A 144,179-nucleotide genomic window follows, 5' to 3' on the forward strand; every position below is an offset into this window, starting at 1 on the left:
CACACACACACACACACACACACACACAAAACTCAAAACACCAAAAAGCGTTAAACTGTTTAAAAATTACCTGCACAATTCTTCAGTACATTTATGTTACTTTTAAAAATAAAGTTTGTGTTATTAGTACTTAATAAGCTCATTCAGTCCAGAAGAATTTTTTTAAATGTAGAGATTCATGGTTGGAGGGAGGTTTTTAAATCCAATTTATATACATCTCTTTGTTGTAGAGAAGTATGATGGGAAAATCAATAAAAAGATTTTCAAGCATAAAAATACATTACGTTGGGATAAAAGTCTGTGGGAGAAGTGGATCGGAAATGCAATTTCCCACTGTTAAATAAAAGCTCGTTTGCATGTTTTTTAAAAGGATGGTGGCATCCAATTGCTCTGATGTGTGTATTTTATTGGCTACATTTAAAACAGCGATGTCAGGGTTTTATAAAGTCTATTTTCATAACACACTAGACATTACAGCCTTTACAATTACTTTGATTGTTCCAAAACATCCTAAATACTAGTGTTAAGACGTTCAAGAAGGGGCAAAGATCTTTCAGAATTATTTTTGGCACCACTAAACAAAATGGTTGACCTCGTTGATGCAGCTCACCCCACTGGACACACCAGCCTGCCCCAACAAGAGATGCCAGGTCTTCAGAGGAGACATCTCCCCCATGGGAAGTGTTTGTTCTTTGCTTCTCTTTGCACCAGGTTCAGGCTCGGGGGTGGGGACTTCAGTACACGGGAAGGATGGTCTTTGGCTTTTCCCATCAGGCTGTCCTGGGTATCTGTTCTCCTCCCTCGCCCTGCCAAAGATTTTCTTCTATGCGGCCCAACTCCCATCAGGCAAGTGAAGGCACTTCATCAGGTTCTCGCCACACCCACCTCAACGGTGTGGACCATCCATTCTCCTCCACCCCCATCCTTCACTGTGCACAACGTACCTGACACTCAGTAGGGCCACAGAAAACAGGCCTAACCATGTGACAATCCCAAGTGTAGACAGCTCTGCATTTTCCCAACAGAAAGTCCCCCCCCAAAAAAAACCTTAAAAAAACTTCTGTCACAGTCATTTATATAGTGTATGTGATGGTAGAGTGCGTGTGTAGAGACTGGAGAACAAATTCCATGGCTTTATTCTCTCCTCACACCGGGTAGTCCTGCAGTTCTAATAATCCAGGTCGTCAGAAAGGCTGCAAGCACCTTTACCCAATGAGCCACCTCATCATCCACCCACCCCCAAAAATATTTTGGTTTTTTTTAACTTACAGTGTAAGGTTTTCCAGATTACTGGTGAGATTATAAAAGTCTACTCATAATCTTTAATTAATTTAATGTTTTTTGTTTTACCCATATTTAAAGCTCTTTGTGAAAATACATTACTATATCTGCTTGGTGGCTATCAACAAATATAGTTGAATTATAAAATCTTATTAATATTAGCAGAAAGTCTCATACAAATGACAAGCACATTTTTGAAGACTTCCTTTTTCCCCCCACATTTGCCGGGTTCTCCAGCAGATAGGGCTGAGGCAGAGCCGGTCCCACCGATCTCTCCCTGTGGCTGAGTGAGTGTCGAACCCAGACCTCCCCCATACCCCCTCTGAGCTGGGAGTCTGTCAAAGCAATTTGCATCAGGGCAGGAACTTATATAGAACTGAGGTAGTGGGCTGGAGTCTTGGGATGGGGTGAGGTAGAATGAGGAATAAGAGCCAGTAATATCCTGCCACGTCAGCAGTGGCTGGGCAGAGGCGGGCCTAGGTCAGGCTGTGCTGAGTCACTCCTCTCCAAACTCAAATTAGGCTCAGAAAGTTACACTGGGCTTCACCAAACTCAAGTCAGGCTCAGAGAGTTACTCTGGGCTTCACCAAACTCAAGTCAGGCTCAGGAAGTTATACTGGGCCTCCTGAGGCCCAACATGCATTCATACTCATTCCTGCAGCAATTGCTTCTGCTCTTCACAGACATCTTTGGCACTAAATAATTACGGAAATAACAGCTCCTAACCTAAACCTCCCGTCATCAGCACTGCCTATAATCCTGGGCTGCTCAGAGGGCAGAGAACACAACACAAAAAGAGAACGCTGTGTTCCCTGGAAGGACACAGCTTTCCTGGACAGTGAGTGACCACAGTGTTTACCTCTGTGCGAGCGGAATTGCAAGAAAAGAGATGGGCCCTCAGCGGGAAAACATCCTAAAAATCATATCTGTAGTTTGTTTTTCCTATTAAAAAATGATCAATTGGGGGCTGGAGAGATGGCTCAGTGGTTAAGAGCATTGCCTGCTCTTCCAAAGGTCCTGAGTTCAATTCCCAGCAACCACATGGTGGCTCACAACCATCTGTAATGGGGTCTGGTGCCCTCTTCTGGCCTGCAGACATACACACAGACAGAATATTGTATACATAATAAATAAATAAATAAACAAACAAATAAATAAATAAATAAAATGATCAATTGATTACACACGGAGTAGAAAGAAAATTACAGTCAATTCTAATTCCTGGGAACCCCTTTGGCTGTGATTCTGGGATAGGTCTCTCCACTTCTTTTGGTTGGTGTGTTGGTGTTTGCTTCCTTCCTCTCCCCTTTCAACAGCAAATGAAAGACCATCCTCTCCCTTCTCTGTGTGTGCACGTGTGTGTTTGTGTGTGGGTGTTTATGTGCATGTGTGTGTTTGTGTGTGGGTGTTTATGTGTGTGTGTGTGTGTTTGTGTGTGGGTGTTTATGTACGTGTGTGTGTTTGTGTGGGGGTGTTTATGTGCGTGTGTGTGTTTGTGTGTGTGTGTTTATGTGCGTGCGTGTGTGTTTGTGTGTGGGTGTTTATGTGCGTGTGTGTGTTTGTGTGTGGGTATTTATGTGCGTGTGTGTGTTTGTGTGTGGATGTTTATGTGCATGTGAAAGCTTGAGGATAACTGTGGTATCAGTCCGGTATGATCCACCTTGTTGAGTTTTTTGTTGTTGTACTTTGTCTGGAGACAGTCGCATTTTATAGCTTTGGCTGACCTTGAACTTGCTGTATAGACCAGGCTGACCTTGAACTCACAAAGATCCACCTGTCTCTGCCTCCTAATGGCAGGATTAAAGGCGTGTGCCACTTTGCCCAGCCTTAGTTTGTTTTTGAGACAAGGACTCACAGTGGCTTGGAGCTTACCAAGTGGGCTAGGCTGGTGGCCAGTGCATGCCAGGGGCTCTCTCCAGCACTGCACTGCAAACCTGCTCTTCCTCTTCCCTCCGCTTCTTCCTCCTTTTTCCTTGAAGTGTGAGCATCAAATCCACACTTTCTTCCTTTTTTTCTTTTCTTTTTTTGGTTTTTTGAGACAGGGTTTCTCTGTGTAGCCCTGGCTGTCCTGGAACTCACTCTGTAGACCAGGCTGGCCTCCAACTCAGAGATCAGCTTGCCTCTGTCTGGGATTGAAGGTGTGCGCCACCACCGCCCAGCCCAAGACCTCGTCTCTAAGCAAGTGTGCTGCCAATGAGCTCCATTCCCGGCAAACCAAGACAGTCTTGCTTTGATAGTTGTAATTAGCATTAGCTATTTTCTTGCCTTTGTTGTTGTTGCTTGGAGACAGCATCTGTTTACACAACTCAGGCTGGCTTTGAACCCGCAGTTCCTCCTGCCATCCTACCCACCTGCACCGCCACAACAGCTCACTGTGAGTTCTGGGATTTCTCTCGGGTCACCAGACTGGATGAGCAGACTTGAGGAGCAGGTACTTGTCCCCACGGAGTCATCTTGACAGCCTCCAAGAAGATACTTTGATTGCCAATGATCACAACCCCACAGCATCTGAACTTTAACGGTGAGGTCATCCAGGCCTAACCCCTTGACGTTATCGGAACAGAGACTCCCAGTATGTTGGTGCATGAGCGCACCAGGTGAGCTTCAGTGACTTTTCCAGGAATGAAACCGACGTGGAAACTGAGGCGTTTGTTTATTATTTTGTTTTCTTCACATCCTGCCAATGACACTGTCCGCAGCATCCACGTCACGATGCCACAGTCTACTCTTGTATTTTTGTGGCTGTCACCCTCAAAGTGATTCTAGCCACAGTGTGCTTTTCTTAAGTCCCGATTTCAACATACCAGCGATAAAGAGAAAATACCATCAACATTCACAGGGATACGACTTCCTTTTTCTTCAAGTCAAATATTCGCTGTAAGGAAGGTTAAATTCCTTACTGCTTCACTGTGCTTTCTTGTGTACTGATAATGAAACACTTAAGTATTGAAGTACATATTATTTTTATTAAAATTACTTTCTTTTTCCCTTTACATTGTATGACAGTTAAGGCGCCATATTGATTTTTAAGTTGTGCAAATAAATAGAGCATTTATGAATTTAATTTCAAGATACTAAAGGGGAGATTCTTTCTTAAATTACTTTATCAAAGGTCTGGTTGTGTTGAGAACCACAGGCTTGGTCTCTGTTTCAGTTAAATCTAAACTTTCCCCCAACAAGGTGCCTGGTTTGAATGCCTTTTCCCCAGGAGGCGACACTATATTGAGAAGCCTAGGGATATAGTGGTGTTTTGTTTAAGATCTAACAGATAAGTTTGCCTGAAGATCAGAGTGCAAAGTTAGCCACACTGGTCAGTCATCCGGGCCAGGCAGTGCTGGCACACACCTTTAATCCCAGCAGCCACACTAGTTAGCCACAGAGGCCTGGCAGCTAGAGAGGACTGTAAGGCTGGATGAGACAGGAACTCGCTCTCTTTTCAATTTGAAGATTTCGAAGAGGTAAGAGCTCTCTAGCGCTTGGCTGCTTTGCTCCTCTGATCTTTCAGCTTGAACTCCAATATCTGTCTCTGGGTTTTTATTATTCATGCTGCATATGGATTTCTGTAGATGTGATAGGATGGGAGGAAGCAGGTGTTCTGGATGTCCTGGTCCACCATGATGTGGGCAGCTTCTGTGCCTGCTGCCACAGGTGCAGCTGCTATGCCAAGCTGTCCCTGCTGGTTTGGGCTGGGACCCTCTGAAACTGGGAGCCCAAATGGCTGGGTAACAACTACACAAAAGAATAGTCTCTGCCTCTGCTAGAGGAACAGCGCACGAAGGCAGGTATTGGTCCGCCCGTGGGGCCCTGTGTTTGGAATTCTGCGTTAAAGTCCAATTGACTAGGGATGTTGGTTCACCCCTGACACTGTAGGGCCCAAGCTTTTATAGGTGAAAAGCCATTTGCTTCTTCTTTTTTTCCAGTTTGTTTGTTTTTGAGAGAGTCTTTCTATGCAGTCCTGGCTGTATTGGACATGTTATATAGACCAAGCTGACTGTGAACTCATAAGGATCCTCCTGCCTCTGCCTCTTGCGTATTGGGATTAAAGGCCTGCACCACCAAGCCCAGCAATAGATACAATTTCTAAAATTCCTTTTAAAGGACAAATCCAGATGGAACGTCCTGGGCCTGGTGACTGAGAGGAGGCAAGACCTCAGATATGGAGGCTGCTGGTACAGCTCCTGGCAGAGGGCAGAGGAAATAAATGTGGGGTGTTACTGCTAACTTCCTCAGACTGGAAACCCCAAGTCTCCACCACCATCCCTCCCTGCCCAAAATCGTGGAGAGCCAATTCATTTCCTCTCCCCGGCCCTGGCCACCTTCAATAATCTCACTCTAATTGGAATTTGGGGATGTCAGCATGACCTTCATTTCCCATCCCTGAGTCTCACCCTGGTTCCCAGCTCTGACCGATGCCGAGGCGCCCATAGCTCCAAGCAGCACTGGCGGCCGAGGAGGGGACTGTGATAGGCAGACTCCTGTGGGTGCCGTGGGTAGGACTATGCCCCAGACTTCAGCTACCACGCGGGGGAATGGACCTGGCGTGGCTAGTGATGAGCCACACCGCCCCGGGGGAGTTGTCTCCAGCCTTCCACAGTGGCACGGCCGCAGGTTTATCTCGCTCGCTGAGAGAAGACATAATCAATTCCCCAGCTGGCACTTTGCGCTGAATACCTACTTTTTCAGCTTGATAGCAAGACTAAATTAGTTATTTAGCAACTAGGCCCTAATTTAGAGCGAGCGGGGGCCTTGACAAGGACCATTGTTCAAGGCCGTCCCCCATTTGCCTTCAGAGAGGAGGCCTGCAAATCCCCAGAAAGTGATAAATAGACAATTAGAAAATAGATATATTTGGTTAGATCTACAAGGCTCCCCAGCGCTGTCAAGCTCACAATGAAGGGGGCCAGGGTAAATTGGTGGCCAACGAACACCAGCTGCACGGCCATCCGTCCTGCAGACACCCAGCCATATGTGGCCATTTATAGACCATCCTGAAGAATAGATCGGACCAATAAGACCAGAAGGAACTAAAAATACTTGACAAAGTTGGCTGCTCTTCATTTAACAAGAATAAAATATCTAATGGGGTGTAATGGAGGCCATCAACCACACGCTGCCAGGCCCAAGCGCAACACCACACTTTTAACTATTAATGCAACTCTGTTTCTGTAATAAGTAGGAGAGGCACATCAGCTCGGTGCACAGGGCAGGTGTGTGGGCGGGGGAGATGATTGGGGGCTCTTGGAGAGCTGTGGCTGAGGACGGCTCCCGCTTCAAAACGGAAGGGACAGAGGGATAGAAAACCGTGAAGCCAGCGTGGGAACCAGCATGGGCGGCCCGTACAATTCCCAGAGGCTCCAGGTGGGCCACTCCCAGGTATAAACTCAAAAGGCTGGAAGGCAAGGGCTCAAAGTGACGTTTGCACAGCCAGGTTCACAACAGCAGTATTTACAAAGTGCAAGCCCTCCAAGCACCCCTTGACACATGAAAACACACAGCACGGAGGGTGCATGTAGCATCGATAGTTTTCCAGCCTTTAAAAATGAAGAAGGAAACACTGGTACATGCTACAACATGGATGAGCCTGATGGGCATCATGTTAAGTGAAAGAAGCTGACTGCAAAAACACAAGCATCACCAGACAGGAGGCTGTGACAACAGTGGCACAGCAGGTTTCCTGTTCCTTCCGGGAAGCAGTCCCTGAGCTCTGCTCTGTGGAGAGCAAGGTCCTGGGATGTAGGGCCAATGTGGATATGAGGCCATACCTGTCCTCACAGGGTGCAGGTGTCCTTCTCTTGAAGGAAACACATACACATAAAATAAACATCACAGCTGTGGGAGCCTATGGAACTCACATGACTGAGAAAAGGCAAGGTAACTTCGGTGTGCCCCTCCATGAGGGAGACATGCTAGCTGGGAGGTGCTGGTCATGAGCTGGGAAGATCTGGCCTGAGAGAGCAGAAAGAAGAAAGTGGACAAGCATGGACCTCCTGGACTGCGCAGCACACCCCCACTGGGCTGGGGAGGGACAGCACGGAACATAGATCAGGTGATGTCTTAAACCGTCAAGGCAGCCTCCATCTTGGCTCATTCACTCTGAGAATTAACGATGGTATTAAGATGTGCAGAAGAAGAGCTGGAGAGGTGGTTCAGCGGTTAAGAGCGCCTATTGCTCTGCAGAGAACTGGGTTCAATTCCCAGCACCCACGTGGCATGGCAACTCATACCCATCTGCAACTCCATTTCAGGGTATCTGACCTCTCCTGGCCTCCGTAGGCATTAGGTACACAGGTAGTGTTCAGACAGACAAGCAGACAAAACACTCATACACATAAAGTAAATGAATCTGAATTTTGAAAATAAGTTTTCAAGAAGATAGAAAGATAGATGAAATATTTTTATTGCTCTCTCATTGCACGTGTTACTAGAAGCTTGGTTTTATTATTGCGTTACATCTCTATACTAGCAAAGCACGGGTATTTTTGTTGATAATTTTCCCCTTCTTGGCTTTGTATATCAGGTTTCAGATCATCTTACAGGTTGTCAAGCTGTCTTACTCTACTGAGAAAGTGCTAACTTCTACTTTCGTGCAGAGTGAATGCCATCCCCTAGTCCTGCAGTGTGGTCATTCGTGCCAGCGTGGGAGAGACCGGCCCAGGCATGGACTGGGAAGTGTGCAGTGGGAAAGAACAGTGTGCTGACTCCAGCTGACCACGGCAGGGAAGCACTGGTTCACGTACCGTGTGCTGACTCCAGCTGACCACGGCAGGGAAGCACTGGTTCACGTACCGTGTGCTGACTCCAGCTGACCACGGCAGGGAAACACTGGCCCACGTACTGTGTGCTGACTCCAGCTGACCACGGCAGGGAAGCACACTGGCTCACGTACTGTGTGCTGACTCCAGCTGACCACGGCAGGGAAACACCGGTTCACGTACCGTGTGCTGACTCCAGCTGACCACGGCAGGGAAACACTGGTTCACGTACTGTGTGCTGACTCCAGCTGACCACGGCAGGGAAACACTGGTTCACGTACTGTGTGCTGACTCCAGCTGACCACGGCAGGGAAACACTGGTTCACGTACTGTGTGCTGACTCCAGCTGACCACGGCAGGGAAACACCGGTTCACGTACCGTGTGCTGACTCCAGCTGACCACGGCAGGGAAACACTGGTTCACGTACTGTGTGCTGACTCCAGCTGACCACGGCAGGGAAGCACTGGTTCACGTACCGTGTGCTGACTCCAGCTGACCACGGCAGGGAAACACTGGTTCACGTACTGTGTGCTGACTCCAGCTGACCACGGCAGGGAAACACCGGTTCACGTACCGTGTGCTGACTCCAGCTGACCACGGCAGGGAAGCACTGGCCCACGTACTGTGTGCTGACTCCAGCTGACCACGGCAGGGAAGCACTGGTTCACGTACTGTGTGCTGACTCCAGCTGACCACGGCAGGGAAGCACTGGCTCACGTACCGTGTGCTGACTCCAGCTGACCACGGCAGGGAAACACTGGCCCACGTACTGTGTGCTGACTCCAGCTGACCACGGCAGGGAAGCACTGGCTCACGTACTGTGTGCTGACTCCAGCTGACCACGGCAGGGAAACACTGGTTCACGTACTGTGTGCTGACCACGGCAGGGAAACACTGGCCCACGTACTGTGTGCTGACTCCAGCTGACCACGGCAGGGAAACACTGGTTCACGTACTGTGTGCTGACTCCAGCTGACCACGGCAGGGAAGCACACTGGCCCACGTACTGTGTGCTGACTCCAGCTGACCACGGCAGGGAAACACTGGTTCACGTACCGTGTGCTGACTCCAGCTGACCACGGCAGGGAAACACTGGCCCACGTACTGTGTGCTGACTCCAGCTGACCACGGCAGGGAAACACCGGTTCACGTACCGTGTGCTGACTCCAGCTGACCACGGCAGGGAAACACTGGCTCACGTACTGTGTGCTGACTCCAGCTGACCACGGCAAGGAAACACACTGGTTCACGTACCGTGTGCTGACTCCAGCTGACCACGGCAGGGAAACACTGGCTCACGTACTGTGTGCTGACTCCAGCTGACCACGGCAAGGAAACACACTGGTTCACGTACTGTGTGCTGACTCCAGCTGACCACGGCAGGGAAACACTGGTTCACGTACCGTGTGCTGACTCCAGCTGACCACGGCAGGGAAACACTGGCTCACGTACCGTGTGCTGACTCCAGCTGACCACGGCAGGGAAGCACTGGTTCACGTACCGTGTGCTGACTCCAGCTGACCACGGCAGGGAAACACTGGCCCACGTACTGTGTGCTGACTCCAGCTGACCACGGCAGGGAAGCACACTGGCTCACGTACTGTGTGCTGACTCCAGCTGACCACGGCAGGGAAACACACTGGCTCACGTACTGGAAGCCAGCGTCAGACTGGTGGTGGATTCTGAGACTCACTTTCAGAGCGTACATTCTAGAGCCTTCTCTCTCTGATGCTGTCTAGAGAGCTACAAACTCAATTCCTTGACCCCCCTTTTTTTGGATGGGGTTTCCTGTGTTTCAGATTAGCCTCAAATTTGCAGTGTAGCTGTCTTAGTGTTCAGCTGCTGTGAAGAGACACAACGACCATGGCAACTCTTATAAAGGAAAACATTTAAATGGGGCTTGGTTACAGTTTCCGAGGTTTAGTCCATTGTCGTCACGGTAGGGAGCGTGGAGGCACACAGGCAGACACGGTGCTGGAGAGTTAGCTGAGAGTTCTGCATCCAGATCCACTGACTTGGCTTGAGCATTTGAAACCTCCAAGCCCACCCCCAGGAGACTTAGGATCCTCCTTGTTGTTTAGGTTCTCTGGGATTGTGATTTGTAGGCTGGTTTTCTTTGCTTTATGTTTAAAAACCACTTATGAATGAGTACATATGATAATTGTTTTTCTGGGTCTGGGTTACCTCACTCAAAATGATGTTTTCTAACTCCATCCATTTGCCTGCAAAATTTAAAATGTTGTTATTTTTTTCTGCTGTGTAGTACTCCATTGTGTAAATGTACCACATTTTCCTTATTCCTTCTTTGGTCGAGGGGCATTTAGGTTGTTTCCAGGTTCTGGCTATGACAAACAAAGCTGCTATGAACATAGTTGAGCACATGTCCTTGTGGCATGATTGAGCATCTTTTGGGTATATACCCAAAAGTGGTATTACTGGTTCTTGAGGAAGGTTGCTTCCTAATTTTCTGAGAAATCACCACACTGATATCCAAAGGAGCTGTACTAACTTGCATTCCCACCAGCAATGCAGAAGTGTTCCCTTTTCCCCATAACCTCTCCAGCATAAGTTGTCATCAGTGTTTTTGATTTTGGCCATTCTTTCAGGTGTAAGATGGAATCTCAGAGTTGCTTTGATTTGCATTTCTCTGGTGACTAAGGATATTGAGCATTTCCTTAAGTGTCTTTCAGCCATTTTAGATTCCTCTGTTGAGAGTTCTCTGTTGAGGTCTGTACTCCATTTTTTTTTAAAATTGGATTATTTGTTCTTTTGATGGCCAATTTCTTGAGTTCTTTGTATATTTTGAGATTAGACCTCTGTGTGATGTGGGGTTAGTGAAGATCTTTTCCCATTCTGTAGGCTGTCGTTTTGTCTTGTTGACTGTGTCCTTTGCTTTACAGAAGCTTTTCAGTTTCAGGAGGTCCCATTTATTAATTGTTTCTCTCGGTGTCTGTGCTATTGGAGTTATATTTAGGAAGTGGTCTCCTGTGCCAATGTGTTAAGGTGTACTCCCCACTTTCTCTTCTATGAGGTTCCCTGTGGCTGGCTTGATGTTGAGATCTTTGATCCATTTGGACTTGAGTTTTGTGCATGGTGATAGATAACATACATTTTCTTTAGACCCCGGTCCTGTCGATAGATGACAGATAACTGTCCCCTGGTCCCTCTGCCACCCTGAGGGACTCTGTAGACCATAGGAGACTTAACAATCTCTGTGCACTCCTAAGTAACATTGCCTTATTTGCCAGCCCATCCCCCTCAAGTCAGCTAAGGATGGTTGAAGGAACCTCGATAAATATCCTTCATCCGTATGAACTGAACCATTAGTCTGAAAGACCCACGATGGGATAGCGGGGTCTCCACAGATGGAGACGAGACCCTGTTCTCAACCCACCACCCACTCAGGGAGCCTCCCACTCGGCCACTGCTGCTTTCATGCATTATTCAATCACAAATGTCACCCTACACTGGCCTGAGTGTGTCCTTCAGTCTGAGAGTGTCTCCAAGTAGCGCGGGGCGGGGACTGGGAGCCTGGTGACTTTGAACACACCTCCAGGATGCAGATGGGCCAGGTGCTTTGGCAGCATGGGATAAAGCACTCTTCTGGGGAAGGCGCAGGAGGGTTGAGTATTTGAGGGCACAATGACAGCTACAGAAAACAGGCCATCGCGATTGTGATAATGTCTGTGGTTTGGACTTTGGGTGGTTTTCCCCCACACCCCAGAATAAATATTAGGCTTGTTATAAAATTCCCTTTGGTTTCATACCTCGGCCCAATCACGCCTCTTGGCTCATTTGACCCTCAAAAGCACCTTGGACATAAATAGAATGGATTCTTCTTTGTCTTGAGTCAGGCATGCTGTGCTTGCATCCTGGTTCACTTTGTTAGAGTCTGGCTCAGTTCCACCGCTCACTGTTTTTTTTTTTATTATGTCCATGAACCCAAATGTTTCAGACCTCCACTCTTTTTTCTACTTGAATCATAATCAATAATTAACTCATTTAGCAGATTTTACTAGTTAAGACTCACAAGTGGTAACAACCAAACTCAAATAAGCTTAATCAAAAAAAAAAAAAAAAGAATGACGTTGAAGATAAAAGGACGTACAGGCTCAAGCTTGGCCACACCCTCCTTCCTCTCTCTTCTCTGATGGGGTAGCTGGGGAACAGTCATGGCCCCTCCTCCCTGTCTCTGATCTCTTGGACCTGTCTTCTCCAGTTCTCTGACTCAAAGAGAAGGAAATGTGACAGCTGAGCGTTCCTGAGCTTCCCCTCTTCATTTTCTACCCACAGGGAAGAAAGATGTCTGGCCACTGTCCATCTTTAAGAGCCTTATGAGTGGGACTCACTGACGTAGGTACCACTCTTGGACTAACCAGCAGTGTGAGCCTCCATAAGAAAACATAGCAGACTGGAGGGCCATCCTAAAGATGATGTATGGAGATTTAATTCAAGGGACACAAAACAGAGTGTGTCTCTGAACACAATACTTCTTGAGTCTTCCATGTGCAAGACAGATGCACTCACAAATGTGCAATGGGCACCTACTGGGTGCTAGCCACTGTCGTGGTCACTGGCATGCCCATGCCACCACCTTCGCTGTCACATGATAGTGGTCATCCCCGATCGCTTTTGCAGTTGTGGTATTATAAACACAAACAGGATGAACCTGAAGTGGTCACTTTCCCAGGGAAACCACAAACATTGAACAGAAGCAACTGAAGGGAGAGGGCTTATTGTAGCTCAGGGTTTCCGAGGGGCCAGTCCATCGTGGGCGAGGAGGCATGGTGGGCGGTTCCTCCCTGGTGACTCAGGAAGCAGAGAACAGGACTGGACGTGGCCAGGCTAGGCTGACTCAGAGAGGTCGGCTCTCCAGCGACTCACCTCCACCAGCCAGGCTGGGACATCTAAAGGTTCGTAACTTCTTAGGCAGTGTAACCACTGAGGCCAGGTGCTCAATCAAACACAGGGGCCAATGCCACCTGGGGGGCGGGGACAGACACTTCACATCAAACTGTGAGAACAGGATTTACACCAAATAAGGTCGGGAGAGAAAGGGAGATAAAATTGATGTGGGGGGGAAGGAGGACCAAGTGTGGATAGTAACATGTTCTTTGAAGTGAAGTGAGATCGAGCAAATGGCCGGTGATACCCCTGAGCGGTGTGAACAAAGTTAGAGTTCCCATCTAGCCCAGTGGTGTTAGCTGAAGCATCGCACCCAACCCTCACTCCACAGAATAGTGACGTGTTTCTGATTGGTCTTAGGGAGGGAGGGAGAGAGAGAGAGAGAGAGAGAGAGAGAGAGAGAGAGAGAGAGAGAGATCCTGTGGAGCTCAGGGGATGTCTTGGGCAGTAAAGCACTTGCTTTGCAAGCAGGAAGACCTGAATTCAAAACCCAGAACCCACGCAAAAATCAGGGAATGGTGCCTGTCTCTTATAGCCCTGTGCTGGAGAGAGACGATAGGATCCCAGGGCTCATAGCCCAGCCTCCCGGGCTAATTGGTGAGTTCTAGGACAATAGGAGACACTGTCTCAAACTGGAGTGGACAGAATTCCAGAGGATAATACCCAAGACTGTCTTCCAGCCTACACACACGCGTACACATACATACACAAACATACACATGCACACACACATACACACACGTACACACATACACACATGCACACACACATACACACATGTACATACATACATACACACATACAGAAACATACACACATACGCACACACACTCGCTGCACACAGAGGAACTTGAGCACACACGTTAATAAAACAGATTCCGTAGCCAGATACATTTTGGAAGCACTGGGCTGGCTTTAAAGAAAATCTATTCTCTTTGCTGCAGAATTTGCCAGACTCCAGCAGGCCACTGTGCCCTGAGAAGCACCAGAGAGATTCTCCCAGTCATGTTTTGCCTTGACTCGCAAGTCAAAAGAGCTGTCAGACGTCCTTATCAGTGGTGGGGGGTGTTTATTTCTCTTGGGCATTTGTTTTGTTTTTGGACAGTGTCTCACCATGTAGCACAAACTTCAGCCTCCTGCGTGCTGGGATTGTGGACCTGTAACACCACAGCTGGCATTTATAGGTTTTGTCTTGAGCTCACAGATCACGGACTCTAGACTCCAGAAGAAGCAGGGTCACCGTTCCCCAACCTCCTTCACAGGTCTGAAGGGCGTGTGAGCAGTTCCACCAGGGAGATGACAGACTTCTGTCACAGGTCTTGTGAGAAGGGACTCTCCTCCTAGAGAGAGACTGGCAGGCCTTCTCTTCCTGCCCCTGAAGGCAGAGGTGACGCTCTGAGCTGCTGCAGCCACTCTGTGAGCGTGAGAAAACACATCACCAACACCATAAAGCGGGTGAGAATGAGGAAAAGCTGTTCTGGACCAGCTCTGAGCAGCCTCACTGGACTTCCGCCCAGTGAGCCGACAAGTTCTTACCAGTTCCGTTCTCACCCCACATCCCTCTTGGGCTCTTCTCTTTTTTTCTTTTTAATTGTATTTATTTAGAAGCAAGCCTTCAGAATGTCAACAAAACAGCTGCAATTTTTTTCTTTTGCAATTGCAGAGTGGTATTCCGTTAACAGAACAATTTATCTTTGAATAAGCTGCATCCGAGACAACTGAATATAAAAAAAAAATCAAAATTAAAAGAAAAACTACTGTTCCCGTATGTAACTAATTTACATTGTGCATCAACAAAAACCTGCTTTAGATTTCTATGTGGATTTACAGCCCCAGACTGGACCAGGAACAAATACAGGCTGAAAACACCACCAGGACAGACACGCTTGGCAGTGTGTTAATTGTACAGAAACAACAGAAACGGTGAGATACGGCTTCAAAGCAGATCTTACACAGCCCTACGTTTCCTTTTTTTTCTCATTAAAAGGGGTGAGTTGTGTACATGGGTATTAAATGCTTTATAGATGAGAAAAAAAATCTTAACTAGACCCACCTTATTTCATCGCTGTCTTCCTCCTGTCCTCCTCCTCTCCCTCTTCCTTCTTTTTCTTTTCAGCCTCCGGCGCCCTGTTTTCTGCGGCGGGGGTTTCCTTTCGCTCTGGAGGCAGCAATATCGGCCTCGTGTTTTTTCTTCAGCTGGGCAGCCTTCTTTCCTCAGGGCTGCCCAGTTCCAGCAGTGCTGCTCCACATTGGGTGCTCCAGGGGGCTCTCCTTTCATTTGGGGCGACTCTCAGAATGGAGCAAGGAGGCCGAAGGAGGCCTCTTGGGCGCGCTGGGGACCTTGAATTTCTTTTTGGTCTCCCGTTTGGGTGGGTGTAGGTTTTCTCTTGTGAGCCTTTGCCATGTCTTCATTGCCGCTTTTCTTTAGCAGACACAGTTCCTGCCTGGATCTCCGAGACTTCTTAGAGAACCCTGCGGAGTTGGCAGAAGCGTCCATAGGGACTTCTTCTATGCTCGCTCCGGCAAGCTTGCACAAAGAAGGCGTGTGAGGACGTTTGCCGCTCAGCTCCCTAGGCTCTCCTTGCCCACGTTTAGTTGATTTTCCTCCGTGAGGCAGGGCTGCCCAGGGTCTGTCAGCTCTCTCATCGTCCCTCCTATCTTGGACTAGTAATGCCTTCCTGTTTAACATCTTCCTTCGTTTGAAGGCTCAGATTTCAAAGAAGTTGTTTATCTTCTAATCTATCATTCCAGCCAATATCATGAAGGAAACTTTGTATGTACATTAGTTCTAAAACTCACTGTGACATTATGAACAAAGCAATACATGAGAAAAGTCTCCATTAAATCTAAATTGTTTGGATGTCTAAGTCATATGCAGATTTTGAAGAGTGTATATGGGAACCCAGCAGAGCTGTTCAGATGGGGCCAGCAGCAAAGGATTCTGGTACTGCCCACAAGGGCTGAAGGGATGGGGTCATTTCACATCTTTTTAATTTTGCTTCTGTTGTTTTTTTTTTAATTTTGGGGTTTTTGTTGTTGTTGTTGTTGTTAATTTTGTTGTTTTGCTTTGTTTTTTGTATTTTTGAGACAGCGTTTCCCAGTAGGTATGGAGCCTGTTCTGGAACTCTCTCTGTAGACCAGAGCTGGCCTCGGTCATGTTTTCTATTATTTTTAAAGGATTTATGTTGTAGAATATTATTTTATGCTGTGGAATATTTGTTTAATGATGCAAAGATGTATTGCATCTTTGTTTCTTTTTTTTTTTTTTTTTTTGATTTTTCGAGACAGGGTTTCTCCGTAGCTTTTTGTTTCCTGTCCTGGAACTAGCTATTGTAGTCCAGGCTGGCCTCGAACTCACAGAGATCCACCTGCCTCTGCCTCGCGAGTGCTGGGATTAAAGGCGTGCGCCACCACCGCCCGGCTGTGTTGCATTCTTTTATGTTGCATTTAACTCTGTGAAGGTGTGTTACTTTAACTGTCTAATAATGAGCCGAACGACCAATGGCAAGGTGGGAGAAAGGGTAGGCGGGGCCGGCAGGCAGAGAGAATAGGAGGAGAAATCTGGGGAGAGGGAGATTGAGGAACAGGATAAGGAGGAGGACTCCAGGGGACAGCCACTCAGTTACACAGCAAGTCATGGAGAAAGAAGTAAAAAACACAGAAATAGAGAAAGGAAAAAACCCAGAGGAAAAAAGTAGATGGGCTAATTTAAGAAAAGCTGGCTAGAAATAAGAATAAGCCAAACTAAGACCATGTATCTGTAAGAAAGGATAAGGCTCTATGTGATTTATTGGGAGCTGGGTAGTAGTCCCCTAAAAGAGCAAAAGAATAAAAAAACAGATTTATTTTATTTTTAGTTGTCTGTGTGGGTGTACATGCTGGCCCCTGCGGAGGCCTAAGGTCTCAGATCCCCCCAGAGCTGGAGTCTCAGATGTTTGTGAGCACCTGGTGTGGTGCTGGGAAGTGAACTTGGGTCCTCTGCAAGTGTAGCAAGCACTCCACCCACTAAGCCATGTCTACAGATTTGTTTTCTACTTATTTATTCATATTTTTGTTTGAGACAAGTTCTCCATATGCTACCCTTGCTGATCTAAAACTCACTATGTAGACCAGGCTGGCCTCAAACTCATTGAGGTCAGCCTGCCTCTTCTTCCCGAGTGCTGGGATTAAAGGCATGCACCATCTTGTCTGGTCTATTTTCTATTATTTTTAAATGGAATAAAAATACAACTTATTATATTTTGACCCAAAATCATACAACAAATTTCCTTAAAATCTTAGCTGCAATGTAAAGGAGTGCCTTTACTTACGGACTACCATATGAAGATGGGGGTTCTATTTCCAGGAGGTTCACGCCCTCTTCTGGCCAGCTCTGGTACTGCACACACAGGGTACACAGGCAAACACCTATGCACATACATTTAATCTTTTTTTTCAAGACAGGGTTTCTCTGTGTATCCCTGGCTGTCCTGGAATTTGGCCTGTAGACCAGGCTGGCCTCAAACTTAGAGATTTGCCTGCCTCTGCCTCCTGAGTGCTGGGATTAAAGGTGTGTGCACACTAACAGGCTATTTTTTTTTAAGTTCAAAAGTCTCCCAGACAGTATTTCTGTGCTAACTGTGTGATCTTTCAAGGACATATTACTGAAAATGCAGGTGTCTGTAGTGTCCTGTCGAAGGAAACCTGAAGTCGAGTTGTTTTAGCAATGTCTTCATGAAATACTTCTCAGTATGATAACTGGCTCTATTAAGAATTTTGTGTCTTGGGGCTGAGAGTGATCTGATTAAAAGCACTGGCTGTTCCTGCAGAGGACCTGACAGATTCCCAGAACCCTCAGGTCAGCTACAAACACCTGTAACTCCAGCCCCAAGGGATCCAGTACTTCTGGCTTCCTCAGTGCCTGCATGCATGTGCGCACACACACACACACACACACACACACACACACACACACACACTAAAAATTTAAAAACAGAATTTAAAGATTTTAAAAGGATTTCTGTCTCTTCTACAAAACAGTTAATATTAGTTTGTCTGTCATAAGCCACTGACAGGTGTGCCTGGCCCCCAGGCCACCTGAGAGGTTTTTTAAGAGCACGCATGTGCATGTCCTGCTCTCCTTGGCTGAGCCAGACAGACTGTCTAGGGTGGGGCTCACTTGTCGATATTATCCCGCACATCACTGTGCTGTGTATTCATAGTTGAGGATCATTGCTCCAGGCGCTCATAAGCATGAAAACCTCCTGAAAATCATAATTACAAAATCCCCTAATCTCTGTTTTCATCTGGCGACCAGGAGGCTCAGCCAAATTTAGCTCTAGTAAATCTCTTACTTCTGGCTTTCACTTTCCCTTCTTTCTCCAGGCTTCCAAGTCCCAAATCACTTGTGTCCAGTCACCGGGCCTTCCTCCAGCCCGACCAACTACTCCAAAACACAAACACGCATACGCATGCCCGGTGCGCGCCCACGCCCACGTATGGGTACACACACAGCTACATGGCTGCGCTTGATGCCCTCTCTCCTTTAGAAGCCGGATTGCGGTGTACATGCTTTACGGTGGCTAAAACTTAGACTGATTCGTTGCTCTAATCAGAAATATCAAACATTCCTATCCCCTCGCTTTCTGCGGTTAAAAACATACTTTACTTTGTAACAAAATAACGTGGCCACACTTGAGCCTGTCTATCAAGCCATTCAGATGTTTTGTGTTCTTCCCGTCACTTCTGACAAAGTGAGATGGAGTTGGACACCCTGTGAACTGTCTCTGTGCTCTAATGTGTGAGCTGCGCTTCACTAGAGGGGATAAGATAATCCGCTGTCATTTCTGTTTTGATCATATTCATTTTGGGCCGAGAATTTATTCTCCCTGCACCGTATCGCTATTTATGGGCTACAGCCTCCCGCTTCTGCATTCCCCAGAGAACGCACCATTAAAACTCTTAATGTGACACCTCATATTTTAGTAGACTAGAAAATAGTTACAATTTTAATTTAAATTGAAATGACTATGTAATGGCTGGACAAATCAGCTAGAGCTCCCCAGAGCTCTTAATTGTGATTCTCCATTGTTTTGTATGCATAAATGTCTTTCCCGAGCTCGTTCTGAAATACTCTCTCATGTTTTTCAGCAGCTCTAGCTCATTCCAAACTCACTTATTTAATAATTTTCTATGGTGAACAACTTCATGATTAAGCTTTAATGTTAAATATAAATGGTTGGAATAATACGCTTAATCAGAGAATTTAGGGGGGCAAAGAAGATCCGACGTTTAAGCGATGGTGAGCTGAAGAACCGAGTGCATGAGGAGGAGACGGCATTCAGCCGAGAACAAAGCAGATTTTGATAGTTTAAATACGTGCATATATCGGATATAAATGCTGACACAAATGTCTAGATTTCCTCGTGCAATGGGACGTGGCACTCGGTGACAGAGCAGCGGTGACTGTATCTGGTGTGACCTCATTTATGAATGAGGGATGCAAGGCTCAGAAAGGAGAAGTGATTTTTTCCCCCCAAATCAAATGACTTATTAGCCAAGATCAGACTCAGAGAACAATCAGCAGCGAAGTAAAAGACAGCAGAAAGAATTCTGCAGGACCGTCACACAGGTACTTCCCAGAGTCCTCTTGTCCCCCGGTGCTCAGGGGCCAGACCGAGCGGCAAGGTGCACGGTTGCCTCCCACGAAGCTGGGCTGTGCGGAGGCATTTCGTGCTATCTCATGCTAAGTTTCAAAACTAGAGCTGGTCTCCTTAGCTCGGTGGATAGAGCTCGCCCAGCATGCACAAAACCCTGGGTTCAGTCCCCAGCACCACAGAAACTGAGTGTGGCAGGGCATGTGGTCATACAAAGCACTCGGGTGACCAGAGAGGCTCAGAAGACCAAGGTCATCTCTGGCTACATGGTGAGTCGAGGCTAGCCTTAGATATACAAGACCCAGATCAAAAATTATTCAACAAAACCTGCGATACAAGAAACGTGATTTTTAATCTTGCCAGACAGTGACAAGTACATATACATATAAGTATATATGAGTGCTTAGTACACATACAAAAGCTGGAGTGATGCAGGCATGCTAATCCATGAAGCATTCCATGTTGAGGACCCGGAGAAAACTGGCAGAGTGCCTATCAAATATCAACTCAGCTCCCTTGAATCGTGTTGGAGGTTTGAGGTGATGGCTTATGGCTAAAGCCCTTGCTGCATAGATGGAAAGACCTGATTCAGATCTCCACAGTGCACATAAAAAGTTGGGCAGGCACATCTCAGTGCTCAGAAGCCAGAGAAGGAGATCCCACAGGTAAGCTCCCTCACTAGACTATCCGGAACTGGGGAGCCATGGCTTCAACAAGAGACCTACCTGAATAAGTTGGGTAGAAAGTGATCAAGGAGGATGTCCAATGACAATTGTGGACATCCACATATGAATGCACACACACACACACATCTGTGGACACAGACATGCACCCACACACGTATGAACACACACTCACACAATTCCTATATTGTGTAAGGTATGTGTGAGATACCATGGAACCCCTCAGCACAGCACGCTTCCGTGGGAGGCTACGAGGAACTTTGCTGCTAAATTAAACCCAGGATAGAAAGGTGGATCAGTATGAAGAGCGCCGGCTGCTCTTCAGAGGATCCAGGTGCTAGACTCAGAGCTCCTGCATGGCAGCTCACAGCTGTGTGTGACTCCAGTTCTAGGGGACCTGGTGCCTTCTTCCGGCCGTGCAGGGGCCGGCATGTGGTGCACACATGCACACACAGGCAAAGCACCCACATACATGAAATGATATACAAATCTTTTTTAAATGTTTTTTTTATTAAAGAAGCATAATTGCTGACCCTCGGGGTTCAGAGGAGACTTCGAGGGATTTAGCCATCACTGGATGTTTAAGCCTCCTGTCAAGAGTCCCAGGGGACCCACTTCTACCTAAGTACCCAGGACAGGGAGTTTGTCATTTTCAAGACAAGCATTTTTTTTTCCTTCCAGAAGCTAAAGATAAAATCCTACTTCAGATGGAGCCAAACCCGGCTCCTTACACCACACATTTGATCCTCTTTGTACCCCCTGGGTCCACCTGGGAAAGGTCAAATCCCTCTTCCACACTTGCTCAGATGTTGCTGGGTCACCTCCATCCCATGCACCATCCCTCATGGCACACAGATCCAAGTCTCTGGACAGCCCACCCCACGTTCCTGAGTGTTTCATTGCCAAGAGTGAAGTGCGTGGTCCGTGCACAAAGGGAATTTCTTTTCGTTTTCTTTTAAGTAGTTCATTTTTGCAAACATCAGGGAACAATTTCCTGAGAGGCAGCATGACTTACGGTGACAGAGGGACAAGGTTATCCGAAGCCCAGCGCATCAGACCTTCCGGAAAACCCTTAAGTGAAGAATGCTTGTCTCCACGAAACCTTTGTCATTTAAAGGGGACAATGACTATCTGAAGCAGTCAAGGTCCCTGTTAAATCTGGCAAGGCTGGGTAACTGGAAGCAAGGGTGTCTCGTGCAAGGGGACCCTTTGGTCTTTAGCGACATCATTATCTGTGGGTTATTATCATTACCACAAATACTAATACAGTTTATTAAGCACTGGCAACGACCCAGGGCAAGTGAGTTTAAGTTCATATTAGATCCATTTTCATTATCTAAAGGAAAGAAGAGGATGAACAAAGGACTATAATGTGAAAATCTAAAGCAGGAAAAATGAAAAAAGGTTAATTAAAAAAAAAGAGTGTAAAGAGATAGGCGCCAACTGTTCGTCGTCAGAGCCATGATGGATGGTGCCTCTTGTCACCCTGGACTTGTCCCCTATGATTTCTTCCCACCTCGCTCTCTCTCTTAAAAACATTCTCAGCTAAGGACACGGCAGGGTCAGGAGAGGGTGAGAAGGGAAACGGAGCTTCATGTCGAGGCCCTGTCCCTGAAATCCCGAGAAAGTTCCAACAGCCCCACACAATACCAAGTTTATCATTACGCAGATTTAAAATGTAAAAATAAAATCAGTATTTTAAACCCTGGTGGACAGCTCCTTCTCTAAATCCCTCCTCCTCAATAAACCTGATATCCAAAAAAGGAATTATTAAAGTAAATGTAGTAAAATGTCAAAGACTGCAATTGTCAGACTAAATGTTTTACAGGGGTCTGGAGAGACAGGGGATACAGTTTGGTTCCCAGCACCCACATCAGGTGGCTGACAACCACCTCTAACTCCAGCTCAAGGGATCTGAAGCCCTCTTGTGGCATCCTTAGGCACATACCCACACAAAGGCAAATATACATACATATAACTAAAAATAAAAGTCAATTGAGAAAATAAAATATCATTAAGTAGACACAGTAGTGTCTAGTTAGAATTCCAACACTCAGGAGGCTGAGGCAAGAGGGTCTTGAGTTCAAGGCCAGGCTAGGCCACATAGCAGGACCCCACCTTGCCCACTCCCATTTCAGAGCCAAGCGTGTTTGTCTTGAAGTGTCTGTCCTCCAGAGCTTCTCGGTAGGGGTGGGCTAGTCTCCCCTGACTATCAGGAGTAAAAACCACTCTGAGTTCTTGAGAACAACTAGAAAGCAAAACATCTCTAACAGAGAATCCTATCGTTTATCCCATGATATAAAAGCCCTACAGTGACAACAGGAAGCTTAGCCCTGAAGTGAGAGCTCAATAGGGAATTCCAGTCCACTGCCTCGGTTTCCCCAGTTGTCTACAGGACGACTGTCTAACCTGATGTTACCTCTCTGCTCCTATGTGTTCCTTTGCTCACCATGGAGACACTGCTGCGCTCAGGACTCTCAGTTGTCTCTGCTGGCTGTGCTGAGCACTGGCTTTGGTTGTTTTCTGCTGCTCCTCCTGGTATGTTAGTCACTATTTATCCTTTTACTTTTGCTTGTCATACACTTAATATTTAACCCCCTCATTCAAAATTCTCCATACCGTCCAGAATAGATAGCAAGTGATTAGAGAAACACAATTAAAACCAATATAAAAATGGTATCTCACTGTGATTTTCTGTTTAATAAGTCAATAAAGATCTAGGTCAGCCTGAGCTAGAGTGAAAGGTGCCTCAAAACTCTCTCCTCAGAATCCCCAAGTGAAGCTGGGTAGTGGTGGTGCATGCCTATAATCCTAATATTCAGGAGCAGAGGCAGTTCTTGAGTTCAATGCCAGCCTGGTCTACAGAGCAAGCTCCAGGACAGCCAGGGCTACACAGAGAAACCCTGTCTCAAACAAACAAATCAAAAATCCCCAAGTAATATACTACTAATGTACAAGGGCTTACATTCTATGAATTGCACAGTTTTTGGTAAACTGAGGTTCACTTTCTTTTTTTCTTTTTGGTTTTTTTGAGACAGGATTTCTTTGTGGCTTTGGAGCCTGTCCTGGAACTAGCTCTTGTAGACCAGGCTGGCCTCGAACTCACAGAGATCTGCCTGCCTTTGCCTCCCGAGTGCTGGGATTAAAGGCGTGCGCCACCACCGCCCGGCCTGAGGTTCATTTTCTAGGCGATGCCATTCCCCACAGAGGAAGAAGAGAGAACACTGTCTTATGCCTTCCAAGAACAGATAAACTGGGTTTCATAAAACTAAAACTTCTTTCATCAAAAATTACCATCAAGTTAGGAAACCCAGACATAAAGCTAAATAAACGAAAAATAGAATGAGGTGCTGGCAAGACAGCTCATCAGCTTACAGTGCTATTGCTCTTGCAGACAACCCGAGGTGGATTCCCAGCACCCACATCAGGCAGATGACACCCGCCTGTAACTCCAGCTCCAGGGAAACCCAGCGCCTCTGGCCTCCAAGGGCACCTGCATTTACACGCACAAACCCACAAACATATACGCACACATTTAAAATAAACTGTAAAGCATCATTTAGAATGAGAAAAGCATTTGTCTATCACATGGTATCAAACTCATATATGCCACCTATGATTGTTGATACCAAACCTACGTCTATAATTGTTGAAATAGGGGCAGCGGGGCTGCGTCCCCAGCACCCCCGCCGCCTGCACGGCTAGCTTTAGCTTATGCCCCGAAATAATTACACGGAAACTGTATTCTTTTAAACACTGCCTGCCCCATTAGTTTCAGTTTCTTATTGGTTAGCTTTTACGTATTGATCTAACCCATTTCTATTAATCTGTGTAGCCCACAAGCTGGCTTACCAGGAATGATCTTAACCTGCATCTGTCTGGAGTGGGAGAACCATGGCGACTCCTTGACTCAGCTTCTTTCTCCCAGCATTCCGTTCTGTTTACTCCGCCTACCTAAGGGTTGGCCTATCAAATGGGTCTAGGCAGTTTCTTTATTAATAAGAAATCACTCCCACATCATATAATCTGTAAACGGCGCCTATGATTCTCACAAAACCCCAGCTGAAACCAGACAAAGGATCTGGGTAGCTGTTTTGTTTTTATATAGATGAGTAAGTGCCTGAAAAGATGTTCAAGGTCTTTCATCATTAGGAAAGTACCTGGTAAGACACACCTACTAAGACGGTTAAACTAACAAACATTAGGTGTGGCAGTGTGGAAAGCTCAGGACCCTCGTACGTCACTGCTGGGAATGTAACATGGTGTACAATGTCTTTGAAAAGTTTGGTGGTGCCTCAAGATGACGGCAGTCAGTGTTTCACTGCTAGGTACACACACAAGAGCACTGAAAGCCACATTCACACAAACTTGCACACAAATGTTCACACTGACACTAAGATTTAAAGGTATTAATATCCAAGTGCCTTTTATCAGCTGATAAGATGAATATGAATATATTCACGCCATGGAGAGTTATTTAGCTATAAATTAGAAGGAAGTCCTAATACAGGAATCATGATAAATCTTGAAAACATTAGGGAAATTAGATCCCAAAGGCAACATATGCGATTCCACTTTGTCCGAGTTAGCTTTGTTTTTGTAAAAACAGGTTTATTTATGTGTGTGCATATGTGTATGTGTGGGTGCCTGCTGCGAGGCCACGTGGAGGTGGAATTATAGAGGTCTGCGAGCTGGCTGATGTGGATGCTGAGATCTGAACCCCAGTCCTGATTGAGCAAGTTCTCTTAAGCACTGAGCCATCTCTTTAGTCCTATTTTGTCCTGGATAGCTTTGCCAACCTGACACAGCCTAGAATCTAGTCTCGACTGAGTGAATGCCTAGATTGGAATGGTCTGTGGACATTTCTGTGCGGGATTGCCTTAATCGTGAACTGAGGGCCCACTGTGGGCACGTTTTCTTGGGTAGGTGGTTCTGAGCCATAGCAGGCTAGCTGGGGCTGAAGAGATGGTTTAGTGCACCTCACACTGTCCTTTCATAATTCCTCACGCTGTGGTGACCCCAACCATAAAATTACTTCATTGCTACTTCACAACTGTAATTTTGCTGTTGTGAATCATAATGTAAATATCTAATATGTCTACGTGATCCCAAAGGAGATACGACCCACAGGTTGAGAGCCACTGGTTTGATTAAGGCACAAGCTGTTCTTTCAGAGGACCCAAGATCAATTCTAGCACCCACATTGGGTGGCTCACAACTGCCCTTAAGCCCTTAAGGAATCCAATACCCTCTGACCTCCTAGAGTTCCCGCGTTAACATCCACAAGCCCACACACATAGGAACAACCTGTTTTAATGTTAAGACAGGTAAATACGGGTCTGCGAAGAGCCAGCAAGCAGTATTTCCCCCACAGTTTTTGCCTTTGAGTTCCTGCCCTGATTTCCCTCAGTGATGAATTGTGGCCTGGAAGTGTCAACCAATCCAAACCAACCCTTTCCTTCCTTAAGTTGCTTTTTGGTCATGGTATTTGTCAGAGCAACCAAGTGAAACTGGTGTAGAATTATATGAATTGTGCGGAATAGTCAATCTGTAAAGACAGAAAGCAGATGTGTGTCCATCAGGGCTATGGGGTCAGGGGATGGAGAGTGAGTCTTTCCAGAGACAGCTTGTCATGATCAAACTCTTACAAAATTAGATTGTGGAGATGAACGCATAGCTAGCAACGAGCTTTATTTTGCCCCATTTTCATGTGTGCATGTGTGTGAGTGCACGTGTCCACAGGTGTGGGTGCGTTTATGCACGTCCATGCAGAGCCCGAGGCTGGTGCTAGCAATCACCCTTCATCACTCTACGACCAAATTCACTGAGCAAGGCCTCTCAACCAAACGCGGAGCTGGCAGCTTGCTCTGGGAATCCCACCTCCACCTTCGGAGGCCGGAATTCCAGGTGGGCATATGCAAGGGTTCTAGAAATCCTACCTATGGTTCCCATACTTGGATAGCACAAGCTTTTACCTCAGAGCCACCCAGCCCTTATTTAATAAAAAAAAATTACACTTATTACATGGAAAAGAAGAGGGGGAAGGGGAGCATGCGATAGAAGTCAGAGGACAGTTTATCCACCACGTGGGGTGGGGGGCAGGCGTGGCAGCAAACACCTTTACCTGCTGAGTCATGTCACTGTCCCAAAAGGTGGAAGCTGTAAGATGTAACTTATATGTCAAGAAGGCTGTCACTAACAGTGTAAAACCCTGCAGCAGTTGGTTTTCCTTACCCAGGCCACTCTCCCCAGTGGGGTACTCAAGTTCCTCAGGCCTTCCTTACTCTCGGCTAAATCTCCAACCCATCTATTCGCTCTTAATAGTTGACGTCACTTCCTTTTCCCTTTAAAATCTCTACTCAGCACCATCTGAAACGCTTTGCCTTTGCACACGTTCTGTCAAGAACACCGCAAAAAAAAAAAAAAAAAAAAAAAAAGAACACCGCACTTCCCGCTCTGTCTAGTGTATCCCTGTTGGTTTGTCAAGAATAAACACTGTTTTTTCCAAGACATCATTTCTACCTTCGATCATGTGTCAATACTGAAAACATCTGGCTGGCCCTCACGGCAGATTCTGAACTCCCTGGTTTACTAGGCAGCACCAGCTTCAGCTCCAGAAGCACGGGCCTGGAAGCCCTCAGTGAATGTTTATTGAATAAATGAATGACAAAACACTCCCTCACTACTGACCAGAAACAGTGCTATTTTTCCTCCAACTAGTTTAATTGGTAAAATCCATACAAATGTAACTTGAGTTCTGTCCTTTAGAGACCAATAAAATGAAATAAAAATACAAATTTGGGGCCAATGTTGAGTCTTAGGGAGATTACCATAAAGTAACATTTCATGGGGCCTGCAGTTTGGATACTTATCATTGTTGACTGGACATACTTACTGAAGTCAATACGCTTTTATACCACATATTAAATGTGTTGTTTAACTCTGGTAACCACAGCTGTGACTTAGTTAACGATCTCAATAAATCCTACTTAAATCAGAGACAGGAAAAAATTATGCAAATGAATTCTTATCTGTTTTTCTGCCCAAGGCATATTTGATAACAGATAAAACACACTCCAAATAGTCTACTTAACAGTCAGCAAGCCATTTGAGGTTTTATTCCAATCAAAATTAGATACAAAGAGAAGCCTGGTATATTCACAAATGGTTTTAGTGCAGAAAGAAATTGTACATCAGAATGAGTCACAGGAAGAGCTGGCATCCCTATGGAAGTGAACAGAGAACAATCAAGTTACAAACACACCAAGTCACATGATTTAGAAAGAGTAATAAAGAATGACAGAAGGGTTGGCTGCCTCAAATTCAATCATAAAATAACATTTTTTGTTGAAAAGACAAAAAGGTCTTGGTCTTGAAAACAGTTATTTAGAAATGAGCTTGCAGTTCCAACCAGTCATAGGGTCTCTCGTGCACCAACACGCCATCCTCGCTCATCCAGGCAGGAAGAAAGGCATCCATTATTTACATCTTGCAGCTAGACAGGATATCTTCCACCAATCTCTTGTAGACCCAAGCATCACCCTTAAGCCGATGCCTCCTGATGCCCACCACGTCCGGTTTCTGGAGCTGGCACACTTCTAATTCAAACTGCATTGTCACTTTGCCAAAATCAGACTGCGTTTGACACTTTAGTGTGTAACTGAAAAACATTAAGATAGCAGGTAGTCAGCGAGCCATAGTGTTCCGGATAATGTAAGAGTTTTCTAGACTTCTAAGCGCTGGCGGGAAGTGAGCCATTATTTCACTGGAAACAATAAATTCTCCATACAGTTTCCAACTGTCCTAGCTATGCTGTGGGGATGAGGTGTGACCGTGTTTTCTCAGATGAGCGATGATCCCAAGAGTAAGGTATGAAAACCTGACCAGCATTCTCCCTCAATCACAGAAAAGTCCTTCTTAAATAGTTGGACAGAGTAGGCATACCTGGGACACCTGGCATGTCTTTATATGGCCTTTTTCAACAGGAATGTGAGGTCATTTCCACAATATTCCCAACAAAGGAAAACGAGGGAGATTTAGAACATTCTTACCTCTGAAACTTGTGACTTTTACTTAAAGAAAGCTGAAGCAACCAACCCTCTGGAAAGAGATCCGCTTCATCCAGGGGGTGGAGGCTCGCACCTTTAGTTCCAGCACTCGGGAGGCAGAGGCCCGAAGATCTCTGAGTTCAAGGCCAGCCTAGCCTACAGAGCTAGTTCTAGGACAGGCTCCAAAGCCACAGAGAAACCCTGTCTCAAAAGGGGGGAAAAATCTGCCTTGAAGACTTTTCTCATACAAGTTTAGAAACTATGACTGCTAGCTGTAACACTTTCCAGCAAAAATAAGAGCAGGAAAACAGTGTGCCACCATGCTGGAAGCATAGGGCATATGTGGTCAAAGCTGCCAGGTTCCCTTCCCTGGCAACACAAAATAGGGCTTTGACTATGAAAGTGGCATGGACTGAATTCATATAAACATAATTAATTACTTTACATTTTAGAGCTATGTCTTACTGATCTTCAATAAATAAGAACACAACCACTTGGGTTTCTTTTAAATTTAAGTTCTCTAAATATTTAAGCATTTATGTACTTATTATATTTAGGCACTGTTCCTCAGAAGTATGACAATTTGGGGGATTTTTGAGACAGGGTTTTGCAGGCCTGGGTTCCCAGAACTTGGGAGCTACAGGAGATTTCTCTCAAAAATAAAACAAAACAAACAACAAACAAAAAAGATAGTATCTTTCCATATAGCCCAGAGGAGCCTGGAACTTTCTATATCCTTTAGGCTAGCCTCATATGAGAAAAGTCATGCATGTACCACCAGGCAAAACTAAAACTGTTTTTATTATTTATTATGAAACTTCACAAACATTCTTTGTCTTACTCAGTTACACCGAGTTTGAGAAAAGGGTAAAATATCTTAGAAATAAGCAGCCAGAATCAGAAATGTCAAAAGGAACATCCTAGGTACAAGTCTACAGGAAGGGAAAGAATAGTTTAGCTCTGTAAAGACAAATCCATCCTCCTGGAAGACTAAAAACCATAACAGCACTGAGAAGCCGAACACTGTTTTTTACTTCATCACAAGGTAAAAGCGACCAGACAGTAACAGATCAGAGTGGGTTGGACCATTCTAGTTGCTCCCAATGTCAAGTCAAATCACCAGTTGGATTTCAGCTAATGGTCTGTTGTTGAACCACATGCCAAAGGAGAGACCAGCACAGGCCTGTGAGAGTCAGCCAGAGCTTCTGGGACCAGAGAAACAGTACCACACACAAGCAGCACTAAGCAGGAGTTAGACAAACATGTTCTAATGAGGCTGAAGGAAAAATGCAAGAGCTCACACAGGTGACCTATCTACATATCTATCTATATACGGTGATACATTCACAAAGGATTGTCTTTAAAATATTACTCAGGCATGGCCATGGTGGCACAAGCCTGTAATCCCAGTGTTTCAGAGGTGGAGGCAGGAAAATCACAAGTTCAAATCCACCCTGGACTAGTCAATTGCATTCCAGATCAGCCCAAGATAACCTAGAACTTAGGGTGCAAAGTAGGAGAATTGAAAGTTGAGACCAGCCTGGACTACAGTACAAGGTCCTGTCTCAAAAAAGTAAACAAGGAAACAAAAAAAAAATCAAATTCTATATAGATTATCCTGTCTGCATGCTTTTGGTAAATTTAATAAACAGTACACACAGCTATATAATAAAGGGATTTTAGAAGCTGGTGCGATAGCATGCTTGTAATCCAGTGCTTGAGAGACTGAAGCCACCCAGATCAGAAGATCTATAGTAAGGCTGTTTCAAATAAATGAATAGGGTTGAAGAGATGGGCTCAGTGGTTAGGGCTGCTCTTTCAGAAGACCCCAGTCCAATTCTCAGCATCCACACCGCAGCTTACAATGATTGATATATATATATATATATATATATAGTTCCAGGGGATCTGATGCCCTCTTCTGGCCTCTGCAGGCACCAGGCATACATGTGATTCACATATATACATGCAGGCAAAACATCAATGCACATAAAATAAAAACTAAAATCAAAATAAATAAGTCATTTAAAAGACACAATTGGTGAAATTCTTAGAAGCAGGAACAATTTGCATGCTCAGAAGAGACCAGGCTACTCAGATCATGAGATTACACCACGAAGCTTCTGACAGCTCACCCAGCAGGGACATTCAGCTGAATTAACTCCTTAACCCACTGAAAACTAACTCCAAAAGATAGTTGGTCGAAGAGAAGCATTCTACAAACTTCCACATGTCCAATGTGTCTCAATGATTAAGATTACAACTGGAAAATGCTATAACAAAGCAGAAAATTAAAGGACCTAGAGGATTGTCCTAAAATAAATGGAAGCCCAGAGTTCTCAATTCTGAGATGAAGCCTAATCTTGAAAGTGGAGACCATGAGTGCTTTCAGCTTAAAAGGAGATCAACTACGAACAGTGGCGCTAGCCCCGCTCTGGAGAGGGACGCGGTGGGAGGGAGTGAACAGCAATGGCGGCAGTGAACGACTCACCCTTTCTGTACAAAGTCCACGTGCTTCTTGGGGAGCACAGCCATTATTTCATTCAGGAGCTGGTCAGGGTTCAGCAGTTTGGTTGTCGTCACATTATAGTGCAGCTGAGAGAGAAGAGAGGTGGAGTCAGCCACGCTGACACAAAAGCCCAATGCTAACTCCTTTTCAAATGGGAACTCTTCAAGAAAACGCTGGAAGAACAGACCACCGAGCCAGCTGCTTTACCACAGCAGTGGGGACTCAAGGGAAGATGTCTTCATCAGAAACTATTGTATTATTCCCATTAAAAAAAAATGTACCAGGCATGGTGATGCAAGCCTTTAATAATAGGAGGCAGAGACAGGCAGATCTCTTTGAGTTCAAGGCCAGCCTGATCTAAAAAGCAAGTTCCAGGACAGTCAAGACTACATAGAGAAACACTGTGTCCAAAAACAAAGTGTGTGTATAGATCCGATGTGTGTGGCAAGCACGGGAGAGCCACTGTGAGGTCAGAGCAGGACTGCATAAAGCTGCTTCTCTTCCCCTTACGTGAGGTCAGGGATTGAACACCTTTACCCACTGAGCTATCTCATCAGCCTCATGTCAATTTTACATGCTCATTTTCCTTTCTTACCAATTTTTAAGTTGCATTTCAGTGTGTGTGTTTGTACGTGTGCATGTGTACACACAGTTCTGGCTTTAGAGTCAACAATACAGGAAAGGCGTTGTGGAATCTCTCTCCATGGCAAGGAAAGCTACTGAGGTCAGGCATGTCAGGGGTGTCCCTACATGGAGGTCCAGAGAGGCCACTGTGTGAAGCTGTGCAGGTGAAGCCTGGCTTGTGTTATAGACCCCAAGATGCTGGAGATGCCAGAGTGGTGGGATGCCTGCCCAGGAGAGCTGCTAACAGGGAGTGTGCTGAAGCTAGCAAGGCTAAAAGGAACTGAGTTCTAAGAGCGCTCTGACATCAGACGTGGAGATGCAGAATTTGGAGTTTGCCTTGCTGGTTTTTGGTCTTTGTGTAGAATTTCCTCGCTATGTTCCCTTTCCTTCATACAATGAATGGTACATTCTGTGCCACTGTATATTGGAAGTATGTGATCTGCTTTTTATTTTGACTTTACATGGGGTAACAATTAAGAGATTGCATGAGTCTCAGAAGAGGCTTTGAACTTTGGACTTTTAAACAATGTTGAGACTGTGATAGACCATGGAAACTGTTGAATATGGACTAAACACATTTTTTCATTATGACATGGCTACAAGCCTCTGGGGGTCTGAAAAAGAATGGGCCCCCAGAGGCTCTTATATTTGAATGTTTAGTCACCAGGGAGTGGAACTATTTGAAAAGATTATAAGGATTAGGAGGAGGTGTAGCCTTGATAGAGAAGTTGTCACTAAAAATAGTCCTTGAGATTTCAAAAGCCCAAGCCAGGCCCAGTAGCTCTCTTTTTCCCTGAGCCTGCAGATCAGGATGTAGATCACAGCTACTGCTCCAGCATCTGCTTGCTATGCCTGCCGCCATGCTCCTCACCATAATCATAATAGACTAAACCTCTGAAACTGTAAGCTAGCCCCCAGTTAAACACTTCCTTTTATAGGAGGTGCCTTGGTCATGGTGTCTCTTCACAGCATTAAAACAGTGACTGAGACACTGCTAACAGCTTGTTTCTTTTCCTTTCCCCACCAAGTATATTGTCTACACCAATAGATTACACTCTTTAAAAGTGTAACAGGGTTATTAAGCAAGATGCAAACCTCTTAGCCAGACCCTTAACGACCTTCCAGCCCGTCTGCCCAAGCTGTCACTCCCCATTTTCCTTACACATACTACAACTCAAAGTTCAAACTAAGACTTCCAAAATGGCTCAGTGAGTAAAAGTACTTATTCCCAAGGTAGATGGGCTGAACTCAACCCCCAGGATCCACGTGGTGGAAAAGAAACCAGACTCCTATAAGTTGTCCTCTGATCTCCATGTGGTATGCATGTGCACACACAATAAACAACTGTTTCTAAAAATTTCAATTCATTTCCCATGCATGCAAATATTTCATGAGAACCTATAAAAGTATCTATGTGTCAGGGACTACTCTTTATTGTACCAGAAACAGGACAACTAAGCTCAAGTCTCCAAACCTGAAGGCAGCTCTTAATTTCTCTTAGCATATATGTATTTCTCATGGATCCCATGCTTCCCTATCTCTACGTTGTCCTGTGATCACTATCTGTGGTTCTGAATTATATGAAATACATGTTCTCTGAAGAGGGTGACTAAATCACCTCTGCATTCTTTGAAAAAAAATCATTTTTAGGTTTTTATGTGTATGACTGCTTTGTCTGCATGTCTATACACCACATGTGTGCCTAGTGTCTACAGAGGCCACAAGAGGGCAACCTATCTTCTGAAACTGGAATTATGGATGTTTGTGAACCACCATATGGGTGCTGGGAACTGAACTCAAGATCTCTACAAGACAACAAACACTCTTAACCACTGTGCCTCTCCAGGCCACCTCTGCATTCCTAAAGCCCACCAAATAAGAACATGCATGTATTAACTATTCAAAAATGTGTATAAATGAATAGGTAATTTAAAATAGATAATTTTAAAAAACAGTAAATTTATTAGATACACTTCTCTTTATTTTCTCCTATCCATCTAGATATCTATCTATCCATCTATCCATCCAGGTTTTTCTTTTTTCATTTTATTTTTGAAGATTTATTTATTCATTATGTATACAGTATTCTATCTGCATGTATGCCGGCAAGCCAGAAGAGGGCACCAGATCTCATTACAGATGGTTGGGAGCCACCATGTGGTTGCTGGGTCTAGAACTCAGTACCTCTGGAAGAGCAGCCAGTGCTTTGATGCACTGAGCCATCTCTCCAGCCCCACATCTAGCTTTTTTAAAACATAGTTTCTCTGTGTAGCCCTGGCTGAGACCAGGCTGGTCTCAAACTCAGAGATCACCTGCCTCCGCCTCCTGAGTGCTGGGACTAAAGGTGTGCACCACCACTGTCCAGCAATACATTTCTTCTTTTTTTTAAAAATCAAAAGGATGAACTGGCAAGATGGCTCAGTAGGTAAAAGCTCCTGACATGCAAACCTGACATCCTGTGTTAATCCCTGGATCCCACACTGGACGAACGAGCAGCGACACACACACACACGCAGACACACACACACACAGGGAAAGAGAGAAAGAATGGATCAGTGCAACCAGGTGAGGGGGTGGTAGTTGCACATGCTTGTAACCCCAGTATTTAGGAGGCTGAGGAAAGAAGACTGCCCTGGTTTAAGAGCAGCCCGGGATAGAGACCCTGCCAGAGAGCTTGGGGTTAAAGAGACATCTAGTTAAGAGTCAGCTTCTGAACTTTTAATAGACTCTGGACCACTTACCTTGCGCCTTCTTGGACCATCTTTGGCAGAGCCCCTCTTCTTGCTCCTAGTAAATGCAGTAAGAACCTTATCCAGTCCTCTCTCAAGGCTTCCAAACACATTGGTTCCTTTCCTTTTAGGGGTATCCTCCACATGTGCCTGGTTGAGGTCCACGTCCACTGAGCGGCACCTTAAAAACAAACGGAGCACTAGCGCCCCTGTCCTGCTGCCCTCGCGGCTCCTGAGCCTGTCCCTCTACATGCCCAAGGGCTGGCTGCAATCGAGTGACAGAGCCAAAGCACCTCAGTCCTCTCTGGGAGGGGAATAAAGCCATCTCCCACCAAACTACTTACCCTTTCGTTTCTGTTTATTTATTTGGGAGATAGCAGGGATTGAACCTAGGTCCTTATTTATACTGGAAAAGCATTCTACAATAAGCTCTATCCACACTCTTCTTTTTATCTTTTATTTTTGTGACAGGTTCATTAAGTTACTCAGGCTGGCCTTGAACTTGCAGTCCTTCTACCTCAGTCTCCCAAGTAGCTGGGATTCCAAGTCTATGCCAAGGCTCAGCTCTTTCACTTTTTTATTCAACTCAAACATAGAAACATGCAAATATCAGAACAGTGAACATTCACCTGTCCTCCTAGGGTCAACCATTACTAATATTTGGCCAATGGCTTTCTCTGTGTATACAGACAATACACAGATTCAGTCCCCGTGCACGCCTGCCCACCTCCTGAAGGTATAATACTTTTACTCTGAAACACTTCTGTGTACACCTCCAATGAGTGAAACTATCTTCTTACCCAACCATAATATCAAAGACATTAAAAATAAAAAGATAATAACTGCAGCATATCTAATAGTTTATATTGTACTTCTCCAAATAAATCGTGCATCTAAAAACAACTGAAATGCAAAAAAGGCCTACTTATGCCTTGGGTTTTTCACCTAAGAGAAGTGAGCTGGTTTTCTCTGTAAGCCGAATTAGAGTATTTACCATCCTGGGGAGTGCAACTGTTAGTGCACATCTACCCTCTACCAGCAGAGCCACACAAGCAAGTGGGCCTTGGGGAAGGAAGGCATGGCCATAGGCAGGGAGTCTGTCTTCCAGCTTGCGGTGCTTTAACTTAAGGTGCCAGTCCCACAGCTTATCGGTTTCATTACCCCGCCCCAGGAAGGAGCAACAGTGGCAGTGACCGCGCTCAGCCATAGCCTGTCCTCTAGCAACAGCGGTCCGGCTCCAGCAGCGTCTGTCTCCACTCCCTGTCGGGACTTCCTCATGGGTGAAGAGTAGTCCCATGACCTACACTAAAAATTGGGAGTTTGAAAAGCAACACTTACCGCCTCTCAGGGCTAATGACACCCGTTGTTGTGTCTGCCCCTGTGGAATTCCCTGGTGTTCTGACTGGGGCTTCTCTCAGGCACTGCTTTCTAGCTATTAAAAAAAAATAACAACACAAACCATGTGTAGCTGACAACACCTCAATCAATAATACATACATCACTTTCCTCATTGACTCCAAAATATTGGCACCACTTGGCAAGTAAAATTGCTGGCTCCAATTATGTAAGGAAAATGCTTCCAGATGACCGATGTTAAGAAGGAAATCACCTTGTGCTGTAAAGCATACCTTTAATCTCAGTGCTCAGGAGTGGATGCTCCACAGCTCAAAGCCAGCCTAAGGTGTACAACACCCTGTCTCCAAACAAAACACCCTCAAAAAAATAAATCATTTTGCCTTACATGTAAAGATTTAAAACAAGACATGAACCTCACTGCGAACTAAAGCATACTGAAAAGTGTTAATTCAATTTACAATCCCATTTAATTCCTATTATATAAAGAAATTCATTCCCTTCTAAGTTTGAAAAAAATTAGCATGAGTTTTGTTAATGTGACTGTATCTTTATTCCAGAATTTTACACTTTACCCTAAACAGGGTAGGCATTGGCAGATCTGGTTACCACTAACGGAGCGGCCTTTTGATTTTATGTCTAAAGGTTCTGTTGGCTGGGGAAGGCAGCAGAGTAGGAGAGCACTTGCCTAGCACACCCAAGGCTGTGTTCAATCCCCGGAAAATACACAGACACACAGGTTTTATCTACTTTAGTGGTAACAATGATAATAAACTTTTAAGGGGGGGTTGTTTTGCTTTTAACTAATAAAGTCTATTCTCTTGAGCTTTATAAGAACAACAGTAATTTTTAAAAATCTGTTTTTAAAAAGTCTTTGTATCCTAAGAGAATGTGCTACATATATAGCAGCAGACCTGTGACTACCACTGCCTGGACTACACAGGAGCTGCAAAAGGAATTACCATTCATGTCAAAACAAAACACAAGTAAGATGCACTGGTGGAAGCTCCCAGTTACATCGTCACCCCTTGCACTCTGTTTAAAGACGAACAGCCAATATTCAGCTTTCCACTAACACAGTCTTGCAGGGACAAGATCTGAAAACTACATCTCAAACAACCCACATTTCAAAACCTTTAGAATCAAATTAAAAGCATCGACAATAAAAAAATATAATAAGAAAAGATTTTGTTGCCAAAGGGTTTTTGTTGTTCTGTTTGTTTCTTTTTAGTTTCTGTATGAGGTTGGGGAAACCCTGAGTTGGTAAAGCACTGACTACAGAAACATGGAGACTGGAGTTAAAGTCCTTAGCACACTGCTGGAAAGAAAACCCAGTCTGGATTGGACTGGCATGAACTTCTAATCCCAGCACTGGGGAGACAGAGACAGATGGGTCCCTCAAGTCTGCTGGCCAGCTCAGCCTAACTGGCAAGCCTCAGGACCCACTGAGGTCCTGTCTCAGTAGTGTAGGTGGCTCCTCAGGAATGACACATGCGCTCTCATTCTCTGTCTGTCTCCACCAGGCAAGGTGGTGCTCACCTACAATCCAACAGGACTTTTTTTTAAAAAATATGTATTTATTTATTAAGCATACAGTATTCTTTCTGCGTGTATGCCTGCAGGCCAGAAGAGGGTACCAGATCTCATTACAGATGGTTGTGAGCCACCATGTGGTTGCTGGGAATTGAACTCAGGACCTTTGGAAGAGCAGGCAGTGCTCTTAACCTCTGAGCCGTCTCTCAGCCCCAATCCAACAGGACTTAGAAGTAGAAGGACAGAGAATTCAAGGTCAGGGGGCTGGAGAGATGGCTCAGTGGTTAAAAACATGGTGCTCACCACTCTGATACATATACACACATATATATACAGACATATATGCAGGCAAACACCAATGCAAATAAAATAAAGATAAATAATTAAAAAAAAATAATTCAAGGCCAGCTGGGCAGTGGTGGCGCACGTCTTTGATCCCAGGCAAAGGCAGGTGGATCTGTGAGTTCAAAGCCAGCCTGGTCTACAGAGCAAGCTCCAGGACTGCCAGGGCTATACAGGGAAACCCTATCTCAGAGGGACCAAAAAAAAAAAAAAAAAAAAAAAATTCAAGGTCATTTTCACTTACACCCTCACAATGAGTCTAAGGTTGGCCTGTGCTACATGAGACAGTCTTCAAAAAGCAAAGATAAATAAATTAAAAGACAACACAATTATAGTAAGAGGGGTAACAAAAGAGAAATCTTTGTTGGGGAAAGATGAAATGACAACCACTTGAGATCCTGTAGTTAATTGAGACTAGTGCCACATATAAACACACCTCATCATTCCAAAATGGACTCACGTTTGGAGAAGACTATGTGTTGATGAAATGAAAAACTCATTAACACAATAATGGAACTCTAGCAAATATTTACACAAAATCTTTCACAATGTCGTCACGTACAATGATGACCTCTTGAAGTGGCTGTCAACCCTACTAGCAAACTAGAAGTGCGATGGAAGAAGGGGCTTAACAGAAGTTTACACGGCAACCTCAGCGCTAGGGTTCATTAGGATCTCAATACAGCACAACAGAAGGACATGATTGCTGCAGGGATGATAAATTAGCTGCTGCTGTTAAAACCAACACAGACAATAGATCAAGGTCAATAAAATTGCTTCCAGCTCTAGTTTCTGTCTTCGCTTACAGCACAAAGCCTGCAGGAAACATGACAGAGCTCTCCTGCATACATGAACCGCTTGTCTTAGGGAGACCTGATCCTAGCAAAGTGGCCTTAACACTGGCACAGCAGAATGTGTCCAGATGAGACAGCAGCCAACCATGTGTTCTGAAAGGTCAGTCTAAATAACTGGCGGAGGAAGCCAAGGAAAAGAAGTGTCGTGTGAAGGCTTGGGGGGAGTTACAGACCCCCTGCCTTCTGGACTCTGGCGGCCCTACTGCAGGCAGGACAGCCAGGTTACTAAGAAAGAACCAGATGGTGAGAAGAGCCCAGTAGAAACTCCAGCCTGAGTCATCCTCAGTGGAGTGAAGAGGCTAAGGCTGTACACACAACCTCAGCACTGCACTCCACTCCTGGAGACACGATAAGCTCTACGTTGCTATCCTGTGATGCTGTGATTCAATCACAGATGGGAGAGAGGGGCTGAAGAGATGGCTGAGCAGCTCAGGGTGCTTGTTGTGCTTCCAGAGAGGACCATAGTTTGGTCCCCAGGACCTACATCAGGTGGTGACAAATACCTATAACTCCAGCTCCAGGGGACCCACCACGTCTTTAAGCCTCCTCAGGTAAAATCCTTCCGCCCCTGGCCACACACACTCATAAATGTAAATTACTACAAGTTACACATTGTCTCCAGTTCCACCAATGCCAGTACATATGACGGGAGCTGACCCGCCCTGGAAGCCAGAGTACAAGGCTGGTCACCTCCAGAAGTCAGTGTCCATTACAACAGTAAGAATCACATTTGAACCTTGAGATCTCTGCACACTTTCTCTTAGTAAATACCTTTTTTAGGTGTTGTGTAACTGTTTGGCGAAGTGAGCATTTCTCTCTTATACTGGTTCTTACTAACTGGAGTCCTTGGCTCAGGGCACACAAAGTGCTCTTCATCCTTCACAGCAGACTTGGGAGTGTACACATTCTCTTCGTCCTTTAGTTTATTTGCCAATGCTCTGCATACTGCGGGAGTTGGTGATTGAGATGCCTTACCATTTGACTCTGCCCAATGCTTGGTAACCTGGAGGGAAAGGTATTAAATAAAGCAGACGTAGGAAGAAAAGCCAATTCTTTACTTTATCCTTTAATAAGCAGCAAGTCAACTTGCACCGCTCTTATTAAAATGAAATGCCACCAAAGGACACTGCGGGACAGCGGGACACTTGACAGTGTCTCCAGGTCTCCTGAGCACGGGCAGATCAACATTTTAAGATGGAGTCTTAACACACTTAGGATTCCAGACAACGCTGAGAAGAACCACACATAACCTCCAAGTGATGGTTCTTACGCCCACTTTGCATTGGTTTGACTCTAATATACACCAAAATAAGTTTTCTCAGTGATTAGAAACAAAAAAAAAAAAAAGAATAAGAAAGGAAGGAAAGGACAACTGACTGAATCAGGACCAGAGAGCCTGCACTCTGACCCCGACACCCACGGAAAAGCTGGGCGTGACACAGCAGATTCCTAAAGCACAATGGCCAGCCATTCCAGCCAGTTGGTAAGCTCAGGACTCAATGAGAGACCTGGTCTCAGAAAATAAGGAGGAGAATAACAGAGGAAGATTCCAAATATAGACCTCTGTCCTACACACACACACACGCATGTTCATGCACACATGCACACACATACTTTAATAAAAATAATACGATTACAAACATTTTTTTAAATTTAAGTTGGATGGTACACACTTTAATTCCAACACTCAAGAGGCAGGCAGAACTCTTGAGTTTGAGGTCAGCCTTGTCTACAGAGTGAGTTCCAGGACAGTCAAGGCTACCCAAAGAAATCCTGTCTCCAAAATTAAAAAAAAAGCACAAAGATTTAATTATTTTTATGTTATGAGCATGGGTGTGTGTATGTCCATGCAGCACATGTGTGCTGTGTGCACGAGAGAACAGAAGGCAGCACTGGCCCCCTGTAGCTGGAGTTACAGCCAGTTGTTAGCTGCCATGTGGATACTGGGATTAGAGCCTAGAGCCTCCAGAAAAACAACCACTGCTCGTAACTGCTGAGCCACCTCTCTAGCCTCCACATCAAAACTATTTTAATCCTTTGAAATTTGTAGCTGAGTTTACAAAAAAGTAAAGAAAACCAAACTGAAAACAGAAAGAGGAAGCCAATGTTGAAACTTACTGCCTCCGACAACCTAATCCTAGACAAGCCTGGAAACACGGAGACCTGGGGCCTCTGCAAAGCTCTCAAACAGAGCCAGGAGGGGCTATGGTAAAGCGAAAGACAGTGGAACAGAAACACCCCAGAGGAGTCAGTAAGACGTGTCCGTCTTCGCCTTGGTCCTCAGAGCAAGTGGACAAAGTGTCCTTTAACAACGTGTGAGAAAATGAAGTTGTCATATTAACTCAGGGCCCAAGTTCCACAGTTTAATTACAGACTTAAACTTATGTAGTATAGAAGGCTTCAGTCTACCTTAACCAATACCTTCAGTCCTTAACCTAACTCTCAAAGACTTCCAAGAGTTCAAAGAAAAACAAGCACATATATATTTATACTTATATATTTCCAGTCAGACATGGTGATATTGGTGGTATACCTTTATAATCACAGCTATTCAAGAGACTGAGGGAAGAGGATAACTTGAGTCTAAAGTCTGAGGCTAGTTTGGATAATATAGCAAGATCCTATCAACCAACCAATCAAAATAAACCCAAAATATAAAAGCAACTTGGGCCGGGTGGTGGTGGCACGCGCTTTTAATCCCAGCACTCAAGACGCAGAAGCAGGCAGATCTCTGTGAATTCAGAGGCCAGCCTGTTCTACAGAGCAAGTTCCAGGACAGCCAGGACTACACAGAGAAGAAACCCTGTCTCAAAACAAACAAACAAAAGAACAAGTCTACAAAATACTCTGGTAGATTATAAAGAGCCCCAGAAATTAAAAAAGGATAAAAATTAAAAACTTGGTATATATAAAATAGCAGACTAAGTAAAAATGAAAACGGAATTCTCAAATGGGAAGATAAGTGTAAGGAAATAATTACCTAGAACAGAGCTTATCACAGCGAGCCTCAAATCTGAACCAAGGCATTTCAAGCAACATTCGTGGCTTCCTGTGTATACCTGATGCATTCGTGGTGCACAGTGCACATGCTGACTGCTCAGCATGGAGGCTACAGTGAAATCACAGGATACAATACAGGCGAACACAACCAGGAACACCTTAAACTCATGACATGCTAATGTTAAATTAATCTTTGATCTTTTTATACTCATAAACATTTTGCTGCTGCTAAATTTTTTTCAACTTCAACATTCACATCAACACAACCGCATGAGGCTGGGACTCTAGAGAACTATAGCATAAGGGCAACACCACAATTGACAGAGAATCAACAGAGATAAAATTATTTACAAGAACTATTCAGAAATTCTAGAATTGAGAAGTATAGTAATTTTAATTAGTTGGGCATGGTGGTGTATCCTTTCAATTCAAACCTCAGCAGGCAGAGGAATGAGGGAATCATTGCTGTCTGGGAGCTGCACTGCAAGTTCTAGGGGAGCCAGTACTGCACAGTGATAGTGAGGCCCTGTCAAGAAAGGACAGACAGACAGACACAGAGAAAGATGGGGGCTAAGGGGGATGGGATGGACGCAGAGAGATGACTAACTCATCAGAATAATTCAGTGCTCTCAGGAGCCATTAGATAGGGAGGCAGCAAACTGGAAACAGGTGGATCAAATTACTCTGAAGACCAGAAAGGAGAAAGAATAAAGACACAATGGTAATGGAGCAAAAAAAAAAAAAAAAAAAAAAAAAAATAGAAAAATGGTCCTAAAGTCCCACATATAGTGGAAAACTGTGAACCACACACCAAAAAAGTCCAACAAACTTAAAGGAGGACTAAAACAAAAAGTCAACAGAAGAGGAGAAAAACATCCTTTGCTGCCCTGAATTAAGAGAAAGAATTCATACAAAGGGGCGTGAGTGACTGGGAGAAAGGCAATGGAATTACTGTGTCACAATTTCTGATGGCTCTGTGTTGTCAAACACATAGAGCTAAACACTAAAAAGGGTGGACTTCAACTATTTAACTATGTACAAATTATACTTCATTTAAGAGGGGAGGGGCAATGAAGAGTTCCAAAATGGAATCTTGGTTTTGTTTGAAATCATTGACTTCTCTTTCATTACTATTCCAATAATCTCTCATTAATGTCTTCAGTGGCTTAGAGATTCAACAAATTTATAAGCACGGAACTTGATCTCCTGTAGACTAGATGTGTTTATAATTAAGATACACATTCTGCGTTAAGTAGTAATAAAACTACCCACCTGTGGTGTCTGGGGAGCTGATAAATTATCTTCACACAGTTCAGAGTCTTTCAATCCAGCCACACAGCTATCAGCACTTGCGGTCATATCTTCCAGGCTCAGATTCTTTGACTATTCATTTAAAAGGCAAAAGAAGTTAGCAAAAACAACATCACGATCCAAATTTTACAACAGCACATACCAGGCCCAGGGAGGAACCCTGGAAGCAGGAACAAAGAGACAAGCTAGGTGTTCTCTGGAATATAATTTACGTCGCTTATCACCACTACACAGCAACAGTCGACAGCTCATTTGCAAACTTACAAATAAAGTCCCAATGAAGCAAAAGCTGGGAAGGATGTAACTCCTGACACTGAGCTTCACTTGTAAGAACACGTCACAGGAGCCAGTGCGAGGGCTCGGCAAGTAAAAGCACGTGCCCTGCAGTCCTGGCGACCTGTGTCTGGTCCTAGAACTCACAGAAGTGGAAGAGAACCAAATACACACAGTTGTCCTCTGACCTCCAAACTCACACCCTCCTCTACATAATCACTATGTATACCCACCCCAACACAAACATTATACACATTCTCAATCAAAATGTTTTTATAATTTTTATTTTATGTATACGTGTATTTTGCTTGCATGTATGTCCATTTACCACATACATGCATGGTGCCTGCAGAGGCTAAGAGGGTATCAGATCCCCTGGAAATGGAGTTACAGACAGTTGTGAGGCACCATGAGGTGCTGGGAATCAAACCTGGCTCCTCTAAAAAAGCAGCCAGTGCTCTTAACCACTGAGTCACCTCTCCAGTTCCAGAAATAAGTAAATTTTTTAAAAATATTTATTTATTTATTTATTTATTATGTATACAATATTCTGTCTGCGTGTATGCCTGCAGACCAGAAGAGGGCACCAGATCTCATTACAGATGGTTGTGAGCCACCATGTGGTTGCTGGGAATTGAACTCAGGACCTTTGGAAGAGCAGGTAATGCTCTTAACCACTGAGCCATCTCTCCAGCCCCTGAAATAAGTAAATTTTAAAAGCACACAGCATAGTTCATCATTTCTGCCAGGAGTAAATAAGCTTTACGGAAGACTGTCCACTAACAGGACACTTGGGGCCTATGCTAACACTACCACCAGAATACCTTATTTCCCTTCATCCTTGCCCTACGCAAACTAAGAGTACACTAAACACAGCCTGGAGGCTGAGGTCATGGAGCACTACTCACCATCTCGTTAACCTCAGCAGGCAAGTTTACTTGAATTTTTAAAACCTACATCCCTATACCCAGACTTAGAGCTAATGCAGTTCAAGGCCAAATCTTCTCATATCTACATTACTCAAACAGGCAAGCCTTTTGCCTTCTCTGCCTACTGTGAGAGTTCTCCAGGGCTGCCAATTACTGTCAATGAGAACTCTCTGCATAGAGTGCCAGGCTGAGAAAAATACTGATGTTAAGTTAGGCCCAGTGGGGAAGTTTAGCGCTGTATGGATGATGGCCGGGATGGCACCACCTACAGTAGGCAGTAACTACCACAGCATCTCTGTCTTTCTGTGTGAGCTCCAACACGGAGTAACAGGACAACTTATCGGAACTAGTTCTCTCCTGCCATGTGGGACTGGCTCTCAAACTCAGGCTTCAAGTTTGCCAAGTCCTTTACCCACTGAGCCATCTCCAGTCTACCACTGGATTCGTTCTGCCTCTCTCTTGCTCAAAAGTCAGTGGTTCCCCATGACCTACTCCACAGTCAACCACTGTGACACAGCATTTCAAAGTTCCTCAGAGTTTAGCTCTTCCCCATCAAACAAGTCTGGCCACTGTCACCAGGATACATCAAGCACAATTTGGTACCTGAGCTCTGCTAATTACATTTATTTTACCTCCATCACCTCACTGTGCTCTCTTTTTTGAGTTTCCATTTTTCTAAACTCAAACTCAACTGCTGATCCAGTTGGCTCTCCCAGTGGTGGCCATTCCTACTTTCCAAAGTCCCCACAAACACCCCTTAATCTGGAACTTCCTGACTGAGGTGGAGTCCCTGCGTTCCTATGCATGTGGACTTTGCCTCTGCATGACCACTCCAGAGCTCCCCAAACCTAGGGTTCCTGAACCACCACTGTTGTGATCCCTGAGTCACACTGTACTTATTATCTCACCAGAAGTACCATCAATTGACTGGTAAATTAGAATTATTTATTGTCTGCACACCTTTAATCCCAGCACTGGGGAGGCAGAGGCAGGCGGATCTCTTAAGTTCAAGGCCAGCCTGGTCCACAAGAGCTAGTTCCAGGACAGGCTCGAAAACTACAGAGAAACCCTGTCTCGAAAAACAGAGAGAGAGAGAGAGAGAGAGAGAGAGAGAGAGAGAGAGAGAGAGAGAGAGAGAGAGAGAGAGAGAGAGAGAAAGAGAAAGAGAGAAAGACACACATTATCTATCTGTTATTAAAACTGGTTCACTAGTATGACTGTCCATTATTAGGAAAATATTCACTATTTAGTAGACAGAAGATAAGAATAAATTATCTTCTTAGATATTCCCACTTTGAAACTTTATAGATCAAAGAAGCCATCCACTGAGACCATGCCAACTCAGATACAAAACAGGAGAATGTCCCAAGTATCTTAACTGAGTAAATTAAAATGTTTAGCTAAAGTAACTATTCTAACTGTAGAGGTAAATAATACCTTTCTGTAATTACCCTGATCAAAAAGCCCATATTTTAATGTCCCAAATGGCCCTGAAGGTTGAAAGGATTTGACCAAATTAACAAGAAAGGGAACGGGTTGACTTACTAAGCATATAGACAAAAGACATGGGGTGTTTGCCAGCCTATCAACCCTCCAAACTTAGACAGAGCACCAGCCTGGGAGTGAGACTACCTCACTTCACAAATGTCACACGGTGCCCAACTGCACTGACACTCTAGTCCTGAGCTTGGTCAAGAGATAAAGAAGGGAGAAAAGATAGAAGATACATAAGGTCTAGCAAGATCCTAACATACCCTCAGCTCATGACTGACAGGCAATAAAAAGCAAGCTCTAAAGGAGTTAAAGGAAGCTGCAGACGGAAGATTCAACTAGATCAAGAAAGCAGTGGTCTTAACTTATTTAAAAACAGTATTGAGATCTAAAAGAAAAAAAATGGCCTAATTCAGGTCCATTTGAATTATGTTAAATCTAAAAAGAGGGTCAACTGTGGCTTTTTGTGGATAACAAAGAAACATTTTCTGATTTCTTTTTCCCCATCCTATGATACTAGGGATCAAACCTAGGGCCTCAGGCACGCATGCTAAATGAACACTACCACAGAACAGCTGCTGCCCTAAGGGATGTTTTTCTAATATTGGAGTATTAAACTGAAATCTGAATTAAGTTGAGGAAAGGCTATATTACAAAGTCCACACCCAGACTTAACAAAGTATTCAGACAGTTGTGGTTGCTCATTTTATAGATAGGGTCTCTTTGTAGCCACAGGCAGGCCTGAATTCATATATGTAGCCCATGCAGGCTACGGACAGCAATTCTTCTGCTTCGGTCTACCAAGAGCACAGGTAAATATTAAGCAATGGGAGGATGGGGAGCAGACGCAGAGAAATAGTTTACAGGGTAAAGGTGCTTGTCCTCAAGCCTGAAGACTGGATTCAATGCCCTGAGAAAATCAATTGTCAAAAGCACTCTAATCTCCAGCACGCTGTCTGTCTCTTTGTCTCTCTCTCTCTCACACACACACAAAGAATGTAAAATAAATTTCAACTATGGAAGATAGAATCAAATGGAAACAAATGTGAGCATCTAGGAAGAAGGAGATGTTGCTTACATCTCTGTAAACAAAAAGAATCACAACTTTTCTCATGGAGTGAATTTACATGGCACAAGCTATAGTAACTACAGAAACCTAATTCCCAACAGTAACATAAACATGAAAGTGTTTATATTAGAACGCATCATGACATATGAGACATAATATATCACGTATTCACAGGCCTGACCCACTTTAAAGCCCTGTATTTACAAGGGCAAGCAGAGACAGGACAGATACACTAAAGATTAGTTAAATCTGGGGCCCCAGAGGCAGCTCAGTGATTAACACTGGCTGCTCTTGCAGAGGACCCAGGCTCAACTCCCAGTACCCACAAAGTGACTGACGACTATCTGTAACTCCAGTTACAGTGGATCTGACACCCTCTTCTGGCCTCCGCCAGCCCCAGGCACACACAATGGTAGACACACACACACAACCACTCATTCACATAAAAAAGTAAATCTTTGTATTTAAAGATGAACTATATCATCTATAGCTAATAGGTATATGGTAAATCCTACATTTTCTTTTAGTTTATCTATTTCTATAATAATTAGGATGTGCTTTTGTGGAGAAAAAAAAAGGGCAGAGGAAGAGAAGAAGTGGCTTTTTAGTTTAGTTTGTTTGTTTTTCATGACAGGATTCTCTATGTAGCTCTGGCTGTCCTGAAACTTGCTCTGTAGACCAAGCAGGCCTCAAACTCAGAGATCCACCTGCCTCTGCCTCCCAAGTGCTGGGATTAAAGGCGTGTGCCACCACCGCCAGTCTAGAGGAACTTCAAACTTTGAGAGTTCAAGTTCAGAACTCCCATTTTTCTCTTCAAGAATGTTTACAACAATTGAAATGAGCTCAGTGGTAGAGTGCTTGCCTCAAATGTGCAAGGCCCAGGGTTCAATCCCAGGGCTGCAGAAGAAACAAAGTTTTCTTGTGTCTGGCTTGCTGATACCCATGACAAGTCGCTCATAACAAGACTGCTGGTAAGATGAACACAGGGGTCAAAGAACTTGCCTTTGGAGTGGCGCTGGAGGTCCCACAGGAGAAAGAGGGAAGCTGTAAACGAGCTGGCTTCCCTCGAGACTTCTTGGCAAGAAGCAGAAGGTAGGTGGCTGTGAGGTGATCATACTGCCACTGAAGGAAAAAGAAGTCAGGCAGTTAAGATACTTGCAGTACATGAGGAAATAGTATTCTATTTAAAAATTTTTTTCAATCCAATAGGCATTCAGAATTTTAAGTCAGGGGGCTGGAGAGATGGCTCAGTGGTTAAGAGCATTGCCTGCTCTTCCAAAGGTCCTGAGTTCAATTCCCAGCAACCACATGGTGGCTTACAACCATCTGGAATGAGGTCTGGTGCCCTCTTCTGGCCTGCAGACATACACACAGACAGAATATTGTATACATAATAAATAAATAAATAAATAAATAAATAAATATTTTTTTTAAAAAAAAGAATTTTAAGTCAATAGCTTTGCAGAGACATGGTATTTAACATACCTCTATACCTAAAACTGTCTTGCACAAAAAGAATTCTAAACACCTTAAAAGCTATTCTGTTACCAATTTCATATAAGTTAATTTCCTTAGTAGTTCTAATTGTTTTATCTTCAGGTGCTTTCCATAGAATTCTTACTATGGAAAAAAGAATTCTGCTCTGTTATAACATCTTACCTACACACATCTTACTTCTCCTCCTCTGGTAATTTTTAAACAAATCATTTCAAGTTTACATCATTGAGTTTATAAGTAATTTTCACAACTAAATAGGGTCAATGTTCTAAACATTTCATTGCTATGCTGATGCAACCATTCAAAATAGAGAGCAAGAGTTGGCCAAAACGGTACTGGGGACCCTGCCACATCAATGGTTAACTGTTTAATTGTGAGATGTAGGGCTTAGAAAGTAGTTCAATCCGTCTAGCACAAACAAGACCCTAGTTCAATCCCTAGCAGCACTAAGTAAAAGTAGACAAGATGTAGGGAAGTGGTACCCAGGGTATCTGGGACAGGAACAGTGAGGCAGCCAGAACACTGGCTATTTACTAAGCACTACATACATATTTTAACATCTTAATAACAGCCATACTGACTAGTTGTAAGTCCAGCAGCCAATCCAAACAGCAAAAGACAAAAAGATGCAAAAACAGAGTGTAATGGTCTGTCCTGTCCCTTTAAGAGACAAGCCCCGCCCACTCTCTCCTCTTCCACAGCTGAGACAGGCATATCTTCCTGCCTGCCTGCAGCCCAAGCCCTCTCCCTTTCTGTGTCTCTCTCTGTCTCTCTCCCTTCTCCGGAATTTTCCTTCCCCTCCACCCGTTTCTCTTTCTCTCCCTGACTCTCTCTCTATCCTCCCTTCTCTTTCCCTCATTTCCCTTCCCTTCCATAACCCACTAAATAAATATCCAACTTCACTCTGCATGGCGTGCCTATCCATCTCAGACCCATTGGCCCTCAGGGCCTGTGGGTCACTCGGGGGCTCCCTAGCTGCCTTCATGACCCACCGTGGTCTCGTGCCTGCTGCCCACTGCCACCAGTAAGGGACCTGTGGGGGTCTGCGGCGTTTTATTTTTACCATTACACAGAAGAGTAAGAAAGATTCGGCATTCTTGTTTCCTTTTTGTTGTTGTAGAACTGTCATTCCTAAAATTTATTTAAGCTCATCACTCTTTCTAATTCTCCCACAAATTCTAGTGTTCTCATCTCTCAACATTCATGGTACATCAGCTAACCTACCTTCTCCCTTCTCCTAGAGACATACCCCAGTATTAGCATTCCATGTGCCACCTGTCTAGCAACGTTTTCTCCTCCGTTCTACAAGTACCCTTACTTCCCTAGATCCAAGCATTCTGTCATGATTGACACTCTCAAGGTAGAAACCATCCTCCAGTAACTTCCTGAGGGTTGACAGGAGGTAAGTGTCTTAACACCTCGCCTGTCTGATATATGACAGCATTCTAGCCTTATGCTTGATTCTGGTTTGGTCAAGTAAAGTTAAAGACCAACAATAATTTTCATGGTTTAGGAGGCACTATTCCTCTTGATTGTGATGTAGCTATTTTTAAAAGATCTCCCTAACTCTCATGACTTTGACTATAGTCTCTGAAAACATTCATGGTCCTTCCCAGCTTTCTGAAATTCCACTAGAAGAGGCATTAATTGGTACATATGTTTTTATCCTGTATGCTAACTCCTGGTTAATGTGTCGTTTTCTTTAGTGGTTCTTCCCCCTTCACTATTTAACCTTCCTCAGCCTTCTATTACTATTAATAGTAACGTATATGGTGTATCTTCTATTACTATTAATAGTAACGTATATGGTGTGTCTTCTATTACTATTATTAGTAATGTATATGGCATGTCTTTCTTACCTTTTCTTTTGTCTCTGGGTCCTACTTTTGAAAACATCACCTTAACTTTATTTTCAAACATTTCTACCAAGCTTTTCATTCCTAGACAGTTTAAGAGTTACAAAGGCTAGTGCTTAGAACACTGATTATGAGCCAGGCGGTGGTGGCACACCTTTAATCCCAGCAGGCAAATCTCTGAGTTCAAGGCCAGCCTGATCTACAGCCTGAGTTCCAGGACAGCCAACTTTTAAGTTTGAAAACCACAGAGAGTTTTGAGAGGATACCATTTGAAAGACTTTCTCCAATGATGCTGAAACTAATTAAATGTTGCTTTCAAGGGGTAGGTTTTAAACAACTGTCACATTCATTCAAACAACTTTTTTTCCTAGCTAAGATGACATGGTATCTGATATCCTCTGAAATATCCCAGCTGACAAAAGGAGACATGTGCTGAGATATGATCAAAACTGGCTTTTTTTCCTGCCTGTGGTACCAGATCTGAACCCAGGGCTTCACGCATGGGAGGCGAGCACTCTACATTAAGCTATATTCTGCATTAACTGCCTCTCCCATGCAATAAAAAGCTTCTCTGAAGCCAAGTGCAGCACTAATCTTAGACGGTGACCAGGAGCTGGGCTTCTATTCATTTTTTGAGACAGGGTCTCAGAATGCAGCACAGGCTTGCCCAAGTTAGCATCAAATTCCTTGTCTCAACTCCCCCGGTACTGGAATGCGCGGTGGGGTTGGACAGTTCGTGTCTGAGATGGCCCCACACTATAGCAGCACTCCTCCTGCCTCAGCCTTCAGAGGACTGGGATTACACGTGTGAACCACCAGGCCTGGCATTAAATATAATTTTTCATTAAAGGTCATCCCAAAGCAAAAGCATGTAAAAATTTCAAATTTGTACTTAGAGACTAAGGAGCTGCCCCTCTATAAACATCTCCAGAGCCAGTGCACTGCAGCACCCGAGAGCTCTTCTACTTCTCATCGCAAAGCAGCAGCTCTGCTTCAAAACAAACTGTTCAAGGTTTCTACCTGCACGATGGAAAACAGAAAACAAATCCAAAGCACAGGTGACAAAGGACACAGTGTTGAACCAGGAGCAAGGAGAGGTGTAGTCTTGCCATAGTCTCAAGATGAGACTCCGAGCAGCGAATGCCTCTATCGCTAGAAAAAGACCACAGGTTTAGCCTAGATATCAAGGACCCATAAAAAAAAAACCATCCAATATCAGAAATCTTGTCAATGACTTCATAGCATCTGTCCCACACCCTGATGACCAGCACGCTGCTGCAGAACTGTTGAGGAGAAAACTGTGCTATGAGCTGGGCAATAGCAGATGCCTGCAATACCAACACTGGGAAGGCAGAAGCTGGGAAACTGAGGCTCCAGACAAAGGCCAGCCTGGGGCACACAGCAAAACTGTGTGTGCACGCATGCACGTACATGAGAGAGAGACAGACAGAAGGAAAGACAGAAAGACTGACAGAAAAATACTGCGTGGGGCATATTGTTGAGGCCTGCTACCCGGACTACATCCAAGCCCTTGCTCAAAAACAGAACTTTCCTTCTTGTTTTATTCTAGTGCTAGAAATAGAACCCGGAACTTCAAACACACTCTACCACTGGCTAGAGGCCCAGCCCTTGAAAAGAAATGTGCAAATATGTTTTTTGTTTTATGTTTACAGCAGAACCAGATTTCTGTTTGAGAGCTTTAAAACAGTGAAAGTCAGAACTACCAATTCTCAGTAGAGAACTACCAATTCATCTGCTCAGATTCTCAATTATTAGTTCCTTACATTTTTCTAATCAATGTCCAAAGTGCAGTGTTCACATCTGAAGAAGACATCCAGGGTTGGCGAGAGAGCTCAGTGGGTAAAGGCACTGTCATCAAGCCTGACAACCTGAATTCAATCCTTGGAACCCAATGGCAGAAAGAGAAAACCAATCTACAAGCTGTGCTCTGAGCTCTACACACTTACTGTAGCACGTGCTCACCACGGACACACACACAGAGTAAGCAATAAATAAATGTAGAGACTGTTGTAAGAGACACAGAGGACACAAGCAAAGAATTGCATCATACATGAATATAGTCAGTGCCTTGCTGAAGTTCATGGAGCTCTCATGGGTTGTAAACACTCTATCACTATCAACGTACCAGCAAAATACAATGAGGACAATAAAACAAAAGCTACCACCTTTAAGTTCATGCTGTACCAGAACTTACCAATGAAATTAAATCTTCCATTGTTTGCCTGTTATTGCGGTGATGTACAGAAAGTTCTGTTATGCAATCATCGTCAAGGTGAATCAACTACAAAACACAGTTTCATACATGGTTAAGTTTATAAATAATTTCTGTTAAAATCAACATAATCACTTCAAAAAAATCTAACAGCAACATGTGGAAGGAACATGAGTTTGTCAAACTCATGGACACCTATCAACACGTTTTGCAGTGCTCAGACTGGAAGCCACGGTCTCATGTCAGTTAGGCAAGTGCTCTACCACTGAGCTGCAGCCCACTCGTCCTCATCTGTCCACAAGCAGGCAGAGGCTGACAACCATCCCAAGATTCTCCTGGCTTCCATACCCCAACACCTGACTGACTGTTCGTGCTTCCACGCTGCAAAGGATCACAGTCCTCCCCATATCTACCTCAAGCCCTGCCAGGCATTTTCTTCAGAGCAGCCATGTTTAAAACTCAGAGTAGACACAAACAGTCAAGGGGTGGCTCTGACTTGTATCCTGTTGCACTCTGGGTCATGTTTAGTTCTCCACAAGCCCAGGAGGTCTTGTGATGGATGTGGAAACACAACACAACACCCATCATACTCAAGGGAGCACAGCATAATGCTGAAACACACTGAAACTCTCTCGGCTTAAATCCCAATTCGCAGTAAGGACAGCAATTACAAGTCTCAGATCCCTGAAAGGTGGGACAAAATGACAGGAATGGCCTTCTCTGAGCTGGAAATACTCAGAAGACGGAATGCGAAGAGAATCACAGGAGCAAAGTAAGACATTCTCTTTTCAACAGCTCAGGAAGTAATGCCTTACTTTCTGCTTCAAGTCTTCCTCTGCAGGGAAGCTGAAACAGCTGGGGCGCTCAGCCTCACCCTGTCACCTAAGTCTGTCCCCATGGGATCTCCAGCCACTGAGTCAGTGCAACCTGACAGCTCACAGGCTTTGAGATTAGACACATTTTGGTTTTCACTGTGACATTACTTTATAACCGTGTGACCTTAAGTATGCCACTATACCTCCCTGAGCTTGTTTTATATCTGTAAGAGAGATGATACATGCCTTGCCACTTATGTAACACATGGGAATACTCAAGTATAGCATCTAAACAAAGCCTCCCAAAAAATGGTTAGCTATTTTTATTAATATACACAATCCTTTTTCCTCTTTACCTTTCAGAAATTGAAATATTCTTGTTAGAGGCCACTTTCCCCTCTAAATGAACTACTTGGACTCAGATACAGCAGTATCTCATGCAGAACACACGAGTAACAGTGAGCTCAAGAGAAACGTATCCCACCATCATGAGTGGAGAGAAACAGAAAATACAATGACCTTTCTGAGGTCCAGTGATTCTGTTCCTTAAAAACTGGATGCTGAATCCTAATGACCAACGTGATAGTGTTAGGTTTCGATTTTGGAAAGTGATTAGATATGAGTGGGAGCCATCTCCCAAACAGAAAAAAGCCCCAAAGGCACCCATCCTTGACTCCTTCCACTATGAAGGATGATACAATGTGAAGAATTACCAACTACAAACAGAAAAGCAAGTCATCACCAGACACTACATAGGCCTTGGTCTTGAACCTCCCAGCCACCCAATTTATGATATTCTGTTCTAAGAGGTCTAACACACTGAGCAGACCAAGTCAAACTTGTACTACTGGCTGGACAAGAACAAACTCAAAGGTTATATATATTTAAAAATCAAAGTACAGACCACACAGATTTATACCAGTGGCCCTGGAGAGCTCCAAAGTGCTAAGACATGTATTCAATGTGATACTTTAACCTTTGTGACTCTCAGATCACAGATTCTTCATTTAGAATGATCTCAATCTCAACCCCAAACACTTCAACACTCAGGTGGGCATGTTCTTATGACTATCACAGCTCAAGTAAGAAGAGATTTACTGAGTTCTTTTCACCTCAACAGAAATACTTCTTGGCCAGGTATGGTGCCACCTGTAATTCTAACAGACTGGAAGTTAAGACAGGAGTATCAGCAAGGTGGTTACAGAGAAAAACCCTGTTGAGAAAAACAAAAAGCAAATAAAGAAAGACAAGAGATTAAGAATTCAAGGCCAGACTGGGCTATGAAGCAAATTCAAGGTCAGCGTAGGATACTTAGGAAGACCATATTTTCATTTTATATTTTAGATATTTATTTATCTTAACTTTATACGCATCTGTGTGCCCGAGTGTATGTATGTGTAATTGCATCCTAGAGTCCAAAGAAGTCAGATCCTTTGGAACTGGAGTTAAAGTTGGTTATGAGTCACTATACGGGTGCTGGGAACTGAACCCAGTCCTCTACAAAAGCAGTAAGTATTCTTGACTGTTGAGCCATCTCTCAAGCTTTGGGAAACCCTATTTGTTTTTAAAGAAAAAAAGAAAGGAAAAGGAAAGAGAGAGAGAGGGAGGGAAGGAAAAAAAAATCAACCAGACCTGGTATGATGTCATAGTAAGTAAAGGCCACCAAGCTCAGTGTCTGGGATTGATTGCAGGGCACCACACAGAAGACCACACAGAAGAGTCAACTCCTCTGGCCTATTCTCTATCTCTTTCTGTTTCTGCTTCTGTCTGTTTCTCTCTGTCTCTGTCTCTCTCTGTCTCTGTCTCTCTCTGTCTCTCTCTCTCTCTCTCTCTCACACACACACACACACACACACACACACACGCAAACATACAAATAAATGCCAAAAACCATGCAAAACCTTAAAAAAGAAAAAAGACAGCCAGCCCGTCTCTCCATACCTCCCTGCCCTGCGCGTCCATGCACAGGGGAAACAGGACAAGCATGAAGGAGGCACCTTTGTTTTCTGCTGGACTCCTGAACTAGAATAAAAAGGATGGGGTGAAAACAGTCTGAGAAAGACCCTCATTTTAAACTGAGTCGTCCAAAGGGGCTCAGTATTTTGATGAGGCTTTAAATTCGCAGCTATGCATACTCAGGTTAAGGACAAAAAAATACATGTCCAAAAGTAGGCAATTATTTTGGATTATCCGTGCCTGCTACATTTCCTGTTCACTAGGGCAGAAAATGGAACTGAATATAACTTCTATTTGATACAATACTTGGGTACTAGAGCTGTGCATGAAAATGGCATGAGGAGATCATGCGTAGAATTATTACAGCATCTATGCCTTAAATATCCAAGTAAATCGGAATTATTTTTATGGTTCATTCTTGATAACACATACTACTGAAAGAAAAAAGCAAATACTTCAAAAAGTGACAATAATCCTTATACCTCTTCTATTTACAACTCACTTTACCCCGCCACAGCTCAGTAAGGAGGCAGAACAGTGAGGAAGCTGATGAGTAAAGGAACTCTAGATAGACAGGACACTGACTAAAATACCCAGATTTGGGATGATGAAATGAAGAGTAAGAAAAGTCAGTTATCTGCCCCTCAAGACTGGCACTTTTGATTCCTGGCCCAGACTTTTCTTTTCTTAATATTTATTTATTTATTTAGTATACAATATTCTTTCTGTGTGTATGCCTGAAGGCCAGAAGAGGGCACCAGACCTCATTACAGATGGTTGTGAGCCACCATGTTGTTGCTGGGAATTGAACTCAGGACCTTTGGAAGAGCAGGCAATGCTCTTAACCACTGAGCCATCTCTCCAGCCCCTGGCCCAGACTTTTCTACCACACTATGCTACCTATCTTTGTTTCTGTTCCTGGCCCAAACTTTCCTAACATGCCGTGATGCTTCTTATCTATGATTCTGTTCCAGCAGACACCAGACAAGGAATGTTTGCCACAAGGTTGCAGACAGGCAGGATACAGGCACCAAGCTGTAGCACGAATAATAAAAACTCAGAGACAGATATTGAGGTTCAATTTGAAGATCAAAAAAGCAAAGCAGCCAGCTTATATGGGATTCCCCTTTGTAAGCTATGATTATCATTAGTTAATAAAAAACTGTCTTAGCCTGTGATAGGGCAAAAGATTAGAGCTAGGCAGGGAAAACTAAACTGAATGCTGGGAAAAAGAAAGCGGAGTCAAAAGAAGCCATCAAGCTGCCACAGGAGACAGATGCAAGTCGCCAGGCAGAACCTTGCCAGTAGGTCACAAGCCTCGTGGTAAAATATAAAATAATAGAAATGAGTTAATTTAATATGTAAGAGCTTGCTAGGAATATGCTAGAGTAATAGGCCAAGCAGTGATTTAATTAACACAGTTTCTGTGTGGTTATTTAGGGACTGAGCATCCAGGAACAAACAAGTGGCTTTCCTACAACAGCCAGCCACTGGCCCTTACTGAAAATGGATGAGATCCTGTCTCCATGAATTTTGACACCCCACTGACTTCCTCCTGTCTCTTCCCTTTTATATTCATCTCTCTGTCTAGCCATATCACACCTGTCTCCACCTCCCTACTGCTGAAATTAAAGGCCTGTGATCCCGAATGCTGGGATCACCTTTGTGTAAGCTCTCTTTCTCTTTTAAACAGATTCAATCTTGTGCAGCCCAGGGTGGCCCTGAACTCACAGAGATCCACCTGCCTCAGGTCTCTTGGGATTAAAGGTGTGTGCCACCACTCCCTGGCCTGTATAGCTGACTAGTATGCTTTGCACTCTGATCTTCAGGCAAGCTTTATTTATTAAAACACAACAATATACCACTATACCAAGCTTAATCCAGTTGACCTCCCAGGCCCTTTCCATGCTGCAGCCCTCCTGTCTTGATTCAAATTCTGGTTTTCTACTCTGTACACACTAACCACTCAACTACAGACAAGTTACTTCAAGACCATGTATATCCTTTGCTCAGTCTACAAAATAGGGCAATAACAGCCCCTGCTCCAGAGAGCTAGCACAAAGCCTGAAGGAATCAGCAAAGCCTATGGAATAATAATACTTGGCCCTAAAGTACTATCCAGAGTTCGACCCATATCATTCTGTAGTAAAACATAAAGCCTGAATCTTCTAATAGCATGCTAGTGTAGTGCTCAACAAATACTAAAAATGTTTAAAGATTTGTTTTTATTGTTGTGTATGTATGTGTCTAGGTCCGTGAGGGGACCAGGTGCCAGATTCCCTGAAGCTGTAGTTACAGAAGGCTGTGAGCCACCATGTGCTAGGCATGCTGGGATGCAAACTTGGGTCCTCTGCAATAATAGTATATATGCGCTCTTAACCTCTGAGCCACAGCTTTGTTTGTTTGTTTGTTTTTAAGACAGAGTCTCACACTGCAGCTATGGCTGGCCTACAACTCATTAGATAGCCCAGACTGACCTCAAATTCATGTCAGTCTTCCTGCTTTGGTTTCCCAAGATCTAGGATTATAAGTATGTGCCACCACATCCAGATTAGCAGTTAATGTTTTCCTTTCTTTTTCCCAAGACACAGTCTCACTATGTTTCCAAGATCAGCCTCAAATTTGTCATCCTCCTGCCCAGCCTCCCAAGGAGCTTAGATTATAGGTGTGTGCTACCACAGTTGACTAGCAATTATATTAAGATATAAATAAAACTGTATGCCCTGGAACACTCAAAATAATGTTTACTTTATACCATGCCCCAAATTAAAAAAAATAGAAAACAAACACACAAAATCTCTGATGTTTAAACCAGAGACTCCTCAAATACAGTTAGGATCTCAAGTTCCAAGCCAGCCTTGGCTACATAGCAAGTCTGAGGCCAGCCTGGGCTAAATGAGACTGTGTCTCAAATTCAAACAAGCGTACCTTTTCTAACATGAACAGTAGTGTATTCTATCCCATTAGAATCATGGCTCAAAAGACATGCAATGCCGTCTATACATGGAGAAATGATGACCCCCAATGGTTGAACACAGGCATTTGCACCCCCCAATCTCTACCTCACAAAGGGCACATCAGATTCCCTGTTCCTTCTACTGAACTGCTCAGACATTCACACTCTCGGGCTCTCAGCATTGGTAATCTCTAGATTAAACTGTATTTACTCAATAGATATGCACTACATCATGGTTGGCCAAGGAGACTATGGATAAGAGGTACAGTAAGAGTTAACCATCAAAGCATAAATAAGAGGGGTATGAATTCAACCGGTATGGCCCTAACAGTGGGAAGAGTAGAGGCTTGAAGCCAAGTCCACTTTTCTAAGACTGGCTAGCTACTGGGAAGAGTAATTATAGTCACTGATGTGATATTCAAGAATGCAAATGCCCCATTTGTCTACATGTGACATGTCTGAGACATAACCCCCAAGCTATTCCAATCCATATAGATGCATGTCATCATATACCACTGCAGAAGTGGAGAAAAGTCTCAGTTATCGGCAAAGGTTACAAAAACACTCCTCCCTTTTCTAACTACATATATGATGAAGCTGTATGTATGTATGTAAATGGTGCATATATGGTATAAGCATGTGTGTGTGTATGTATTGTATGTACCTATGAGAACTCAGAGGGCAGGAATTTGAGACCAGTTTTCAAGTGTGACCTATAGTCTCCTGGGGACCTCCAGGGCCAGCACTATTTCTATAATACTTCTGAACTAATGAACATTTGAACTAATGGCACAAAACTATGACGGAAGCTGGCATTCCTGGAGAAATCAAACTGTTCCAGGACAGGGTGTTTTGTCATGAACTCACAATTCCCCAAGTAAGCCAAAGTCCTTGATGAAGCAAAGAAAATAATTCTATTACAACTCCACACTGAACATGTGTGTTTCTAGTATAAGATGGAAGTATGAGTCAGGTAAAGCTTCAGTGAGCCACTGCAGTCATGGAAGACCACTTCACTGGTCATTCAGACTGGGGTATTTGGGAAGCACTTTGTCAAAGCAGAACAAAGTAAGTTAACTGATGGCATTTGTTGGCAACAATGCAATTTTATCTTTCAAGCGAAATTTAAGAATTTTAGAAAACATGTATCTGTCACACAAGCTTGACACTTTAGGACACTGAAAATGTCTTTTCCGATGAGACTGGTAGTGAGTTTAGGGAATGCAGGTCTTTTTAATGCTGTGTTGGAAAAGGAGTCAGCATTAGAAAATCTGCACCATTCAGTGCCCAAATATTCTCCAAATGACCAATACAAAATGGTACATGGAGAAAAGAGCTCATGAAGCAGGTTTTATGGGAGAGTTCAAAGTGCTCGCTGCTGTGACTTCATATTCCACCTACTAAACTGAGGGCTAAAGAGAGATGGTACTCGGTACTCTTGCTTAGGACCAGGGTTCAGTTCCCAGCACCCACATGGTGGCTCACAACCATCTGCAACTCCAGTTCCAGATCCCATATTCCTTTCTGTCCTCCTCGGTCACATAGTGCACACACATTATTTACAGGTGTGCAAGCACCCATACACATAAACTAAATACTTTTAAAAAAGAAAGAACCACACTTTAAGGAATGGTCAGAAACTATCTGAAAGGGCATTAAAGTACTCCCCCGTTCCCTCTCTGTCTGGGTGAGGCTGCATTTTCTAAATGCAGAAACAGGAGACTATACGGGTGTCTGATACTATGCCAGACCTCACAGAAGCTTGTAAACACATCAACATAACATTCCTTTGTCAAATTTATTTTTCAATGTTTTTTTCTTCACAAAAATATTTACTCATGATATGTAATGGATTTATTGACTGCTTTTTTTCTTTTGAGACAGTCTCAGTATATAGGCCAGGCTGTCCTCAAACTTGCAATCCTCCTGACTCAACTTCTCAAGTGCTGGGACAAGCATGTGTCACTGCATTCAACTCTTACTGTTACTTCTGAATGAATTAATAAATATAAAGGGTACAAAGAAATTCCTCAAATTCAGATGTCTGAAAATTGATGTGATTTCATTACTACCCTGGGAGTCAGGGCTGGTTGAACCCATTTCTACAGATGAATAAACAGGTTAAGCAGAATTAAATAACTTATTATAATAAGACTCCCAGAGCACTGTTCACAATCCTGACTGCACAAGGCAAACACTTGGGAGCTTTTAAAAAGCACTAATTAAGTATTTTGGGATGAAAAGCAGGGCCTGCTGGTGATGTGGATGCTCTCATCTCCGACCTACTGGAACTAGAGGCACGTGGCACTACTCCAGGTTCTGGGTGATTCTCATGTGTAGTGCAGGCTAAGCAAACACTCACTGGTCCAGAGAGTGTCCAGACAGGTAAGACATTGCTGCTGGGCTGGAAGCCTCCCAGCAGCAATGCAGGTAATATATTTTCTCTCATATTTAGAGGATATCATTGCAGGTCCTGAAATCACACAAACTTCTGGGTTTCATCATACTTACAGGCGTCTTGCTTTGCCACTCAACAGGACAGTTGTAATCTTGCATGATCCAGGGATGGTTCAAGAGATTTTTCATAGAAATCCGTTTCTTTGGGTCCACCTAGTGGCCATTGAAGCACATTTCAAACAGAGACTACAACGCCTTTCCTCCTGAGCTCAGAATGCACCAGAACAGATGTAAACGTTATCATCACAAACAACGCTGTCAAAGACCTTAAAATGGCCTTGGAATGAATTCTTTAAAAAGGCAATTGAGGCAAGAAAACTATAGCAACCAACACAGGCCTACAAGATAAAAGTTTAACAAACACGAACTTCATTGGTATGGACATTATTCATGAAGTTCAGTCAATCTATTGTATGATGTAATAGTCTTTTTGCTGGAAAACCTATTCATGGGAAATAGTCACCAGTTTAGTATTCAAGCAAGCAAGCGTAGTGCAGGGCATTCACATGGAATACGCAATCTCTACTTCCGATTCACTCACAGACACAGAGAACAAGCTGAAAAGCACACTTTTCGTTTCCATTTGTGAAGTTCAAATGTGAGGAGAGAAAAATTAATCAACAAAGATTAAGTTTTGGGGACTAGAAGAAAGGCAGAGGCATTTTTCAATCTCACTATGGAGATTTGGTGGTCTGGTTCTACTTAATCAAGGTGGGTGAGCCTGAGGTACATTTTAAATTAAAGGTAGAGATGACTTAATCGATGAAAAACTGGAAGATGTTCAGAGAACATTATAAATAAAATAATTCGCTATTTTCCAAGTAGTTCCAATTCATTGTATCCAAACTACACAACAGAGCAGTGAAGTGGGCTCAGACTCAGCCCTCCATTTTACAGACCACAGTTTAGAAGGTAGACTCACTGACTGGCTAACAGGTGAAGACCTAGACTTCAGCACTCTGCCTTTACCATCAGCCCATCAAACAGTCATTCTCAAAGTGGCCCCAAACCATCAGCATCAGCACCATTCAGGAGACTTTTGGAAATGGGAATGCTTAGTCCCTGCCTGATATCTGTTATATCAGACAATGTTTTTTAAAAGGCCTACCTGGCAATTCAGACACACACTGAGGTTTGAAAAGCGCACTAGCTCACAGGGCTAACAGAGCACACATCCGTCCATCCAAGCGTTTGTTCAGTAGTTTCTATATGCCTAATGTGCCAGAGTAGAAATAAGAAAATGGAGAGGACAGCAAAGAGCTAGAGAACAGAATGAGTACTAAATAAACAAATAAAGGTTTAAAAAGTACACCATCAAAGACAGGCAAAGTCTAAGCAACTGTGTTTACAACATAATTAGCAGAGGTCCTCAGAGCAGATAGTCACAAGACACATGATGAATAATGATAAATGCAGCAGGCCCACAGATATATTAAAGTGAAATCAAACACTACAATGGGCTTCTATTATTTAGAAATAAACAAACTTTACCTGCAGCATCTGTTGGAGAAGCAGAATGCTACTGGGGGACAGCCACTTAGGAACATCGTATTTCCCTCTCTACAAAAAAGAAAGAAAACATTGAAGACAACTTTGGTCCAACCTGCCTTGCTAATATTCTACGGGAGTTAGATGCTAGATTTTGCTTCTGTAACTTTCAATATCTTGCCAACTACAAGATTCAGTCAACACTGTTAATAAAAACAACTCCCAGTTCTGGCCAGAAAAAAAAAATCCAGTAAATTAAGTGCTATCATCATCTCTAAATTATTCACATGTCAGAAAAGGACTACAGTACTGAGAATATAATTACAATTAACAGTGAAACACACACACACAACACAGACACACACAGACACACACACACACAGACACACACACACACACACACACCAGGCTTAGGAATCCACACTGATTGCAGGAACAGCAGAGAGATTACTACATTTATTTTATATTGCCAAAGCAAACAGGAGTTGATCACCTTACAGCAATCATCAGCTGACACAGAAGCAACAACAAAACGTACTTGATAGCAGGACATGTATGTAAAAATAGGTCACAGTGAGCCGGGCGGTGGTGATGAACACCTTAAATCCCAGCACATGGGAGGCAGAGACAGGTGGTTCTCTGTGAGTTTGAGGCCCACCCAGTTTACAGAGTGAGTTCCAGGACAGGCTCAAAAGCTACAGAGAAACCATGTTTCAAAATCCACCCCCCCCCCAAAAAAAAAAACTAGGTCACAGTGGATAGTTGGCGAACTGGGAGATTATCATGGTCACAATATCATCAACCAATGACAAAAGCCAGGAGACTGTTAAACCTTAATTCAAGTCAGAATACCTTTCAATAGCATCTGCCACAAACACCCTCTTTCCCAATTCTGGGGAAATGATACAACAACAATTTCTTGTGGCAGAGATCAAATTTCTGAATGGTACTAAAAACAAGTAATAACAAGTTAATTACTTGAGAAAACCTAAATAAGCTGAATGTTGTTGGGTGATGGTGGCACACGCCTTTAATCCCTGCGCTTGGGAGGCAGAGTCAGGCAGATCTCAGTGAGTTCGAGGCCAGCCTGCTCTACAAAGCAATCTCCATAAAAGGCTAGAACTGTTGTCTCAAAAGGCTAGAAACCTTGTCTCAAAAAACAAACAAAAATAATAAGTTGAATGTGTAATTCATAGCATGCATGAAAATTAACTTCAACCAAATTAAATGCAAACATAATATTTTAAGAGTACAGAAAGCAGGGGAGGTTGTTTTTAGAATTTTTCCCAGACAAAACAGTAAAACTAGAAACATGTACAAGACCCTGTTCAGTCCCCAGCACTGTATAAAACCAGGTGTAGTGAGACACCCACCATAGGCGGAATTTTCTATCCCACCAGCCAGCTCCCAAATAACCACAGAGATTTACTATTAATTATAAATGTCCGGCCAATAGCTTAGGCTTATTACCAACTAGCTCTTACAACTTAAATTAACCCGCATTTCTTATCTATATTTTACCACGTGGTTCGGTACCTTTATTCAATAGAGCATGTTAATCTTGCTTCTCGCCATGTCTCAGGCCAACACACCCTCCTTCATCCCAGAGCGCGCGCTCTCCCTCTCTCTCTCCTCAAGTCCCACCTAACCTCTTCCTGCCTAACTACTGGCCATTTGCTCTTTATTAAACCAATGAGAGCAACACATCTTCACAGTGTACAAAAAGATTATTCCACAACAATTCACCTGTAATCCTTGTACTTAAGACAGGAGAAGGGGAGTTCAAGGTCTCAAAAAACAAACAGGAGTTGGGAGGAAGGCTCAGTGGGTAAAGGCACTAGCCACACAAGCTGGGCAACCAGAATTCAATTCCAGAAACCCACGATTTAAAAACCCCTGTGTGGAGCTATACCTGAAATCCCAGCACAACTACTAGAAGACAGTAAGCAGAGACAGAGTCACCCAGAAGCCAACAGGACAGCCAGCCTGAATTACATGGCACAACAGCGGGACAATGAGAGAAACCCTGTCACCAAGGTGGGAAGCACAAATCAAAAGTTGTCCTCTGCCTCCACAGATCTGCCTTCATGTGTACACACACACACACACACACACACACACACACACACACACACACACACAATAAAGAGACAAGGAGAAGCCCTGTCTCAAGGAAAAGGGGCTGAAGAGATGGCCCAGCAACGAAGAGCACTGATTGTTCTTATAAAGGATCTGGATTCAGTTCCCATCACCTTAAAGGTGGCTCACAACCATCTGTAACTTCCATGCCAGGGATCCAGTACCATCTTCTGACCTCTATGGAGACACCAGATACACACAAGGTACACATCTATACATGAAGGCAAAACTGTGCTACATAGAAAATAAAAATAAATCCTATTTTTATTTGTTTGTTTTTGTTTTTCGAGACAGGGTTTCTCTGTAGCTTTGGTGCCTGTCCCGGAACTAGCTCTTGTAGACCAGGCTGGCCTCGAACTCCCAGAGATCCGCCTGCCTCTGCCTCCCCAGTACTGAGATTAAAGGTGTGCGCCATCACCGCCCAGCTAAAAATAAATCTTTAAAAAAATTTAAGGTATTGCTTTTATAACACTGACAAACATATTAGTTTTTGTTTTTCTTGTTTTTGTTTTTCTTTTTTTTGGTTTTTCAAGACAGGGTTTCTCTGTGACTTTGGAGCCTGTCCTGGAACTAGCTCTGTAGCCCAGGCTGGTCTCGAACTCACAGAGATCCGCCTACCTCTGCCTCCCGAGTGCTGGGATTAAAGGCGTGCGCCACCATCGCCCGGCTAGTTTTTGTTTTTCTAAGATGGGTGTCACTATATTGCCCAGAATAACCAGGGCTCAAGTTATCTTTCTGTCTCAACCTGAGTAGCTAAAACTAAAAGCACATATAAACTGATAATGTAAGTATGGTAGCATTTACTATAGAACTGTTTGTAATATGGCTAAAGAACCTATGGCCAAGTCCAAAGGGCCTCCCAAACCACAGGAAGCCATAGTAAAATTCCTGAGTAAGGACTCTGAGCTAGAAATGTAGTCCAGGGAGATACAGGCAGGCATAGAAAGAAAGCCAAAGTCAGTTGTAATGAAGGAGACTCTGAGAATTCATCCACTCATACACTAGTAAGGGTATAACAGAAGTTAATCCAGTTTACAAGTCAGGGACAGGTTACAGGTCATTCAAAGTCATAAACTATATGGTAGACATGATGGCTCAGGCCTTTAATCCCAGCACTTGGGGAGCAGAGGTAGGCAGATCTCTGAGTTCATGGCCAGCCTGGAGTATATGAGTTCCTGGTTAGAAGGGCTACATAGTGAGACCCTGTCTCAAAAAAAAAGATAAGAAAAATAAACAATCTATATGGCAGGCTGGTTTTCCATTATGTTAAAGAGGTAAGCAGAGTTCCAAAGTTTTCATTCCCTTTCTCTTTGGTCTTCAATGTGATACAGAGAGACCACTCATTTATACCTTGCTTGGGGTGGGGGATGTTAATGCTTGCCTGAGTCAGAAGCCTCTAATTCATTTCTCCCTACTGGCCTTTAGCTATAGCCAACTGAACCCCATGTGAAGGCTCAGTGCTATCTTGTCCCAATTTTTATCTCAAGGGAGGAGGGATTTAGATGCTGCTGCCAACTCTTCAGTAATATGGGGCTGGACCTCTCACTGGCCCCTCCCATAACTGAGTATTTCATAACTCCTAGCCAAAGGCTTCTCACGAGTCTGCCCAGGAACTGGATTTGCTCTCAGCAAACAGACCATCTGCCTGCCTCTCATAAGCTTCAGCTTGCTCTTGTCAAGGTCCCACAGAAAGAAGAGCTTCATCTGCTTACCTGCTTATCAAATGGTCACAGCCCACCTCAGTTTCTGATCGGAACTTGCTCCCCTGCTGGTCACTCATTGGTCAGACTCTGTGGCTAGCTCTGGGTGGCCTTTCCCCACGCTAATAGCTACAGACTTTGCTGCTTACTCCCTCACCCCTCGATGCTGGGCTGGTGCCCACTCCCACTGTGGGAGAGTAAGTCAGCTGTGCTAAGCCACCACCCTCAAGTTCTCCTACAGCTTCAGTTAGGGTCTCACCTCCTAGCGGCCTCCCAAGGAGAGGTCTGGTTCCAGGTTCCCTGCTTTTCTGATACTCCAAAACAGGTTCATAACTACCAAAGTAAAAGAAATGTTATGCCCTTAAATTAACATTCAAAAGAAAAAAAAAGCAAACAAACAAAAACTTAGCTAAAAGTAGGAATACTCCAAATGACATGTACCACACAGCCAGCACGAGGAACTTTTTAGTAGATGCCCTGTGCTTTGCAGGAGCATGCAGGGTTGGGGGATACTCCTGACTTCTAAGTCAGGCCGTAAATGCTGCTGCACACCACAGTACTACAGCACTCCACCACCACAGTAAAGAATGACAGCATCCCAAGTATCAACAACAGAGCCAAGGCTGAAAACCAGTCACAGAGCAAAATGTTTTAACTGGCTAGAAAAGGACCGAGAAGCAGACAGTGCTTCTTGCGCTGTGCTAAAGGAAGCCTACAAGTACAGAGAGGGGTGATTTGAATAGTAAAATATACATTCAAAGAGCAAACGGAAAGACCTCAGGGAACAATGCTGCTGAGGAGGGCACCTCCACAGAAGGCTCTGTGCGAGCCAGAACTGCACCCCTAAACCCTGCTTCTTTATTTAAGGGTGATTACCTTGCAAACAAGAACAGAGCAACAGGAGATGAAAGCCAAGTGGGAGGAGGAGAAAGGTCTACGGGCAAAGAATAATCCTGGGGATTCCAGCAGTCTTGAAATGGTTCATTTTGCACATGGTACTAAGAAAGGCAGGCAGTCTCTTCAATACACAATGACAGCACTATAGCCAACTCTATAAAAATTATAAATTATATCTCATAAAGAGACGGCTTGCTCATTTCCTTTAAAGTTGAAAGTAACAACTGATAAGCAATTTTACCTTCAGGCTATCCAACTCTAACTTCTAAATTACATAGACTAGTGTATGTGTACTAGAACTGAGGTATGGCCATGCTTATCTTCAAACACAGTGATAGCAAATGAACAGATGACTTTACTAAGATTGATACATAATCCCTAAGTAATCATCCTGAAAATGACAGCTCAGCATTTTGGTTAATGTCATCAACAAATGCAAAAGATAAACAAAGCCCGCCTCCTAAGTAAGTTACACAGTGTGTCAAATACTGCTGGGCTTTTCAGTCAAGACCTGCAGGCTGTAAGAGTCCCAAGTGAGAATTTTTAGAACATTCTAGGCATATACATACTGTATGCAAGTGATACAACACCTTAATTAGATTCAACCAGCAGACTGTATTACACTGCGACTCAGAGCAATAGTTCTGAGCCAAGATTACAATAAATTTCAAAATCTATAATGTGTGAAATTAAATTCCACAATAATGCATAAAAAATCCTAATTTGAATCAATTTTCAACTTGCAAATACATGAAAAACTAAAAAATGAAATTCAGAGTAGAAGAAAGAATGCACAGTATTAGTAAATAATATTAATTAGGAAGGCCAAATTCTACCAAACAAGAATTAGGTATTTTCTACCTCATTCATGCCGCTGCAAAGGCACTCAGTTTGCCAAAAATAAAACCTTGGATTTTACCATTAGGGAAGAACACTTTCATATTATTTTAAGGTAAGTTCCAACTCCCAAAAGATTTATTCAAGATATACTAGTGTACTCAAATAAATAAATAAATATACTGATTAAACAATATTAATATTTAATAGTGTTAATGCCACGTCTGCCATGTGAATGTGAATTTGCAAAACAGCAAAGGAAAGCAAGCAGCATAGTAGTCTAAGATCCAGAAGGGCAAAAATACAGCAAATATCAGTCAAGTCAGTAAATTAAGAATATCATGGACCTAATGTAACTTGGTTTCCACAGACTATGAACCATCACTTATTTTTATAAAATCTTGGTAGTTTGAATAGAATTCAGCCTACAACAGGATAGGCAAACCCTCAAGTGAGCCTGTACTGCTCAGTGTACTTTTCCTTGCTGTCTTGCTTTTGTATTAACTACAAATAAGTGTGCACACAGCCATTAGTCTCTGTCTCACCACACAGCCGGGCCCCAGGACTGTTGACTCAGATGGCCCACTGAACCGCTTTTCCTGCAATGGATTTTGGGGTTCCTGGAGGAAAACTGAGTAATCTCAACACAGTTAAGAGTCTGTTCCCTCAAGCCACCGACCAGGTACATCTGGAAACCACTGGATAGCATGTGCTTTGTTTTCTCATCTCTCCGATAACCAACACCAAAAGCATCAAGATGCAGACCTTGGACCTGTTGCCAGCGCTGCTAGGTTTGCACCATGTGTGCTTAACTGCGCCACTGCAGTGCAAATGGTGCCAGATGGACATTTTGGTCCTTCTTTTGACATCTTGGGCTTCACAAGAGGTCTGAGAAGGAGATAAATGGCACCTCCAAAAACAATGTCAAGAGATTCCATTTTTTTTGTGGAGTGGGGAGAAACAGGATCTCATGCAGCCCAGAATGGCCTTAAATTCACTATGTAGCCAAGAATGACCTTGAATTCCTGATATGCCTCTATCTATCACACACTGGGATCACAGGCATATGCCACCACTCCAAATTAATAAAATGCTAAGGATAGAACCCAGGACCTCATGAATGGTAGGCAAGCACTCTACCTAGTGAACTACATCTCCAGTCCTTTTTTGTTTTACTGTTTTGTTTTGTTTTTTTAAGAGAGGGTCTCATGTAGTCCTGGGTGACTCGAACTCACTACAGTAACTGAGGATGGCCTTGAACTCCTGACCCTCGAGTGACCTCCTCCTCCTAAGGGCTAGAATTGCATGTGCCACCACATGTCCTGCCCATTCAGGTTTTAAACAATTTAGAAATATTAATGGCACAATGTCAACTGTCAGTGGCAGTAATTATTACATGACAGAAGCAGTAGCATTCAAAACTTCAACATAACAGTAAGAAAACATAAAACAAGAGTCAAGGAATTCAGAGCTACAGAGAGTTGGAATGGACCTGGGAAATTACTGACTACTGGAACGCTGTAACAATACTAATGAACAGGGGCTGGAGAGATGGCTCAGTGGTTAAGAGCATTGCCTGCTCTTCCAAAGGTCCTGAGTTCAATTCCCAGCAACCACATGGTGGCTCACAACCATCTGTAATGAGGTCTGGCGCCCTCTTCTGGCCTGCAGGCATACATGCAGACAGAATACTGTATACATAATAAATAAATAAATATTAAAAAAAAAAAACAATACTAATGAACAAAATCAGAACTAGTCAGGATGCAATGCCATCCCGTCAGTGAAAAAGCTGACGCATAACAACACCTAATGGGAACAAGGAAAGTGAACTTGTAAACATGGTAAACCTGATATGAAGGGATGTCTGGGCACATTCTGGTCAATAGGTGCAAACGTAAGCTTGATGTGGAAGTCATGTCTCTTCTTGGTGCCAGTGATTTTTGTAGACTAACAACTACAGAGCCGAGAAATCGTGACTCGTAGTTATGAGGAAGGGCTCTGGGCTCAGGCAGCCATAAGACCCTGAGGAAGTTATTGAAGTCCCTACCTTTGCTTCCTCCACTACAGAAGGAAACATAACAGAAACTGTCTTCTTTTACAAAACCTGGCCAATCAGCACAGCTCCCAGATGCCAAGTGTTATTCTTGTGACAAAGGAGAAAGACACACATGCAGCAAGCATTTTCTTTCTTTTTAGGCAACCATGTGCCAGCTAAACAAGACATACAGCCTACATGACAGAAGGCGCCAAGCCCTTGGAGGAGCAGTGACAGTGGGAAAACACAACTTCACTAAGTAACAAGCGGAACCCTCAGAAAAACATACGTACACCTGGAAAGGGGAAACAGAAAAGATCACTTGACAAAACTGGGAACATGGGGGTTGGGGGGAGTAGGGAGGGCCGAAGGGGAAGATGAGGGTAGAAGGGGAGTGGGGAGGAGAACTTAGGGAACGGGATAGTCAAGATGGGGGAAGGACAGAGATGAGAGCAAGGAAAGAGATATTTTGATTGATGGGGCTAGCAAGAAACCTGGCACTAGAGAAATTCCCAGAAATCCACAAGGATGACCCCAGCTAAGACCTTAAGCAATAGAGGAAAGGGGGCCTGAACTGGCCTTGCACTGTAGTCGACTGATGAATATCTTAAATATCACCATAGAACCTTCATCCAGCAACTGATGGAAATAGAGGCAGAGACCCACAACAGAACACTCGACTGAGCTCCCAAAGTCCAGTTGAAGAGTGGGAGGAGTGAGAATATGAGCAAAGAGATCAAGACCAAAATGGGTACACCCACTGAAACAGTTTACCTGAGCTAACGGGAGCTCACCAACTCCAGCTGTGGTGTGGGAGGTCCATCTGTCTATGTGTTGCCTTTATTGGTTAATGAATAAAGAACTGCTTTGAGCATATGGCAGGGAAGAACAGAACTAGGCAAGAAAAGCTAGGCTGTATGCTGGGAGAAAGGAGGCAGAGTCAGAGAGATGTCATGTAGCCCCACCGAAGACAGACGCCAGAACTTTACTCAGTAAGCCACAGCCACGTGGTGATATACAGATTAATAGAAATGGGTTAATTTAATATAAGAGTTAGCCAATAAGAAGCTAGAGCTAATGGGCTAAGCAGTAATTTAAATAATACAGTTTCTGTGTGATTATTTCAGGACTAAGCAGCCGGGAAGCAACAAGCGGCCCCTCCTCCAACACAGCTGGACAGGGAAGGAACCAGCATAGGTCCAAACTAGTCCTTCTGTGTAGGGATAAGTCCCGCCCCTTAGGGGGCGTGTTCGCCTCGGGCTAATGTCTGCCTATAAATTTGGCGAGCGTGCTCCGAGCTGTCTCTTCTACTTTCCTGGTCTCCGCGGGAAAGGTGGTTCTGTAAGTCTATCTCTACATTAAAACTATATATATTTTTACAAACTGTCTGCATTCGTTTACGCCGCTACATTTTGGCGTCCAACGTCGGGCTATTTTGCCCCCGACTCAAGCGGGTAGCCCGCTAGCTAACACAGCAACCTCCTGGGTGCTGTTTTTCAGTTCGTGACTCCGGCCCCAGTGCCGAGTCCGAGACATACTCGGCCACACAGGTCCATTCTGCCTGCCTTGGCTAAGTTTTACAGCGGAACCCCACTGCCTGAATTAGCAGAAGCTCAAGTACCTGCGGTTTTGCAACAAAAGCTGCCACAGCGGCAGATTTGGTCTGACACAAAGTGACTTGGCAGGGCAGTAGTGGCGCATGCTTTTGATACCAGCACTTGGGAGGCAAGGGCAGGCGGATCTCTGTGAGTTTGAGGCCTGCCAGGCAGTGGTAGCACACGCCTTTAATCCCAGCACTTGGGAAGCAGAGGCAGACGGATCTCTGTGAGTTTGAGGCCTGCCAGGCCGTGGTAGTGCACGCCTTTAATCCCAGCACTTGGGAGGCAGAGACAGGCGGATCTCTGTGAGTTTGAGGCCAGCCTGGTCTACAAGAGCTAGTTCTAGGACAGGCTCCAAAAACACAGAGACCAACAACTGGCAGGAACCGATCATTGCAGGTAAAAAATTTTTTTCTTTTATAAATAAAATGTCTGAACACATTACTGTTCAAGAATTTAACAGTTTTTTTAATTGTACCATGTGGGAGATTTTACAAGAGGTGTCTATCACGCCACCTCTATGGATCCTTCTGGGATTCATAGTTTTCATTGGCACCAAATGGTTTGATAATAGAAATATGATAAAGTCTTTACGAGACGAATCCAGGATTCTTAAGGCAGAGATAGAATGCTTAAAAACGATTGAGAATGATAACAATCTTCTCAAGAATCAGTTTGAAGTTCTCCAGACTGATAACAATCTTCTCAAGAATCAGTTTGAAGTTCTCCAGACTGATAACAATCTTCTCAAGAATCAGTTTGAAGTTCTCCAGACTGATAACAATCTTCTCAAGAATCAGTTTGGAGTTCTCCAGACTGATAACAATCTTCTCGAGGATCGGTTTGAAGTTCTCCAGGCTGATAACAATCTTCTCAAGAATCAGTTTGAGGTTCTCCAGGCTGATGTTAAGGAGAAATTCATTACTATGGAAGAGGGAACAGCTGATCTGGATCGTAAGGTTCAGTCCCTCTCTGTAGGAACTGAAACATTAGTGGCTGATATTAAGGAGAAATTCATTACTATGGAAGAGGGAACAGCTGATTTGGACAATAAGATTCAGTCCCTTTCTGTAGGAAATGAAACATTAACTGAGAGAATCAAAACTGCTGAATGTGACAATCGGATTTTGTCTAAAGCTTATGACAGATTGACGGAAAGATTGTCAATACAAGAAGGCATGGTTTATGCCATAAAAATTATGTCCAAAAATGATATGTTATCTCTAACGGACAAACTTCATACTTTAGAATCCTCAATGAAGGCTTTGGAACATAATTCTGGACAGGAGATTCAGACATTGCAGAAGGCAATAGTGAATAGAATTGAAAAGATTGAGGAATTTCTAAATTCTGATGAAGAAGAGCAAAGGGTAGAAGGGCAAATTTTAACTACATCTGTGGGTAAATCTCTCCGGGACAATTTCCACAAAGCTCTACCGACAGCTCTACCTGCCTTTCCAGTAATAACAACAGAGAAGGTGGTTGGTTCCAGAAACCCTAGGGTCATCAAGGAGGATACATGGGAGCCTGTCCGTATGAATGACCTCAAGGAAATTAAACAGGCTGTCATGACTTTTGGGATGCAAGCCTCTTTTGTTAAAGAGATGCTAAGATCTTGTGCCACGACAAACAGAGCAACCCCCTTGGACTGGCTCCAGCTGAGCTCTGCAGTACTTGAGAGTGGACCACAGTTGAAATGGCAATGCTTATTCAGGCAAGAGGCTAAACTCTTAGAACAGCAGGAAAAAGCAAAGGGAATTGACATTTCCCTAGATAAAATTCTAGGTGAAGGGCTCTTTTCCGACCCTCAGGAACAAGCTAATTTGGATGAAAACACACTCTCCATGTGTACTACAGCAGCCTTAAGGGCTTGGGACAGGGTACAAGACCCAGGACAGAGAATAGAATCATTTGTCAGAGTTAAACAGGGTCAGAGAGAACCCTTTAGTGACTTTTTACAAAGATTAACTAAGGCTGTACAAATAGGGATATCTGACCCAGAAGCAAGACGTATAATGATTGAGTCTTTGGCTTATGAAAATGCAAATGTGGAATGCAAAAGGATTTTGGGGCCTTTAAAGCTCAGATCAGCGCCTTTGGAAGAATGGGTCTTGCATACACTCAATGTTGATACATTTGATTATGGCACTGAAGCATGGGTAGAAGAAGCAATTTCCAATGGTAAAAGGAGACACCAGAATACCAAATGTTTTAATTGTGGCAAAATGGGTCATATGAAAAGGAATTGTAGACAACGGATTTTCAGAAATAATAATAATAATAATGCATCTTTCAGAAATAATAATAATAATAATACATCTTCTAGAAATAACAGAAATAGGAGGACTCAGCCTTCAGGTTTATGTAGAAGATGTGGAAAAGGCAGACATTGGACGAATGAATGCAGGTCTACAAGAGATAGACAAGGCAACCTGATACAGTCGGGAAACGTGAGAGGGGGGGCCTCACAGGCCCCCATGTCAAACATGGTTCAGTCATATCCAGTTTCTGCAGAGAACGTGCCTCATCAGGACAATTAGGAAGCCCCATGCCTACTGTTACAAGCAATAATGATCAGAAAGATAAGTTACGTGTGTTTTGGCAAACTTCTATAAATGATCAAAGACCTAAACTGAGAGTGTGTGTAAATGGCATTCTTATTACTGGCCTGCTAGACACAGGTGCTGATGTAAGTATCATTACCCCAGAATCTTGGCATCCGTATTGGCCTCTTCAGAATGTAAATGTTCAGCTCCTGGGAATTGGAACCCTATCTCGAGTAAGGCAGAGCACGAGATGGGTTGAATGTATAGGGCCAGAGGGACAAATAGGAAAATTAAAGCCATATGTAGCCAATATCGCAATGAATTTATGGGGTCGTGACCTATTACAACAATGGAATACCGAAATTAACATTCCTGCTACTTCTAGAGCCTATAGTTCTGAGAATAATATTAAAAGATATTACAAACGGAGAAAACCGGCCATTCGGGCTGTACAAGAACAAGCAATTGATGTCCCCTCAGAGATACCAACAGCCTTGCCTCTAAAATGGTTGACTGACCTCCACAAAATACTCAGAGACTATTTGCAATTTTAAAAGATATTGATCTTGAAATTTAACCATCATTTTACTTTCACAGGATCCCCCAGAAAGAACGTCGCCCCCATGACAGCTGGAAGTAATTCTAGAGGACGACGTCCCCTCTCCCAGTAAAACTTACCCCTGGGTTTAGGGACATCATTTAGGGGTTGGGAGGTTGGGGGAGGAATTTTATAAGCTCAGGGATCATTTTGAAAAAAAAAAGAGGGAATGATGGGATTATAGATTTATAATTGTGAGTTACTGCTTTTAGACAAATATATTGGTATCAATTCTTGTATATTGAAACAAAGTTAAATTATATTGACTATTGTATGCATGCATGTTTCTATGTCTGTTTAAAACATTTTTATGTATTGACATATATTGTATTGATATATATATTGTATACATTTACCATATTGCGATGTACATTTCTACCTCTGATTAAGATACTTATATAATGTTTGTGCATTGATATATATTTACCACATTGCAATGTACATTTGTACAGTGTTTATATTTGGAGGTCATTATCCTCATTTGTTACACAGTTGTTTATTGTCTTAGTCTTTAAGTTAGATAGATATTGAGAATTATATAGATAAATAGTCATCTAAGTTTGTCATTTATAATCAGACTAATCAGGTTCTTTAGATATATAGAGATTATACTCAGTATAGATAGATAATCTTCAACCTCTTCAAAGAGCTGTAGAAAATGGCCTTTAATCTAACTCAGAGTTTCGTGATAGTGAGACACAATTGCTCCTGGCAACACCACTCCATTCCCGAGAGAATGTTGAGCACCAAAGACACTCCACCTGGAGCCTTTCTATTTGGCAGAACTGGCCTTTGGGCAAAGAAATGCCTATACCTCAACCACTGACACAGATACAGAGCATGCATCAATGGATAAAACAGGACTGTCATATCCTGCCAAGACAGGGTAAGATAGTTTTGAAAAGTTCCTTGCCTTTAATAATGGTATGTCAGTTATGTTAGGCCTTAGCCAAAATTGGTTGACTCAACATTGCAAACGAGACTTTGGGTGATTGCCCAGGTAGTCAGTTGTCTCTGTCAATTGTTGCACATTTTGGATATATCTCGTTTGTTGAGTAGTGTTTATTCCCTTCTCAGATCTTTGACTGAGTTGAAGATTATATAATTGTAGTTACTCTTTACATTATTTGGACTCCTGGAGATAGAATGTTTAGCAAAGCTTTTGTTCTCAATATTGTTTGTTATATTTATTATTTGTTGTTATTGTATGTAGTTGTATTTGGTTTAGTTCTGTCTTATTTAGACAAAAAGGGGAGATGTAGGGATAAGTCCCGCCCCTTAGGGGGCGTGTTCGCCTCGGGCTAATGTCTGCCTATAAATTTGGCGAGCGTGCTCCGAGCTGTCTCTTCTACTTTCCTGGTCTCCGCGGGAACGGTGGTTCTGTAAGTCTATTTCTACATTAAAACTATATATATTTTTACAAACTGTCTGCATTCGTTTACGCCGCTACACTTCTGAATGTGGGTGACAGTTCTATAGCTGGGGCAGACTGCGGGGCCACTGGCAGTGGCACCAGGATTTATCTCTCCTGCTTGTACTGGCTTTTTTGGAGTCCATTCTCTTTGGATGTATACCTTGCTCAGCCTAGACGTAGTAGGGAGGGCCCTGGAACTTTCCCAAAGCACTGTGCCTTACCCTCTCTGAGGAGTGGTTGGGGGTAGGGTGGGAGGATAGCTGGAGGGAAGGGGAGGAGGGGAGGAAGTAGGGATTGGTATGTAAAATGAAAAATGATAAATGATTGTTTTATTTTTTAGAAGATAGATGATAGATAGATAGATAGATAGATAGATAGATAGATAGATAGATAGATGATAGATATTTTAAAAAATATATAAAACAAAACTTCAACAAAAAGTCTAAAGTGCATGCTGGAGGCACAAAGATTTCAGTGCAGCTCCAAAACAGAGAGCCCTTTTTCTGTACACCTACAGAGACTCACAGCTGGCTGGTACAGTTACCTCCCACTCTCTACAACAGCTCACTAGAAACGTACCAGCCTATCCATAAACTACCAATCCTCGCAAAACAAGTTCAACAGCACATTAAAAGGATTATATACACCAGGACCATACAGTCTCTATTTACAAGGTCTGAGGACTGTTCAACAGACCAAATCAAATTAACAAACTTTACAAATGAGAAGAAAATACATTATCATCTAAATTGATACAGAAAAGCATATGGCAAAATAACAGCACTCCATAAAAGCACCTGACAAAAAAGGGATAGACAAGAACTACCTCAACATAATGAAAACCTAGGATTACCATCATATGCCATAGGAAAACCCCGAAAGCTTTCCCTCTAAGACTAAGAGCCATCTCCGCACTCAGAACAGAGTATAGCAGAAGGACTGTGGAGATTAAAGCCAATGTGGGCTACAGAGTGAAGTCCAGGACAACCTGGGATACAGTATGAGACGTCACCTCAAAATTACAAACCTCAGCTGGATATGGTGGTGTCTGCCTTTAACCCAGTACACCGGAGGGATGAGGCAGGCAGACAGAGCTCTGGTCTACATAGCAAACTAGCCAAGGCTTCATAGTGAATGAAACCCTTTCCCAAAAACAAACATAAAGCACACACACAAAAACAAACAAACAAACAAACCTGGGGCCAGTGAGATGGCTGAGCAAGTAGGGAAAGGTGCTTGCCAAGTCTGACAACTCAAGTTCAGACACCTTAGAAATATAATAATTCCACAAATTGTTTTCTGACCTCCACACTTACACAGTGGCATTGCCCCCAAACAAGTATATAACTGAAATTTAAAAATAAAACTTTGAGATCAGCCTAGGCTATATAAAACCATGTATGTATATATATTTAGGGGGGGGGCTGGGGAGATAGTTCAGCAATGGCTCCTTTTCCAGAGGACCTGGGTTCAATTCCCAGCACCCACATGGGAGCTCACAGTCTGTAACTCCAGTTCCAGGTGATCTGACACCCTCACACAGATGAAACATAATAAAAAAAAAATTTTAAATGTATTAAAAAAAACAAAAACAAGAGTTGCTGAGTTTCACCACTTCTATCACTTCTATTAACACAGTACAGGAAGTATTAGCCAGAGCAAGGAGGGAACCAAGAAGTAAAACCTTTACATGATTCAAACTGAAGATATACATAAAGCAAAGACCACCCCCCTCCTAATTTTCTTCCACAAACTGCAGCAGCCATCAGCTTCTAGTATTTCCTGCCAAAGACGCTGGGCTTTATTGTGTTTTTCAGAATGACGATATGCTGTACAAGGCTCTGTGCCTTGCTTTTTCAATTAGCACTGTGTCTTTTTAAATTTTTATTTTATTTATGATTAGTGAAGTGGTGTTTAAGTATGAGTCAGAAGACAACTTTGACAACTTTCAGGGGTCAGTTCTCTGCTTCCCTCGGAGGCTCCAGGAAGCACTTCTTCCTGCCCAACCATGCTGCTAGTCCACTTAACAACATAGCTTAAATATTATTTTATTATTAATATTTGACAAGGTCCTTCATTCTCCCCTCCACTCACCCCCAGACAGGGTTTCTCTGTATAACCATAGCTGTCCTGGAACTAACTCTGTAGACCAGGATGGCCTCGAACTCAGAGTTCTGCCTGCCTCTGCCTCCTGAGTGCTGGGATTAAAGACGTGCGCCACTACCATCCAGCTCTTTTTTAAATCTATAGGTGGTCTACTATTAAAATCTACTGTAATTTCACAAGAATGTTTTCCGAAAGAAAGAGGAGGGGGGGGGAGGAAGGGAGGGAGGGGGAGGGGGGAGGAAGGGAGGGAGGGGGAGGGGGGAGGAAGGGAGGGAGGGAGGGAGGGAGGGAGGGAGGGAGGGAGGGAAGGAAGGAAGGAAGGAAGGAAGGAAGGAAGGAAGGAAGGAAGGAAGGAAGGAAGGAAGGAAGGAAAAAGGAAAAAGCATCCTCCAACTCCATTCCTTTTAACCATGGCCAAATAACACCTACAGTCTTAACTTCTAACAGCCTGGACTATATCTGTCTTTTGGTACTTTAATCCACGGAAAATACAATAAACAGCGCAGACAGCTTTTATTCTGAAATTCTGTACCCACACTACTCACCACAATCTTCTTGTACAAAGCCATGACATTATCATCATCAAACGGTAGAAATCCACACATAAGCACATACAAGAGGATGCCCATGCTCCAAACATCTGCCTAAGAGGGAAAAAAATAGCATTAAAATACATTTCAAAAAGAAAGAACACAAAATGAATCACAGAATCTTCACAAAGCTGGAAGAGAACTAAGAACCGGCCAATTCAACTTGCTCATTCTACAGAGAGTGAACACGAAGCCCAGAAAGTCCAAAGTCACTGACTCAGAGGAAGACCTCCTGGCTTTGAATTCAGTATAGTCTTCTAGCCACATGCTAGTACTGAATAAAAAATAACTCCTAACTGGGTGGAAACTGAGCCATGATAAGGAAATGAAGCCAGGTCTCTAATTCTCAAAGACAGTTTTAAGGCCACCAGGGGCTTAAGGTTACATATGAAGATTATGTAAACATATAGAGAGATGTCTGAAAACTTCCTGGCCATCTGCAAATGTAATTAAGCTGTGTTGTAAAATCCTTTGTACATAGAGAGATCTTAATAAAACTCAGTGGTTGACTTTTCCAACATGTAGGGTGGCACCACAGCACTACAAATCCTCAACTCCAGAAGGACGCTTACAGCGCTCTGAGACATCCTTGAGTCTCATGAGTCCTGAGCAGTAACTATTTATTCAAGCAGTACTTAGCTTTGACCAATAATAATGCCACATTATTAGTCACGGCTCCTAATCTTGGTTGTCAACTTGACTACATCTGGAAACACTAAAACCAAGGTGCAGTTGTGTGATCAGATACTGGAGGTAGGGAGACCCAGCCTAAGTCTGGAGCACACCTGCTAGTCGCAGCCTACACAGAAAGGCGTGGGAGAAGGAAGCTTGTGCTTTTTGCTGCTCAGTCTCACTCTCACTGACAAAGGTGTCTATCCTGTTGCTGTGACTGTTATTCTATCCAGTATTGTCAGGATTCCAACACAGCTCTTCCCAGACTCCAGCACCCGCCAGACTGAGACTGCAAAGACACCCTGCACCATGGACAGGACAACTACTAGATTCTTGGCCTTTCTGTTGTGAGACAGCCATTATTGGATTACAAGAATTATAATCTATAACTCAATCTAGTAAGTCCATATTGTTTTTTCCATTCTGTCAGTTCTATTCCTTTAGAGAATTCTACCACTGTTCACTTGCTGGGGAAGCAGTCCAGTGATAGTGCCTAAATGTGAGTCACAGCTTTCACCCTCATCCGATCCTTAGAAACCTGCAAGAAATAAGGACTGTAAAACAGACCGACCTAGGCAACATCATGTGTCTAGGTAGCACACATGCACTAGATAACCGGTAACCTAGACCTGTCCGCTGAATCACAGCAGACAGGACTCCGTGACAATGCTGATGTGAACAGTCTTCCTCTCAAGTCAACTAGTGATCTGTGTTGCAAGCTATGGAGATCAGAAGTTAGCATGTATGCCTAAGAGGTGTCAGACATTTCATTTATTAAGTTGAGGCAATACAGAAAGTGAACACAGCCTTTTCAAATACCAGAGCGATCAAAACAGATTATGTCTGAAACTAAAAGATGAAAAAAAATACAGGAGTGTTTCCATAAAAATCTACCATAGTGTACTGGAAAGAAACTAGACTTTCCAGTTAACTCAATCGGGCATCTCCTGTCTCAAATTAGAAAAGAGAACACACTAATTAACTAAAATCGTAAGCAAAGGCAAATGTAAATAAGCCTATCCATTGACAAGTAAAATAAAAATAACTGGGTGAAGAAAAACCTCTGAAACATTTCCCACGAGTCATTTGTGAAAAGCCTTAGAAACCCTACCATGGAACATGTCCTAGGCAGGACAAACATCAGAAGTGCCTCAATTGTTTACTTTAAAATGAAGCACTATGCCAGGTGGTGGTGGCGCACACCTTTAATCCCTGCACTCTAGAGGCAAAGGCAGACTGTGAGTTCAGGACCAGCCTGGTCTACAAGAGCTAGTTCCCAGTACCACATAAACTGAATCCGGTGGCACCTGTCAGTCATCCCAACACTTGGGAATAAAGACAAGATCAGAAGTTCAAGGTCATCCTTGGCTACGTAGCGAGATCATAGCCCGAGCTATATGATACCCTGTTTCACAAACAAGCTGGGCATTGTGGTGCACACCTTTAATCACAGCATTCAGGAGGCAGAAGCAGGGGATCTCTGTGAGACCAGTTTGATTTACATAGTGAGTTTCAAGCCAACTGGAACTACATTGTGATATCCTGTGTGTTATGTGATGTATGTGTGTGTGTGTGTGTTGTGGGGTGGGGCGTTAAGAAAAAGGAAGAAAACCTAAAAGTTTTCCAGATTTCAAAAGAGTTCAAGTCGGCCAGCAAGATGAATCAGCAGGTAAAGAAGCATGCTGTCAAGCTAGCATCATAAATTCAAACCCTGGGACCCTTATAGTGAAAGGAGAAAGAGAAAACCAACTCCCATAAACTGTCCTCTGGCCTTCATCTGCATGCACAATATTTATGTACATACATACACACATACATGTAAACAGAATAAAGCTGTAAAGAGCATCACTAGGACAAGCACACATTTTACAGGGGTCTGTAGCATAATGACTCACATCTGTACGTCCAGCACTGGTGAGGGGAAGATGAGGCAAGAACCCAAAAATTCAAGGCTAACCTGAGCTACATAGTGAGCTCCAGACCAGCACAGGAGACAAAACAGGTTTGGCTCTGTGAATAATTACCTTCCAGACAGGCATGAGGATGAGAGTTTAGATCCCCAAAGCCACATAAGCCTAGCACCTGAAAGTCAGAGACAAGGAATTCCCTTGTCAGGCTGGCTACCAAAACTAGCTGGAATTGGTCAACTACAGAGTTCAGTAAGAGAACCTGCCTCAGTAATGTAGAAGCTATCAACCAGACATCCACTTCAGATATATGCATGTGCAGCTATAAACACACATGTGAATATATACATACACACACCAAAAAGAAAAAGTTCTTCTCAGGAAGCTGAGGCAGGAAGACCTCAGGTTGGACAATTCAGCTTTCCAACTGAAAATACAAGACCTTGTCTCAAAATTTAAAAACAAAAAAACAACAAAAACTAAAGGGGTTGGAACTTAGGTCAGTGATAGTGTTAGCATATTCAATCTCCAGTACACTATAAAAAGAAAAGCCCCCCCCCCCCCCGACCTTCAGGAAATAGACATATATAAAGCTACAGGCAGTACTCCAGTTACTGCCCAGGCTGCTGCCCTCTTGCAGCTGATTCAATAAACTATCCTCCCAAAATAAATTCATATTTTCTCTGCTGCTTCCTAAACAAATAAATGGATGAATGAATAAGTAAATAAATAAGCATTATTATCCCTGCCACTGCCAAGTCTCCCAGAGGCAGGGACTCAAGTGCATTCAAGATTCAGCTTCACCTTACCCCACCGCCATGGCCAAAAGGCACTGCTGCTGAAGGTGTAATGGACAGCTTTATAGGAGATGTTCATGACCACACTCATCCATGAAAGCCCAGCTCTAAGCTCATCTCTCTGTCTCTGTTTTCAATTGTGATATGTCTGTGTATGTCAAGACGATGAAGGCTCTTTATGCTGAGCACCAAATCAACCTAAAGTTACTGAAAGCAAGAAACTAAATAAATGCAACTATGATACCCCATAAAGCTACATAGTGGGTAAGGACTACAGCAAAGAATCTCAGGCCAAGAGGTCACGGAAGAGCATTTCAAATACAAGAAATGAACAAATTAAAAATTTGGCTCATTTAAAATAAAAGAACAAACAAAACAGGGCTGGCAAGATGACTTCACAGGTAAAGGCACTTGCTACCAAGGCTGACAAGCTGAGTTCAATGCCTGGAACCCAAATGGTGAGGACAGAACTAACTGCTGAAAGTTATCCTCCGACCTCTTTATGTACACTGTGGCATTCGCTGCCCCAAAATACACACAAAATAGATATAGTAAAGAATCTTTTTAAAAGAGACAATATATTAAAAATAATAAAATGTACATAAATAGTTATGAAGGGATATGATGCTCAGTTTACATTCATATGGTTATAAAAAAGGATCTGCATAATATGTATGTTCTAAGAAAAAAGTAAATAGAGGAAAATATAAATAAATACAAATTTAAATAAAAATATACCAAAGTTCTTAATTCCATTTTTGTACGATACTTTAAATTTGAGATGAAAATGAATTCACTAAAAATATACAAAATCCCATCTACCCCTGTTCCAAATTAAGCAAGCTGGTATTTCCAACATAGCACTTCTCCCCAGAGATGTTCCACAGGAAGGTGGATTCTGCAGGTAAAGAAAGCTGGGACCAGCTCGCACCTGTGCTGTTTCCCCTCCAAAGATCCCCGCTATACAAGAGTGTATGCAAGAGAGGAGACATTCAGCCCAGCAACTCCTAAACTTCTGAAAAGTCATGGTTTATTTCTTTACAACACTAATGCCAGCAATACCTGAGCTCCGGAGAATAAGAGGGGCCGCCTACAACTTGAAGGGTCAAGTGCAAAGGAGGCAAAGCCAGGCTTTCTGAGCAAGGACACTTGAAGGACAGTTTTGTTTTTCTTCTGTGCTAATAAACTTTGAAAACTGGGTGTGCCACCACAGCCTTGGGCCACACCTAGCTTACCCAGCCTCAAACTACAGCACACTATACAAAAAGCAACTGTAACGAGGATGACAGAAAAAAATCCCCAAACTCATCAGGAACAATTACCTCTGATCCAAGATACGATTTGCCTTGGATTAGTTCAGGTGCCGCATAAGCAAGACTCCCACAGCATGTCTGTAGATGGTAGTCCTTGTTGCCCTACCATAACATAAAATGAAACTTATTAGTGATGGCCCCTAAGAATAGTAAGTCTCAAGTTAGGCATGATGTGTACATTTGTAAGCAGAGGACCAGGAGTTCAAGGCCAGAATCAACTACATAGAAAGCTTGAGACCAGTCTGGGTTTAGACGAGACCCTGTCTCAAAAAATCAAAAATAAACATTAAAAACATTAAACTTTGACAAAATCTCCCTTTTGAATTCAAAGAAAGGCTAGATGAAGAACCATCCCATGCCAGGTGTGGTGGCACACATCTTCAATACCAGGACTTTGGAGGCAGAGGCAGGCAGATCTCTGAGTCTGAGGCCAGCCTGGGCCTGGTCTACAAAATGAGTTCCAGGACAGTCAAGGTTACACAGAGAAATCTTGTCACAAAAAAACAAAACAAAGAAATAAACAAAAAACTCTTCCAAATAACCAAGAGATTTCTGCAAATGCTCTTTGTGTATATGTACAGGCACACATGCCAACTGTGAATCTTTGGCTTTTCATACCACTCAACCTCACATGAACAAGACCTTTTCCCTTTAGTTAAGTCAGATCAAGTCCATACTTCCCCTAAATATTTATTTGCATAGTAATAAACCTCACATCCATCCAAGCACCCATGATTTCCTACCCCCAAATATTCAAGAAATACTTACCGAATTCAGTCCCTACCTTTAACATCTAATCTTTACAAATGCAGAACAACTTCCTTTTCGTTCACAGGAAGAAACAAGTGGTAAGTAGGAGACATTGCTAATCTATCCTAATCTATCCTTCAGACTCTGGTAAGGCAAATCACCGCCTTACCTGGTGATCTGTCAACCTCCTCTGTTCTCCAAAGAGGCATAGGCCTTATGAAAATGAAGCTGCTGTTGCACTCCTGTGCTGAGCCCTACAGGGGGCCAAGACCTAGAAACCTTAAGATTTTGTTTACAAATGAAACATACCCAGAAGTGAGAGCCCCACGGAGGCTGAGGCCATCCTTCCCACCACCCCCGTTTTCTTGGATGGTGTCTTTGTGAGTTGGAGCTGTAGCAGTCATTTAAAAAAAGCTAATGGATCAAAAACTGGCTTTGGGGGAGCCTAGGCAGTTTGGATGCTCACCTTGCGAGACCTGGATAGAGGTGGGCGGTCCTTGGGCTTCCCACAGGTCAGGGAACCCTGATTGCTCTTGGAGCAGATGAGGGAGGGTGACTTGATCGGGGGAGGGGGAGGGAAATGGGAGGTGGTGGCGGGGAGGAGGCAGAAATCCTTAATAAATAAAAAAATTTAAAAAAAAAAGCTAATGGAGTCTTCCACAAACATCCCCACCCACCTCCTACAGAGAATGCAATCAAAGGATGATCTTTATATGCTTTATGTCTGGGAAAAAAAAAAAAATAGAAACTGCCTCCTGAATCATCTGCTTCCCAGACACAAGCCTCCACTGGTAATCTCAGAATAGACACCAGTAGGAGAAGAATCAGAAAGAACCAGACATTCAAAACTGAAGAGGCAAAATCTGCTTCCCCTTGCTAATGCTGAGGGGCAGGAAATCATCACGGGACTACAAAGGCCTGAGAGGAGCCTGCAATTTCAACGTTCTTAATCAGTGTAGACAGCTCATTTTAGCAATGGAGTGCCATCATTAGAGAACCTGGAAGGAAGCCTCCAACAAGCAGCCACACAGGAGACCTGCTACAGACAGCAGAGTGGAGAAGTTCAAAGTCACCTCAGAGAAGTTATGCTAGAGAACACCAGGACTTACCTATGGAATGCAAATGAGGGGCATTTCAAGTGGAATAAATATAGAAGCCCATAGCCATCCATTCCCTCTCTTCTTTTACAAGGAAGGGGAATCAATCCTTAGTTATAGAACTTCTGTGTAATAAAAACTAGATACACACCAAATACCCAGCTTCTACACAAATGAACAAAGGCAACACCTAGTGGCAACATACTCAAACTGCAAACACATGACTTAGCATTCATAGTATAATGGCTTCATATTGCCTGGCATTACAATTGTCCCTGGGGACAAATCCTAGGCCTACAGTGGTGGCTCACAATCTTGACTCCATCTCAGAATTATCTAGCAAACTTAGAAAACTACCAGTGCTAAGGATAAAATTTTCAAAATGGATGTAACTAAGTTCAATAAAGTGAAAGTCAGTGCAATATAACACCAACAGGTACACTTATAGACAGACATACGTGTATTTTTATTTTTGCACTTACCTTGGGTTTTGCACAGAGACCAAAGTCAATCAGCTTTAATTTACGATATTCATCAAACAATAAATTTTCCTGGGAAAACAAAGATATTTTGATAACTGTATTCTGATTTCCTTATATCACATCCCACCTTTAACCATTTCTAAAACTGATTTAGTTGTTTTAATTTGAAGCTGAGATCCAATATAAGTTAAATCACTGAAGCCTAATGAAAAGATTAGAAAAAAATAGAGCTGAGAATAAGCATACATCTTTGACCCTAATAATACTCAGGAGGCAGAGCAAGCAGATCTGTTTGAGCTCCAAGCCAGCCCCAGCCAGCCAGCCAGCCAGCCAGCCAGCCAGCCAGCCAGCCAGCCAGCCAGCGAGAGAGAGAGAGAGAGAGAGAGAGAGAGAGAGAGAGAGAGAGAGAGAGAGAGAAAGAAGAAGGAGGAGGAGGAGGAGGAGCAAGGGAAGAAGAGGAGGGGAGGGGAGGGGAGGGGAGGGGAGGGGAGGGGAGGGGAGGGGAGGGGAGGGGAGGGGAGGGGAGGGGAGGGGAGGGGAGAGGAGAGGAGAGGAGAGGAGAGGGAACTGGAGATGGTGCTCAGAGAAAGAGCACTTTCCCAGCATGCCTGAGGTCCTAGAATCACAAAAAGAATGAAAAAGAGAGAGGCCTGGGGAGATGATAAGTGAAGTGCTTACTCTGCAAACATGAGGAAGCTAAATTCAGACACCCAGCATCCATGTAAAAAGCCAGGCATGACAACACACACCTCTCTAATCCCAGCACTGGGGAGGCAAAGAGAGGAGTATCCTGAGGCTCCTGTCCAGACAGTCTAGCCAAAATAGCAAGCTCTGGGCTCAGTAAGAGATCTTTTCAAAGAATAAGATAAAGGAGGAAAAACCATTCCTCCTAGTACACTGAGGCAAACTACAAGTGAAGACAATTTCTGCCAAAGGCAAGTTTAAGACTAAACAGAGCTCAGACTGAAGACTGAGGTATTAAACACATGAGAAGGTGGTAACACTGCCACAGACCTACTCTAAGTCCCTGACCCTGTTTGATGAAGCTACATTTACATACATACTCAGTTATATCAGTCACATTAGAACCTAAAGACTAGAAGACTGCTCACATTTTTCATTAGTCCTTTAAAATTAGAATCTGTCAATCCTACTGAACTGCTCCCTTCTACAGAGAAGTGGTTTGAAATTAAAGGAATATAATTCAGCATTTTAGGTGGCTAAAACAGGAGTCTCTCAGCCTGAGCTATATAGATCGAGGTTGTCTCAAACAAAACACTGAATGGAAAATGCCCGATGGCACATCGTGCCAAGGGATAAAATCTTGATTCCAAGGGCATTCCATGTCACACACAACTGCCAGGTGAGAGAATGGTAAGAAAGAAAAAGGAATGTGACAGATTCTGAACAAAACGACCAAGGAGCCAAACTGGCGGGTTTTTAGCAGAACACATGGACACCTGGAAATAAGAGGTGGACCACGCTCAACTCTCAGGTGAGCATTTGTGACAGGACCACTTACTGGTTTGAGGTCCCTGTGGGCATAGCCCTGGCTATGCACATAAGCAACTGCAGACAGTATCTGACGGAAGACGACTCGGGTCTCCTCTTCCGACAGGCGATCCTGGGAGATGATGTAGTCAAACAGCTCTCCTCCCGGACAGTACTTTAACAGCAAGAGCACAGTTACAGCTGACAGAATCACTTCCCAGCATGGAAAGTAAAAACACACTAAAGTCAATGTTAGCACAACTTTAAGGCAAGGGAACTGAGTGAGCATATCTAAAACTACACTCTCAGGATCCAACAATTCACTAATTATTCCAGGAAGGAGAACAATAATTCTTCCCTTGAGCAGTTTTATTAGCAATAAACAGAAGTCAAACCAACTACCATTGTGATTTTCAAAAGCTCACTCAGGGCTTTATATTTTTATAACAAAGTATTAAAATTCATTCTCAAGTTAATGTACTCACATTTAGTACAGTCATCTAAAATCAAAACTGAAAAGCAGCAGTAATTATTGTTTCTTCAGTAATTATTGCTGGTCACTGTCCAAAGACGAGCAATTTTCAATCTCTCACAGAGAGCCTGTTAGGGGCCAAGAGGATGGCTCTGTGGGTAGTGCATGCTGAACAAGCATAAGGACTGAGTTCAGGTCCCTAAGCACCCACATAAAGGCCTGCAGTTGGCAACACACATCTGAAGTCCCAGCACCAAGGAGGTAACGAGCAGCAGATCCTAGGGCTCCCAGTCAGCCAGCCTACCCTAAACACTAAGCTCCAGGTTCAGTGAGAGGCCCTGTCTTAACAAGTAATGTAAAAAACAATATAAAAAGACACTCTTGAGTTTCCACGTGCACACACGCAAGCACACATACTCGCATATACATATGCATACACACCACACCACAAAACACACACACACACATAAATGTAGGAGGCATACAAGTAATTAAGGCTTACAAAGTCCTCTCTCCAGGATTTATACAGTTAATGATTGATAAGTGAGGAGAAACATTTTCTTCAGTGATGTAGCCACTGGTAAGGCACCCACACTCATATATGCAACTCTCAGAAAATACAAAAGAAAAAAAAAAAGACGTGGAAGTAGAAGCGGGGATAGTTGAGAAGAGGAAGGGGACCCGTGATAACAGAGAGAAGGTAACAGAGGATTAAAATGGTCAAAAAATATTGATGGCTGAGAGGTTAAAAGCACTGGCTGCTCTTCCAGACAACCTAAGTCCATTTCTCAGTCCCTACATGGCATCTCAAAGCTATCTATAACTCTAGCCCCAGGGGATCCAACAGTTTGTAGCTTCCATAGGCACCAGATACACACATGGTACACACACAGACATGCAGGCAAAATATTCAAACATAAATATATTTTATATACATAAATATATATGCATTAAATGTCACAGTGAAACATATTATAGTGATATATACTAATAAGAGACACAAAAAGAGCCAGCGAGATGGCTTTGATACCAGGAACCTACACAAAAGTGGAAGAACCATTAAATCATTTTAAAGCTTAGCTTTATCAACTTAAGCAGCCTAGAGTCACCTGGGAGGAGTCTCAGTGAGGACTGTCTATACCAGGTTGGCCTGTGGGCATGTCCGTGGCAGACTATCTTTATTAAGTTCATTGATGTGGGAAGTCCACTCTTGGTGGCACTACTCCCTAGTCAGGGGTCTTGAGCTGTATGAGACTGGGGAAGTCAAGCTGAGCACAAGCAGACAAGCAAGCACTTCCTTCTTTCCCTCTGCTCTGTTAAGTCTGTGCAGCACTGACTTCCCGGGACCCTGGACTGTGGCTAACCCGTCTCCTCTGAGCTACTTCTTATGACGACTATTTTATCATGGCAATAGAAATGAAACTAGAGCAAACATTAGTTCTGATTTTTCAGGTAAGAAGATGTAATTCTCTCTCAACTACTGAAAAAGCGAGCAAACACTTTTGGCTGCCTGGGATCCAGCACTAACCTCAAGAACCATGAATATTTTGTTTTTTGTCTCCAGCACATGGTAGAGCTGACATATATGCTGATGTTTCAGATTCTTCAAGGCATCGATCTCAGTTTTGACTCGGGGTAAATCACTCTGACAAAACAGCAGTTCAGATAAGCAACAAATTTCTTGGAAAATGTCCCACCCATCAATATCAACAGTTTTAATAGGAGGAAGGAAAAGCTATCAATAGCTCTAAAACACACTGCTCAAAATTACAGAAAAGTATTACAAAATTAGTGTTCTGAGGATTTTATGAAGGCAAGCTCAATGTGAGTAACAATTTGTCAGTCTGAATGAGTGGAGATTAGCAAAGCCCACACTTAGGAGTGCCTGAGGACTCAGAGAGGACCCACACTGAGCATTGTGGCACCACTCAATAAGCCGAGGTGTGGGGGGACAGAGGAGAAGCCCATTAGCAGAGGCATGCTCTCTGTTTCCTGGCTTCCACTGAGGCACATGCTCAAACCACTGCAATAGTCAACCTCACTTCCGGCCCAAAGCAGTGGATCCTGGACGCAAACCACGAGACAAAACTCAATCTTGCCCCCTTTATATTGTTCCCCTCAAGTGACAAAACGCAAACTGACAGAGTCGTCAAGAGCACAATGCCCACAATCTTGAAAGAGTCTAGACTATCGTAGAAGGTGGCCATGCCAAACAAACCAAGTACAGAAACACCACTAGAAGGCCTGGATACAATCCTAGCAGTCAGAAGGCTTGGGGAGGACTGAAAACCTGAGGCCAACCGGTTACAAAGTGAGCTATAGGTCAGTCTGGATTAAAGAACAAGAAAGGAGTCTCGAGTAAAGAAAAGGAATTAAAAAAAAAAAAAGAAAAGAAAAGGAATTAAACCAGGCAGTGGTGGCCATATCTTAGCCCAGCACCTGGGAGGATGAGACAAATGGAGGCAAGTTCCAGGACAGCCAGGACTGTTACACAGAGAACCATCTCGGAAAACAAAACAAACAAACAAAAAGAATTATAAAAGTACTTTTCATATGGCCTTCACTAGCCTTGAACTTGCTGTGTGAACCAAACTGACCTTACACTTGGAACTCCTACTTCTGACATGTGAGTCCTGGGATTATAAGTGTGTGCCACCATGTCTAGACCCAGACTACTTTAAATACACAGGTCTTTACCTTATAAATGAGGTGTAGAGGTGTGTGCACATGTGTGCAGATGCATACAGAGACCAGAGGTCAGCATTAGATGTCTTCCTTAATCACTACCCATCTATTTTTTTTGCGACAGGGTCTTTCTTTGAACCCGGTGACCCCAATCAGTCTAGATGGTACACACTTTGCCAGCACTGGGATTATAGATATGTAAAGCAACCATGCACCCACTCAGCTTTTTATGTGAGTGCTTGGGATCCAAATTCATGTTCTTAATCGCGGGGAGAAGGGTGGTCAAAACAGGGTTTCTCTGTATAGCCCTGGGTATCCTAGAACTTGCTCTATAGAAGACCAAGCTGGCCTTGTACTCAGAGACTCACCTGCCTCTGCCTCCCAAGTGCTGGGATTATAGGTGTGTGCCATGACCACTAGGCAATGTTCTCATTCTTACATAGCAAATACTTTACCAACAGAACCATCTCTTGCTTTTTAAAAGAATTTTATCACTATTTTTAATTATCTGTAAGTTTGTGTGTGCATGTGGGTATGTGCACATAACTATGGTGTCCCCAGAAGTCAAAGGACTAGGATCCCCTAAAACTGGAGCTACACATGGTTGTGAATGCTGGACATGGGTGATGGGAATTGAGCTTGCGTCCTCTGAAAGTGCAGCAAGTGTTCTTAACTACTGAGCCATCTCTTGAGTCTCCATATCTTTACATTTTGTTATGCAAGCAAGAGGGCTAGAATTTGGGTCCCCAGAAATCACATAAATGTCAGCTAGGTATGGCAGCTCAGCTCGCTTAGAATTTCAGCTTTAGAATAGAGATGGGATCCCCACAGGAGGTTGTCTAGGAGGACTAGCCATATCAGCAAGCTCTGGGTTTGACTGAGAGACCTTGCCTCAAAAAAGAATAAAGTGGAAGGCAATCAAGGAAGATTTCCAATATCAACCTCAGGCCTCTGTACATGCATGGGCATATACATGTACACATACATACACATACGCCATACATATATACATATGAAAATATATATACAGCATACCTACACATGTGTCCACACACATGCATGCATATATACATATGAAAAGATATATACATTTCTTGGTAGGGTGTGATGACATACACTGGCAATCCTAACACTTATGAAGCTAAGGCAGAAAGATCACAAGTTGAAGGCCAATCTTGACAAAAAGTAAGTTCAAGATCAGGGCTATATATAGTGAAACCTTGACTCAAAGTAACTTTTTTAATGTCATGAAGGATAAATGATCAATGGACTACAACTCCCATATATAAAAGTATCACAGTAGAGCCCATCATTTTGTGTAATTAAGGAAAAGAAATAATTTCAAACTTACCCCTAGTGCATTTTTATCCATGATTTTTATAGCTACCATTTCTCCAGTGAGGATATGACAGGCAAGTTTGACCTTTGCAAAGCCACCTAAGTACAAAAAGATGAATAAGCACAGATTTCTTAAAAGGCTCTTTCGAGTCATTTTCCGAGAAGTTTGTCTTTCTTCTGTCATTTCCAATAGCTATGACTCCAGATTCTTTTCAATGTGTCTAGATCAGCAGTTCTCAACCTGTGGGTCACAACCCCTTTGTGGGTCAAAAGACCCTTTCACAGGGGTTGTCTAAGATTATCAGAAAACACAGATGTTGGTATTATAATTCATAAAACTACCAAAATTACAGTTATGAAATAATTTTATGGTTGGGGTCACCACCACATGAGGAACTGTAGTAAAGGGTCACAGCATTGGGAGGGTTGAGAACCTCTGCTCTAGATGGAGGTTTTCCTACCATGAACAGTAAATAAAGAATATATGATAAAATCGTAAGGAAAAAAACCTCACTCTTTAGAAATATGCTCTATGGGAGTTAGAGAGATGGCTAGCAAGTTAAAGTATGCTTGCCACTCTTACAAATAACCAGAGTTTAGCTACCCGAATCTACAGCAGAAAGCTCAAAACTGCCTGTTACTCCAGCTCCAGAGGATCCAACACCTTCTTCTGGGCTCTTCAGCCACACACACACACACACACACACACACACACACACACACACACATTACTCACACTCAGATCACACACACACACATTACTCACACTCAGATCTCACACACACACACATTACTCACACTCAGATCACACACACACACATTACTCACTCAGATCTCACACACACACATTACTCACACTCAGATCTCACACACACACACATTACTCACACTCAGATCTCACACACACACATTACTCACACTCAGATCTCACACACACACACATTACTCACACTCAGATCACACACACACACATTACTCACACTCAGATCTCACACACACACATTACTCACACTCAGATCACACACACACATTACTCACACTCAGATCACACACACACATTACTCACACTCAGATCACACACACATTACTCACACTCAGATCTCACACACACACATTACTCACACTCAGATCACACACACATTACTCACACTCAGATCTCACACACACATATAAATATAGTAAATCTTTTCTAAAAAGAAGAAATAGACTCTATAGCTAACACCGCAATTAAACTTTATTAACACGCTAAAATACAATATAAAGTTACTTAAACTGAAGACAAATTATATAAAACTTCACTGAGCTTAAAAACTATGAAGGTAGCCAGGCAGTGGTGGTGCACACCTTTAATCCCAGCACTTGGAAAGGCAGAGGCAGACAGATCTCTAGGAGTTCAAGGCCAGCCTGGTCTACACAGCAAGTGCCAGGACAGGCTCAAAGCTACAGAGAAACTCTGTCTCAGAAAACATTTAAAAAAAAAAAACTATGAAAGCAAGCAATTATGTTTTAAAACTGAGTCAGTGCTAAACAGCTCTAGTTATCTGAAAGATGTTAATACATTCAAAAAGAAGTTTCTGATAGTCTCTTCCAGTCTCCCCCACTGTTTTCCCGGGTGGAACTTCGTTTCTCTAGCAGTCCACATCAGCAAATCCTACCTGCTTATCTGGGGGAAACATACCAAAGACTTCCCTGGGGGAAACGAACAGTACTGACTAGAAATTGCCGTGTCTTCTCTGAGCAGGTAATGCACGACTGTGTCTTCATGTTCTCATGAACATCTGTGCACTTGCATGCCTCACTAGCTTCACCCCACCATTCTAACCACGCTGCCTTCATCTCCAGGGTCACTCTCCTCACTGCAATTGCTTCCCCACAGTTGTTCACCTCTGTCCTTGCCCTCTCCCACCCAATGCCAAGACGAGGAGGTCAGACCACACCTTAGCTCAACCGCCACGACTCCACTCCTAAGGCTTTTGTTTACACTAGAAGTCAAATGTTCCTTCTCAATGACCTATGAGGCTTCCTCTAATAGTCCACCCTTGTCCTGTTCTGCTTATTAAAGTAGGTAGGTAGAGGATCAGGCGAGGCGGTTCATCAGGTAAAGGCACTTGACACACAGGCCTGGCAACCTCACTTCCAGTCCCAGAATCTATATAAAGGTGGAAGAAGAGAATCTGCTCCACAAAGCTGCCCTCTTACCTCTACATGCAGGCTGATATGTATGCCCCACACACATCGTACACACAGACACACACAACAATAACGATAAAATAAATTTAAATTTTTTAATTCTAGGTAGAAAAAATTTAAGCTACATCAATTATACTAAAAAGCTCATAACAACCCAAATAGACCATATATCCAATTATTTTATCTGTACTCTGCCTCCAAAAAAGAAATTAACAATTACCTGTCCCAATAGTTTCATATAATTCATAGTATTTGAGAAGTTCATCATAATCTTTCATAATCCAGCTGAAAGTTTCTTCAAAATGACAAAAAGAATCTGTAAAACAGGAAAAACTTTTACATCAATAATAAATAATAAGAGAAATATCACCAGATCATCTCTCCCCCACCACACACACACACACACACACACACACACATAGTTTTTTGAAAAAGGTTTCTCTGTGTAGCCTTGATGTCCAGGAACTCACAAAGCGTACCAGGCAGGCCTTGAACTCAGAGATCTGCCTGCCCCCGCCACCCCCTCCCGAGCACTGGGATTAAAATTGTGCTCCACCACCACCATGCTCCACCTCCTATGTTTGCAATCAGAAATAAAAATAAATCTTAGGCATATAAATGACAGTGAAGGACTAATTAGTCATATTAAAAACAAACAACAAAAGCCCCTGAATTCCTGCCTCACACCAACCACACAAATCAAATCCAGATAAAGACTTGAATATACCTGGGAGGTGTAGTCCCTACAGTCCCAGGACTTGAAAGGTTGGGGCAGGAGCTCAAGGTCATCCTAGACCACGGAGCAAGTTCACTACCTGGGCTACAGGAGACTACCTTAAACAACAACAAATCCACTAACATCAAAGACAAATTAGCTCAGTGGGTAAAGTCGCTTGCCACCAAGCCTGACCCCTGGGCCCTCTGTGACAGTGAGGAGAGACCAACTCCCACAGCTGTCTTCCACAACACACATCCAAGCATACACCAAGGAAGTAAGTAAACAAAGCTTTAAAAAGAAAAATCAAAAAACTACCATTCCTCAAAAACAAAACAAGACTGAGCTCAGGGGCACACATCTGTAATCCCCGCACTTGGGAGACAGAAAGGAGGACTACTCTGAGTCTGAGGCCAGCATGGTGTACACAGTTTCAGATCAACTGGGAAAAAAACTAAAGTATGTGTGGGGTTTGTGTGTGTGTTCAGAATTCCTCTACAATCGAAGACACCACCAAAAAAGAAAGCAGAACCACGTATGCTGATACCTGCCTACTATCCCAGGACTGGGGACACCAGAGAGGAGGATCTGAAGTTCCAGACTAGCGTGGGTTACACATAAGACACTATATTACAATGGACGGAAGCAGGAAGGACTGGAGAGGCCTTTGGCAGCTAAGAGTGCTTACTGCTCACCCAAGTTAAGTGCCTAGCCCCCATGTTAAACTGCTTAGAACCACCTGTAACTCCATGTTCAGAGGATCCAACACCCTCTTCTGGCCTCTGCAGGCAACTGCATGCTACACACTCATGCAGACACATACATACGTGTTTCTAACTTTCAAATTTATACTTATTGTATGTATCTGATAAATGTGTACATGGGTGTGCACATGCCATAGCACGCATGTGGAGGTGAGAGGACAGAACAGCTTTGTTCTCTGCTGCCCACAACCACATCTCACCCGGCCAGATTTTTAGGGAATACGCTTAATTGCCTCATTAGCTCAGAAATCTCTTAATGGCCATTTGCCCATAGAACAAATTCGGGAACAAAGTAAAACAACATCCTCCAAAGAAATGGAAACCAGAATAAAGGAATTCCAAGACAAGAAATACTAGCAGTTTAGAGGTCAAGACGTGGTTCAGTAACTCCTGGGATCCTGTTCAAAGAGGGGGGAAAGCAAGAGAAAGGAAATGGGGGAATTGGGAGATATAAATCTGACTGAGAGCTGTCTGCTACAAAGTAGGGTAGCAAACCCTGCATGGAGACTTGGGTCTGCAATCCCCACAGTCTTATATTTTCTCCAGAGCCCAGGCAGCTTTGACCTTCCACACTTCCTGCCTAACCCCACCACACACACAGGATTACACAATGTACCACCGGGCTTGGCTCATAATTAACTTCTTCACGGACTTCTCCCAAAGGCATTTTAAACTTCCAGCTCCTAGGAAGAGATTACCTTGCACAAATAATAAAACCTTTTTTTTCTGCCTACTTTCATCCCTCAAATCACTATGTCTTTAAGCAACACCATTGTGGGACTGGATTATATCTATTAAATCCAGGGAACAACATTTTTGCTACTATTAAGAAAACTAGGGATGCTGCATGGTGTTGGCACATATCTCTAATCCCAGTACTTAGGAGGCGGAGGCAGGAGGAGCTCTGTGAGTTTTAGGTTAGCCTGATCTACAAAGGTAGTTCCAGGACAGCCAGAGCTATTTGAGAAACCCTGTCTCAAAAAAAAAAAAAAGAAAGAAAGAAAGAGAGAAAGAGAAAACGAGAGAAAGAAAGAAAGAAGAAAGGAAGGAAGAAAGAAAGAAAGAAAAGAAAACTAGTGGTTATATCTACTATGTTTTACCTCTACATGTTGTGGGTATAAAGCTGATCTCTATCTTCTAGAAACTGGGATATAAAAAAGAAATCCTTGTGATTAAAGATGCCTGACCTAGTGTGTAAGGAAACCAGACCCTCAGTCCAGTATCTGAATGCCCCTCCGGATGTAGTGAAATAGAAGAAATGGAGTATATATAATAAACTTCTGAGAAAACAAGGCACCCGCTAGATCCTGAGAGATGTGATGAAACTATAAAACACTGTGGGCATGTCTTTATGCCAGCACTTGGGAGGCAGAGGCAGATGTGAGTTCCAGGTCAGCATGGACTACACACACTGAGGGTGTTTTTCTACTAATACTGTGTAATTTGGGCCATGCTATCACTTACTACACGATACATGAACTTGCCTCTTGGGAGACACTGATTTGGTCATTTCAAATGGGAGTGCAGAAGGGCTTATAGTTTGACCTTAGAATACAGCTAAGTAGACTCCTTCCCTCTCCTTTGCAGAGGCTTCTGGGAGAACAGCCACAGAGGCATTCATTCCGAAAAGCATTTGGGGACTAATCCGTCCATTTTGTTGGTTCACAACAGATTGGCAGGAAAGACCCACTGTTTCCATGAAGGTGCAATCAAAAGCTGTTTCGATTTCTCTCACACCAATCGTCAACAAAAACAGGGACTCTAAGCCTCTAAACATTCCAGGCCGCTCGGAAGCCCCGCCCTTCCTTAGAGTTCCACTAACTACAGAAGTCTACCGAAGGTGAGACTAGAACACCCACTCACCTCACCCTAGTGTGAGTCTGCTGCCCTGGGACGCCTTCTCTGAGAAGGGTCCCTGTTCCTTTCCAGTCTCGTTGCCAGGAGCCACCTTGCTGCTCCAGCTACTGCTACAGCCTCGGAGCACCCTTACAATATGTGCGTCTCCAGCCTCTTGCTTTGATTGAGGAGGTGCAAGGTGAAGAAGGATGTGGACTCTGAAAACGGGGATCACACGCTTCCCTTTTAACTGGAGCACCCCAGGAAACTTAGTTGAACGACAGTAAAGTATCCCAAAGGCCTTCTCTGAACCGCTTTTGCGGAGAGTCAGGAGCACTGAAACAAATGTAACTAGCATCTACGGCAGCCTCCTGGGTGTCAAACTTTCTGCCAACTTCATCAAAAACTCCGAGAGCCGGGAATGGTGGTGGGGAGCTCTTGCCTATATTCCCCAGCTCTCGGGAAGCTGAGGCGGCAGGATCCAGAATTCGGGGACCGCTTTGGCTACAGTGAGAGCGAGACGAGCCTGGACTATACGAGACTACGTCTCAGAACGACAGAAAGAAAAAAAAAGAAGAAGAAGAAGCAACCACCACCACCTGTGAAAACCCTGGGTCGAAAAGTCTAGAAGTTCTCAGAGACCAGCAGTAGTGGGCGGAACCCAGAGAAAGCTCCGTCTCCCAGCTGCGCCCCACAGCTCAGAGCCCGGTTCACGGGCGATAGAACTGACCTGAAGGGCGGCAGGCTCGGCGGGACCGAACCGGACAGAAGGTCGAAGCAGCCGCCGCAGAACCCAACAAAGCTGAAACAGAAAGGAGTCGGTGGGAATCTTTACGGGATTCAAGTTCCAGCAGCTTCCGCCCGCCAAGGGAATCAAACCTCGCGGGCCGGAAGAGGCGGGGCCCAAGGGGACCGGAGGTCCGTTCCCAGGGAGGTGAGGCGGGGCCAGGAGCCAACGGGGCGGGGCGATAATGGGGCGGGGCAAGCTAGGCTCACACTTCCTAGGGCTACTGGACGCATGCGCGGGTAGGGTGTCCTGACGCTCAGGGTCAGAGGTGAAGTGGGGCTTCCTTGAAATCCTGGCTGAAGGCTTAAGACCCTGCTTTTTCACCGGGCGGTGGTGGCGCACGCCTTTAATCCCAACACTCGGGAGGCAGAGGCAGGTGGATCTCTGGGAGTTCGAGGCCAGCCTGGTCTACAAGAGCTAGTTCCAGGACAGGAACCAAAAGCTACGGAGAAACCCTGTCTCGAAGAATAAAAAAAAAAAAAAAGACCTTGCTTTTTCTTTTTTTTAAAGGATATTTGGATTTATTCTTCGAAAACAACATACATATAAAAAAAATGTATGTTGGTCACATCTCCCTTCTTGTTCCCCACACCACCCAAAAAAACCCTCTTATCTTTCTGTCCTTTCTTTTTCTTTTTTATCTTTTTTGTTTTGTTGAGTTTTTTTTCTAGCTTGCTTCTACTAACTGCAGCGTGCACAAAAAACTTTCCAGAAGACATCAACCTGTTAAATTTTTACATGATCAACTTTCGTGTGTTCTTAGTTTTTTTATTTTATTCATCTAGTGTGTGTCACATGTACCACTTCACACGTGTGGAGGTCAGAAGACAACTTTCAAGAGTTGGTTCTCTCCTTCCACTATTGTGGGTCTGAGTGATCAATCAGGTTGTCAGCTTGTCAGGAATCTCCATCAGCCACTGGGCCATCTTTCTCCTTTTTTTCTCCTTTCTGATTCATGGGGACCCAAACCTGCCATGTCCTTGATATTCTAAGCAATAATTCTAACCTTGAGCTACTTTTCCCCAGCCCATCCATGTCCTGATTCTTACTAAAAATCTGTTGCTATGCGTTAGAAAACCTTAGGAGCTAGATTAGCTACCCATGAAGATGCTAGCAATAAGGCTCAGCAGGTAAAGGTGCCGCCAGTCCTGATCACCTGCATTCGATCCCCAGAACCTCTGACTTCCTCTTCACCAAAAATAAATAAGTAATTTTAAAAAAAGAAAAGAAAAGCCAGGTGGTGGTGGTAAACGCCTTTAATCCCAGCACTCAGGAGGCAGAGGCAGGTGGATTTCTCTGAGTTCAAGACCAGCCTGTTCTACAGAGCAAGTTCCAGCACAGCCAGAGCTACACACAAAGAAACCCTGTCTCAAAAAAAAAGAAAAGAAAAAGAAAAATTCAGTGGTGGCACACGCCTTTAATCCCAGCACTCGGGAGGCAGAGGCAGGCGGATCTCTGGGAGTTCGAGGCCAGCCTGGTCTACAAGAGCTAGTTCCAGGACAGGCTCCAAAGCCACAGAGAAACCCTGTCTCGAAAAACCAAAAAAAAAAAAATTCAGTGTACAATAATATCCAGTATCCCAATAAAAGTATTTCTCATCATGTCATTCCCTATTATACCCAGTCATGAGCTCAGAAGTTTTCTCATCTATTTCCTGTTTAGTCATTATAAAACTTATAATAGTTATGTAAGAGGAAACTTCAGCGAAGAAATTGCTTCCATCAGAATGGCCTGTGGGCAAGTCTGCGGTGCATTTTCTTGACTGCTAAGAGATGTAGGAGAGTCCGGCCCACTGTGGGTAGTGCTACCCTGGACAGGAGTGCGAAGTTGTATAAAAAAAGCAAGATGCGCAATTTAATCAGCAGAATTCCTCCATGGCCTCTGCATCAACTTCTACCTCCAGGTTCCTGCCTTGTGTTCCTGTTCTGACTTCCCTTCAGGCTGGGCTACAAGCTATAAGCGAAAATAAACCATTTCCCCAGAAGATTCTTTTGGCATTGGTGGTTTTTCACAGCAATAGAAACCTTTGAAGCCGGGCGATGGTGGCACACGCCTTTAATCCCAGCACTTGGGAGGCAGAGACAGGTGGATCTCTGTGAGTTCGAGACCAGCCTGGTCTACAGAGCTAGTTCCAGGACAGGCTCCAAAGCCACAGAGAAACCCTGTCTCGAAAAACCAAAAAAAAAAAACTAATACACCTTTGAACAAATGATGCTATGACTTGATTTTAAAATATTTACAATTGAGGGCTAGAGAGATGGCTCTGCCATTAAGAGCACTTGACTGCTCTTCCAGAGGTCCTGAGCTCAATTCCCAGCAACCACCTGGTGGCTCACAGCCACCTGTAATGAGATCTGATGCCCTTTTCTGGCATGCAGGCATACATGTAGGCAGAACACTGCATACATAATAAATAAATATATCCGTAAGGAAAACATTTTCAACTGAACCAGGCAGTGGTGGGACACAGCTTTTATCCCAGCACTCGGAAGGCAGAAGTGGGAGAATCTCTGTGAGTTCAAGGGCAGCCAGGTCTACAGAGCTAGTTCCAGCACAGCCAAAGCTGCACAGAGAATCCCTATCTCGGAAAAAAAAAAACAGAAACAAAGAAATAATAAGTGTACAGCAGAGAAAAACAGCCCAGTCCAAGAGGGCAGGAGCCATGAACCTCTGTGCCAGAAAATCAAAGCCTGACCTTTTGTGGGCCTATTTCCTTGTTTGGGCAATAAGGAGACTGGGTTCCTATTCTGCTGCTCCCTGTTTCCAGACTGTCTAACCGAGTGGGTCAGGCCATTTGGAATGGAACCTATCTACCAATAACACTACCATTAATGGCAGTAATAAAACCCACTACAGTTTTCCAAACAGCTAACGTACATGTACATACTTCATCCCTAAACACAAATCCCTGTACCTGCCACACAGGATAATTTGTGGTCTTCATTCTCTCATCAGTCACCAGCACGTACCCTTTGCCAGGCCCTTTTCAAGGCACTGCCAGAGAAAAGAAGAAAAGAGATGTGGCTTCTGCCGAAGGGAGCTCAAAGACAGAAGTGCGAGACTCATAAACAAGCAATTCTCATAAAGAGCCAACTAGAAGTACTATTATGAGTGCATGCAGCCAGCCATGCAGGGTACAGCTCAAACAAGAGCAATTAATTCTGACCAGAATTGAAACATTCTAGCAGTAGATCTTGAAAACAAAATGCAGAGAGAGAGAGAAAGAGAATTTTGGGAGGGGTGATAAATGTGCAGAAACACAAAGCCAGGAAAACACAGGCTGGTAGGGAAAGCAATCTGGACAGAGCACAGGACGCAGGGAGGGGTAGGTGAGAAAGGAGAATCTTTCCAGCAGAAGATCCAGAGGATGTACAAGACAGAAGAGCTGACTCACAGGGACCCAATCTAAGGGTTTTGATGTTAGCCGACACTCGGGGGATGCTGGCCTGGAAACAGAGCTATGTGGATATGCATTTCAGAGAAAGCCAGAGCAGTCACTCAAACAACAGAAGAGTGGGTCTGGCCTCCTAAGGCAGAGGGTGTATGGGCTGTCTCATGGTAAATGGATGCTTTGAATCCTCGTGCCCAAGTGTGGCTGAGTCATGGGTGGGACAGGAAAGAGTTGCAGTGCACACTCTGAAGGTGGTGTTTATAGCGAGACTCTCTGCCTTCTGAGGTCACCCAGACTGACCAACCTCAGGCTACCAACCCCCGAACTTCATATCCAACCCAATTACAAGTGGAAAACCACACAAAATTAAGATTTGGGTCATAGTTCTTTTGGGGAAAAAAAAGATGGGAGTAAACACATATGCACATGTGTTTTGTGGGCACAGGTGTGGATGCAGATGTGCATGCAGGCACCGGATATCTTCTGCAACTGTTCTCCATGTTAACTAGATAGATTTTTTTTTTGCTTTACAAAAAAATAAAATAAAATAAAATTCTGGGATAAGGGCTGTGGAGAAGCCTCAGCGGGTGAAAGTACTTGCTACCTATGACCTGAATTCGACATTCAGAATCCACATTGTTGAAAGAGAGAAATCATTCCCATAAATTACCACCACACATCCCTAATTATTGATAAGCAAGCAATATTTGCAAACTGGCAGTGGTGGCACACGCCTTTAAAACTCCCCGCATTTGGGAGGAACAGTTGGGTCTCCAAGTCCAGGTCACCCTGGTCTACAGTACAGCCAGGGCTACACAGAAAAGCCCTGTCTCAAAAAACAAGCAAACAAACAAAATATTATATGGCAGCCTCCAATTCACCCCAATCAATATTTGATAACCACTCTTAAGGAATACTTGTTATACAAGACCATTTCATTCTTATAATGGTATTTGTATATTAAATTATTTTGCATTTCTCTCTCTGTGATAAGTAAATAAATGAAATAAAGAGCTATTTCAGGGCATGGCTGAACATGGTGGCACACGACTACAGTCCCACCACTCAGGAGACTGAGGTAAAGAGACTACAGTGGTGAGTTTGGATCAGCCCAGGCTATATCACAAGATCTAATCTCAAAAAGAAAAATACTTAGGGTTTGATTTTGAAACAACTTCAGGAATTTGCGAAATTTTCTAATTCTGGCCACCGACTATAATAAACAAGAGTAAATGTCCTAATCTATGTCTTTTTGAAAGCTGACATGTTTGTAGGCACCCTACATTCGGATGGGCCACGGTGTGTCCTCCAGCGCATCTCTGAGCGGCACCCATCATCCTTATCACAGTAACTGCTTACAAGACAACCTCTGCCATTGGGCCTTCTCTCCTCTGCCTCCAAACCCTCTGCATTTAATTCTACCCTCATAGCATGAAGACGCATGCTAGAATAGAATGAGTCTGGGGGGTAAACTGAAGGAGAGGAGACCCTGTCTATAAAGCTATGGTCCTACTAACCTGAAGTAAGTAACAGGGGCAGAAACAAGAAAGATTCAGCCTCAAAACAAAGGTGAAAGGTAAGAACTGACTCCCTAAAGTGGCCATCTGACCTTCACACCCATCAGGCACAGAGGACCTCTAACAGAGTAGCACATGGACCAACGTTAGTCTCCTCCAGAGGGTTGATGGGAGGACAAAATGAGTTCTCAGAAACCCAGAGACTCGTGTCTGACACACACTAAAAGCTGTGTAATGGTTTTATTCAATTTATTTTAATTTGTGTGTATGACTGTTTTGCCTGCATGCATACTTGTACACTATATGCATGCCTTTTGCCTGTGGAGGTCAGAAGAGGGTTTTGGATTTCCTGTAACAGAAGTTACAGATGGAAGTGAGCCACCACACAGACACAGTGATGGAGTGTCCCTAGATAATCATTTGGTTTGGCTGGGTTTGTTTTTTTTTAAACAGGGTCTTGCTATGCAGCCCTGGCTGCCCTCATACTCACTATGTATCAAAGACTGGCCTCAAACTTGCAGCAACCCTTCTGCTTCAGCTCCTAATTGAGAGGATTATAGACAAGTGTTGACATACTTGGCTTTAATAATCCTGGATGTTGTAAGACATGAGGTCCTTGGGCTCAGTGCCTTCTAGCTATCATAATGTGCCACAGAGTCCCAGCATCAGTTGACTCTAAAAAGTAGCTTGTTAGGTTCTGTGCAGCTGAGTTGATTGAGTTCTTGCTTAGCAAGTGTGAATCCTAGGTTCTCTCCCAAAGACTGCAGAAGACTGGGTATGACAGCAGGCCTAAAATCCCGGCATTCTGGATGAGGATAAGAAGTTCAAGGTCATCTTTGGGCTTTGTAGTGAGTTAAAGCCTCATCTGGGAGACACAAGACCCTATATTTAAAAAAAAAAAAAAGCTTGTAAATGTCAGGTTAAAGAAACATTATGGTACCAGGCATGGTAGCACATACTTGTAAACCAATCCAAGCACTTTAAAGACTGAGGCAGGAAGATTGCCACAAGTTTGCAGCCAGCGTGTTTTGCACAGCAGGTGCCAGGCCAGCCACAGGTACATGATGAGACCCCATCTATCTACCTACCCATCTAAGTAGTGGTGTGGGCTGGATAGCTTAGGAATATAGCTCATTGGTAAAGTCCTTGACTAATATACAAGGTCCTAGGTTCCATATCCAGCACCTCAATGTGTTGGGGAGTGGGGTTTATAACTAGTCGTAGGAAATTCCTAGGATTGTAGGAGATTCCTAGACTCTCAGAGAAGTTTCTTTCGTGGCTATAGTTTACTGTTACCACTTGGTGGCAGCATACTCTAACCACCAGTTCCTTAGAAAGCTGACTTCCTTAAAATGATTACGGACAGAAAGATGACCATCATTATGTAACTCCCGATGAACATGCACATCACAGCATCATCCAGGAAGCATCCTTGACATGAAAAATGAAAGTCAAACCTGAGATCTGGGAAATAGCATGTGCCTTTCATGAGTAAGGCCATAGGTTCAAAGGCTCTGGATCCAGATAGGAATTTACAAACATACACATGACATATCATACATGAGCAGGTCACAGGACAACCGTAAGAGTAGGTTCTTGTTTTCCACCTTATTTGCTTTGACAAGTCAAAGTCAGTCTCTCTCTCTCTCTCTCTCTCTCTCTCTCTCTCTTCCTCACTCCCCCTCTCTCCCTTCCTCCCTCTCTCTTCTCTCTCTCTCTCTCTCTCTCTCTCTCTCTCTCTCTCTCTCTCTCATTAATGTTTTGCATGCATGTATGTTTGTATACCATGTTCATACTTGGTGCCAGAAGCTAGAAAATGGTGTCAAATCCCTCAGAAATGGAATTACAGATGGTAGTGAGCCAGCATGTGGGTGCTGGGCATAATACCTTGGTCCTCTGGAAAAGCAGCCAGTGTTCTTAACTATTGAACCATCTCTCCAGTCCTTTTCCTCTGTTGTTTACCACTTGCCTACACCAAAGCTACATGGCTCCAGAGCATCCAGGGTTATCCTCCCATCCAAGGGCTCCGCCTCCTATCTCTTTGTACGAATGCTGGGACTACACATAGTCCATACTGCACCTGGCTTTACATGTGTTCTCAGGATTTAAACTCAGGTAGGTCCTCATGGTTACAGAACAACGCTTTCATCACTGAGCAACTCCCCCAATCTTCAAAGATGAGAAAGGAGCTGATGACTTATAATGCTTAAATTTCAAAAGAAATGCTTTTAAAAGATGCATACATGGGGTTGGGGATTTAGTTCAGTGGGGGAGTGCTTGCTCAGCAAGCACAAGGCTCTGTGTTAGGTCTTCAGCTAAAGGAGGAGATGATGGGGGAATGCATACAGGATTAGTGGTGGTTATGGCTCAGTGACAGTCTTTCCTAGCAATTGTGAGGCTCTCAGTCATGGAAAGAGAGAGAGAAAAAAGAAAATATTATATTTATATATAATATATAATATATGTCATATTATATATAATATAACATAATGTGCTATTATGTAGTACATAATTATTTATTATGTACTTGTATATTACATAATACTATATGTAATTATGTATATAATATGTAATTATATGTGATGTTATCATATTGATGTATATAATGTTATATTGTGTTACATAACATATTTTACACACACACATATATATAATGCATGTATTGAGCATTGTTGCACCCTATAAATTTGGGTAATTCCTAATTGAATTTTAAAAGTCTTTGGAGACAGAAGGATCAGGAGTCAATGTCACCCTCACACACACAGTCAAGAGTTTAAGGCCAGCCTTGACTGCATAAACTCTGTCTCACTCCTCAAAATGCACTTACATGCACTGTTATTTGCAGGTTTCCTCAAAACCCGGTGTCTGAGTTTTTGTCAGCACAGAAGCAGCCTAGACCCCCTAAGTCCAAGAATGAAATCATGAACATAAGTCTTCCAGAGCTGTGACTAGGGCCTGTGAGATAACTGGTCTGGAGAAAAAAAAAAAACCTTGCCCACAAAGCCTTGTGTCCTGAATTCAGCCCCCCAGAACCCTGGTGAAGATAAAAGGACAGAAATGACTCCAGAAAGTCTTCCCCTGATCTCCACACTCGTGCCATCCATGCCCCTCCCCCGCCTTCATTCTTGTGCTGTGACATCCACGCCCCTCCTCCATTGTTTTTTGTTCATGGTTTTGCTTTATTTCCTTGGTCAGCCTGGAACTTGATATGTAGACCAGGCTGGCCCTCAAACCCCAGCTATCTACCTGCCTCTGCCTCTTAAGTGATGAAATTAAAAGCAACACCCAGCTCCCCACAACTTTTTTAAAATGTAATTAAACCTGCGTGGTAAATACCACCTGTACCTTAATACTTGGTGATAGAGGCAAGAAGAGCGTTACTTCAAAGGCTATATATTGAAACCCATTTTAAAAGAGGAACAAAACAAATTAACTAAGTTTGTTTCAGCTGGGTGCGGTAGGCCTGTATCCCAGCACTAAGGAAGTATAAGATCTTCACAATGTCAAGGCAAGCCAGGACAATGCCCTGAAAACCTGTCTCACAAAAGCAAAGAATAGCGGACAGTGGTGGCTACACCTTTAATCCCAGCACTCAGGAGGCAGAGGCAGGCAAATCTCTGTGAGTTCGAGGTTAGCCTGGTCTACAGAGTAAGTTCCAGGACAGCCAAGGCTACACAGAGAAACCCTCTCAAAAAAAAAGGAAAGAAAAAAGAACAAAAAGCAAGAAAAAGGGCCAGGGGTAATGCTCGGGGGTAGTACTGGCTTTGCAAACAGGAGCCCAGTACCCCATGAGCCAGGAATGATGGGGTGCCTGTGACCTCCACATTTGGGTGAGAGGATCAAGATGTTCCTCGACTATCCAGCAAGTTTGGGGTGAGCCTAGGCTACATTTGGCTGTCAAAAAAATAAAATAAATAAGACAGGACATCTGAGATTTACTTTAAGATAATTCGGAAAGAGGCCAACTAGATAAGAAGGAAGACGCAACATTGGCTAAGTGCTGTGGGAACTCCTTCAGCCAACAGCCGTTAAGACACTGGCTCATTTTGGGTGTGGTCTCGTGTGTTATAAATGCAAAGGAAAAGCGTGTGCGGCTCTCTTGGCTGCTGGGTTTGGTTCTAGTTCCCAGCACACACAGAGGACTGCAGATCCTCTCTTTCTCTGAGTTTATCTCCAGATAAATAAACCTTTGTTATACTCCATTCCGGGCTATTGTAGAGCTCTTTTGTATGCCAACAGGCTAAGAATTAACAATCGTGGAGGATCAATTTTGACACTTGCAAGCTTGTTCATCCTCGCTACACAAGACGCCATCTGAGAACTTGTGGGAGATGCAGAGCCTCGGGGCCGTCTTCAAATCTGCTGCATAGAATCTGCACTGACCAGCTCCCGGGCTCTGTAGGCACACTGAAGCTTTGAAAGCCCTCAGGTATTCTTTTTCCTTTTGGGTGTGTTTGAAATTTCCACAGTAAAAGATATAAACCGTGGACTGGTGGGATAGCCCAGTGGGAAAGGCGCTTGCTGCCAAGCCAGGGCATCTGAGTTCAAGCTCCAGGACCCACTCGGTATATGTCAGGACCAGCCCAGACATAAATCATTTCTCGTACCAGAGTGGAGGTGTGGGAATAAATGAAGACACAATTCACATGACAATACCAGGAGGGAGTTTCAGTGATCATTCAAACAGCTTTTATAGCAAAGTAAACTGAGGGGGAAGGTAACAAACTTCATTAGCATTGTTTCTGAGGTAGCCAGGAATGACTTAGGTCATGTCTTGTCTATAACCTATTTTGTTATGTCTTTGCCTATTTTAGACTGAAAACACCTCTTCCCCAGGCGACCTCCTAATTTATAATAGAAGGAGCAGAACAACATTAGCATATCATGACCACTTGTTAGGATAGTGTCAGGTTGTTTTATTATCAAAGAGCCAGGTGACCATCTCCTGTGTGGAAGGTGCAAATTGCCTTGTGGGTCGCTCAGAATTCTCTGACTGCTAGACAATGTAGGAATGGGCCTGCAATTCTCGGCCCCTACAGGTATAAAAAGAGAATCCACTCCCACAGGTTGTTCTCTGGTCTCTTCACTTGCTATGGAACATGTGCATGCATGCATAAACCCCCACACACACGCATGCATGCACACACACATGCACACAAAACAATGCAATAAAAGCTTAATATATAACTATAAAATTATAGCAATGAAATGCATCATATATAACAAATATTTCTTTTTTAATATTTGTTTATTATGTATACAATATTCTGTCTGTGTGTATGCCTGCAGGCCAGAAGAAGGCACCAGACCCCATTACAGATGGTTGTAAGCTACCATGTGGTTACTGGGAATTGAACTCAGGACCTTTGGAAGAGCAGGCAGTGCTCTTAACCTCTGAGCCATCTCTCTAGCCCCTAGCAAATATTTCTTAAAAGTGATTATCAAATATTGATTGGGATAAGTTGGAGGCTGTCCAGATAACAAATATCTCTTATCTGTTTTGTTTTGTTTTTTTCAAGACAGAGTTTTTATCTATAGCTCTGGCTGTCCTGGAACCGCTCTATAGATCAGGCTGGCCTCAAATTCAGAGATCTACCTGCCTCTGCCATGCTTGAATTAAAGGTGTGTGCCACCACCACCCAGGTGGCAAATATTTCTAATGTCTTATTAATGATTAGGTGTAAGGGTGTAGCTCAGTGATAAGGTACTCACCTAATAGCAACAAAGCACCCTAGTACTAGAAAAAGTATATTCCAACTGCAATACATTATGACTAAATTATAGTACTATCAATGAACTTCATCTTTGCCAAAGCCTTTACTGCCCTTATTACAGATTTCAGAAGAATAAACTGCAACGTAGGAAAGCCAAATGATTCATCTGAGACCCCCATCACTCAGAAGTACAAGATTCCTGACTTCAGGTTGGCATGGTGACTACTGCCTGTACTCCCCACACTTGGGAGGCTGGAGGCAGGGTGGATCCCAGAGACTTTGAGACCAGTTTGGGCTACAGAGGGAGTCTGTGGTGGTTTGAATGAGGATGACCCCATAGGTGTAAGCCAAGGCTGCTCATTCGTTCCTGGCTGCTTAGACCCAAAGTAATCGTATAGAAACTATCAATTGCAATATTGTTTGGCCAATAGCTCAAGAGTCTTTTCTGGTAGCTCTTACATCTTCAATTAGCCCATTCCTATTATTTTATATTTTACCATGAGGCTTGTGGTTTACCGGCCGCAAGGTTTCAGTGTATCTGTCTCCTGTGGCGACTACGTGATTTCCCTCTGACTCCACCTACTCTCTCTGTATATCTTTTCCAGCCTGGCTATATTCTGTTAAGCTATTGGCAGAAAGCAGCTTCTTTATCATTAACCAATAGAAGAAACACATATACAGAAGGACCTCCCACACCACATTGATTCATATATTTTAATGCTTAGTCCCCAGTTGGTGGAACCTGCTTTTGGAAGGAGGTGTGGCTTGTTAGAGTAGGGGTGTTCTTGCTGAATGATGTGTGTCACGGGGTGGGAAGGGAAGATGGGGGGTGTCTTTGAGATTTCAAAAGCCCACACCAGGCCCAGTCTGGCTCTGCCTAGTGCCTATGGATCAGATGTAAACACTCAGCTACTCCTCCAGCACCATGCCTGCCTGTCTGCCACCGCTCCCCCTGCTATGATGGTCATGTGCCAACCCTCTGTCACTGTAAGCCCCAGATTAAATGGTTTTGCTTTGTTCTGTTTTATATGTTGTCTTGGTTCATGGTGTCTCTTCACAGTGATGGAAAACAGGCTAAGAACTAGTCCAAAGCCAGCATGGACTACAGAGTGAGAGAGCCTGTCTTAGAAAGAAAGGAAGGAGAGAGAGAGAGAGAGAGAGAGAGAGAGAGAGAGAGAGAGAGAGAGAGAGAGAGAGGAGAGGAGAGGAGAGGAGAGGAGAGGAGAGGAGAGGAGAGGAGAGGAGAGGAGAGGAGAGAAGAGAAGAGAAGAGAAGAGAAGAGAAAGGAAAAAGAGAAAAGAAAGAAAAGGCCAGGCTTCTAACTCCCAAACCCATTCTTTTTCTGTCACTCCACCATATTTCTGGAAATTGAAATGTGGCCCAAGCATCTGTGGTTTGCTTTTATAGAATTTGGTTTTCTTTTTACTTTTTTATATATCTATACAGGTTTTTTTTTTAAAGACAGGATCTCCCTATGTAACCCTGACTGATCTGGAGTTAGGGTGGTAGTGAATATTTGCCTCCAACTTGGGGTGGTCCTCCTGCCTCTGATCTCTCAATCTCAGGATCACAGATGCATACTCACAATCCTAGATACAGTTAAGTTTCTATTACTTTACTTTTAAAAATTGTATTTTATTTGTGTGTGTGTGTGTGCGCGCGCGTGTGTGTAGAGGCACATATGGAGGTGACAGTATTACCATCAGGAGTTGGTTCTCTCTTTCCTCCTGGGATCCTGGAAATTGAACTCACGTCATCAGGGGTTTTATCTGCTGAGCAATCTAGGTGGTTCTATTATTTTCTTAAGCTATAGAGTTTCTCTGTGGTTTACCAAAAAACAACAACAAAAAAAATAAACCCAGCCATTTTCTGAATGGCTAAAGCATTTCCCCTGCAAGAAAGCAAACACTGTTACCCTTGATTAGAGACCAGTTCTGGGTGCTGAAGAGGTGGCCCAGCGGTGAGGTTATGAGCACAGGCTCCATGTCCTCTTTGGGCCTCCACAAATACCGGGCACCAAAACCACTCATAACATGGAGGAATAGACGCCAGCTTGGGCTACATTATAAGTGAGACCCTGTCTCAAGGAGGAGGGAGGGAGGGAGGGAGGGAGGAAGGGATGGAGGGAGGGAGGGAGGGAGGGAGAGAAGGAGGGAGGAAGAGAGAGAGAGAGGGAGAGAGAGAGAGAGAGGGAGAGGGGGAGAGAGAGAGAGAGAGAGAGAGAGAGAGAGAGAGAGAGAGAGAGACTGGAAAATTTTGATGTGGATTAAACCAAAGCTCTCATTTAAACTTTCCAACATATTGCAAGAATTTAAATGTCAAATTTCATACTCTGTGTCATGCCCAAAACTCTGGTGAAGGGACTTCAAAGCAAGGACTGAGTAAATTTAGACAACAGGACCTTAACAGCAGACCACTTCTGTGGCTATGTCAGGCTGGCTGCAGGTCAGAGTACCACAAGTCTCCGCAACTTTCAGGCCAGGACGGGACTGCATACCATCACATCCCCCCCAGTAAGGGAGATTTTGAAGAAAAAAACTGCTAAGTCCATTTGTTCAGCCCTGGGAAACTCTTCTGAGCCTCCGTGCATGGAACCACACCTCAGGACAGAAAAGGGATACTCTTCTGCATTTGGGGTATCAAAGCAAGTTGGACATGCTTTTCCACCCCTCCCCCATCCCACCTGGCCCCCATGAGCACAAGCCTGCTTAGTTTGGGGCTAGGCCTTGTGCATGCTGAACACATGCTCTGTTGCTGAATGACACCTCAAATGCCCAGTAATGACATTCTTCCCTGTCACCAGCAGTCTGTGCCTCTAAACTGACAGAATTATTCATTACACTCCATTTCCATCATTCTGTACCTGCCCAGCCTGCTTCTCCAAATCGTTTCTGAATCCTTCCCCCAAATAATCCTAAAAAGTTCTGAACCATGTGTACAGGTAAAGTCATAACAAACATCCTACTGTTCTTTCTTTCTTCTTTCTTTTTTCTTTTTCTCTTCTTCCTTCCTTCCTTCCTTTCTTCCTTCCTTCCTTTCTCCCTCCCTTTCTTTCTTCTTTCTTTCTTTCTTTCTTTCTTTCTTTCTTTCTTTCTTTCCTTCTTTTTAAATCAGGGTCTTGCTATGTAGCGCCGGCTGTCCCAAAATTGCTATGTAGACCAGGCTAACCTCGAACTCATAGAGAGCTGCCTGCCTGCCTTCCAAGGGCTGGGATTAAGGATGTGTACCTCCACACCTAGCCATGCATGACCTCACTTCTTGGTGCCAGTTTCCTGTGTTCGTCACTTTTTGTCACATAGCAAGACATCTAAGCAAAACAACTCAAGGGAGGAAAGAGTTCCTTTAAAACTATGTCTGTGTGGGTGGAGTGGGCTGGGCAAATGCACGTGAGTGCAGGCACTGATGGGGGGCAGAAGAGAGTGTTAATTCTCTTGAAGCTGGAGTTACAGGCAGGTGGAAGTCACACAGCGTGGGTGCTGGGAGCCTAACTCAGGTGCTCGGCATGAGCAGTGTGCACTTTTAAAAATTTTTGAATGTTTGCCTGCATGTATGTATGTGCACCACATGAATGCATGGTGTCTCCAGGAGACTAGAAGAGGGAGTTGGATTTCTTGCAGCTGGAGTTAGAGGCAGTTGTAAGCTGCTATGTAAGTGCTTGGAATCAAACCTTGGTCCTCTGTAAGAACAGCAACTGTGCTTAACCACTGAGCAGTTCTGCAGTCTTGGGAAGATATGGGCTCACGGTTTCAAAGGTATCAATCCATGGACATGTGACTCCATTGCTTCTGAACCTGTGAGCCTGGAGACAAATCCCCAGGACAGGAAACTTGTCAGGGATCAAAGTGACCCACTTTATGATAGACAAGAAGCAGAGAGAGGAAGTCAAAAAGAAGAAAGTGGAGAGTAGACACGCCCTTCAAAACAGTGTTCCCAGTGACCCCCATCCTCCCAGCTCATTCCGTTATGATTCACAGGTGGGTTAGCACTCTGATGAGCTTAACAACCTCACAATTCGGTCCCCACATGATGGCATCACAAGGCCTTCAACAGATGCCTTTGGGGTGGATGCTCCAATTCAAACCCTAATATTATTTACTCCTTATCCCACAAGGAGTGGCCTAGAAGCAGAATAAGGAAACAGAGATGAAAGAAAATGTTTGATTCCTGTGGAGATGCAAATTAAAAAGATCTTGAGATGGAATTTCACACCGAAAGATTAACAGTTCCAAACACTGGCAAAGGTAGGGTAACCAGAACTCTCATATGCACAAAATGAGACAATTTCTTAGATAAACTGTTCAGTATTTCCTATGAACTTAGACAGCTACTTACCCAATGATTTAGCAACTACCCTCTCGGGAGATAAGAATATATCCCTCACAATGTTGAATGGTGCGTATGTTACTTTACCATACTTCAAACTTGGAACAAATCGAAGGACACAGATAAACATATCCACACAATGAAATACTACTCACCCCTGAGAAGAAACTATTATTTCACACAAAAACATATGAATCAAAAAGCCATGTTGAGTGAAGGCGGCAAAACACATACTAGATCATGTAGGAGTCCAAGTTCATGACATTCAAAAGGGCAAAACTGATCAGAAATCAGAACAACTGTTTTCTGTGAAGCAGAGAGGATGGGTACGTAAGTACTAACTAAAAAGAGGTAGGGGTGAGTAAACTTTTGCTCTGTATATATGATATGTGCATATGAATGTATGTGGAAGGGTGTGTGCATGCTCATACACATCTATGTGTGTGCGCCCGTGGAAACTGAAGGTCAAACTTGTGTATCATTCCTCAGAAGTAGTCTATGTTGGGTTTTTGTTTTGTTTTTGTTTCTTAATTTTTATTACATTTATTTATGTATTGCAGGAATACTGATAATCCCAAGTGTTGGTATTAATCCCAAGTGTTTGCCACCACACCCAATTTTATGAAGCTGGGGATTGAAACCAGGGCCTGATGCGAGGTGCTAAGCAAGCAAGTGGAGCTATGTTCCCAGCCCTCCACTTCTCTTAAGACAGTTTAATGTGGAATACCAGGTGTATTAATTAAGGCTCGGTTTTAGTTCATTTATTGCTGTGGAAAAAATTGCTCCCGAAAGTGAGTTGCATTAAAACAATCACTGGTATTTATTTTCTTCCATAACTCCTGTAGACTGGCATATCAGACAGGTCACACAGCTACAACGGCTTGTCTCTGTTCCATGCTGTCTGGGATTTTGCCTGGAGTACTTGAAGGCTGTAGACTGGACTCACCCCAAGACTTTTACTCTTATGTCTTGTGATTTATTCTGGCTGTCAGCTGAGACCTCATCTGGGGCTCTTAGTTACCACGCCTGTATGTGCCCCCCTCAAATGCAGTTTCCTGATACTAGGGCAGTGGAGTTTCCAAAACAAGGCTCAAGCGATAGGACAGAGAAAGAACCTGGGCCTTGTTGTGCCTTAGCCTCTGAAGTCTCAGACAGCAATCGTGAGCCTGACCTACTCAAGAGGTGTGAACACAAAACCCACCTATTTCTAAGAAAGGCATGCAGGCCAGGCAGTGTATGCTTTTAATCCCAGCACTTGAGAGGCAGAGGCAGGTGGGTCTCTATGAGTCCAAGACCAGCTACAAAGTGGGTTCCAGGACAACCAGGGATATATACTGAGAAACCCTGTCTCAGGAAGGAAGGAGGGAAGGAAGGAAGGAAGGAAGGAAGGAAGGAAGGAAGGAAGGAAGGAAGGAAGGAAGGAAGGAAGGAAGGAAAAGAGAAAAGGAAGGCCTGCGGTATGGTAGATGGATGGGTAGATCCTTGCCGGTTCACATTATAGAGAATCCAAACCTAAACCAGCTTCAGGAGAGGGAATGTGTTGGCTCATGTGCATAAACCCCAGTGGTAGTGCCCACTGCAGACCAGGCTCAAATGACTCAGACGATGCCACTAGAACCGTTTCCTTCCATCTCTGGCTCCAGCTTTCTCTGTGCTGGCTGGAGCCCCGGATTCTCCTCAGGGAGGCAAGAGGCTGCCAGAGCTCCAGCCATACACCTGTCTTGTTCAGTTACTGCAGAAAAGAGACTTCTGCTTCTCTTCGCAGGGCATAATTCACACAGATGTCTTACAGAGTGGATTTCTTTTGTCTTCTCTTCTTTTTTCCTATTCTTTTCTTTTTTGTTTTGTTTGTTTGTTTGTTTTGGTTTCTTGAGACAAGGTTTCTCAGTAGCTATGGAACCAGTCCTGGAACTTTCTCTGTAGACCAGGCTGGCCTTGAATTCACAGATATCTGCCAGCCTCTGCCTCCCAAGTGCTGGCATTAAAGGCATTAAAGGCATTAAAGGCATATGCCACCACCACCTGGCCAGACCTTGAACATTTCTGCAGTCCTGGCCTTACAGACACAAGCCATTGACACACAGTTTATTCAGCAGCTGGTGGTAGAGCCCAGGGTTTGGTGCGTGCTCCGCAAGTACTTTTCCAGCTGAACTACACCTCAGCTTTATTTTTTTAGATAATAAGAAAATGTAAGGCTGGGCAGTGGTGGTGCATGCCTTTAATCCCAGCACTTGGGAGACAGAGGCAGGAGGATCTCTGTGAGTTTGACGCCAATCTGGCCTACAGAGAGAAAATTCCAGGACAACTATGGCTGTTACACAGAGAAACCCTGACTTGAAAAATAAAAATAAGAAAAAAAAAGAAATGAAAATGAAAATGTAAGAGTCAGGCTGTGTGGTGGCAGCAGAAGCACATGCCTTTAATCCCAGCACTCATGAGACAGAGACAGGCAGAGCGTGTGAGTTCAAGGCCATCCTGGTCTACAAAGTGAGTTCCAGGACAGGCTCCAAAGCTACAGTGAAACCCTGTCTTAAAAAAAAAAAAAGTAGTGCCAATGCATAGTTGTACAGGGCCTCAATCCAGTGCTTGGAAAGCAGAAGCAGAAGAAACAGGAATTCAAGAGCATCCTGGGCTATGTGGTGGTTTTGAGGTCAGCATGGGCTACAAGAGCTCCAAAAAGAAGAGGAGGAAAAGGAGGAGGAGAAGCAGAAAAGGAAGGGGGAAAAAAGAGAAAAGGAAAATCAGGCACGCTTTTCTTGTAAATTTAGCCCATCCCTGTAAGCATTGTTCAGTAGCAGCTTTCTCTAGGTAAAGGGCTAAATAGACATTTCTTGACTTGGATTTGTTTTGCAGTATGAATAATGCATGTTCTGTTTTCTTGTGGCTCGCACTTGCCTGTTGTCTTTTCCTAAAGGTTATGTTTGCTGTTTCTGCTCACTCATATGTTGTATACACTTGACTCAAACATACACACTTGACTTCTGTCTAGAACACATATGGACTCTCCTGATTCGCCATGTTTATTAGTTTAAATGCCACTGGCTGCGCACCCTGGCATTTCTAAGCTGGTGGCCCACGACAGAAAGCATTTTAGAGGTCCTCGAGAGGCATCATGAAGGAGACAAAGAGAAGCTGAACCATGGCAACTGAATTCAGGCTCAAAGGCCCCATCACGTACAAGGTAGTACACAGTTCTTTAAACACAGTGCCTAGTGTCTTTCACTCTTCCTCCTAAGCTGGACACCATTCTAAGAACTGGAAAATCATCGGATGCTTAATAAATTTAACTCTTGATTTTAAAATACACATGCTAGTATTGATCTAGACCTATATACTGGGCTTACCATTGTAGGCAGAGTTTTCCTTTGGAACAATCAGTCAGCTCTGTCCTGCCAGCCTCCTCCCAAATAACCACACAGAGACTTATTAATTTTAAATGTTGAGCTGATAACTTAGGCTTCTTATGAACTAGCTCTTACATCTTAAATTAACCCATATTTCTTCCTCTGCATCTGAGTAGAGACTCAGCATCCTTTTTCCTTGATCTCTTCTTGTCGGCAAGTCCCACCTAACCTCTACCTGCCTCGCTATTGGCCAGTCAGCTTTTTATTAATAATGAGGGCAACACACCTTCACTGTGTGTAGAAAGATTACTCCACAGCACACCATCTTCCTTTTCTGTCGCTCTCTAGCATGCACCAACCCTTCTACCATGTATTTGCCTGATAGATCAGACTCTCTAATGTCTACATAACCTCAATTATACTCATTTCTCTTAACCCTTTTCTGAAATGTTTTCTCTGTCTTGAAGTCTGGTGTGTGTGTGTGTGTGTGTGTGTGTGTGTGTGTGTGTGTGTGGTTTGTTTGCTTTCTCTCCAGAACCTCAGTTATTGTACATAAGCACTCTACCATTGAATTATAATGCTTTCTCCATCCAAAGTACAAGATAGCTCTTGACAACACATCCCTGACCCTCACTTGAGTCTAGTTGTTGATCTCACACAACACAGTTTAAAGAAACATGCTAGAATATTCACTATATGCACATGGGCTTGCACCAGAGAAAAAGAAAAAAGGAGCATGGCAAACCCCAAATGTGCCATGTCTCCTTCCAGACCCAACAGTTAAGCCACTGTGCCATTAGAGGAGGTCCCGCCACATAAATACATGAACCCTGGGTAATAAGGTTCTGTCGTCATCAACGCCTCTGAGATGCCTTGCCTCTGCTCTCATTGCAGTCAGGAATTCCTCTGAATTAAAATGTGCGTTCCCATATTAGAAGCACCTCTGTGCTGAAGGGACAGCATCTGTCCAAATTCAGCAGGACTGAGAAAGGATGCCCTGAGACTCTTGTCCATGCCAGATGCAGCTGGCAACAGAGTGAGAGAGGTTCTCAGAAACTGGCAGGATGTCAGAGATGGAGTCAGGGCCAGCTGAAACTGGCCTTCTATGCAGTATTTTTACTGCACCTTTTACCCTGACAATCCTTGTGCGGTTATTGTTGTTGTTTTGTGAATGTTTTGATTTTGTTATTGTTTTGCGGGGTTTGTTTTATGTATGTATTTATGTGCATGGGCATTGGTGGGGGTGGTGCACTTACACGTGGAAGGTAGAGGATAATTTCCAGAATCATTCTTCAAGCACCATCCACCTTACCAGCTCTTACCAATTAGACCGTACTGGCTGGCTGGCATGCTCCAGAGATCGGCCCGTCTGCACTTTCCCAGCACGAAGATTACAATTGAGCACCAGAGCACCCAGCGAAGATTACAATTGAGAATCCTAGCACCCGGCTTTTGGACTTGGGTATGGTGATAAAACTCAAGTCCTGTGCTTAAAATACACACTTTAGTGTGTGTGTGTGTGTGTGTGTGTGTGTGTGTGTGTGTGTGTGTGTGTACATGCAACAGTGCTCATGTGGAAGTCAGAGAAAAACTTCAGGAATTGGTACTCAGGTGAGCTTCAAGTATCAAACACAGCTTATCCAGCTTGGTCACAAGCACCTTTACCTGCTGAGCCATCTTGCTGAAACCTCAGTAGGGGGATGTTATGTTTTGTCTGTTTATGTAGTTCAAGCTGATCTCAAATATGTGATTCTCTTACCTCTGCCTCCTGAGTGCGGGATTATAGGCAAGCTACCACACCTGGTTTCTGTGGTCCTAGGAATTGAACCTAGGACTTCACAAATACCAGGTACACACTTTACCAACCAAACTACATCCTCAGTCCATGGTTATGCTTCTTATAGCTAAAAAGGAAACAAAATAAACAAACAAAAACTCGACAAAAGCGATTTAAGAAGGGATAGATGGCTCAGTGGGTATGGGTGACTGCCACGAAGCCCGAGAGCCTGAGTTCGATCCTCAGCACCCACACGGTGAAGAGAAAACTGAGTCCAGAAAGTTGTTCTCCAGCCTCCCCAGGAGTGTGTGGCGTCTCACACCCTGCCTTGCCCACACACAGAGCTATTAAAAGAAATAAAGTGAAAATAAATAAATGCTAAAAGAGGAAGAATAAAGGAAAAACTGTCTGGGCAGTGGTGGCGCACACCTTTAATCCCAGCACTCAGGAGGCAGAGGCAGGTGGATCTCTCTGAGTTTGGGGCCAGCCTGGTCTACAAGAGCTAATTCCAAGACAGGCTCCAAAGCTACAGAGAAACCCTGTCTCAAACACACACACACACACAAGAAAAAAAAAGAAAAGAAAAAAGAAGACTGATTTTGCTCACAGTTTAAAGGTACAGCCCATCCTGGCAGCAAAGTCACGGTGGCAGAAGAATGAGGTGTCGGTTCCATTGCATCCACTGTCAGGAAGCAGAGAAATGGTTGCCAGCACTCAGGTCCTTTCTCAGTAAGAGAGCCCAGCCCATGGGAATGACACCAACCACATTCAGGGTGGGGCTTCCCTTCTTGGGAAATACCCTCATTGCCAGCTAGAACTCACTGTGTATCTGAAAAATAGCATTGAATGCCTAAGCCTCCTACCTCTACCTCCAAATACTGAGGTTATAGGCCTGAGCCACCATGCCTGGCTGCCTGGCTGCCTGGCTCTAAGGCGCTTTGTCGGCTTTGATCAACCGACCTCAAATGATATGAACTCTCTTCTGGAATACTTGACAATGATCAAAGGATTCCTGTGTTTTCTCAGAACTCATTCTGCAAATATTAATGATTGAGATAAGGATAAGAGAAGAAAACATCGAATGTTAGCATTTCAAATCCTTCTTTCTGCTTCCTGCACCTGTTCTCTAACCAGGAAAATTAAAAATTAAGAATAGAAACTGGGTGTGGTGCTGCAGGCCTGGAATACTAGCACTTGGGAGGTGAAGGTAGGAGGGTCAGAAGTTCAAGGTCATCCTTGTCTAGAAACAGTCGTAGTTCATTCAATGCTAGCCTGGACTGCAGGAGACCCTGTCTCAAAAAATAAACAGAAGGTTCTGGGGAGATGGCTTCAGTATATAAAGTGTTTGCTTCTCAATCATGAAGCTTCAGTTTAGCTTCCTCAGCACCCATGTAAAGTCAGGCATGGCCTTGTGTCCATGTTCCTCAGCATTGGGGGACAGAGGCATGAAGATCCTGGGGGTTCTTCTAGTCCATCTAGACAAAGTGGAGATCCCCTGGTTCAGTGAGAGACCCTATCTCAAAATATAAGACAGGAAAATGATCGAGGAAGATATCCAAATGTCAGCCTCTGGCCTCTACACGCATGTGCATGGGTGAACTCACTCACACACACATGCAAAGACACATGTCACACAGTCGTACACAAGCTGAAGCTGTGGGAAGGCTCGAAGTATTTCATGGGGAGGGGAGCGGTGGGGGGAGCAGGGGAGCAGGTAGAAGATGGGGGATGTAGGGGGAGATGATGTGAGTGAGGAGTAGCAGCAGTACACACAGTAAGCTCGGCACTCAGGAGACAGGCAGGGCGAGCCTGAGTTAAAGGCTAGCCTGGGCTACGCAGGAAACCCTGTCTTAAAATGTGGTAGAAAGTGTCAGGAGGTGAGGGACCTATGGGAGTTGGAGCGGGGGTAGTGAAAGAAATAGCTTTGCCCTGAGACCTCCCATGAAGCGGTTGTAGTTCTTTGATTTTATTTATTGGCGGCTGGAGTGTGACAAGGGGTCTCTGTATTTAGTCTTGGCTGTCCTGGAACTCACTATGTAGACCACTCCCAGCTCTTTTATTTCTTAATGTTACAAATTATATACTCTTGCAAACGGGTACAATAATAGAAAATAGACTTTCTTCTTCAGTCTTCACCTGCGAATGGGAAAACAAGCTCCTAAGGACTATACATCCACTGCCCTACCCCAGTGGGAGGGGCGGCCTCAGGGAAAGACCCCACCCAACCATGCTGTCACTGGTGGAATGGAGCCTAAGGGTTCTTCAACTGCTAGAAAACATCAACACGCTAAAATTTCTGCCAATGGTCAAATGGGGTGAGGTCTGATCCCAGGCTGGCAGTTGAACAGGGCTGTCATAGGAAGAGGCTTAACTTGACATTAGTGCAGCCATGACAGGCTACAGACTAACAATACTGGGACTAGGCCTCACCCTTTCAATACCAGGAAAAACCCAACAAACTGTACCCTGTGGGAGATCAATCAGAATTGAGACAAGTACTAGGTGCTCCAGATGTTAAGAATAGCTTACCTAACTGCTGTGGGACAATGGTCTTCTGTCCTGTCACTTGTATTATTTTTAATAAAATGCTGATTGGCCAGTAGCCAGACAGGAAGTAGAGGCATGGCAATGAAAATTATGGGAGGAGGGAAGCTTCAGTCCACAGTTGTCACCCAGCCACAGAGGAAGCAACATGTGACTGCCTCGCCAAATAAGGTACCAAGCCACATGGCTAACTCAGACAAGAATTATGAGCTAATGTAAGTTATAAGAACTAGTTAATAAGAAGCCTGAGCTAATGGGCCAATCAGTTTATAACTAATGTAGACCTCTGTGTGATTCTTTGGGACTTAACGGCTGCAGGACCAGGCAGGACAGAAAACCTCAGTCAACACCTGACTTGTCCTAGAACTAGCTCTGTAGACCAGGCTGACTTCAAACTCACAGAGATCCCCTTGCCTCTGCCTCCCAAGTGCTAGGATTAAACTCATGCTCCACTACCACCTGGCTAAGCTCTCATTCTTTGAGATCAGACACAGAGATTCAAGGTTTGGAGTTTGTCCTGCTGTGTTTCCATCTTGCTTTACAATATTTCCTCACTGTGCCCCCAACACCTCCCTTCTGGAATGCTAGTGTAGATTTTCTGTCATTGAATGCTGGATGTAATTTGCTTTTTTTATTTTAAGGGGGTAACAGTCAAGGTTCTTCTAGGACCTTGAGGAAACTTGGGCTTTTGAAGAATGTTAAGACTGTTAAAGACTGGAGATTTTTGAGGCTAAACTCAGTGCCAGGGAGTGATCTGGTAGTTTGAATGGGAATGCTCCCCACAGGCTCAGGCACTGGAGCACTGGTGCTCAGGGAGGTTGTGGGGATGTGCAGCCTGGCTGGAGGAAATCGAGCAGTGAGCTGAGCTTTGAGAGTTCCCAGCCTCGCCCCACTTCTAGCTCACTCTCTGCGTTTGTGGTTAAAGATGCGATCCCTCGGTTTCTGTTCCAGCCATCAGCTGCCATGCCTCCTGGCCTGTTATGGACTCTCCCTCTGGAACCATAAACCCACATAAACTCTTCCTTCCCCTCAATGGTCATGGCTCCAAATCCTAGATTCAGGCTCCTGCACGCTACAGCTACGAGGTTCTGTGGAAGGAATTGGGAATAAAATGGCTGGAACCCAGTGCTAGCACTCCAGGGTATCGTCATCTGCTGGCAATGACAGATAAACCAAGAAGCTTATCAAGTGTCACAGCAGTTTCATGAGAAGGTACATGGACATCACAGGAGTCCAACAAGGAGACACGGTTCCACCCGGGAGAAAGGGAGAGCTGAGTGCGGGTGCAGGACTCGTCTCCCGGCGTCCAAGCAACGACCCCTTTTCCAGTGACTTCATTCGGGGATTTTACCTCCTTCTGCCTTCTTTTCTTGGCATTTCTCTGACACATCCTGTTGTAGAGTTATGTTTCAGGAAAAAAAATTTAAATATATTCATCTGCCACCTTAGATTTGTTTTCGTAAGAGAACCTAGCAGCTTGCAGCAGGAGGGACCGTTTCACCTCGCGAAGCCTGACATCATTTCGCCAACCCCATTCTCCTTATAGCCCCTCCCACCTGGCTCCCTCTTTTGTCCTCTTTCTCTTTTTCCCCCACTGTCCCTCCCAGAGCCTCTTGACAGTCCCATGATGATGCCTCAAACCCAAGTCATTTCATGAGCTCAGAGGGGCTAAGTGAATCAGCAGAGGCCGTAGCTTCTTGACTGGAGCAGGATTCAAACCCAGATCTTTTGATTGTCCCATGTGATTACAGGAAAAGAGGTCACAGGGTTGCTCCATGACCCTTTGCTGATCCAAGAGTAAACCATGTGTGATCATTCCCATCACGCGCCCAAACACAGCCTGACCCCTATCCAGCAGCCTTCTCCTCCTACTCCATGAAGCGTCCACCTCTGACTGCATGTAGCCCAGGCCCGTCAGACAAGCCAAAAGTCCAGTTATCACACATCTAAGCCGCTGTCTCCTCACAAGGTCCTGGGCAGCTACATTGGTTAAAGTCCTTCATCTTGTCTTGGAAGGACAAATTATAACAAACACAGTGTTTGGGACTCACGTACTAACTTCTAAATAATTATTTTATTATTGTCATCCATGTGTGCATGGCGTGTGTGTGAGCGTGGGCACATGCCTGTGTGAGAGAACATTTTCAGGACCTGGCTCTCTCGTCCCACCACAGATTCTGGGGACTGAACTCAGGACGGGCTACCTCAGCAGCTCCCTTTATTTTTTACTTTAAAACTTATTTCTTTATTTATTCATTCATTCATTCATTCATTCATTCATTCATTCTCTCTCTCTCCCTCTCTTTCTGTGTGCACACACACGCGCAGGCAAACATGTGTGCAACTCGCAGAAGTTGGTTCTCTACCCTCATCAAGGGGACTTCAGGGATTGAATTAAGGATTCAGTTCATCAGATTTGGCAATAAACATCGTAACTTGATGTCCTGTCTCACCAGCCCCTTTTTCCTCCCTTTTTCTTTCTCCCACTTTTCTTTTCTTTTTTAAAGATGTATTTCTCTCTTATGTATACAGTGTTCTGTCTGCAAGCATGCCTGCACTGCAGGTCAGAAGAGGGAACCAGAACGCATTATAGAGGGCTGTGAGCCACCATGTGGTGGCTGAGAATTGAACTCAGGACCTCTGGAAGAGCAGCCAGTGCTCTTAAACTCTGAGTCATGTCTCTAGCTCCTCTTTTCCTTCTTTCCTTTTTTTTAAAAATGGTTTCGTGGAGCTCAGTCCAGCCTTCAACTTGCTATGACTTCTTGATCCTCCTGTATCATCTCTCAGGTTAGAGGATTCCAGGCTTACATCACTACACTCAGTTTGGGACCAAACCCAAGGCTTGATGCATGCTACGCAAGCACTCTCCCAACTCAGCTATATTCACAGGCCTAAAGGACACTTGACTTACTTAATTAATTTAATGTGTAGGTGTATGTATGCTATATATGTGTTCATCGTGGGGGTATGTGCCAGTGTGTGGGTGCAAGCACACAAATATGGTCATAAGCGTGGAAGCCAAAAGTTAATACTGGGTATCCTCCTAAATAATTGTCTACCTTAGTTTTGAGATAGGGCCGCTTCACTGAACTTGGACATGTGGATTGGCTAGACTGGGTGGCCAGTGAACTCTGCAAGATCTGTCCTACCCCAGCTCTGGGGTTATAAATATAACTGTGCCACCTTGCCATACCCCACTGGGAATCAGCACTCACGTGTTCATACTTTAACAGAAAACACTTTATCCACTGAGCCACCTTCTCACCCCCAGAACAGGAATCCTGCATGATACCACTGCATCAGTGGGGCTGATAGTTAAAACAGCCTTTTCGTGCCTCACTATGCAACCTCGCTGGCCTCGAATTGATTGTGTAGACCAGGCTGGACTCAAACTCACAGAGTTCCATCTGCTTCTGCCTCCTGAGCACTGGGATTCAAGGTGTGTGCCTGACCAAAACTTCTCTTTTAAAGATTTAGTTATTTTTATTTTATATGTATGTGTGGGTGCCTACATGTATGTATGTGTATTCCTGCATGCCTGGTGCCCAAGGAGGTCAGAAGAGGTCAGAGGAGTATCAGACTCTGTAGAACTCCAGTTACAGGCAGTTGTGAGCTTCTGAATACTGAGATCAAACCCAGGTCCTCTCCAAACACAAGGGAAAGGGAAATTATTGATTACTCTTTGATATCCTCCTCTACAAAATCAGTTTAGGCTGGTGAGATGGCTCAGTGGGTAGGGCAACTTGCCACCAAGTCTGATGACTTAAGTTTGATTTGCCAGGACCTATCTGGTGGAAGGATAGAAAGTTTTCCTTTGGCCGGGCAGTGGTGGCACACACCTTTAATCCCAGCACTCAGGAGGCGAGGCAGGCAGATCTCTGTGAGTTCGAGACAGCCTGGTCTACAAGAGCTAGTTCCAAGACAGGTTCCAAAAACTAGAGAGAAACTCGGTCTCAAAAAATGAAAAAAAAAAAAAGAAAGTTTTTCTTTGACTTCTACACACATACAAGTCTACCCCCACACATATACACAAAGTAAATTAAGATGTAAAAGAAATTTTTCAAAAAAAATCAAAGCTTAATGTGCTTTTCATAGATTTTTAAATTTAATTTAATTTTATGTGTATGGGTGCTTTGCCTGCAGATATATATATGTAATTTGTGGTGTACCGTGTGTTCCTGGTTCTGGAGGAGCCAGAAGAGAGCACCAGATTTCAAGGCAATGGAGTTACAGAAAGCTGTGAGCCATTATGTGGATTCTGGGAATAGAATATGGGTCTCCTAGAAGAGCAGTAAGTACTCTTAACTGCTCAACCATTTCTCTAGCTCCTATATCTTTTCAGCATTAAGACGAATAAGGATAATTTATGCCATTCAGCTGGGGATGCATGCAGTTCTATTGGTAGGTGGTTATTTTGCCTGGGTTCTATCCCCAGAACTTCAGAAACCAAGTGTTGTGGGTACACCTGTAATCCCAGCACTTAGGAAGCAGAGACAGGTGGAGCAACATTTTAAGTTTATCTTCCCATACATAGCGAATTTGAGAAGCCTGGTGATGGAGGAAGGTCATTGGTTAAATTAAAAGAAACTGCTTGGCTCTCATTGGTTAGGAGATAGGTGGGAGGAGTAAACAGAACAAAACGCTGGGAGGAAGAGGAAGTGAGGTCAGACTTGACAGCTCTCCTCTCGGGAGCACACGCCTCACATGCCCCGCTCCCGGGCAGACACACGCAATGAAGCTCCGACCTAGAATCTTCCTGGTAAGACCGGTGCTCACAGATTATTAGAGATGGGTTAATTGGGATATCAGAATTAGCCAGTAAGGGCTAGAGCTAAGGGCCAAGCAGTGATTAAAAGAATACAGTGTCTGTGTAATTATTTCGGGGCATAAGCTAGCCGAGCAGGCGGCTGGGGTGTTGGGGACGCAGCCCCGCCGCTCATATTACTACAGCCTGGTCTACCCGAGTCCCGAGCTTTAAAAACAGTCAGGGGCTAGAGAAATTACTCAGGGGTTAAAAGCATCTTCTGTTCTTTCAGAGTCCTGAGTCCAATTCCCAACAACAACATGGTGGTTTACAGCCATCTATAATGAGATCTGATGCCCTCTTCTGGCCTGCAGGCATATATGCAGACAGAGCACTCATACGTTAAAAATAAATAAATAAACAAAATTTTAAAAAAATAAATTTTTTTTTAAAGTTGGAAACTGGGCTGTGGTGGCACATGAGTTTAATCCCAGCAGTTGGGGTTCAATGACAGTTGTGAGTTCAAGGCCAGCCTGGTTTACAGAACAAGTTCCAGGAAGGCCAAATGTCTTAGTTAGGGTTTCTGTTGCTGTGAAGACACATGACCATGGCAACTCTTACAAAGAAAATCTTTAATTGAGGTGGCTCGCTTACAGTTCAGGGGTTCGTTCAGCCCATTATGATCACGAAGGGGAAGGGAGCATGGCTGCGTGCAGGCAGAAGTATTGCTGGAGACAAAGAGACCTCACAGCCAGCCCCCACCATGATACACTTCCTCTATCAAGGCCACACCTCCAATAGTGCCAATCCCTTTGGGGGCCACACCAAGAAGACTACACAGAGAAACCCTGTTTCAAAACACAAAACAAAACAAAAAGCTGGGAGCTGGAGTTGCCAACACCTATGGTGAATGGCTGTTAACTGCCCATAACTTCAATTCTAGAAGATTCAACATCCTTTTGTGGCCTCTGTGGGCACCTGCATGCCAAGTATATATGTGTGTGCACTTGCGCGCACACACACACACACATTGTATGTGTGCATATGTGTATATGTGTGTATAAACATGTATTTACATGTGTGTATACACTTGTAGAGTTTTTAAAAATGGTTTCTGTCTTAGAAGCTTACCCCTGTTCTGTACTTAGATACGTGCCCATAATACCACATTCAGGAGGCTGAAGCAAGGAAGATGGCCATGAATTCAAGGCCAGCCTGGGGATACATAGCAAAACCTTGTCTGAACTAAACTGTTAGGGTCCTGGAGAAGTCTCACAAAAGGCCACCCCTCACATATGCAATCAGCCCGAGCGTTTATTATCTGAAGAAGGTCCCAGCAAGCTGGTGCCGCACGTCTAACACAAAGCGGAAAATGGTGAATGGTGTCCCCAAGGAAAGCTTTCGAAGGACTCTAAAAGCACTGTGCTCGTTCTGTCTAGGATTGGTTTACACAAGTGACAATTGTGTTGTGATGTTTCTAATTGGTAAGAGCTAGCGGGGGTGGGGGTGGGGGGCTAAAGTTATAGCTTTTCCATTCTTGGGCAAGTGTGGACAAGTCTCAGGTTTTGTTCTTTTCTGGTTTTGCCTTGAGGTATGGGGGGGGGGGGGGCTGTTCCTGATATAGTATGTGCAATTCCCCTAGTTCTTACTGTGTGTGTGTGTGTGTCAGCTGTTCCTGGTACAGTATGTGCAATTCCCCTAGTCCTGACTCTGTGTGTGTGTGTGTGTGTGTGTGTGTGTGTGTGTGTGTGTGTGTGTGTGTGTCAGCTGTAGCTGTTCCTGGTACAGTATGTGCAATTCCCCTAGTCCTGACTGTGTGTGTGTGTGTGTGTGTGTGTGTGTGTGTGTGTGTATGTGTGTGTATGTCAGCTGTAGCTGTTCCTGGTACAGTGTGTGCAATTTCCCTAGTCCTTACTGAGGGGGGGGGCTGTTCCTGATATAGCATGTGAAATTCCCCTAGTCCTTACTGGGGGTGGGTGGGTGGATGACCGATTGCCCTTTGTTCCTGTCTTCCTCAGAACTGACTTGTTTCAGGAGGTTGGAACTGACGCCTAATTCTTTTTGTTTTTGTTTTTCAAGACAGTATTTCTCTGTAGCTTTGGAGCCTGTCCTGGAACTAGCTCTTATAGACCAGGCTGGCCACAAACTCACAGAGATCCACCTGTCTCTGCCTCCAGAGTGCTGGGATTAATGGCATGCACCTCCCGGCAAGGTCTAATTCTTAACTGAGTAATTAGGGGCCTGTCATGATATTTACCTGGGCTCATAAACAAATAAACAAAACAAAAGTTCATCCTGCACTATCTGGAAAAAGGCTAACAATCCCAGGGGTGCAGGCCTCTGTGCCCCGTGCTCAAGCTGCCCTCACTCTCAGGTCCCAGCCTCAGGTCTTGCCCACCCGTAGGAAGAAGCATCAGGAACTGAGAAGTAACAGAAAACAGGGGAGGCTGGGAGCCTGTGCTTCGGCGCCGGCAAGGAACTGCTGTGTGTCTGTGGGACTATCCAATATTAGTATCCAGGCACACCTTGGCCCTGGCGGTGGCCGACAGTACTCTGTTCCTTTAAGGGACAAGCCCTGCCTACTCCCACTCTCTTCCTGCTCTCTTCCTTTTCTGCCATTTTCTCTCTTGTCGCTCTCCTCTTCCCTTCCCCCCACCTTCTCTCTTCCCTTCCCCATTCCCTTTGTCTCAATAAACTCCGCACTCGAGCTCTGTCTGCATGGCCCATTTGTCTTCCACCCCTGGTCTTCATCCGCCTCTCACCATAATCCTAACACCCTCTATCTACCACTCTGACCTCTGGCATCCAGATACAGCAAACAAGACCCCTGGATTGGAGGTTCTGGAGTCCCTTTTCTGAGTTGCTTTCACGTGATTTTGAGGCCACCCTGTTTCTGCATTCGGAGGACTGCAGCCTCATTATTGCTGTGGTTTCCCAGCTACTGCAGGTGCTTACAGCTGGGGAGGGAGGAGGGCTTTTTTGCTTCTATGTTTAGAAAACAAGATTGTGCAAGCCACGGGGCGTTGGCGAATATTTGTTTACACTGTGAAGATGTCTCTTTGCCAAGGCGCCTTCTGACTGGTTTAATAAAGAGCTGAGTAGCCAGTAGCTAGGCAGGAAGAGGTTAGGCAGGACTTTCAGGCAGAGAGGACTCTGGGAAGAAGAAAGGCGAAGTTAGTAGCCAGACAGAGGAAGCAGGGTAGGCAGAATGGAGAGATGAGGTAATGAGCCACGTGACAAAATGTAGGTTAAAAAATTGGGGTCAATTTAAGTTATAAGAATTAGTTAGGGGGCTGGAGAGATGGCTCAGTGGTTAAGAGCATTGCCTGCTCTTCCAAAGGTCCTGAGTTCAATTCCCAGTAACCACATGGTGGCTCACAACCATCTGTAATGGGGTCTGGTGCCCTCCTCTGGCCTGCAGACATACAGACACAACATTGTATACATAATAAATAAATATTTAATAAAAAAAAAGAATTAGTTAGGAACAAGTCTAAGCTCAGGCCAAGCTTTCATAATAAGAAGACTCCGTGTTGTTATTTGTAAGCTGGTGGACCAAAGAAAAATCCGTCTACAATGGGGTGCATGAGGGCAAGAAGGCAGCTCAGAGCGAAGTCGTGGGCTTGAGATCATTGCAGAACATTGCACATTCTAGAGTCATTTGACACACCTTTGACTAGAGCTTGTAAAGGAAGGCACCAGGAAAGAAGCCGCACTTACACTGAACCTGCTGCAAGACTGAGTGCGGAGAGGTTGGAATGTTGCAATTTATTTGGAGCAATCTCTAGCCTCTCCCCCATTTTGAGACAGGGTCTCTATGTAGCTCCGGCTGCTCTGGATGGAACTTGCTATGTTAAGCAGGCTGGTCTGAGACCTACAGACATTTGCCTGACTCTAACTCCCAGTGTTGGGATGAAGGTGTGTGCCACCACACCCAGCTCTACTCAGTTACTAGCCATTCCTTGTCCACCTTTGTGGCTGATCTAATATCCTTGTGACTAGCAGGTGAAACCTTTTGGAATGTATTAACTCAACAGACCAGGAACTCCCAACAATCAAAATCCAAAAATGTCCTCAGATAGCATCTGAGGCCTTAACAGGGACCGCCTGGCTTTGCTGTGACCTGTCCCAGATGTCTGTAAAAATGTCATGAGAAGTGTCTTGGTTGTGACTTTGTTCTGTCGCTGTAAGACTTCAGATCCCTGTTAGCACGCTGGAACATGAACTTGGGGTAACTTAAATCTGTGATTTCAGGCCATGGTCGTTCATAAACTGTTCTGAGTCCCTTTTGAGGTGAGACTTGTGTCTTTGCTTCAATAAGAGTAAATTCTTTGAAAGCCGAGTCTGAAACCTTCATAGGCATCAACACAGGATCTCCACAATTATTTGGGACCAAAGAAAGAAGAGGAAGAAGAAAGGAACAGAAGGAAGGGTAGAAACTGGAGCCCTCCCCGACACTTTAATCTTCAACTAATGAGTTTTGGTTTATGTAAGGGGGTTTATGCCACTATTTTTGTTCTCTATCCTTAATTGAAAATTAAAAGCGCATTTTGTGAGGCTAGGCATAGCAGACATACCTGCAATCCCAGTGCTCGTGTGAGGAGGCAGGATTGGTGCAGACTGGAGGCCAGCCTGGCCTATATAGAGAGCAGATTCTCATCTTACAGTTCTGTAGAGACTTTTCTCTAACCTTTTCACTTCAGTTAAGAGACTTTATCCTTCTGTTATCTTTGCTCTATTATGTATAAATGTAGCAATTTAAATTATTCAAATATAATGCTAATCATTGTTCATTTCTGTTAATTAATTCATTTATTCAAAAATACTTTTGAGTCCCTACTATGTGCTAGGAACCATACTAGGTAATGTTAAGAATTTACTGATGAACAAGATGTGTCTTATGACTTCAAATAGTCAAAGGCTATTCTGGGAGACAGGTGAATATGAATAGACCCTTGGCATTTTTTTAATTGCTAGTCATTGTCTCAGCTATTCACAAACAGCCTCAAAGATCCAGAACATGAATTTAATTGTAATAAGAGCAATTACAATGATATGGTGGGCTGTTTGGAGGATTAACTGAGATAATGCAATTTTAAGCACCTACCATGAATCTGAAACAAGAGCTATGTAAGAGTCTTTTGCTGGAGGGAGCCACTGGCTTGGAGAAGCAAACGAGGGGAATTAGGAGAAAAACCACTCTACCCTCCAGATTTCAGAGAGCGAGAGAAACCCTTGTCCCCAGTGCAGATGCAGAAGTCAGTTTAAATGCCTGAAGTTACCTGTGAAACAGATGTCACTGTGCAAATCCTTCCCTGGAAGGATGTTTAAACTTTGTGTGTTTGTGCACGTGTGTGTGTTACTGGTGAATGGGTGAAGAACTTTGTGCATGCTGGGCAAATCCTACACCACTGAACAGTGTTTGTGTATGTGTGCGCATGCATGTGCATTACTGGTGAATGAGCCAAGAGCTTTGTGCACGCTGGGCAAACCTTACACCACTGAATAGCATCCCTGCCTCCTGAAGCACATGTTTAATTAATAATTAATTTAGCCGTTTCTTGGCCTTTTGATTAAAATCAAGAATGAGTTTATATTTTTTATTTATTGATCTAGGGTCTGTGTTCCTCCGACTGACCTTCAGCACATTGCCAATGAGGACCTGGAACTTCTATTCATCTTGCCTCAATTCCCAGAGTTCTGGGGTCACAGGCAGGTCCACACACAGTTTATGTAGCGCTGGGGATGTATCCCAGGGCTTTGACTTGCTGAGTGAGCACGCTCCAAGCTGCAGCTCCAGCCCCCTATACATTTGTTTTAAAACTCATCAAATGCAATCAAGATGGAAAAGCAAACACACACAGATTCGAGTGTGAGCGAGATCACGTCTCTCCCCGTCTCCATCCACAGGACATGTTCTTTCCCCATCTGCACACAGTTACTCATATCAACACTTGCACAACTTTGTTTCACTTAGAACACAAACTTATGACACATCTTTAAACATCTGTTGGCACAAAACACAGCTCTCACCTCAAAAGGAGGTAAGAGTTTACTCTGGAGCCAAATACGAGTTAGTAAGAGTGGGGTGTTACAATTCTAGCCAATCAGCATGGCTGGCACTTCCGTATTCCGGGCCACGCATGTGTGGACCAGCCCTCAGGCAAAAATACCTAACTGCCCTGGGGACCTTAAAAGGCCCTGCATAACCCACGTATGATGCAGCTATGTAAGCCCTTTTGCGCATGCGTAAACTCTGTCTTCTGTGTATGATGTAGCCACATCATCTCCCATGCGCATGCACTAGGCAGGCTTTAAAAGCTGGACTCGCCACCTTCTGCCTTCTCTTTCTGCACACCTACTTCACCAGGCCTGTTCACGTCTCCTCTGATAAACCCCTAAGTGGGTTTGTTGCGTGTTTCATGCCTCCTTCTCACTCACACCAGACAGTTTCACTGGAGAACATAGATTCGTGTTGCCTCAAACAACACATTCCAACATGAAAAGAATATATGTGTTTATAGTTAGAGAACAGAAGACATAAATCAAGTCATTTAAAAACACACTAGAGGAGGGCTGGTGAGATGTCCCACCCATCAGTTCCCAAATAACCAACACAGAGGTTTAATAGTAATTGTAAAATGCTCGGTGGATAGAGCAGGCTTGATACTAATTCTGACAACTTAGTCCATTTCTATTCACCTATATGCTGCCCTGAGGCTCATGGCATTAAACTCTATTTTATAAGTCCAAGTTGTTCTGTGTCTGGCTGGTAACTTCTCTGACTCAGCTCTTCTTCATTCCAGCATTCTGTCTGTCTCAGGCTGTCTCACCCAATCTCTTCTTGTCCAGCTATCGGCCAATCAGCTTTCTATTAACAATGAGAGCAACCCATATTTACAGTGTACAAAAGGATTATCCCACAGCATCAGTGGGCATCTTTTGTGGCACTTTCTGCCAAGTCTTAGGACCTGAGTTTGATCCCCAGGTCCTTTGACCTCTACCTATATGTCCACATACCTAAACACACATACAGATTGTTAGGTCTGAAACCCAGGACAAACAGCTGAGGTGCCTACTTAACATATCAAAGCAGACCTGGCTTCCAGGTTCACCCAGCATCCCTCAGTCCCTACTTGTTACAGGGTATGCTGTTGCAAGGAAGGCTGCTTGTGGGTTCCTGGCTGTTCAGCCCAAAAATAATCACACAGGGGACCAGAGTGATCAGGCATAGGTGGCAGGGGCCAGGGAAGCACAGCAAACAGCTGAAGGGTGAGCGCAACTCCCAGGCCAGGGACTGGGGTCACATTTCCAACTCATTATTATTATTATTATTATGATGATGATGATGTTTTTATCATCATCTATTACTCACACATAATGCTTTTCTTTATAAAAATTTCATGCTTGCCCTTCTTCTCAAATAGTCCCCTGCCTTTTTGATGCTATGTGCACGTGTCTGTGTGTGTACCAATGAGTTTGTGTAAGGTCACTTACAGAAGCATGGTTACACCACTGAAGCAAATGTCTCTCCCTCTCTCCAAAACCATCATCTGACAGTAGAACCCCAAGGAGGTGTGAGCATTGTGAGCCGACTCTTCTTCCTCCTTTTCTCCTTCCTCCCCTCCTCTTCTTCCTTCTCTTCCTTCCCCTTTTCTCCTCCCTCCTCCTCCTCCTCTTCTATCCTCCCCTCTCTCCGTCCTCCTCTTCTTTCTCCTTTAAGGATAGTTTCATATATGCCAGTTTGGCCTCAGTTTCTCTGTGTAGCCAAGGATGAACTCAGAACCTCCTGCCTCTACCTCCTAAATGCTGGAATTACATGTATGCATCACCACTCCTGGCTAGCTGTCCATCTCTCTTGACTCTTAGGACATTCTTTGAAAAACATTTTTTATTTGTTGTTCTTCCCTGGCCTCTTCTTGATGGCTCTGCTCTGGCCTCTTTCTCTGAGCTCTCATTCTTTGATCATGTGTTTGCCTTCCCCTGCTCAGGGGTCTTTAGTGAGGTTGGATGAGTGTAATTAGCATCTCTGTGATAAAAACGCGGATGTCTCAGACTGCTTTGAAAGTTCAGGACCGTGGACAGCAACACAGCCCTCCCCCTTTGAACGTTCTCTTTGTGCTAGCCACGCCCATGCTGCAAATGAGCACCGGGATTACAAACGTGGGTAAGAGACCTGCCAAAAACTCAAGTGTGATAAGTGTTATCCCAACGGAGTAAACAAACTATTGTGGAATAATCAAGGAACTCCAGAGAGTCTGGGTCCTCCTAACATGTCTGGGGGAAGGAAGTTGTAGGCAGAAGATAACGTCACCCACAAGATATTGGGAACTCTCCAGGTATTTCCAAAAAGAATCCCAGGTGCCATTTTACAGTACAAATTTTTTTCTTAATAACAATCTTTTTCTTAGTGTATCATATTTGGGTTGGTTGTAAATAAATAATGAAATAAACTTGAATATTGTTTCTGTCTAGAGGCAGCTGTGAGAGTGGCCCCGTGATAGAGCACTTACTTAACACGTGCAAAGCCTTGGTTTGATTCCCAGAAATCAAAAGGGAGAGTGTGGCTCTCGGATATTGTCAACTAAGAGCTGATGCAGAATGTCGTGGGGACACCAGAGTTACTAGAAACCCAAGGCCTTTAGACCATCAGAGGCCTTCATTGTGAAAGAAATTTCATTGTACAACTGACAGCTGAACTTCAGCCATTGTGGCCAGGGAGATAGCTCAGTAGGTCAGAGAGCTTGCTATGTAAGCAGGAGAACTTGAGTTCTAATTCCCTGCCCTTAAAAAGTCATGGATGGAGCTGGAGAAATGGTTCGATGTGCCCACTGCTTTTGCAGAGGACCCAGGTTCATTTCTAAGCATCCACGCTTGGTGGCTCACAATTGCCCATAACTCCAGCTCCAGGGCTAGCCTCTGAGAGCACCTGCACATGTGCACATAGTCTCTCTCTCTCTCTCTCTCTCTCTCTCTCTCTCTCTCTCTCTCTCTCTCTCTCTCACACACACACACACACACACACAGAGTCACAAATAAAAACAAAATCTTTTTAAAAAGCCAAACATGGCCATATGTACCCACAAGCCCAACATTGTAGGTGGACACAGGCAGATTATAGGGACTTGGTGGCCAGCTAGCCTAACAAAGCTTTGGGTCAATGAGAAACACTCTTATTCTCAAGGGAATAAGGCAGAGAGCAATAAAGATGTGATGTCATCCTCTGGCCTCCACGTGTGCACACAGGCTCATGCACACACACACAGGCACACAAAAACACAAGTTTAAAATTCTAGTCAGTGCTTTTCTGAGCAGTGGTCTTTTTTGTAAATATTTATTTATTATGTATACAATATTCTGTCTGTGTGTATGCCTGAAGGCCAGAAGAGGGTGCCAGACCTCATTACGGATGGTTGTGTGCCACCATGTGGTTGCTGGGAATTGAACTCAGGACCTTGGAAGAACAGGCAGTGCTCTTAACCACTGAGCCATCTCTCCAGCCCCTGAGTAGTGGTCTTAACTGAGGTGTTTGTTTGCTTGTTTGTTTGTTTGGGATTTTTTTTTGATTTTTCGAGATAGGGTTTCTCTGTGTAAAAGCCCTAGTTGTCCTGAGACTAGCTTTGTGGGCCAGGCTGGTCTAAAGCTCACAAAGATCCACCTGCCTCTGCCTCCCGAGGGCTGGGATTAAAGGTGTGCACCAGCATTGCCCGGCATCTGAGTACTGGCCTTAACAGTACTCTGTGAGAAAGACCTGGAGCCAATCTCTCATTCTGTATCCTGAAGTCCAGCACAGGGAATAAGTAATAACTGGATGCACACGGGTCATGGTGTGTTAGGAAAGTTATGAAAGATTCTCCTCATATTCTACTTCCCCAAGTTTCCACTCAGTAGTCATTCTCCCTTCTGGGCTCATCTTGAACCACTTAGATTTTTCTATATTTTTGGTTTTTTCTCAGAACATGCTAGGCGAGTCCCGTATTACTGGTCTCCAACCCCAGCCTGAATCTGCCTTTTCCATGAAACCCCAGCTATGAGGAGACCACTCTCATGGTGCCCTTAATCACGGATGTCTGCCTCTTCAGGAAAATGAGCTCTATCTTTTCAGCCATTCCTTGTAAGAGATGACTCATGAGTTTCCCCTATTGATTTAAGTCAGCATCTGGCTATGGTAATTTAGGTTGGCCTCAGACTCAAAAACCTACAGCAATCCTCCTGTTCTAGCATTTCAAGTGCCAGAATTACAGGCATGTACTGCCAGACCTGGTATTCTGGCATTTGAATTGAGGTTTTTTTTTTTAAATGTTTTTGAGACAGGATCTCATATAGTTCCAGGTTGTCCACAACTTTTATGTAGTCAAGTATGAACTTGAACATTTGATCCTCCTGTTTCTACCTCCTAGATGCTGGGAGTATGTGTCTACTCTATGCCAATATGCTATTTGGTGCCAGAGAGCCAAATTCAAGGCTTTGTACATGTTAAACAAGTGATCTATCAACTGAACTATATCCTAGTCTGATTTGTCTTTTTTGTTTAGTTTGTTTTATTTTGTTTTTGTTTTTCAAGAAAGGGTTTCAAGAGTATCTTTGGAGCCTGTCCTGGAACTTGCTCTGTAGACCAGGCTGGTCTTGAATTCTGCCTGCCTGCCTCTGCCTCCCAAGTGTTGGGATTAAAGGCGTGTGCCACCACTTCCCGACATGATTTGTTTTTAAGAAAGTTGTTTTGCAATAGTGGTGCAGCCTTTTAATGAAGAAAGATGTTTTGGGAGCTGGAGAAATGGTTCAGTGGTTGAGAATACTTGCTGCTCTTATAGAAGACTTGAGTTCAGTTCCTGGCACCTATGTCAAATGGTTCAGAAACCACCAGTATCTCCAGCTTCTGGGGGATCTGGTGCCCTCTTCTGAACTCCAAGAATACTGCACTTATGTGTGCATAAACCTACATACAGACATATGCATATACAAATAATTAAAAATAAAATGTAAGCTGGACCATCGTGGCAAACACCTTTAATCCCAGCACTTGGGAGGCAGAGGTAGGATCTCTGTGAGTTCGAGGCCAGCCTGGTATACAAGAGCTAGTTCCAGGACAGGCACCAAAACTACAGAGAAACCCTGTCTCAAAAAACAAAACAAAACAAAACAAAACAAAAAACAAAAAAGTTGTTTAGTCATTCTCAACATTCTGACAAGAGCAACAGTTAATCCTAGGTGCTTTTTGGACTCTAAACTAACTAAAGTAAGACACTGAACGTTGTATTTATTCAATTATCCTGCTTGTTTGTTTTTGAGATAGGGCAAACTGACTGGATGATGTTTCCTTTTTTTTTATGGTTTTTTGAGACAGGGTTTCTCTGTAGCTTTGGATCCTGCCCTGGAACTAGGTCTTGTACACCAGGCTCGAACTCACAGAGATCTGCCTGCCTCTGTCTCCCAATTGTTGGGATTAAAGGCATGTGCCACCACCAACGGGCTGATGTTTCCTTTATATACGTGTGTGTGTATGTGTGTGTGTGTGTATTCTATTAGCCATAGATCATAAATTTTTTTTTGGATAGGGTCACTGCTCAAGCTGGCCCCACACTTATTACAAGCCAAGGAGGAAGAGTTGAACTTGAATTTCTTTCTTTAATTTTCTATTCTTATCTGTGCACATTTTTTTTGTTGTTTGTTTTGTTTTTGGTTGGTTTCTGATATGGAATGTTCTTCTGTATGTGTGTTACTCTTATTGGCTGATGAATAAAGCTGCTTTGGCTGATGGCAGGGCAGAATATAGCCAGGCTGAAAGAGATATATTGAGAGAGTAGGCAGAGTCAAAGAGATGCTATGTAGTTGCCGAAGGAGACAGACACCCAGATCTTTTATCAGTAACCTACCCTCGTGGCAATACACAGATTAATAGCAGTGGGTTAATTTAAGATGTAAGAACTCGCTAGAAATATGCCTGTGTCATTGATCAAATGGTGTTATAATTAATATAGTTGATTATTTGAGTCTGAGCAGCTGAAAAACAAATGAGCAGCTTCCATCTATAAAATGGTGCATCAGCATGAGATAACTAAATCCACATAAAACCTGAGAGAGCTTGAGAAAGAATTCTGGACACAGAAGAACAGAGTTAAGCATGGCTTCTTGATAGCAGCATTTTCTTGTGTGGGCTCTGTTTGTTGGCAGCAAGCAGAGGTGTAACTCCTTTTAAGGGAAGCCTTCCTGACTCAGCATTAGCAGCAAAAAAATGTACAGCTTCTTTAAGAGTCAACTTCCTGGTTTGTGCCAGTATGAATGGCTCTGGCCTTTTCAAGAGGTCTTGCTATAGAAAAATTGGGGTTTGTGAGCAGTATGCTACAACTTTAGACTCACTGTGTCCCTGGAGCTGGGGTGGTGAGCATGACTTCCAGAGCTGGTGGTGAACATACCTTCGCCATGTTGGACTGGGTGGAGACAAAAGGCAAAGCTGCCTTAGTCCTAGCCATGCTGCTTAGCATTGAAAAAAAAGAGGCTCTCCTGGTCAGAAAATGATTACAGATATACAATAGGATAGATTCAGACATAAAAGACTTCTAAACAAGTCACAGTGTGTTTTAAAAATGTACATAGGCTTGGAAGGGAGAAGGAAATGAATAGAGTAGAAGCAGTTATAAAAAAAGAAATAGTTTTAAATAATAAAACAATGTCTTTAAAGAGACAGCAAAAGTAATATAAAAGTACAGACAGTCATAGTTTAAACGAGTAAAAAAATAAGCCACATAAAGATAAAATATACACAGAGAGACTGGATTATGCATATTATTGTGTTTTTTTAAATGTTTTTGACTGCAGAGAGACATGGGGGCTGCTAAGTTAAACCAACATAAAGGTTTCTTGACTTCAAAATTTGAGTCGAAGGATATGTTACTTTGGGAAAGAGGTTCTTTTGTTTCCACCTAGGAAGGTGTGCATCCAAACAGACTAGGATCCCAAAAAGCCATGCAGTAGAATCAAATCCCAGTGTCATTAATTATTATTGGCTTCTCAGTCAGCCCCCATTGTCAGTCACATTCAGAGAGTCCGGTTTGATCACAAGCTCGTTCAGTCCCAGTCCAGCTGGCCTTGGTGAGCTCCCCTTAGGTCAGTCACACAGTCTCAGTGGGTGGACGAACCCCTTGCGGTCCTGACATCCTTGCTCATCTTCTCCCTCTTTCTGCTCTTCAACTGGACCTTGGGAGCTCAGTCCAGTGAGCAAAAGCATTCTTGTTCCACATCCTTTTATGGGCTGCCACCAGCAGGTGCGACCCAGATATAGGGTGGATCTTCCCACCCCAAACGATCCAATCAAGAAAATCCCACACAGGCAGGCCCAGATGCTTGGGTTATAGTTGACTCCAGACGTAGTCCAGTTGACAACCAAGATCAGCCTTCACACTTGCTTAGCAACCTCAAGGCCCTGGGTTCATTCTCCAGCACCACAAACCAAAGAACCTGCAAATAAGAGTCACTATATACCTAAGGAAGCCTAAAGCCACAGCTTCCTTTGGGTACCTATACACCATGTTCCAGAGGCACCTGAGCAGCCAGGAGTTATTTTTAGCATAAGTGATGCTATCTGCTATAGGAATCTGAAATGAACCCCACAGGCTCATGTTTTGAATATTTATTCCTCAGCTGGTGGCACTATTTTAGGAGGCTATGGAAACTTCCAGAGGTGGGACCTACCTGCAGAAGTAGGTCATTAGGGGAAGGCTTTTGAAAGTGATAGCCCACTGGGTGGTGGTGCCCATTGCACCTTTAGTCCCAGCCCTCCACTCCGGTAGGCAGAGGCAGGTGGATCTTTGTGAGTTTGAGGCCAGCCTGGTCTACAGAGTGAGATCCAAGACAACCAGGACTATACACAGAGAGAAATCCAGTCTCAAAAAAAAAAAAACCAACAAAAACAAAAAAGAAAGTGACAGCTCAACTGAAGGCCTGAGCCTCAGGATCTGCTTCCTGGTCCTCTGTCACATGAACAGCATCAGCCCAGACTCCTGCCACCAAGACCTGGGCTGTCCCACCAAGTCTTCCCCATCATAATGAACTAAAGTCCTCTAGACATGTGAACCACAATGTCTTTCCTCTTAATTGTTTCTGTCAGGTGCTGTGATTTCAGGGACAGGACAGTGATAGCCCTCTGCTTGATTCTGCAGCTGGCATCTCTAGGCTTCCAGGATAGAGCTAGGAAGTTAATCCAGGCTTGTCCTAAGACGAGAAGAAAGGGCAGGTCTGGCAAGACGGCGCAGCGGATGGATGTGATTGCTGTTGTGCCTGCTGGTTTGATCACAGCAGAAAGAGAGAACCAACTCTGGGAAGTCATCTCTAACCTCCACACGCTTACTTTAACATTCAAGTGCCCCCAACATACAAAATAAGTACAATTCAAAACAGAAAAAAGGGGGGGAGGGGAACATTGACCTTCAATGGAGGCACCAACAAAAAGATTATTTCCTTCTTGAGCCACCGTAGTATTTTATACCTAAAGACAAAGACATAAAGATGCAAAACAAATGACAACATGCAAATCAGTGACAAATAACAACATTGAAGGGTTATATTAAGATTAAAACCAAGCTAAACAAACTTTGTGGTTGTGTGTTAGCTTTGGTAAATGTTTTGTCTTTTTTTTTTTAATTTTTCTGTTTTTTTGAGCCAGAGTCTATTTTGTAGCACTGACTGGTCTGGTCTAGAACTTCCCATAAGAACCAGGTTGGCCTTGAACTCTCAGAGATCCACCTGCCTCTGCTTCAGGAGGACCGAACTAAAGGTGTGCCTGGCACCTTTGACAAATTCTCATCTAAATCCCTTCCAGCTGTTTGGTAAATTTGGAGTAATCAAAGTTCCTATCTCATCGGGGTCATCATAAAGGTTGAATAAGACACTGTGTCTAGAAAGACCTGCTCACAGAGTGCACTGTATCGCTGTCATTGCAGACCTGGAGGAGACTAAGGGACAAAAAGGGTCATGAAAGGCCACAGACGGGGCCAGAACTGTCCCAGTCTGACACAAATTCCAGGGTCTGACGCTTTTTCACAGGTCGCTTGACCGCCTCCTGCAAGCTGTCTTGACCACTTAATGTTGATGCATTTGGAAATCTCAATCTCACACTAACCAGGACTTTTGTTCCCGAGAGAAGAAAATATATATGTCTGTGAAGGCCTCTTTTTCCCTGAGGCTTCCCCAGTCAGCCTCAGAGGCCTGGGCTCTTACCGGGTCACTCCTCCCAGTGTGAAGGAGGAAACCAGGCTTTCTCAAGGACGTGCAGAAAAGTGAAAATGACATTCTCAGTTTGCTGCTGATTAGCAGACGGAGCAAACAATCTTCCTTCTTGACGGCTCTGAATCTTTCTCCCTTCCCAACAGCCACTGCAGGGGGCGGCGGTGGCGGTGATGTAAACAGCAATATGATCAGAATTTAATGAAGGAACAAATCTCACCAGGAGTCAAATACCGTTGTTTAAAAAAAAAAAATGAAGACACCATGGACAAAAGTCCCCAAATCAGAGGTTTCCCCTAGCATTCTCGGAATCCATTTCTCAAGCTGTTAAAAACACCCTTAAAATAAACCTGCCATCTTGTGAGGACAGGAGGAAGGTTACTCTCCTTCTCCCACCATCTGCAGGACTAGCTTAGCTCTAGGCTTCCTTGAGACACACACCCCCACTTCCACCCCCAGCCTGTTTCTTATTACACAGCAGAGTGGGGTTGATTGTAGTTTCTTTCTCTAACTTAAGAAGATTCAGTCACAGTTAACATCTGAGCACCAAGGAGACACTCTTGAGACCATCGTTTGCTCTATGATGTGTTTTATTCCTGCAGTTTCACCTTTTCTGATCCTTCGGGGCAGTGCATTTGGCCCTTCTGTGTCTTCCATACTGAGTTCAGATCAGGTCAACTTAAATCACCATTTAAGGGGGGAGCGAAGTCTCCTTGGAGTCAGGGACTGGAATTGGGGGTGGGGCCACCCCGTGGCTGTGATTAGAGCTCAGTGTGTGGTGGTCTAAGAGGCAGTCTGTGATTCATATTAGGGCTCAGTCTGCTGGAGACAGGTCTCAGCAGCGGCAGACGCTGGATTTGTTTGTGCTGGGATTTGACCAGGGATTGGGGTCAAGGGAGGATGGAGCTCCATCCCAGGAAAGAAAGTGCAGGAAGAGTGGTCAGACATTCAGAGAGTACACAGGGGTCTGTCAGCACAGAGTACCCAACAGATGGGGACCTTGGAGCCAAGAAGAGGTCACAGCAGAGTTGGCAAGCCCTACCACAATGGCTAAAATGGAAGGACTAATGGGGCGGAGAGTTTGAGGCTGGAAGAAAAGTGGTCCTTTCTTAGGAGCGGACAGTTGTTTGACAGGGTACGTACAGTTAAATACCCTGTCACTGTTCTTCCAGTCTGGTAAAGATCAAACAGCTGCTACACACCACAACACGGGGAGGTTACATTAAATAGCTCTGAGCAGAAGGAAACAGACAATGAAGAGGAAGCACTGTGTGTTCCACGTATATGACACCCCCAAACAGGTGAACATTAGTCTTTAGAGCTAGGAACCTGAATAAGAACTGTAGGCAGTGTGTAATAAGGGCTAGAGGGGTTGAAGAAGAACTAGCCAGAAAGATGGTGTGGCTATAATTTGATCTGGGTATTGGTTACATAGATAGGACATATATAAAACTCAAGTGAGAGTTGGCAGGGATGGCGCCAACTCATAATCTTAGCACTTGAACAGCTGAGGCAGGAGGATTGCTCTAAGTTGAGGTCAGCCTGGGGTCCATATGAGTAGCAAGCCACTCTGGGCTCTGCAGAGTGACACCTTGCCTCAAAACAGCAGGGGACAAACACTAAGATGGCTTGCTACCAAGCCTGACAACCTGAGTTCAATCCCTGGGACCCACATGGTAGAGGAGATGACCAACACCTGAAAATAGTCCTCTGACAACCACACAAATGCGTGGCACATGCTTGCATGTGTAAGATGTCTAAGTATACAGACAGACACACACACACACACACACACACATCCCAAACAAATAAATGTCAAAATATAAACAACAATCATACCATAATTCGTTGAGCCAAAGACACTTTTCTTTTCTTTAATGAGTAAGTTATACTTCTAGAAAAAATAGCAGCAGGTGGAACAATCCAGAATGTGTGCTGAACAGATACAGGGACAAGATGCTTTCATTAAAAGTAAATTTGTGACATGACAGGTTTTGGTTCAGTTAAAGATAGGTTGGTGAATTAGTTCCCTAATCACAGCTTCCTGCCCCTGCTTGCTGATCCTGAAGCTGGGTCTGGGGGACAGTGGGTTTGTGAAGCTGTGCCCCTTGACGTGACACACTGGTAACACAATAGGAGAAGCCATGGACTCAGAGTGAGAAGGCCTGGACTTGAATGGGAGCACTTGGCTTTGGCATCCAATCCAGTAGGAATAACTGGTGCATTGTAATCAGTCGGAAGGTGGGTTACAAATTATTCACTGGTAATTATAAAGCACTGAAGCTTTTAATAATATTCTTTCGACTTATTTGAATTTATAATGCATGCACTTGGTTGAAAACAAATTAAATCTTGTAAAAGAAGATACAGCGAGAAGTCCATTTTCTTCCCGTCCTTGCCTGCAAACAACAGGCTTCCTCTCTAGAGGCCAGCACTGCCATCAGCTTCTTAAATATCTGTCCAGAGGTAGTCTATACATATTCATGAATGATTTCCTTGAAGAAAATCAGAGCAGACTCAAGGTCTGCCTATAATGTTGCTTGAATACCAAATGCTTTCATGATAAAAATAATACACACTCTTTGAAAAAAAAATGGTATAAAAGCCCTCGTCGGCCACCATCCGCCTCTCAGTTTCAGAGTTTAGCACTGTTAACAGTTTCTGTGCAGCCTCGCCGACAACTGCACGCACCTGTAAATATACATGTGCTAAATAAGCAGAGTAATAGAGTATTACTATAAATAGTAAACTCGCAGTCTGATTTTTTAAATCCGCAATGTATCAGAGCTGTTTTCCCCAACAATTATCTGTAACTCCTCTTGCTCTGCCAAGGGCCATGTGGCATTAAAGGCTTCCAGTGGTAGGGAAGGATACCGGGGCAGGGTTGCGTGGGGAGTACCAGATCCTCTGTTGAGGGGCGCTGATGGAACTCACCTGGGTCTCAGTTTCCCCGTCTGCAAAACGGAGACAATGGCTGCCCTCCCTGTCCCATGAGTGTGCCGTGAAGACGACATAGAGACAGGGGAATGGATGAGCTAGGACTGGGAAAACCTGGCAAGTACTCTGCCAGTGTGAGCAATAACTGTTCCTCAAGGAGGGGCAGGGCAGAAGTTCCAGGGTTTGCAGTGTGACAGCCAGCACTGGTGGGGGCTTCTCCTGCTCTCCTTTGCCAAAGGAGCCATTTGCTTTTGCATAATAATTGAGACCCTTCATTGAGTTGTCAGGCATTTTCATTTCTGTTTTGTTTGTTTGTGTTGAACCATGGTTTTACTATTTAGACAGCCCAGGTTGGCCTGGAATTTTTGATCCTCCTGCCTCTGCTTCCGGAGTGCTGGGACTCCAAATAGATGTCATGTCCAGTTTCTTTGTTCAATCTGTCTCTCTTTCTCCCCACCTCCCTCTCTGTTTTCCCCTCCCTCTCTCTCCTCCCCCCCCTCTCTCACACACACACAACATTCTTCTGACAACGCTACAAAATAGATACTCATAGATACCTTATTCAACTGCCAAGGTTGGCACAGTTGATAAATAAGTTGCACTTCTGAACCACCCCCAAATCTGCGCTAGGTTTTTTGTTTGTTTGTTTGCCATGATTCAATTACATGGCTGTGCTGTGACTTAGTGACTGGACAAAGAGTGGCTCCTCCGCCGGCACTGAGACATACAAAGCATCTGATGACAAACTGGGTCTCCCAGGCTGACACACTGCTGTCTGTTCCAGGACCCTTCAAAGGTCTCCTGCACTAAATAACGGGAAAGGAAAGTGTACTGGCATATGCCTGTAACCCCAGGGAGGTAGAGACAGGAAACCCACAAATCGCAAACTCAGAGTGAGCCTGGGCTGCATGAGACACTGTTTAAATAAACAAATAATCATTAAAATCCTCATCCTTATCTAGGAGATATATTTATATATACATATATTCTATATGTATTATATATATATATATGATAGGCACTGGGAATTGAACCCATGTCCTCTGAAAGAACAGTCAGTCCTCTTAACCTCTGAACCATGTCTCCAGCCCCTCACTTAAGACCTTCTTATAGGTTATATCATGCCCTGCTTCAAAGCCCAGCATCTCAGGATGTGACCTTGTTTAAAAACACAGTCACTGAATTGTAACTAGCTAATAGCACAGGCCTGTAATCCCAGTAATCAGGAGGTGAAGGCAAGATCAGGAGTTCAAGGCTATCCTCCTCTGCAGAGTGAGTTTAAAGCCACAGTCTCAAAAATACTCACCTCCCAAAAAGAAATAAATAAATG

General features: G+C 43.9%; 1 protein-coding gene across 2 annotated transcripts; it reads right to left on the bottom strand.

The window, feature by feature from the left end:
- Positions 1–27,345: 27,345 nt before the first annotated feature.
- On the bottom strand, positions 27,346–97,421 carry Melk (maternal embryonic leucine zipper kinase). Of its 2 annotated transcripts, none has more exons than XM_075967318.1 (18): positions 97,283–97,421; positions 93,458–93,553; positions 91,061–91,146; positions 88,553–88,669; positions 86,584–86,727; positions 85,062–85,130; positions 82,742–82,834; positions 77,999–78,097; positions 61,584–61,652; positions 60,147–60,245; positions 51,891–51,977; positions 47,325–47,444; positions 42,522–42,632; positions 39,021–39,252; positions 35,506–35,599; positions 34,180–34,348; positions 30,797–30,900; positions 27,346–27,917 (listed from the first exon to the last, which is right to left on the bottom strand). In XM_075967318.1, the coding sequence occupies exons 2-18, from the start codon at positions 93,513–93,515 to the stop codon at positions 27,740–27,742; spliced, it is 1,929 nt and encodes a 642-aa protein (XP_075823433.1). In that variant the 5' UTR covers positions 93,516–93,553; positions 97,283–97,421; the 3' UTR covers positions 27,346–27,739. The 2 variants fall into 2 exon arrangements, with proteins under 2 accessions (XP_075823433.1, XP_075823434.1); XM_075967319.1 differs by lacking the exon at positions 97,283–97,421 and adding an exon at positions 96,580–96,644 and having other exon boundaries at positions 27,361–27,917.
- Positions 97,422–144,179: the final 46,758 nt, after the last annotated feature.

This window comes from Microtus pennsylvanicus, chromosome 3 (genome assembly GCF_037038515.1).
Source record: "Microtus pennsylvanicus isolate mMicPen1 chromosome 3, mMicPen1.hap1, whole genome shotgun sequence".
Lineage (NCBI taxonomy): Eukaryota > Metazoa > Chordata > Mammalia > Rodentia > Cricetidae > Microtus > Microtus pennsylvanicus.

Excerpts from the sequence above, each read along its gene's own strand:
- Melk (XM_075967318.1), bottom strand. The coding sequence starts at position 93,515 with ATGAAAGATTATGATGAACTTCTCAAATACTATGAATTATATGAAACT. Across the intron at positions 88,670-91,060 it reads TGGATAAAAATGCACTAGGG|AGTGATTTACCCCGAGTCAA; the intron begins GTAAGTTTGAAA and ends CTGTTTTGTCAG. Across the intron at positions 85,131-86,583 it reads CCCACAGGGACCTCAAACCA|GAAAATTTATTGTTTGATGA; the intron begins GTAAGTGGTCCT and ends TTGTTTTCCCAG.